Here is a 138,260-nt window from a genome sequence, read left to right as displayed (position 1 = left end):
ACTGTTTGAAGAGAGGCGTGCTAAACAGACAGAACTGCGCCTTTTAGAACAGAAGGTTGAGCTTGCGCAGCTGGTGAGTAGTAGTTTGGAATTGGAATTTTAAGATTGGTAATCCTTCATGTTTACAAAACATGACCTTTTACCTCTTCTTTAGCAAGAAGAATGGAATGAACATAATGCCAAGATAATTAAATATATAAGAACTAAGACAAAGCCCCATTTGTTCTATATTCCTGGAAGAATGTGTCCAGCTACCCAAAAATTAATAGAAGAGTCACAGAGAAAAATGAATGGTAAGTGTACATGAAGAGGTCCAGTGAAATTTTCTAAATGGCTAAGGTAATCTACTCACACATACATGTTAGTTTCCTATAATTGTGATTCAGCATTTGACTTATGATGGAATTTAACCTGAAATTTACCATGTTGTAGGTAGTGCTTGATGTATGTGTATTTCTTAAGCGTTTGAATAAGATGACTTCTTTTTAGCCAGATGTAAATGCTAATGAGGCAAGAAAAAAGTGAACATTGATGTAATCCAGAGAAGGAGCATACATGGAAGGATAGACACTACTGAGATGGGATTAGATAATTAGTCTTTCTGGGATCAGGAAAAATTAATGCATGACATGATAGCATAAGAATGATTTTATTTCAAAGATGGGTTTTATTCTTTCTCATCTAGTGTGAAGTACAATAGCAAAAAATTGTCCTGTTTTTCCATCAGTTAATGTGGTGTAGTTACCTGCTACTAATATCTTAGTATGTAGGTTTCTGGGGGTCTTTGCTTGTGTCATTTTATTCGTTTGTAATTACTTGCCATAATCAGTCTTGTGTCATCATCTCTTTACAAAAAAAATTTAGATAAAGCTTGATGACAATTTGTGCCTAAGTGTCAGATTGTGAGTTTGAATGTTCTTAATTATTTACAAGTAAATTTTTATCCTTTAGCTTTATTTGAAGGTAGACGCATCGAATTTGCAGAACAAATAAATAAAATGGAGGCTAGGCCTAGAAGACAATCAATGAAGGAAAAAGAGCATCAGGTGGTGCGTAATGAAGAACAGAAGGCGGAACAAGAAGAGGGTAAGGTGGCTCAGCGAGAGGAAGAGTTGGAGGAGACAGGTAATCAGCACAATGATGTAGAAATAGAGGAAGCAGGAGAGGAAGAGGAAAAGGAAATAGGTATAGTTCATAGTGATGCAGAGAAAGAACAGGAGGAGGAGGAACAAAAACAGGAAATGGAGGTCAAGATGGAGGAGGAAACTGAGGTAAGGGAAAGTGAGAAGCAGCAGGATAGTCAACCGGAAGAAGTTATGGATGTGCTAGAGATGGTCGAGAGTGTCAAAAATGTAATTGCTGAGCAGGAGGTAATGGAAACCAATCAAGTGGAAAGTGTAGAACCTTCAGAAAATGAAACTAGCAAAGAACTGGAGCCAGAGATGGAATTTGAAGTTGAGCCAGATAAAGAATGTAAATCTCTTTCTCCCGTGAAAGAGAATGCCAGTGCTCTAGAAATGGAAAATGAGCCTGAGGAAAAAGAAGAGAAAGAATCTGAGCCCCAGCCTGAGCCTGTGGCTCACCTCCAGCCCCTGCCTCAGCCTCAGCCTGAGCCTCAGCTTCAGCCTGAGCCGCAGCCGCAGCCTGAGCCCCAGCTGCAGCTGCAGTCCCAGCCCCAACCCCAGCCCCAGTCCCAGTCCCAGCCCCACCCCCACCCCCACCCCCAAGCAGTACTCCAACCCCAGCCTCTCTCTCAGCCTGAGACTTTGCCATTAGCTGTTTTACAGCCACCAATTCAGGTTTTTCAGGAGCAAGGGCATTTACTACCTGAGAGGAAGGAATTTCCTGTGGAATCTGTAAAACTCACTGAGGTGGCAGTAGAGCCAGTCTTGACAGTACATCCGGAGAGCAAAACCAAAACAAAAACTAGGAGCAGAAGTAGAGGTCGAGCTAGAAATAAAACCAGCAAGAGTAGAAGCCGCAGCAGTAGCAGTAGTAGTTCTAGCAGCAGCTCCACCAGTAGCAGCAGTGGCAGCAGTTCCAGCAGTGGCAGCAGTAGTAGCCGAAGTAGTTCCAGTAGCAGCTCCAGCACCAGTGGCAGCAGCAGCAGAGACAGCAGCAGCAGCAGCACTAGTAGTAGTGAGAGTAGAAGTCGGAGTAGGGGCCGGGGACATAATAGAGATAGAAAGCACAGAAGGAGCGTGGATCGGAAGCGAAGGGATACATCAGGACTAGAAAGAAGTCACAAATCTTCAAAAGGTGGTGGTAGTAGAGATACAAAAGGATCAAAGGATAAGAATTCCCGGTCCGACAGAAAGAGGTCTATGTCAGAGAGTAGTCGATCAGGCAAAAGATCTTCAAGAAGTGAAAGAGACCGAAAATCAGACAGGAAAGACAAAAGGCGTTAATGGAAGAAGCCAGGCTTTCTTAGCCTATTCTTTGCAGCAGAAGATTTCTTGATGAGTAAAAGGATTACCTTTCCTTGTAAGGAGGATGCTGCCTTAAGAATTGCATGTTGTAAAAAATCTTTTTGGAAAATACAGACTGTTTGTTTACCAGACATTCTTGTACTTTTTGCATAATTTTGTAAGAGTTATTTATCAAAATTATGTGAGGTTCCAAAATATGTAAAAATAATAATAATAAAAAAAGATTAACATCCCTTGTCATCTTTTTTAAATATCCTATACTCTTCAGTAAGAATCTGTATATTTTAATAGGTAAATCTTTAAGTCTGTTCCCTTCTAATTCTGTATCATACATTGCTTTTGTAGAAATAAATGTGCATTTCTTTCATTAGTTTTGGAATGTCCTCGTTGACACTTGTATTATAAATACCCTCTTGATACCATTTTCAGCTTTTATCACTAGATACTGAACGTGATTAGAATGTCTTTGAAGGTTTCTTCACTTTTATTTGCCTTAGGCGATGATTTTGAGGTGTCATAGTCAGATCTTTGCAGCTTTCAGGGGGAACATAGTTCTCAAAATCATTTACTATTTTTTTCTAATCTCCCTTGTTGTTTTAATCTAAGCATTTCCCCCATTTCTCCTATATAAATCATTATTGGTAGATAAAACAGTATGATTTGGTTGGCATTTTCTTCATGATTATGGGAGCATCATTCTTTTGTCTCCATGGCTACTTGTGTGATATAGCATATACATCTGTTGAAGAAAATAATCACATTCTAGGGGAGGGAGGTAGAAAAGTATATTCCAAACTTGGTTTTTGAGTTTGTGGTCTTGTCTTAACTTTTGTGTTGGCTCTAACTGAAACATGCCAATATGTGTTCTCAAGAGTTTCTGTTAAGTATTGTATGAAAGTTTACAGAATGAAGGAAGTTCATCTACACTTGAATCTGTAAGCAAGATAACACACAAGTGTACCAACTGATTATTAACTTTGTTGTTTTATAAATTTGTATGAATTTGGAGTATCTGTTGCCATTACTATACATGTGCAAATAAATGTGGCTTAGACTTGTGTGACTGCTTAAGACTAGTACTTGTATTAACTTTTTGATGCTTTTATACAAGAGAGCACTTTAATTGCAAATGGCCTTTGAGTTCATAACTTAACACTGACTAGCCTTAGGCTTGACTGAGTGTTTATTATTTCTTCCCTTGACAAGTACCTGGTGACAGTGAAAATGTCAGTAAGCATTTCCAGCACTGTAAAAATATAAGAGAACATGTTAAAGTATTCCTTAAAAAGTCCTTTAAACAGTAAATGAGTAGAACTTTTCAAATTGCAGAGCTAGCTACCTGCATTCATGGGCCAGTTTCCACCAAGAGTCACTTCCTCCAGGGGTTTAATAATCTCTAGCATGCAGTATAAATTTTATACTGTGAAACATGATGGTGGAAAGGTTGGTAAAAACTTAAAGGGGACGACCATAAACGTAACTTAGTTCCTAAAATCCTTATTCAATGAATCTAAAATAATGTATTAAGATCCTTTGAACAGATGAAGTTTTGTTCATTCATTTTTACCTGAAAAATTTGAACAATTTGTTGCTTTTAGAAATAATTTTGGCTTTAAGCTCAATTGTTGAGAGTGGTAATGGGACTATAAAAGCATGAGGAGAAAAAAAGATCTTTGGAATAGGAAGAGCAATTTTAAATTCTATGTAGAATTCTATTTTAAGTTTTCTAACCAGTGGTATGCACTTATAAATTGGAAGACTTCATTTTTTTAAAACAAGGTTGGCTTTTTTTTTTTTAATGTTTCCAACTAATGCTTTGCCCTTAAAAGTGAAATTATACGAATTTATTTTCAGAGAACCATGTAATTGGTTTCTTACCAAGATATAAGAAATGTTAGAATGTAGAAGTAATGACAGTTTCCTAGGGGAAAAAGATAGCGGGTCTTATTAGATGTTTCAGATTATTGTTTGTGGAAAACGTAGAAGTTGAAGGTGGATAGGGCTAGAGACTAAGGACTGAAATTAGTTTGGAGGCATCTAAGGAGCTATTAAGGAAACATTTGCTTATTCTAAAATTCCAAGGTTTGCACAACCACAGAAATGGGAAGATAGTTTGATCTTCAGTGAGCTGTACCTCCATCCTAGAGCTCATCTGTGTACTGGGTCTAGAACTCTGGTGACTGTACACATGTATACTCTAGTAATTAGGCTAAGCAAAACCCACCAAAGTAATAAATTGTTTATAAATTGACAAATTTAAAAGTAAAGCTACTGATGATTACATGGTGTGGTTATAGGAGCCGATGCTGTCAAAAGAAGTCATTAAATGTTTCAGGGTTCAAATACTTAATATGAATTAAAAAAATAACTAGAAATCCTTGTGTAAAAGGCACCCAGTTTCCCTTCTTGAGGTAATGCCATTAAAGCACCTAGCCCAGAAAACATGTTTGCTATTTACGTGCTTGGATCTTCCTGCTAGTAAGTCAATGGGGAAGACTGAAACTTGATAAGAATAAATGTGAGGAATCTGAAAGTTTCTTACACTTTTCTTTATGTCCCCTAGCATGATCTTTTCCCAAAAATGATACTCAAATGCCTACAACTGCTTCCTATTGCCATTTGAGTGTTCTATTTGATTTTGTAATAACCACCACTTGCCCTCACTGTCCACTTGGTTTATTTTCATAACGTTTACCATGATGTATAGTTACCCCACTCTGGTTTGCTGTCTATTTCCCATTTGAATGCAAGCTCCATGAGAGCAAGATTTTTAAAAATTATTTTTAACCCATTACTCTTATTTCAAATACCTAGAATAGGGCCTTGTGCGTTATAGGTAATGTTACCAGTAAACTATGACAGGTCCTTAACATGGCTTTTGTGATTCAAGCTCTTGTCTTTCCAACTTCAGTTTCCTCTCTTGCAGCACATCCAGGTATGCTTGTTCGAAACAGTGAGCTGAGATGCAGCTAGGAGCCATTGTGGCTGAAGCGGAGTAACCAGGGAGAAAAGCAGTGAAGTATTTCAGAGAGGTAATTGGGGGGCCTAGTTTGTATAGGACATTACAGGCCATTTTAAGTCCCTTAGCTTTTACCTATGGGGAGTCAGAGGTTTGGGGCAGATAGGTTAAGGGGTAATAAAATTTATTTTAACAATTGCTCTGGCTACTGTGCTGAGAAAAGAGGAAATGAGGCCACGAGCAGGAACAAAGACAAGAGACTTATCTGCAATAATTAGGCAAAATAGAGTGACTTAAGCCAAGATGGTTAAGTAGTAGAAGTGGTGATCATGTTTTGGGTATATTTTGAAGATCGCTCCCAAAGGATATGCTAGTGGACTATGTGGTGTGAGAAGTCAAAATGAGCAAAGATCTTACCTGGACAACTAGAAATGAATTGCCATTAGCTGAGATGAGAAGGAACAGATTTGGGGATAGTAGAGGAGTGGATCACGAGTGACCCAAACTATGAACATGAATATCTTCATAATGCAGGTTTCCTTTAATGCCTTTCCCATAAAGGTCTTCTGTTTACCTCATTTGTTAAATGTATTACTAGGTAACTGACTCACATGGACAAATAGATTGCTCTTTTATTTTGGAAAACAGACTAGTATACAAAACACCATATACAGCTCCATGAATTGTCAGAATGCTAACACATACGGAATCACCCAGGTGAAGAACTAGAACACTGCCAGGACCCAAGTACCTCTTCCAGTGATTTCACCCTCCCTTTTCCGCCCTCAGAGGTAACCATTTTTAAATAAAACAAGGAAGATCTAATTGATGGCAGCCTACTTAAGCAAACCAAAACCTAAACCAGAGTAAATTCCTCTAAGTGCCTCAGGATAGGAAATTGAAAAACTTGAGGACAACCAGATTGCCAACTTGGCTTTCACAGATAAGGCAATTGCTTCAGCTATAGCCAACCAAATAATTTCCTTGCGTTGCTTCCTGTCAAAGCACAATATCTGAATATAAGAGCCTTTCCCCTAGCTCCTGACGGGTTTAGTGCTGCCCAGATCCAAATCTGTTTGCTCAAATTTCAAAATTTTAACATATCTCAAGTTTATCTTTTAACAACACTATCCTGACTTTATGGTAGTCATTTCCTTCATGGTTTTGAAAGTGATTCATGCATCTTAAACACCATGGTTTATTTTTTCATCTATTTTTTACTCTACGTAAATGAAATCATAATGTATTTTGTATTTTTTTTTAAGTTTTTTTTTTTTTTTATTCATTGGAGACACAGAGATAACCGAGAGAGAGCATGAGTAGGGGTAGAAGGAGAGGGAGGGGGAGAAGCAGGCTCCCTGCTGAGCAGGGAGCTCCATGCGGGACTCAATCCCAGGACTCTGGGATCATGACCTGAGCCGAAGGCAGACGCCCAACCATCCGAGCCATCCAGGCACCCCTGTATTTTGTATTTTAACTTCTTTTGCCCACATGTTTCTGTGACTCATTTTTGTATGTCACTGTAGATACCTATCACCAGTATGTGGATATCGAGGTTGTTTTCAATTTTAGGGTCTTACAAATAATTTGGTTATAGAACAGTCTTGTCTTTTGGTAAACATATGCATGGATATACAATATAATTAAGAGTGTAATCGCTAGGTCGTAAGTTACATATTTTTGTATGCATTTTCTAGATGACTAATGCTTTCTATTTTTTAAAAAAACCCTTTAGATATCCTCTGGGGACTGTCTTCTGAGTTCTGTTTTTATTCTGGAAATGAGTATTGAATATATGCACTGCAAATATTTTTTTGTAGCTTGGTTTTTCACTTTTTAAATGGTGTATTTTGATGAGGAAGATTTCTTGATTATAATGTTCATTTTATCCATATTTTTATGGTTAATACATTATGCATTTGACTTGAAATGCCTCTCCCCATTTCAAGGTCAAGAAGATAGTCTCCAGGGCGCCTGGGTGGCTCAGTCGTTAAGCGTCTGCCTTCGGCTCAGGTCATGATCTCAGGGTCCTGGGATCGAGCCCCACATCAGGCTCCCTGCTCTGCAGGAAACCTGCTTCTCCCTCTCCCACTCCCCCTGCTTGTGTTCCCTCTCTTGCTGTGCCTCTCTCTGTCAAATAAATAAATAAAATCTTAAAAAAAAAAAAAAAAGATAGTCTCCTGTTTTATCTTTGAGAAGCTTTATTATCTTATTTTCACAAATAACTCGGTTATTTTCCTGGAATTGGTTTTTGTGTTATGGTGTGAACTGGGGGTTAAGTCTCATTCCTTTTTCCAGATGAATGTCAGATTGCCCAACTTCAATTATAGAAACGTTTGTTCCGCATTATTCTGCAGTACCATCATTCTCTTATATCTAATATCCATATATTCATGCATCTCTTTCTAAGCTCTCTATTCTGTTCCACTGGTCTGTTCAATGCCTGAGTTGATACTACTGTCTTAATACATTAGCTTCATATTAAGTCTCAATATCGGGTGGAACAGATTCTCCCACCTTGCTTTACTTGACTCTCCTGACTTTTCTTGCCTATCTGCATTTTCATACAAGTTTCAAAGAGCCTTTGAATATCCACACACACTAAAAAATTGGGATTTTTATTTGAATTGCTTTGAATCTGTAGATTAATTTGGGAATTGACCCCATTGAGTCTTCCAATCTATGAACATGGCATTTTGTTAGGAATCAGGATAATTGTTATTGCCTGTTTTTGTGTTTTATATAAATGGATTCTTTTATATTAGTTCGACATTAGGTTTTGAGGTTCATTAATTTTGCACTTTGTAACTGTTTTTTTTGCTGTGTATTACCCCATTGTGTGCATATTCCACAATCTGTGTATCCTTGTTGATGGGCATTTGTGTGGTTTCCACACAGTTTGAAGCCCCAGTATGAACAGTGCTACTACCAGTAATACTTGTTCACATGTTTTGATGAACATATGCATACATTTCTTATGGTATATATATAAGCCACCTGATTTTTAAGTTAAAATGGAAAGTGCTGTGCCTGTGACTTCTTCCTCTTCTGATCCAACAATCCACGCTATCAACTTTATCATGCATAAAATGCTTATTTCTCCTCCTCATTTCTCATTTATTTTCCTTTGGTTCATTTCTCAGATATATTTGAGTTCTTTGGTATCTGTCCCTGGAAAAACTCATTCATCTTCTACCTCATTTGACAATAGTTCCCTGTGCTCTCATAAATGTTTTAAAGATTTTCTTTTTACATTTTACCCAGGCATTTTGAATGTTTTCAGTGGGATGGTTAGCCTAGGTGACTATCTTTCCATATTACTGGGAGTAGAAATCAATATAATTTAACAAATTTTTTTTCAACAAATATTTATTAACCATTTACTATATATCAGGCTATCTTCTAGGTTTAAAGATGCAGTACTGGGAAAAAAACAGACAAAATCTCTGCCCTGATGGAATTATATTCTTAACCAATATCTCTTTAAATACTCCTATCTGATTCTGTCTTTTCTCCTTGTTTTCAGCTTAAACTTACGTTAGATGTCAGTCTTTCCTCAGTATCTTTGAATCTGTTTTTTGCATCTTTATGTATCTCAATTCTGGATGATTTCTTCAGATAAATATACTATTTTATTAATTCATGTCATGGAATCCTATGTTTTTCCCCTTAGTGAAACAACTTAGTGTTTCAGGTCTTCAAGGCAGGTATTCAAACCACTGTTATTTTATTTTGTTTATATACACATTCATATGCATATATATGGGTGCACATGTGCAAACACACATAATCTTGTCATTTCAAAATCCAGTTAGAGGCGCCTGGTGGCTCTGTCCCTTGAGCATCCAACTCTTGGTTTTGGCTCAGGTCATTATCTCGGGGTCATGGGATTGAGCCCTACGTTGGGCTCCGTACTCAGCAGGAAGTTTACCTGAAACTCTCTCTCCCTCTCCCTCTTCCTCTCCCCCACTCGTGTGCAAGTGCACGCTCTCTCAGATCTTTAAAAAATTAAAAAATAGGGCGCCTGGGTGGCTTAGTCGGTTAAGCGACTGCCTTCGGCTTAGGTCATGATCCTGGAGTCCCGGGATCGAGTCCCGCATCGGGCTCCCTGCTCAGCGGGGAGTCTGCTTCTCCCTCTGACCATCCTCCCTCTCGTGGTCTCTGTCTCCCATTCTCTCTTTCAAATAAATAAATAAAATCTTAAAAAAAAAAAAAATTAAAAAATAAAAATAAAAAATAAAAATTAAAGTCCAGTTAAAGATACTCAAATGATACATGTGTATTCTTATGGTGAGAGGCATTCCTGTAGAATGTCATACAAGCTGGATATACTTGCGTAACAAATGCATAGCACCCTCATTTACAGCTACTACTCCTGAAGTTTTTATTATAGTAGGTTTGGCTACAACTATACATTTTTTTCTGTTTGACTCCAAGGTCCCAAACATTTCATATATAGTTAAAAATGTCTTCAGTTTAAAAATAAACATGTCTTCTTAGATACTATCTATTTAAACATGGCAAACAAATAATTGAATAAATTATAAATTTTTCAATATATCGAATAAATCAGTACAGTATGTAACTTTATCCAAACAGAATTCACTTAATCACTGTCTCTCATCCAGTTAAAATATTTTTTACTTCGTAATGACATTGCTGATATTTAAAAAAAATAGCCAAGGGGTGCCTGGCTGGCTTAGTAGGTATGACTATGATCTTGGGGACATGAGATTGAGCCCCACGTTGGGGATAGAGTTTACTTAAAAAAAATTTTTTTTTTTAAAACATAAGCAAAATTATAGCAAATGCCTGTGAACTTATCACCCAATTTAAGAAATAAAATGTGACAAATACAATGATAGCCCTGTATGTTCCTCATTCCTCTTCCTCCACCACCCAGCATCAACTTTTAAGTTTTTAATTAAGTTTTCTCATGTCTTTGAGCATATTAAGGTCCATCACTTTATAATGTCTTTTAACAAGGGCACTTTTCTCAGCTTGCCTGTCATTTTGTGATAAAAATTAATCCATCTTAATGCTTAGCCAAATTTTCTCCAGAATTAATGTGAGCTTCACTTTAATTCTGAGACATTTTTGAAACTGGCCTTAAGTAAATTCACATATATAAATTTGATGGGTCAATGAGACATTTGAAACATATTGGAAAATATACAAATTTATACTTCTACCAACTATAGATAAGATTACTTTTCTCTCCACATCCTTACCGATGCTGAGTTTTGTGAACTGTATTCTTTTTTTTTTTCAATCTTAAACTAAAATTTTGTACTGATTTATATTTCTTTAATAAAGAATCAAACATTCTAGTACATGTATACTTTGGGGTTTCTTTACATTTAATTTTTTTTTTTAAGACTTTATTTGACAGACACAGCGAGAGAGAGAACACAAGCAGGGGGAGTGGGAGAGGGAGAAGCAAGCTCCCCGCCAAGCAGGGAGCCCGATGTGGGACTCAATCCCAGGACCCTGGGATCATGACCCGAGCCAAAGGCAGACGCTTAATGACTGAGCCACCCAGGCGCCCTACATTTAATTTTTAATTTATCTTGAGTTGTTAAAAAAAGGCTTAAAAAAAAGTTGCTGTTAAAAATGAACTATTGGGACTTCATCAAGATAAAAAGCTTTGGGGCGCCTGGGTGGCGCGGTTGGTTAAGTGTTTGCCTTCCGTTCAGGTCATGATCCTAGGGTCCTGGGATTGAGCCCCTCAATGGGCTTTCTGCTCAGCAGGAGGCCTGCTTCTCCCTTTCCCTCTGCTGCTCCTCCTGCTTGTGCTCTCTCTCTCTCTCTGTCAAATAAATAAAATATTTAACAATTTTTAAAATAAAAAGCTTGTGCACAGCAAAGGAAACAGTCAACAAAACTAAAAGGCAAACTACGGAATGGGAGAGAATATGTGCAAATGATATATGCAATAAAGGATTATATCCAAATATATAAGAACTTAAGCAACTCAACACCAAAAAAACCCCAAACAATCTAATTTAAAAATGGGTAGAGGACCTGAATAGACATCTTTCCAAAAAGACATACAGATTACCAAGAGACACATGAAAAGATGCTCAAGACATCACTAATCAGGGATTTGCAAAGCAAAACCACAATGAGCTACCACTTCACAGCTGCCAGACGGCTAAATTAACAACTCAGGAAACAACAGGTGTTGATGAGGATGTGGAGAAAGGTGAACCCTCTTACACTGTTGGTGGGAATGCAAGCTGGTGCAGCCACTCTGGAGGATAGTATGGAGGTTCCTCAAAAAGTTAAAAATGAGCTATCCTGCAACCCAGCAATTGCACTACTAGGTATTTATCCAAATGATACACACATAGTGATCTGAAGGGGCACCTGTACCCCAATGTTTATAGCAGCAATGTCCACAATATCCAAAATATGGAAAGACTTCCAGATGTCTATCGACAGATGAATAGATAAAGAAGAGGTGGAGTATGTATATATATATATATAGAGAGAGAGAGAGAGAGGTTCATTACATCAAGTGCCCCCCTTAATGCTCATCATCCAATTATCCCTTCCCCAGACCCACCTCCCCTCCAGCAACCCTCAATTTGTTTCCTAGAGTTCAGCATCTCTTACAGTTTGCCTCCCTATTTTCATCTTATTTTATTTTTCCTGACAAATGTTCATCTGTTTTGTTTCTTAAATTCTACATATGAGTGAAATTATATGGAATTTGTCTTTCTCTGACTGATGTATTTCGTTTAACATAATACACTCTAGCTCCATCCACAGCATTGCAAAAGGCAAGATTTCATTCTTTTTGATGGCTGAGTAATATTCCATTTATCTATCCGTCTGTCTAATCTCCACCTCTTCTTTATCCATTCATCAGTCTATGGACATTTGAGCTCTTTCCATAGTTTGGCTATTGCTGATAATGCTGCTATAAATATTGGGGTGCAATGTACCCCTTCGAATCTGTATTTTTTTATCCTTTGGATAAATACATAGTAGTGCAATTGCTGGGTTGTAGAGTAGTTCTATTTTTAACTTTTTGAGGAACCTCCATACTGTTTTCCAGAGTGGCTGCACCAGTTAGCATTCCCACCAACAGTGCAAGGAGTTCCCCTTTCCCCTGCATCTTTGCCAACACCTGTTGTTTCCTGTGTTGTTAATTTTAGCCATTCTGACAGGTGTGAGGTGGTATCTCATCGTGATTTTGATTTGTAGTTCCCTGATCATGAGTGTTGAGCTATAGTAGGTTTTAGTATCTAGTGTGCTAGATTCTCCCCCAATTATGCAGTGTTTTGTTGTTGTTTTTTTTTTAAACTAGGCACAGAACTTCATTAATCTTTGTTTCAAAATTTATTCCGAGGCTTCTTCAGGTTAGTTAGCTGCAAAGAATGAATTGTGTATAAGCAAAACTGAAATGAGCTGCAGTGTCTAGGGGACTTGGGCTTAAAAATATCAAGAGGTAAGTTTTATCAGATCCATGAACAAAATTTTAAAAAGTAGTTACAATATAAAGTAGCAACTCTCAGTAACTTCTTTGAGTTTTGTCCTCTTCAGAAGCTGACTCAATTCACTTTGTTGCATTCTTGGAAGCCCATGAAAATTATCCACAAGATCTGGAACTTCATCATTATCAGTCTCTTCAGTAGCAAGTGGTGCTTTTCCATCCCCAGATAGTTTAGACAGAATTTCCGCAGTCTCCTTGCGCTAGTCAGACTATCTGCACCAAGCTGGGTTAAGATGCTCGGTAGCCTTTCTGTCAGCAGTTTTGTCTCAGCATGGCCTGTAATGGTCAAAGTATTGGTGGCCAGAGATGCCTGAACTTTAGGGTCACGAAAATGCATCACTGTTCTTTGGTTTGTAAACATAGTCACCTCTTCAATATGAGAGATAGTGTTTACCCCTAATATCCTTTAAGGAGAATTAAAGTTTCTTTTCTGTCATCTGCTATAGCTGTTCTGTGAACCACCTTCTTTCTGCAAGCGGTTCCTTTTCTCCCAGTGCACACTTGTACCTGCAGTGTGGCAAGTTTCTCCTGGCTCATGATCCTTTCTCCTTGTTGGGGTGGAAATGGAGTTGTGCAGGGAACTAGGGTTGTTGCTCAGGGGGTCTTAGGCAGACTAGCTGGGATTACAGGCACACCTGTGGGGATGCCCCCAATTATGCTTTTCCAAATTTCCCCAAATAATACTTATGTATTTATTTTAATGAAAACTTTAATGAAAAATTACTTTTCAAGTAATTTTGATTGTGATTAAATTGACTTTATAATTTAGGAATAATCAACATCTTTAGACTATTGACTCTGTCTAAGCAGAAACTAGTGTCTCTCCATTTATTCTATCATGTATATTAGTAAAATTCTATAGTTTTCTTCATACAGGTTCTGCAGGTTTTTATTAAGTTTAGGCCCAGGGTTCATGTGTGTGAATGAGTTCCTATTTTGAATAGGACTTTTCTTTCTTGCATTATATTTTCAATTAGTTGTTGTTTGTATATAGGAAATTTGGAGAAGTTTTTCCAGTTTGTAGGAAGCTCCTTTGCTTTCCTCTTGTTTACAGTGGAGATTTCTGTAACTCTATTTTCCCCCCCATCCAGTGGTTGACTGAATCATAGTTAAAGAGACCAAGTAAGGCACTTCATCAGGAAGACAAGAAAATTTTTTTTAATTTTAATTTTTATTTATTTTTAACTTTTCTTTTCTTTTTAAGTTTTATTTAATTAAATAATCTCTACACCTAACGGGGGCTTGAACTCACTACCCCAAGATCAAGAGTCTCATGCTCCGACTGAGCCAGCCAAGCGCCCCAAGAAAATTTCTTTTTGTTATATGTTGGACCTATAACATGTTTAACTGATGTGGATAATAAGTCTTAATTAATTAATACCTAATTTTCCCCCTATGCCTGTTACCAGCAATGCTCTGTTGAGCCTCCCACTGGTATTAGGCTTTCTTAACAATTTGGTCCAATTCTGTACCTTTAAAAAAAGCCTTTGTTGTAAAATTGAGGGACAAAAAGGGTTGAAAAGACTTCTCTGACTACATTTTGTTTTATAGTTTTGACTTTGGAACCATGTGAACAGTTCATATAATTAAAAATCTTGACTCAAAAAGGAAAAAAAAATCCCTAAAAATCTGAAACAAATAGATACAAATGAGCCTTGGAGTATATCAGATCGATGGTATAACCGCAGAAAAAAATATTTCAAATGACTTTAAAACTCAATCAGTTGATGTACCTTCCTGGCGGGATATATCTTAAGAAATACAAAGAACCACAATGAAATATTCAGCTGTAATTGGTAGTTCTAATTGTTAGTAGTAATATTAGTATTGTTGCTTTGAAGCTACTTTATGAACTATATATACGTATATATTATATGCATAAACAAGTAATTATGTTAATGTCATTAAAATAAAGATTTTCAGTGTAATAAAAAATACAAAAATATAAAATATAAATAAAAATATAAAATCAAAGAATTTAAAAATCAGAGAATTTAAGGAAAAACGCTACAATATTTCATTTGAATTAGAAATAACCGTATGAATTTGTGATTCAGTTTTCTTTCTAAAATTCACATATTTCCTAGCTTTGTGTACTGAGAGGGCATAGAAATAAGGACAGTCCAATAATGGTGAGCATCCCAGTGCCAGTTGCAGTCTCTAAATGCTGTTTTCCAACAAAAAGAAGCAGGGATCCTTGAAGAAATGGCTGATTGTAAATCTGGAGCAGGAAATGTACAAGCTGAGTTGAGACACCTTGTCATGACAGAAAGAAGGGATGCTAAGAGGCACTTTTAGAGGTTTCTGGAACAACTCATTCTGAGAATTGATGAATAAAGGACAAGAATTATTTGCCCTGGGGCGCCTGGGTGGCTCAGTCGTTAGGCGCCTGCCTTCGGCTCAGGTCATGATCCCAGGGTCCTGGGATCGAGCCCTGCATCGGGCTCCCAGCTCCGCGGGAAGCCTGCTTCTCCTTCCCCCACTCCCCCTGCTTGTGTTCCCTCTCTCGCTGTGTCTCTGTCAAATAAATAAAATCTTAAAAAAAAAAAAAATTATTTGCCCTGCCTTTTCTAAAAGAGGAGGAGGGAGAGGAAACTATTATATACTCTAAAGAACTTACGAGATAAATATCAACCAAATGTGGATCTTTTTGAATCTTGTTCAAACAAACCAACTATAAAAGGGTTTTGTTTTGTTTTGTTTTGTTTTGTTTTGTTTTTTAATTGCAACAACTGGGAAAAATTATACATAGTCTAGGTGTCAGAACATGTTAAGGAATGTGTGTTAAAGGGTTAAATTTGTTAAATGTGATGATGCTTCGGTAGTTATGTTTTTATCTGTTACTATTACTGGAGTTATTTATGGGTGAGATTACGTGACATCTGGGATTTACTTTAATATCTAGCCCTCCCAAAACATAGTGTGAGTGGGGGAAAGAGGTGATGTAAGATTGCAAAAAGCTGGTCATGTTTGAAGCTAAATGATGACTACAGGAAACTTCTATACATGAGTTCATATGCTTTTGTGTTAGTTTCAAAATTTTCATAATAAAAATGTAGGAGAGAAGTCCTTACTCAGCCAAATGGCTCATCTTCCTGGGCTACCTTCTCTGCGATCTATTAACAGATGCCAGCAGAGGTGTCTCAGGAGACTTTATCCTCCTTATAAACTCTCTAGCCACCCTAATAAATGTGTGACCTAAATAAAAACAGTGTGCTGCTTCTACAAACGTGATTTCAAGACAAATCCCCCATCTTCTGGTTCCAACCAGAGTGCCATTTCCTGTATGAAATTTCTAGAGCTGCCCTTATCAAATATGTTCCGAAAGAGTGTCTTGTCCTTTCTGTCGTCTGCTTATGCCTCCAGCACACATCCCTTCCAGCTGGAGGGACATTAATAGGATCTTTCTGAATTTCTTTTCACTTGTTACCTGAAATAGTTAACCGGGCCAATAAAATAGGGATTTATTGTTAGCTCCTGACATCCTTTTAAAATTTTGATGTAAAACATCCTTTATGGATCTACTGTTCCTTGGAGCTTGTAATATGAGATGGACTTTTAAAAAATATCAAAATAAATGACATTTTCCTCTCTTTACTCATTTGGATGTCTATCAAGAAAGAAGTGTGCTTTACAGGAGTTCACTTATATGCTTTTTTTTTCTCTGAAAAATTTGTTTTTAAGCGACACTGTACAAATGATGGTTTTATAGGCTTTTTACTTACATTTATCAAAGGTTTTGTTTTTTGTTTTTTTGTGGGGTTTTGGACCACAAAAAACACTAGGATGGGTGATGAATGAAATGATTCTCATTTTTATAATAATAAAAATCTCAATATTAAATAAGCACTCAAGTTCATCCTCTGCTTTTTGGATTATGTGATGGTTAATTTTATGTGTCAACTTGACTGAACCACAAGTGCCCAGATATTTGGTCAGATATTATTCTGGGTGTGTCTGTGAGGGTGTTTTTGGATGAGATTTAACATTTGAATTGGTGGACTGAGTAGAACAGATTGCCCTCCCTAATGTGAGTGGCCCTCATCCAATCAGTTGATGGCCTGAATAGAACATAAAGGCTGCGCCTCCTGCCTGAGTGCTCTGAACTGGGACATAGAGTTTTTTTTCAGCTTTTGGACTTGAACTGAATTATTGGCTCTTAGTTCTGAGCTTGCTGGTTTGGGGACTGAAACTTACCCTATTGGGTCTCCTGGATCTCAAACCTACAGACTTGGACTGGAACTATACCATTGGCTCTTTTGGATTTCCAGCTTGCCATCTGCCCATCTTGGGACTTTTCATCCAATTCTTTATAATCTCTTTGTGTGTGTGTGTGTGTCAAAAAACAAAGAACAGTGTGTATATATATACACACATTCCATTGGTTCTATTTCTGTGGAAAACCCTAAGGATGATTAACCACTCTGTTGATATCCCTTTGCTTGCTGGGCTGGGGAGCTTAAGGGAACACCACCATATCCATCACAAATTTCTTTACGATTTCAGGTTGTTTTCCTCGGTATTTTTCTTGTTTCTGCAGGCTTGAATTTTAACTTCTGACTCATATTTTCAACTGAAAATTAAAATTAAAAATTAGTACACATTAAAAAAATAGTCAAATGAGAGTGGAGGCCAGGACAGTAAAAAATGCTCCCTTGAGGGGTGACTGGCTGGCTCTGGTAGAGCATGAGACTCTTGGTCTTGGGGTTGTGAGTTTGAGCTCCACATACTTAAAAATAAAATCTTTAAAAAAGATGCTTACCTGAGCACGTGTGTGGCTCAGTCAGTTAAGCGTCTGCCTTCAGCTCAGGTCATGATCCCAGGGTCCTGGGATGGAGCCCTGTATCGGGCTCCCTGCACAGCGGGAAGCCTGCTTTTCCCTCTCCTTCTGCTGTTCCCCTGCTTCTGCTGTTCCCCCTGCTTGTGCTCTCTCTCTTTCTTTCTCTCTCTGTCAAATAAATAAATAAAAGCTTATTTTTATTTTTTATATATTTAAAAGATTCTTATTTATTTATTTGACAGAGGGAGAGAGAGAGCACACAAGCAGGGCAAGCAGCAGGCAGAGGAGTCCGAGATCATGACCCAAGCCGAAGGCAGAGGCTTAACCAACTGAGCAACTCAGACGCCCCTCACCTGTTTCTTTTTATCTTTAATGTTGCCACTAGAACATTACAAATGTGGCTCACTGTTTATTTCTATAGGACAATGATGATTTAGAACATTATGTCTGGATCATTCTGTATGTTGGACCCATGCAAAATTAATTTTTGAGAAGTCTTGGACTATCCTCAAGCCTTCCTTTGGAGTACTTTCAAGGTGGGGCTGGGAGGTGACTTTCTATTTAGTCGTTAGAACTCTTGAACTCCTTAGCTTTCATAAAACAATATCAGGCTCATCTCTGCTGAATTAGAGCGTATGATTCAGCATCATCAGTCAAGATAGAACAGTCACATTCTATATATTGTCAGGGAACATGACCTCATACAGTTGTTCAGTACTTACCATTTGAACAAAATCACATTTTAGTGCTTGTTTAAACAAGTCATGTTATTGCTGAAATTACAGAAGCAAAGATAAACGTTACACATCTTTGTATAGGCCTAGTTCAGGACTAACAATAAATGTTTGCACATACTACAGGGTTTCTTGTGGTAGAAACTAGCTAGCCAGACACTATCTAGACATCAAGTATTTCTTCCTCCTGGGTGCATATATCTTAGCTTTCCTTGGAGTTAGCGTGTAGCCATGTGATTAGGTACTTTCCAGTGGTAGTGGGCAAAGGAGATATACTTCCAGGCCTGGCCATAAAAGCCCACGCATTATTATTCACACATTCTCTATCCCTTCTATGTTAACCTCAGAGGCCACAGTTTCAAGATGGCAAAATGATGAAATGGAAGGATTCTGGATCCTTGAGGCGCCACCTGGAAGAAAGCCACCATGTGAAGTTGCATGACTGACTTTGTGAGTAAGAAAGAAGCCGTTGCTTTTTTAAGTCAAAGATTTTTGCGGTTTGTTACCACAGCATATCTTAGCTTACCCTAACTAATATAGTTATATTTAATACTGACTTTTTAGGGGTTAATATTGGAAATCACATGGGTAAGTTGATTTCCAATTACACATAATTTGCAAAGTACATATGCCCATCAACCAGCAGGAGAACAGCTCTTGAAATATAACTCATGCAAAAATGTGGAAATGCTCCATGTGTCCTTGGAGGCTGATGTGACAATTCATAAAGTCATATCAGAAGAGGATGATAAATTTTGTGAAGTTATAGTTTAGTGATCTACTGGAAGATAGGTACTTATAAATTTCAAACAAAGACAGTACAGGTGGCACTTCTTTTGTTTCTATTCATGATTTCAGGGTTTTAGTATTTCCCCAAATAAAAAGTACTTCTGTTCCTAGATTCTTCTGGGTAGTCGCATTATTTAAGTATTTCTAGATATTTTGGCAGCTCAAAGAATAAAGGCAAAGCACCTCTACCCTTTTGATTTATTTGATGTTATTGTTTTACATATTTATTTTGTAATCAATAAGAATTTTATTTTATTTCATTATTTTTTTAAGAGAAGTCTGTGCCTTTATTGGCTGAACAGGCTACATGAGAATGAAGCGGAGTGGGTGGCGGGGGATGCTCAGCCTGCAGTGCTTCACAAGCCTGTAGGTGGTGAAGAACTGGCCCAGGTGTGTCCAATCATCTCGGGCTTGATTTCCATCTGGTTGAAGGTCTTGCCCTTGTAGACACCCACCAGGCTGCCCCCCTCTTAGGCATGATGATCATGTCCCGCAGGTGCTCCTTAACCACGCGCTATGCCATTGGGGGAGCTTCCTTCTTGGCCTTCTGGAGGCGCTCCAGCAGTGAGTGTGGCTTCCTCCACAAACCGCGGTTCAGCCTGCGCTGCTGCTGGGCGCTGTACCGCTGCCTTAAGGGCTCCTGGGCTGTCCAGCAGCTGGTCGAGGTCTGCGCCGCAGTAGCTGAACTTGCGCTTCTTCTGCTCCACTTCCACTATCTTGTCAGCTCTTGGAAAAGGGAATAGGAATTTTAAGTATAGATCAACACCAACATTACTACTGAAGCTTTTAAAGTTTATATAGTATTTATACTTGTAACAAGCCAATGAGACCATTCTTTTACTTTTAAACAAACACATGAACCCCCCCCTTTTTTTTTAAAGATTTATTTATTTGAGAGAGAGCATGCATGCACAAGTGGGGGGAAGGGCAGAGGGAGAGAATCTTTAAGAGGAGTCCCGCTGAGCTGGGGGCCAGACCTGGGGCTCTATCCCAGGACCCATGAGATCTTGACCTGAGCTGAAACCAAGAGTCGGATGCTTAACTGACTGAGCCACTCCAGTGCCCCACAAAAACCCTTTTCTATATTTTTATCACACAACTATGGTGGGAAATGACATTTGATTTAGAATCCTAGATTGATGTCAAGTATAGCAGCACTTGACAAAGCCAAAGTTGTACTTTTTTGAAGGGGGAAATGGGGTGCGGATAAGAGGAGGAAGAAAAGACCATGAAGAATGATAAACAGAAGACATTTGTAGAGTGATTACTTTCCCCAGAGTTCAGAAGGATATCTCCGTACTTTGTCCTGTCCAGCTGAGTCACAGAATCATACACCTCATAGCTATACTAGTGACAACGTCATTGTCTCCTGTAGTGTTGTTTCTAATAATGCACATGCTTTAAAGTTCAAGAGGACTAATCACAAGGGACTTTAATGCTGAGAGATGCAAAATGTCTGCACTGAGGGCTTTGGGAATGAGATATTTAAGATGGCATAGGTATGATATCTTGAAAATATTAGAAGTTATAACAGAGTCAAGGGTGCCTGGGTGGCTGTCTGTTAAGTGTCTAACTTCAGCTCAGGTAATGATCCTGGGGGCTGGGATCTGGGATTGAGCCCCTCGTCATGCTCTCTGCTCAGCAGGGTGTCTAATTCTCCCTGTCTTTCTCCCTCTGTGCACACTGTCTCTCTCAAATAAATAAATAAAAATCTTAAAAAAAAAAGTTTGTTATAACAGAGTCAGGCTTAGTCATAGTATACAATGGTTATAATGTGAATTTTTACTTCTGTGGTTATTTGCAGGAAACTTAATTCCCAACCAAATTTCTCTTGCCTCTAAGATTACTTCCAAGATGGTTCTTTTTGCCACAGTTTACATATGTGCTGAGAAATATAAATTCATTTTAATATAAGTTTAAGAAACATGCTACTTTTTTAAAAGATTTATTTTTGAGAGAGAGAGCGAGAGAGCACGCACATGAATGGGGGGGGGCAGAGAGAGAGAATCTTCAAGCAGACTCCCCGCTGAGCACCCAGTATGAGGTAGGTCTGGATCCTGTGACCCTGCTTAACTGACTGAGCCACCCTGGTGCCCCAAGAAACATGCTACTTGAAAAGTATTGGCAGGTATTTTCTGGAATCTCATAATATGTTCCAAATCCAAATATCAATTACTCACTTATTTTCATCGTTAATGAGGTTAACTAAGTTGGTATCCAATGTCCCTTCAGTTAGAGAATACTGCTTAGTCCAGAGGGTAACTTTTGTAAAAAAGAAAAAAAAAAGAAAAAAGAAAAGAAAAAAAATTACTGATAACAGTAAAGTTAATACAATAGTGGAGACTTTTTTGGAATTTCCTTAAGTGATATCAAGATCGGCAGTGTTGAAGTGAGCAAGGACGTGGTTAACATGCTTTAAAATTTATAACTAGAGGGACACCTGAGTGGCTCAGTAGGTTAGGTCAAGTGTTGGACTCTTGATTTTGGCTCAGGTCATGATCTCCGAGCAGTCTGCGTGGTTTCTCTTTCTCTCTCTCTGCCCTTCCCCCACCCTGCACTCTCTCTCACTCTCTCTAAAATAAATAAGTCTTTGAGAAAAATTTATAACTAGAAAGGGAATTTGTCATTCCTAAACCAACCATAATACTAACAATATTCAAACAGTTCCAGAAACTTCCAAAATAATGTGGCTTGTGAAGATAAATTCCCAACATCTTTTTCATCACATTGTGGGAGACAAAGAAATAAACAAAACATAGTCCCACATGACCCAGGAAAAAAATCGTAAGTTGTCAGCTTAGACTCACTGGCTGGGATGACATCATGCCACATTTTCTGGGGTCTCAACTAGCAACCTTGCCCCACAAAAACTTTGTAAGTCAATAAAAATCTTATTAATTTGATGTCAAAATATTTTTTGGTGGAGAAAACATATACTTAAGATGGTTGTTGTGTGAAATCTTATTGTAATGAAAAATGTATACTTACATACATCATAAATGGGAGTGTTTAAAAATACTGTGTCCTGAGGAAATGTAAAATAAACTCCTGAGGTGATAATAATACAAAATGTCTGGGACCTTTGTTATATGATTGCCTTCTATGAAGCTTTGGTGAGCTCAAGTCATATTTACTCCTGAGGCTAAAAGGCTGGTATATTTAGTAGTATTATTAGAGTGAATTTAGTGGATTAATTCTGGTTTATGGACAAAGCCTTGGAAAAGACCTTCTCAAATGGTTTCTTAATGTCTTCATCATTAACAATGCATTGTTAATAGAATTTGCTGAATTAAAATGGTACCATATGCATTTTCCTGAGGTTAGTCAGATTGTATACTTTTGTTGTTTTTTAAACTAAATAGTAGGCTTGTGTGTGGTGACTCATTGATTGTTATCCTGTAGATACAGGCTTAGGAGAAGAAAAAACATGTCTGCTTGAACTATGGATCCTGCTGGATCCATTCCATCTCTAATCCTTTCTGCTCTGTGAGGCTGCCTATGGAGGAGAGGCCAGTATTCACAGCCCAGAGCACCTACCTCACCTCATTCAGCCCTTATTAAACCTGCAGAGACTGAGGTCTCTGCTTTTTTCCCTTCCCAACCTGCCAGTTATTTCTCTCTTCCTTTCTCACTGCCACCTTCTGCCACCACTTCATTAGGAGTAAAGCTTATTTGGAGGAGAGTTATGTAAAAAGAGACAAAATTGCCTGGCAGTGTATTGGGACAAGAATGGGTCATGGAAATTATTTATTTGAGAAACATTTTAAAAACTAGTTATTATGTTTCCAAGTGTATTTTAATTAAATTTGATGAGTGTTGTAATTGATTTTTATTTTGCATTTCTTTTTGCACACTCACTGTCATATTTGTGTGATTTATCTAATCCTTGTGATTTATCTAATGAAAAAAGTCACAAAAGATCCATTTATTTGTTTAAACACCTTCAACTTTGAACTGGTAGAAAGGCTCAAAGGTAACCTTTATTGGAATTTTGTCTTCCAACAGTGAAAAGATATATTTATTTTGCTTTCAATAATCTTATATATTAAGTATCTTTCTATTCCGCTAAAGAATTAATAAACCTCATGAAGAGAATTGGCAAAATTAAGAGTTCTCCACATAATTCAGATAAAATAAGCTTTTGGCTTAAATGTTAACTTTAAAATGACTTTGAACTGTTCTGTATGGTAGAATGGTAATGGATACATGATTATACATTTGTCAAAACCCATAGAACTCTATGCTACAAAGAGATAATTTTACTGTATGCAAATTTTTAAAAATCAACTTGAGGGCACCTGGGTAGCTCAGCCGGTTAAGTGTCTGTCTTCGGCTCAGGTCATGATCCCAGGGACCTGGGATCAAGTCCCACATCGGGCTCCCCACTCAGTGGGAAGTCTGCTTCTCCCTCTCCCCCCCCCCCCGCCCCGTTCTCCCATTCTTTCTCACAAATAAATAAAATCCTTAAAAAAAAAATCAACTTGAATGGCAAGGGAACCCAAGATGGAATGTAGGCTATGGCAAATAAATCTAGCTGTATTACAAATGAATGACATAACCACACTGAAGGGGATGGGGAGGAAAGGAGCTGACCTAAATAGCTTTGTAAAAAAGTGTTTTGATTAGCTACTGTAAGGCTAAAGACAAAAAGTGTTATTCATAAACATTTAAGTCTGATTGGTAAATTTGTTTATCACAGGGTCTGTGTTATCAATTTTGAAACTATTTTACATGTATGCTAGGGTTGAACAAATAAGTAAATATAGATAATGAGCCAGTTTTCTTACTGTTGGACAACTTACTGTTGAGTTCTTTGATAGTCCTCCCTCCAGGAGATGGAATTAGATTCCCCTTTCTTGAAAGTGGGCTGTACTTAGTAACTCCCGTCAAATGAACAGAATACGAAAGAGGAAAAACAGTTACTTTACATTGGAGACACCTGGCGAACCTTAACCAAGTAATCAAGATTAATAGTACCAATAATTAGATATATTGATATCATGTACACCCACTGATAGGCTGTGATGAGAAGGGTACACCACTCTGATATTCTTCCCATAAACTCTATAGCTTCAGTCTAATCATGAGGAAGCATCAGATAAATCCAAATTGAGGGACATTAAAAAGTGTCAATATATGAAAAGCAAGGAAAGAATAAGAGACTGTCACAGAAGATTGTCCTAGAAGATTGAGGGGAAATGACAACTAAATACAATGTAGTATCCTGGATTTGATCTAGGAACAGAAAAAGGACATTAGTTGGAGAACTAGGGAAATCATAATAAAGTCTGTAATTTATTAATGTATTGTAGTAATGTTAATTTATTATGTTTGATCATTGTACTGTGCTTATATAAGGCTATATAAGGTGTTAACATGGGGAGAGCCTGGGTCAAGGGTATACAGGAACTCTATATTTACAACTTTTCTGAAGATCTAAAATTGTTTCAAAATAAGTAAGCCTTTTTTTTAGTATCATGTTATGTTAATCACCATACATTACATCATTAATTTTTGATGAAGTGTTCCATGAGGGATGGGGTGGCTAAGTAAGCCTTTTTTTAAAGATTTTATTTATTTATTTGAGAGAGAGAACAGCACAAGCAGGCAGAACGGCAGAGGGAGACGGAAAAGCAGACTCCCCGCAGAGTAGGGAACCCTATGTGGGACTTGATCCCAGGACCCTGGGATCATGACCTGAGCTGAAGGCAGACATTTAACTGACTGAGCCACCCAAGCGCCCCTAAGTAAGCCTTTTGAAAACAGGCTTGTGAGTAATTTCTCAAAACCATCAAATTTTAATTTTTTTCTGAAAATAAGTTGCATTGCTTTACTTTCATTTACTTCACATGTCCTAAACCAAACTCATGATCTTCCTCCACCTCTCTTCCAAACCTGCTCCTCTCCTGTGCTCCTGTGTCAGTAAATGGAGCGACCACATTCTCTCTCAGTTGTCCAACTAGGAAACAGAATCATCCTTGACATTTTCTTCTCCCTTGCTTCACAAAAAATTAATCACCAATACCTAATCACAAATCCTGAATATCTCCTTTATATTCTAGAAATGAGTTGTCTTGTTTGTCTTCTCCTGTAGATTATAACCTCCATGGGGGCAAGGATGTTCTCTGTCTGCTTTATTCCCCCATGTGTTCCACATGCCTCACATAGTATCTGGTACATAGCAAACACTCAAAAGCTATTGTTAAAGAAAAGAATGAATGCACATTTTATTGTATGTTACTATTTAATGGTATTTTCACATCCCAATCCCTTCTATCCAAGATAGTGGGATGCATCCATATATCTCCTTTATTTATTTGTTTTTAATCTGTGGTTTTAATGAGACCACATTAACAGAAGTTTCACCAAGTCCAATTTGATGTTCTGATTGCAGTAGTCAGTGATATTTCAGAGAATCATGTGATAGCTGAGCTGGAAGGACTTGTAGAGGTCCTTTAGCACAAGTTTCTTGTTCTATGAGCAAAGACTTTGAAGCTCCAAGGCGCTAAGTATTTTGCCATATCCTAGCATGAGTCCATTGACAGAGGGCATTTTTTCCTATGTCCCAGGGAATCTGGAAGAAAGAGGAGAGAATGAAACAAAACGAGAATGATAGTAGTAGATCCATTATTCTATACATCTTTGAAAGAAGTAGATAAATAAGCAAAAATAACATATCTATTCATTTCTATGCAGAAATTTTATTCTATATACTCTTTTAAAAATTTACTTATTTGGGGGAGGTATAAAAATTAAGTTACTGGGGTGCCTGGGTGGCTCAGATGGTTGAGCATCTGCCTTCAGCTCAGGTCATGATCCCGGAGTCCTGGGATCGAGTCCCGCATCGGGCTCCCTGCTCTGCGGGAAGTCTGCTTCTCACTCTGCCTCTCTCTCTCTCTCTCATGAATAAATAAATAAAATCTTAAAAAAAAATTAAGTTACTGATATTTTTGTGAGTTAATTTTTTTCTTAAAGAAGCTTGAGAGTATGAGGTACTTAGGGACATGGACACCAAACGAAGTAGGAAGGAAAGGTATATAAATGGGGACAGGATGGTGGCAGACAGTGAAGGAGGATGATTTTGGAAGGGATGGCGTAAGAGTACATAAAATTAACCCATATTGGTTCTTAAAAGACATTAAGCTATTGATGACTAGGAATTAATTGGAATACTAAATACATCTGTACTATTATTGCTCATTAACTTATTCATATAGCAACCTCTCAAAGCATTACCTACAGTGTTTGGGAATCCAAAGGTTTTCCAAAACTTTGCTTGCTGGAGGTTAACACTGCTGCTACTAATACCAATGCAAAGATCAAGATATATATGAGATCCAATTCCTTTTGTCAAATTTTTTAAAAGAAAATTTAATCAAAAGGATTACCTGACTTTCTTTTTGAAATGAGAGAAAGAGAGCAATTGAGCAGCACAGCTGAAGATAAAATTTCATTTAGTCACGGGGCATAAAGAATCTTAAAGTAAATCAGTTCGGGGCGCCTGGGTGGCTCAGATGGTTAAGCGTCTGCCTTCAGCTCAGGTCATGATCCCAGCGTCCTGGGATCGAGCTCTGCATCGAGCCCCGCATCGAGCCCCGCATCGGGCTCCCTGCTCAGCGGGGAGCCTGCTTCTCCCTCTCCCTCTGCCTTTCTCCCTGCTCATGCTCTCTCTCTCTCTCTGTATCTCTGTGTCTCAAATGAATAAATAAAATCTTTAAAAAAAAAAAAAAAGAAAGTAAATCAATTCATTTATTCATTCATTCATGTATTTTTCGTTCATTCAGAAAAGTTATTGAGTCATCTATTTATCAAGTGATTTAACCTAAGATACTAGAAGAATAAGTAGAAGTTAGCAAAGCAAAAAAAAAAGTGAAGTTATATGATAAAAACACAAATAATGTTATTCTCTTCCTTAAAACCTCCTATGGCTTCCCACTGCACTTAGGATAAAACTTACACTTATTGCCACAGCCCAAAGTCCCTGCATGGTTGGACCTCTGTCTCCTACCTCATCTCCTACCACTCTCCACCTGCCTTTTTGTTTCTTGATTGTATATGCCAACTTACTTTCCACCTTAAAGCCTTGTCTCTTACATACTGGAATGCATCTGCTATGCCTCCTTCATTTTTTTTCTTTAAGTCTTTGGTAATCAAGCTTCAGACAATGAAGTATGACCTCCTTCTTAATTCTTCCCTCTGCACAGAATGTTCTGCTTTCCTATTCCCCTATCTTAAGTCAAATGTCACTCACCAGAGATGACTCCCTGACAACTTTATCTAAGTAGACACTTTTCTCCGTAATAACTTATCACTACCTGCAATTATCTTGTTCATTTATTTGTTTGCTTGTTCTTGTCTGTCTGCCTTCATTAGCATGCAAGGTTCATGAGAGCAAGGACTTTGTCCTGTTCACTCCTATATCTCCAATCTCTAGAAGAGTGTCTGACACATTCTGGGCATTCAATAAATAATACCTATCTACCCTGAAGGATGAGATTTGTATGTAAAATATTAAGCTCACTGGTACAAAATTGGTGCTCAACAAACATTAAATTCCTTTCCTCTGCATAGATGAGACTAATCAATTCAATCCCCTGCTCAGCAAATATCTCACATGTATCATCTTGGATGTCAAGGATGTTGTGTACTATTATTCAAAAACACATAGTAAAGGAATAATGAGCATGTATGGGATATTCTCTTTTTGCTTCTACCAATCCACTCCTCAGTCCCCTGCTCCAAAGGGGTTCCCTTATTCTCTGGCATCTGGCTGGGTTTGGTCAATAGAAGTTACTGCTGGGAGTTCAGAAAGTAGAAGAGTGAGGTTTTCCTGACTGAGTTCCTGTTGGGCAGACCTCTTCTATAGTTCTCTCCAGGTAGTGCTCATTGTACCTTCATGCCTGGGGACATTACATCCCTTGTTGGTTTCCCTGAACCCTCTCTACACTGTTGCAAATAGTCCCTCCTGAAAATTTCCTCAATCACAGAGTAGTGTCATCCCTCAAAATGGAACACTCATCTGTTTCCTGTTAGAACTCTAATACAGACAGAATAAGAAAAAGCGGACAGAATTAAAACATGCCTTCAGATTTTTTTTTTAAAGATTTTATTTATTTATTTGACAGAGAGAGAGAGACAGCGAGAGAGGGAACACAAGCAAGGGGGAGTGTGAGAGGCAGAAGCAGGCTTCCCGCGGAGCAGGGAGCCCGATGCGGGGCTCGATCCCAGGACCCTGGGATCATGACCCGAGCCGAAGGCAGACACCCAACGACTGAGCCACCCAGGCGCCCCTAAAACATGGCCTTCAGCAGCACAAAAGCAACAAAGGTAAAAGGAGCCATGGAGTGACACACACAAAACAATGTGTGTGTTCTGCCATCTCCCTGTTTAGTGTCTTTGGATCACTAGTGTCTGAGGTTGGGTCCTCCAGAAGTAGATGATGAGAAGATTTTGGGGTTCAAGGGATCACCACTTGTGAAAGGAAGAGGGAGAAAGCAGGATTAGGCAAAGGGCAAAGTCAAACCACAGTGCAGGATCTACAAAGCTTCAGTAAACCCAATAGGGAGCTCTGGAGTGAGGAATGCCTGTCAGTGTTCCACAGAAGGTTCAAATGACCCCACCTTTGTACTCCCTTGTCATTGATCCACTAGATCACACAGGGAGGGGTGTCTGCCAGAGGCTAACCTGCCACCTGTACTCCCTGCAGCTGAACAGAAGGTCTTACCTTAAAGAGGGAATATGGGGGGCCATCTCTATGTCTTCCACACCAGTTTGAATCTTAATCGTTCTTGGGCCTTATCTCTCACTGTCTACCATGGGAACTGTTTTCAAAGGCTTTGTTCTAGTTCCCTTCCCTAGTAAAAACCACCCCAGCTTAATTAGTTCAGCTTCTCCCATGTACTTCTGATCAAATTTCTCTATCTAATAAATTTCCAGAGTGACAGGTAGCTAGGTGAAAGAAATATGTTCCTACTTTAGGAAATCTGATGTACTAAGAGACAAGATAGTACTATATAGTATCAGAAATAATACCATCAAGCAGTAGAAGTATAGCATTGATGATTATGTCTTCATATTGTCATGGAAAGGGTTGCTCTGTGACATTATCTCTAAGATACTGAACATGTGTGGTTTTGATGATTCATTCTTTAGCTTTATGCAGGAAGTACTCTTACTTCTTGTATATACAGTTTCTGAAGAATGCCATAGTTCTTCCAAATCAGTATTCCTGACTGTTACCATTAAATCTTCCTCAGCAGCAGTATATTTTAATATTGACACAACAGTTGACCTGCAAAATGCATCAGCAATTAGATAATATCTAATTAGCTTAATAGGGCTGTCTTTATAGTGAAACTGATGCTTTGATTTCTTTAAACCAAATGCTCTTACCCCTTTCACATACCACCTCTTCACCTGGGTCTATTAGAGAAGGTTAACATTATACTATCACATTTCAGATATCTTGTTAAATTATATTTAAGTGATGATCTGAAAATAAAGTGAAATAATCTGAGTGCATTAAGTAACAAGAAAGTGGGAACATTTCTAGTAGAAGAAAATCTCCAGGCTGGTATCTTAGGCAAAAATTTTTCTCCTGTTTTTCTTTTTTTTCTTTAATTTAGGTTTTATTTATTTATTTTTGTGAGAGAGAGGGAGAAAGAGAGCGATCACACAAGTGGGGGGGTGACGCAGAGGGAGAAGCAGACTTCCCCACTGAGCAGGGAGTCTGATGCAGGACTTGATTCCAGGACCCCAGGACCATGACCTGGGTCGAAGGCAGACAGACGTTTAACCGACTGAGCCACCCAAGGGCCCTCTCCTATTTTTCTTGACTCAAATTTCCTTAAGTCCAATCAATAGACAAATTTAAATTTAGCTGTGTTCTTAACTTAAAACAAAATTGGGGCACCTGGCTGGCTCAGTTGGTAGAGCATGCGAGTCTTGATGTTGGGGTTGTGAGTTTGAGTCCCACGTTGGGTGTAGAGATGGCTTAAAAAAAGAAATCTTAAAAAAAAAACAAAATTTGGGCACCTGGGTGGCTCAGTTGGTTGGGCGACTGCCTTCGGCTCAGGTCATGATCCTGGAGTCCCGGGATCGAGTCCCGCGTCGGGCTCCCTGCTCGGCGGGGAGTCTGCTTCTCCCTCTGACCTCCCCTCTCTCATGCTCTCTCTCTCTCTCAAATAAATAAATAAAATCTTTAAAAAAAAAAACCAAAATTCAAATAATTAGTTCAGAATTTAACTGTAATGTCTTTAATATTGAATACAAAAAAGGAAAAAGAACATTAATTATTAAATATTCTTGATTTGATATTATAGATTATGCAAATAATTGTGCACCAAATTTTGAAGCTGAAGAGTTAATCCTTTAAATGTCTTTGACAACATAGCTTATAGACTTGTAAAAGTGTTCAAGAAACTAATCTTTTTTTTTTTTTTTTTACGATTTTATTTATTTATTTGAGAGAGAGAGAGAGCACAAGCATTGCGGAGAGGCAGAAGGAGAGGGAGAAGCAGGCTCCCAGCTGAGCAGGGAGCCCCATGTGGGGCTCGATCCCAGGACCCTGGGGCCATGACCCAAGCCGAAGGCAGACGCTTAACCGACTGAGCCACCCAGGCGCCCCAAGAAACTAATCTAAAGCTTTTTGAGTGTGCATGTGAACAACTGTACAGTGATCTGATTGCCAGCCAAATGATCCTCAAATTCATGTTCTATCAGATTCTTTCTAAAGATGTAAAAATCTTTGATCTGAGAGGGGGCTTCTTACTATTGTTTTTGGAAAACAAACACACTGTTTTCTTTTTGTTGTTGTTGTTGTTGTTTTTAGGATCCTGAAAGCAAAAGTCCTTCACTTTAGCTTGCTCAGGTGCTGGATATTTGCTTTGTTATGTCAGACAACTAGAGGGGAGTGTGGTGTCATACAACTGCTGTATTCTGGAAGCCATGCACTCGGTGGCATGCCCAAATATAGGGAAGGGGTACAGCAAAGAAGGAGTTAGAAAGATACTTTCTCAAGGTTGAAATAAGACAACTCTGGTTTCCCCAAATCTACCGAGATCTAGTGTTTTACATAGAAAGTCCCAATATAGGGCTTTGATCCCCTTTAAGCAGCAATAACATTAGGTAATATCTAGCTAGCTTAATAGTACCTCAGTTTCCTCATAAGCAAAATATTAACTACCTTAGACAGTTGATGTGAGAGTTAAATCACATAATTGTTTAAGACAATACCTGGAACATAAGAAGTACTTACCACTTTGAACTATTATTCTTAACTAAATACAAGTTTCAGTTTCATAGTAACACTGAAGGTTTTTGAAATATGAAAGTGGGATTTTTTAAAAATAACTTTCATCATATTTCAAAGCCATGGTTTTAATATAAGTTACTACTGCTTCTACATATAACTATATACTTTCTCCATTGATACTGTTATTTGCATGCAGCAAATACCCTGTATTTATTGACTGATTTAAAGACTTTAACATAAAGTTGAGCTACCTTTTTGTAGAGGCCTGTTTAAGAACTGTTCTGTTGAGTGCAAGGTACCTTTAAGTGAGACTGTTTTACATGGGTCAACTTTATAAGCCATGAGTCCAACTAAAAATCTCTGTTAATTATTAAACCCTTATGTATTATCTGGATACCTGACACTGCAGATTGCAAACAGAGAGCACTTGTCCCTCAAGTTAAGCCTAAACACCAGTTGAAAAATGTAATTGTCAAGGGATTCAGAAAAACAAACCTTTTCTCTTAAATTTAGTGGAGAGAGTGGGATATCTCTTGTTTTGGCTGACATATATACGGCCTAAACAATTGGCTTAAACCTTGTTTGGGATTCCTGCTTGTTTTAGCATGGCGGAGCTTGGAGTTCACAGAATCTTCCTTTTGGTAATTTCTCTGATAAAGTGTCTGGAGGGCACAAAACTGCTGGCAGATTTTAAAAAATGTGGTGACTTGGAGTGTGAAAGTAAGTTTGTTTTTCTTTTTTTCCTTCTTTTCCTCTTAAACTAAGGTTCTGAAATGACATGTTATTTGTACATGTAGGATAGAAGTGAGCAGTGATGTCATTGAGAAATATTTGCCATTATAAAATACACTTACCTATAAAAAGAAAGTGCTAGAAGCAAAGCATATTGTAATAATTTTTAATATAAGTGTATCAAGGGGCAAAGATCAGCCTGATATATAAATATATCAGAAATGATGAAGGTATTAATCCAGGCCTCAAAAACAAATCAGCACTTTTACTGTTTTTTAAGGTAGCTAAATTGATTTGTATTGATTTGTATTAAAAAGATTTCAAGCCATTTGATAGTTCTTTATTTATGAAGCTCTTACATTTTTTAGTTTCTTTTTTTTTTTTTTAAGGTTTTATTTATTTATTTGACAGAGAGAGAGACACAGCGAGAGCAGGAACACAAGCAGGGGGAGTGGGAGAGAGAGAAGCAGGCTTCCAGCAGGGCAGGGAGCCCGATGCGGGACTCAATCCCAGGACACTGGGATCGTGACCTGATCCGAAGGCAGACACTTAACGACTGAGCCACTCAGGCACCCCTATTTTTTAGTTTCTATTTCTCAATCAGAACTTTCTGATTCTCACAAGTTTTCTAAAAATGCGTTTATTTCTTATCACCATGATTTATCGTTTAAGCTTTATCAAACATTAATCATTTCCATGTTCATTTATCATGTAAAAATAATGAAATCAGTGTTAAGAGTACATAATTTTATTTATATACTTGAATATTAACTTTCTCCTATCTTCTACAAAGAAAAACTAATTTTCATTTTATTGCTTAAGAAGTATTTTCTGTTATTAGCATTATGGTGCAAGATGAATAGTATCACAATATATTACATCTGTTTCAGATATGTTCTGTCTCTTCAGTATGTGAGAATTATTTCTGATTTGCAACATGTAAATTAAAAATGCAAAATATTATTAGTGGGAAAGTAATAATTTATAAGTAAATTTTTTTGAGTAAACATTTTCCTTAATCATTTGGATATGTAATTTGATATATAGAGATTTACTAGATGATGTTTTATAATAGTAATAATTTTTCTTTCCCTCTTTACAACTTCATTTTAGTTTCCTTAGGGCCAGACATGAAACATGGAAAGGGAACTTTCAAATTTATAGTAATTTATAATGTTATTTTAACTTTAATCATATGACTTAATCAAAATGTTTTACATGTTAGTATAATTATAATAGGTAATATGGTATGTATATTACTTTATGTATTGAAGGGTTAAATTTAGTGTATCTAGTTCTGATCATAGTTATTGAGGGCCTATTATGTGCTGAGTCTGGAGGGGTAGGAGTGTGATTTAAGAGGAACAAAATGAAATGTCAGTTAAGTTTCTTGACCTCCAGGAATTAGGTCAACATGAAAAAGTAAATAGCAATACAACATAAGGATAATAGATAATATTGAAGTTCAGAAAAGGGGCAGAATAGGCTGGACCAATTTGGGATGTCTCACAGAAGAAGTAGGATATGAGCTCATCACAAAGAGAGACTGAAGGGTTTCTAGGCTTAGGAAAGAACAGAAAGAAAAATCTCAGAATATGGAAGGCAGATATTGCAGTAAAAATAATCTCAGTGAAAATCTGGCTCCACCATTTATCAGGTGTGTGACCAACTCTCTAAGACTTAGTTAAAGGCTCATTTGTTAGACTGTTATAAGATTTTTGACCTTATAGGTCTGTTTGGGGATTTAATAAAATAAAGATATGAAAGAGTTATCATAATGCCTGGAATATACAGAAGTCCCCATTACCCATGGGTCACTTTCCATGGTTCTAGTTACCTGGGGTCAACCATGGTCCAAAAGCAGATGATCCCTCTTCTGACATGCAGTCAGAAGGTCAATAGTAGCCCAACTCTATGTCACAGTGCTTACCTTGTGTACCTCACTTCAGCTCATTAGGGAGGCATTTTATCATCTTACGTCATTGTAAGAAGAATAAGATATTTTGAGAAAGAGAGATTGGTCACATAACTTTTATTACAATACATTGTTATAATTGTTCAATTTTACTATTATTGTTGTTGACTCTTACTGTGCCTAATTTATAAATTAAACTTTATTATATGTATGTATACATAGGCAAAAAACATAGTGTATATAGGGTTCAGTACTCTCTGTGGTTTCAGACACCCACTAGGGGTCTTGGATCATATCCCCCACAGATAAGGGGGACTACTGTAGTAGGTGCTAGGAAGAAAACAAATTATCTTCACCTTTCCTTCCTGACAAGAATGATAATGACATATTCCAGGGACAATGGATAGATGAACTTGACTGTAAAGGAATAAGAGGAAATCATTTTAAATAAGGAAGAGGATCAGGTTATGAATAGCCTTGGATACCAAGCCAAAGAACTTAGAATTGATTCTGTGTGCAGTGGGAAGTCTATGTAGGTTTTTGAGGTGATAAATAATATGAAGAAATTAGCATTTGGAAATACATAGGGTAGACTGGAGGAGGGCAAGATGGGAGGGGGAGAAATAACATTTTAATTTAAATTGTGTGTTTTTCTCACGTTTACATAGCTTTAATAAGCAGAGTCTTAGCTGTGAGAGATTACAAAGGACCTGACTGCCGATACCTGAACTTCACTAAGGGAGAAGAGATATCTGTTTATGTTAAACTTGCAGGAGAAAGGGAAGATTTGTGGGCAGGAAGTGTAAGTATCTAGTTTTAAAAACTGAATGTAAAAAAAAAAAAAAACTGAATGTAGAATAAATGACTAGCTTGTACAGAATACCTGGTTTTCATTTCTAAAGGAACTTTAATAATTTTAAAGCACTTTACATATATAGTATATATGTAATATATATATTTAAAACCCTTAACATATTTTTAAAAAAAATATTTATTTGTTCGAGAGAATGAGAGAGATAGAGAGAGCATGTGCATGAGTTGGGGGAGGGGCAGAGGGAAAGAACCTCAAGTAGATTCCCCGGTGAGTGTGGAGCCCCACATGGGGTTTGACCTCATGACCCTGAGATCAGGACCTGGGCCAAAATCAAGAGTCAGATGCTTAACCAACTGAGCCACCCATGCACCCCACCCTTAACATATTTAAACAAATAAAAAATGGTCATGTTCAGTCTTGGTTCAGGGAACACAAGCAGGGGGAATGGGAGAGGGAGAAGCAGGCCTCCCGCTGAGCAGGGAGCCCGATGCGGGGCTTGATCCCAGGACCCTGGGATCATGACATGAGCCAAAGGCAGATGCTTAACGACTGAGCCACCCAGGCACCCCGGTTCCAGAATTTCTATAAAAGTAATATTTTCGGAAGACATTCTGGTTGGGATAGAGAACTAAGAGTGCCTTGAAATTATTTTTACATAGCATGCATAGTTTTTGAAGTTAAGTTTTATATTTACTTGGAGAATAAAATTTAGAGGTGGAGATTATGGGATGTCTAGGCAACACCAGTGATCCCATGGTGCTGTCAATGGCTTAGTTTAAGAGAGACTGGGAAGTTTTAGTTAATCAGATTAAAAGACATGTCTTTCTGAGCAAATAAAGGATGGCTAGGTTTTTTTAAGATTTTATTTATTTGAAAGAGAGAGAGAGAGCACAGGTGGGGTTGGGGGAGAGTGCAGAGGGAGAGAGAGAAACAGACTCTCTGCGGAGCAGGGAGCCTGATGTGGGGTTCGATCCCAGGACCCCGAGATCATGACCTGAGCCAAAGGCAGATGCTTAACCGACTGAGCCACCAGGCGCCCCAAGGATGGAGTTCTTATTGAAGAGATCCAGAGAGATGAGTAGCCTAGAGAATCAAGGTATATGAATTTTTCATGAAAAACAACAATGACAACAATTGGGAGAGCCTTTTATTTGGCCCAGAGTCCTATTACACTGAAATTCCTAGAAGCCTGAGTAATCTCTCTAAATATATAACAGGAAAATTAATGATTAATGTTTTCAACTGGAAACACATTTGTATCTTTGATGGTATCGTTATGCTTTATAATGAAAAGATGCTGTAAGCAATTTTACTTCCAAGCTGAACAAGCGTGACCAACCTGATGCATACATCATTTCCATATTGAACATGCAACAGATTTTTCTGTTGTGTAATCCCTGTGATCACTATTCAAAGGAACAGGTTCTGTTTGGATCCTGCTTTTTAGCATTAGGGGCTGTATGACTGAACCCCTGACTGTCAGTGGCCAGAATTATTTGGCTTTTGCAGTTCCCAAGATTCCTTACTGCTTATGGTCTCTTACACATGCCAGTGGATGTCTTTGAACAAATTAGAGGCAACCAATGCAGCTGTAAGAAAAGTGACACGGTAGGGATCGTAAGAGGAAAGGAAAGCATTCTTTCTTGTTTTCTATGTGTGAAAATGATAGTTCCACGCAAAAGCAGCGTGTACTGTGTGAAGGCAGGGTGAAGTTTCAAGCATAGTGAGTTCCTTGCATTAGGTGTTTTAATCCAGGCAGGCAGCTGTTTAAGAAACCATACTGCAGACTGCAGAGTTCACTCACAGACTATCAATTTCCAAGTAGCTGCAGCAACTACAGAGCTGGAAGAATCACAGTTGAGGTGTAATGGTGCTAGATCAAAGGACCAAAAGACGGTCTTTAAACTTTGCCAGGGATAGGAAATGGGCTGAGAGTGGTGAAAGCTTCACTCTTGGAGGACATCTTCTATGTACTTAAACTGGATTAAGAAGATCCCTATTACCAAGGTAGCCCCAGAAAAGTTGAAGGGAACCAAATGCTCCCAGGAGGACTCATAGATCTTTGCTGTTCTGATGAATCCATCTTGCCCTTCAGAGTTTAAACCTCTTACTTGATTTTGACATCCTGAAAATGTTGAACATGTCACAGCTCCGTCTAGATGGCTACTGTCACCATTCCTTTGCCTTTTGATATTCCAGGTTGACAGTATAAGTCTGGGGTCCATCTCGGTAAGGAAGGTCATTGACAAACATAAAAAGGAAGAAAATCGGTGTGTGGGGTGGTTTTCCCTCAGAAGATTGAAAAAGTGGCCTTTTACAACTTGGCTTTTTGTTCCCTCAAATTAATACTATTCTTTTGAATAATAGGGGTATCTTGCCGGCTTAGTTGGTAGAATGTGTGACTCTTGATCTTGGGGGTTCTAAGTTTGAGCCCCACACTGGGTGTAGAGATTACTTAAAAATAAGATCTTAAAAAAAAGGAATATGATTTCACTCACTTTCTTTTAGATGGCAAGTGAAAGCCAATTAATGTTTGTGATTTGGGATAGATGAAAGCCAAGGACATGGGGGCAAAATTAGGCTCAATGGTTATTATAGCTTTGATCACTCTTCCTTGCTAATCTTTATTCTTCATTTTGGCAGAAAGGAAAGGACTTTGGATATTTTCCCAGAGATGCAGTCCAGATTGAAGAGGTGTTCATATCTGAGGAAGTTCAGATATCAACTAAAGTGAGTATTAATAACATTTCTGTTGTTAATTGAATTTAAAATTTCTTGGCTAAAGCAGTTTTCTGTAGTATAAGTGTCCATTGGTTAAGTATCTTGTATAGTGAATACATAAAATAGTTGGTCTGAGAACTCACTCTAGGAATAGTTTGAGTATGTGAATAAAATTAGGTAAGACAGAATTGATGACAGGCATACTGCTTTCTGAAAAATTTACAGACAGGTAGTAGAGTGAAGTGGTTAAGAGCATCATGGATTCTGGACTGAGTTCAAAGCCTGACTGTGGCCTTGTATGCCTTAATTTTCTAATCTGTAAAATGAGGATGATGATTATAATATAGTGCTACTTTTTAAACTTATTGGGGAAAGATGAACATATGTAAAGTATATAGAACAGCACTTAGTAAGTGCTATATAAGTATTAGATATTATTACTAATGTTATTATCCCATTGGGACAAAATTTATTTCTCATCACTCTCTCTAGGTCTCATAACTGTACAATTTCTTTTTTCTGTTGAGTTTTAAATGAACTTGATAATGTTGGGTTTGATAATGTTGGGCTTGATAATGAGAAAAGGAATCAGAAAGTGACTTTTCAATATGTAAATTTGATTAGCCCATTTAATTCAGATTCCAGGTAAAGGCAACTTACCTTAAATAAGGTCAATGTGAAGTGAGTTAGCCTAGTCAAGAAAACTATTATCTGGCTCTTTCCCATCATAAATTCTGGGATTAACAGTCAATTTAATGTATAATTGCTGGTCCTGTCAGTTTTATCTCCAAAATATATATGGACTATATTGTCTTCTTGTCATTTTCACTCTCCCTCTACCACTAATCCAAGGTCTCATCATCTCTTGAACATGCCAAACACTTTCCTAGCCCAGAGACCTAAACAGGCTGCTCCTTCTGGTTCAAATGCTTTCCCCAGGTTCTTCACTTAGCTAGTTCCTTCTTATTCTTTACATCGCCATGTAAACATAAGTGCCTCAGAAAAGCCTTCCATGATGATCTTCGTGGAACTACTGCATCTTAATCACAGATTCCTCTTTATTTCCTCCATAGCACTTACCACAATTCATAATAACTTTTTTCCTTTTGTTGACTGTAGAATTTCAGCACCTAGCACAGTGTATAGCATATAGTAAGCATACAGAAGCCCTACATTCTTAGGTCAAGTTCCCTGGGAAATAGACTCTGAGGTAGACCTTTACACCCAAGAAGTTTACTGGGGTGTAATACTCTTAGGAATAACACTTGTGAGAGACCAAAAGAAAAAGCAGGATTGCACAGAGAAGTTGAACTGTGATGCAGTTGCAACAAAGGTCTCAGTTGATTCCATAAGGAACTCTGAACCTGGGATGGCCTTTCAGAGTTGCCTTGAATAGAGACAAGGTGTTGGGTCTTTTTACCCTTACATTACTGGCTCATCTAGGGTAGTGTAACTTGGGCCAGGTTAGGCTAGTGTTTACTACAGACAGTTACTATTCTAAGCACTTCATTCATTTAATCCTCACAACACAACACCCCTATAAGATAGGTACTGTCATTATCCTCATTTTATGGATGAGGAGATTGAGGCATAGAAAGGTCATATAATTCACCCAAGTTCCCAGAGCTAGTAAATGGCAGGGTCAGGATTTAAACGCAGACAGTTGGCTCCAGAGTCTGTTCCCAATCACATACTATACTGCAGTGCCTAAAACATTGTAAAATTTCAGTTTTGAAGTTTACTTTTTAAAAATTCTGAACTTTATTCTCATTTCATAATGATCATATCCAAAGAGCAGCACATCTCACTGTTTCATACCTTCAGATTAAAAAATAATAAGTTTGGGGCACCTGGCTGGCTCAGTTGGTAGAGCATGCAACTCTTGATCTCCAGGTCATGAGTTCAAGCCCTACATTGGGTGTGAAGCCTACTGAAAATAAAATTAAAAAAAATATTAACTTCACCATTTTTCTTCTTGATGATCTGGTTGTTCTGTGAGATGAACAAGAGGATTCCCCACCGCAATTGGCCATATACAGTGTTCAATAAAAGAAGTCTAAATGTTGTAGTGCAACTTTTTTTTTTTAAAGATTTTATTTATTTGACAGAGATAGACACAGCGAGGGAGGGAACACAAGCAGGGGGAGTGGGAGAGGGAGAAGCAGGCTTCCCGATGAGCAGGGAGCCAGATGCGGGGCCGATGCGGGGCTCAATCCCAGGACCCCGAGATCATGACCTGAGCCAAAGGCAGCCGCCCAACGACTGAGCCACCCAGGCAACTTTTAACAAGGCCTTCATGCTTTAGAATCTCTGGGCTGTCTGAGCGGTCACCATGTGCTGTGAAACTCCCCTCTCTCAAATCACCACACAGCTGCATGTGTCTGGTTAGTGTACTCTTAAAAGAAGCAAGATTTTGTGGACCTGTATGCCTTTTCATCAAGAGTTTATTTCCAGAATATAGTCAAAGCCTTGATTTTTCATTTAGATTTATATCATTGACCCTGAGTCAGTTGTGATATAAATGTTTGAGATTAGGAGATCTGATTTTAGTTTTTGTTGTGCTGCATAGTCATCTATTTTAAGTGATTTAGGGAGAAACAAGGAATTTTAGTATATTTATGTCAATCAATTTTTCTCTTGTAGGAATCTGATTTTCTTTGTCTTCTTGGAGTAAGTTACACATTTGAAAATGAAGACAGTGAATTAAACAATGATGATGGCAAAAATATATGTCCATATGAAGAAGATAAAGACCAAAAATCTAGTGTATATGAAAGTGACTTTCAGACAGAATCTGGATTTTATTCAACTTCTGAAAGTACTTTGTTTGAAGATCGGTTTCCAGAATCGGAAGCTCCTGAAGATGTCAGAAGTACTAGTGAATCAAAAGACTGGGAAGCAGTGGAAGCTGGAAGTATGGAAGAGGATTATGTTCCAGAAGTGGATCACATCCCACCATCCTCGCCTGAAGTGACAGGATGGTTTGGATTTGGAAGGGAACTAGCTGAAGGAAAGGCTTTGGAATCAGTTATTGAACCTCTACAAGAAAGTTCATTTCAAAGTAGAAAAATAGCAGGAGAAGAGGAGAATGACCTAGAGGAATTAAATAATGATGAACCCCAAACAGAACAAAAGCAAGAACCTGAATTGGAATTCAATTCAGTGCCAAAGAAACAGTCTGAACTAGGTTCTGAGTCAGAGAACATTATCAGTCCTGAAGCTACTAGTTGGTTTGGGGGTGGTTTTAAAAGTTATTTAGGTTTTGGAGGTGAGTATACAGGGCTTGAATTATTGTCCAAAGAAAGCGATCCACCACTACAAGATGTTCCTAATTCCTTATCATCTGAGGAAGAACCCACAGTTCCATGCACAGAAATATTAACAGAAAAAGAAGACACAATCGTCAATGATACCTCAATTCTCAAGCCAAGTTGGTTTGATTTTGGTTTTGGTATGCTAGGCTTTGTATATAACAATGAAGATAAAATTATATCAGATGATGGAAAAAGTGAAGAAGGAAGTGGAGGAGATAAACATGAACGTCTTCCAACAAGTAAATTTGACCCTGATAAGGAACAAGAAATAAAAACAATAGAAATTATGGAAGCTGAAGAGCAAGTAGGAAAGGAAAGAGCCCTAGAGAAAACAGATGATTCTGATACCTTACCATATTTTAAAAAGTTTTTATATAATTGGAACTTCCAGGACATTCCAAAGGAAACAGAATTGCAATTTTCCAAACAGATACAGGATGAAAATAATGTAATTGAAAATGATGAAACAGAAGAATTTTCAGCTGAAAATTATCACACAGATAATATGGAAGTTATGATGCTGAAAAGCAGATCCAGTCCATCAGGTTTGTATAAAATATCTATAATTTTATTTATTAATTTAATTTATTTATTTGACAGAGAGAGAGGGAGAGTGCACAAGCAGGGGAGCAGCAGAGGGAGAGGGAGAAGCAGGCTCTCTGCTGATCAGGGAGCTCAGGACCCTGGGATCATGACCTGAGCGGAAGGCAGACACTTAACCGACTGAGCTACCCAAGCGCCCCTAATATAATTTACTTTTTTAAACATAATTTATTTTTATCAGTACAAATCGGATAAAAAAGTCCAGAAATCCATGTTTCTCAGTATACTCAATAATTAACAACAACCTTATCAACTACCCTTTTATTAATTTCTGGTTTACTCTGGGACTTAGATCTTAATATTATAAAATAAAATACTACGGAAGAAAGAATGGAGATACATAGCTGTTCCAAGAAGATCTTAATGTAGCTTACAATATATTTTTATTTATATTGAAGTAGTATATGTTAACAGGTTTAAAAATATAAATAGTACTAAGGCTATTTTTTTCTTTTTTTTTTTAAGGATTTTATTTATTTATTTATTTGACACAGAGAGACACAGTGAGAGAGGGAACAAAGCAGGGGGAATGGGAGAGGGAGAAGCAGGCTTCCTGCTGAGCAGGGAGCCTGATGCGGGGCTCCATCCCAGGACCCTGGGATCATGACCTGAGCCAAAGGCAGATGCTCAAACAACTGAGCCACCCAGGTGCCCCAAGGCTATTTTTCTTTTTAAACAAAAGCAATTTCTGTTCCCTGTGTCCATCTCTACTCTAACCTTTCTTCCAGGGACAGTAATTTCTTTCTTTCTTTTCTTTTCTTTTTTTTTTTTTTGAAGCAAATTTCTTTTAGTATTTATATTTTCTAAATATTTCTTTATATTGTTCTGCTTTGATTTATATTAGATGATGTCCATTGACTTTATATTTTGGTAAATGAGGATTTCTTTCTGCTCATTTACATTAACTTTTTAGCTCATTAACACCTTCCCAGTATAACTATATTTGAATGGTTTTCTCTCAATTCTGGGAGCTCAAGAGTAGGCAATGGAAGAGGGCAGAGTATCAGAGGATACTTCTAGATCTAGATGTCTAGGTATCTAGTAATTCCTATGATTAAAAACCTGTGGATTCTATTTTTTTTTTTAAGATTTTATTTATTTGAGAGAGAGAGAATGAGAGAGAGCACATGAGAGGGGGGGAGGGTCAGAGGGAGAAGCAGACTCCCTGCCAAGCAGGGAGCCCGATACGGGACTCGATCCAGGGACTCCAGGATCATGACCTGAGCTGAAGCAGTCACTTAACCAACTGAGCCACCCAGGCGCCCATGGATTCTATTTTAAGTAAAGAATTATATAACATGACTTTCCCACATCTCCATTCTGATGTCTCTCTGATGGACAGATTAGGAACTCTGCAAATATTGCCCAATAATACAGGAATGATTGAACCCTAGAATAACAGATAGCCTTTCACAAGAAGAGATCAACAGTGTTGCAAACTCAGATGAAAACACATTTATTTCCATCAGAAATGGTTGATTTTCTTGAATTTCCAGAAGAACTATATGTCATTTCTTAATATGCTCCAAAAGTGAACTCTTTACTTAATTAATATCCTTAACCAGAATGTATACTTAGATTCTGCCCCTTTTCTAAATGAGAAAGGTGTAGGTGTAATGCTTTTTAATGACTAAAAATATTAAAGACCTAGATTGCCAAAGGCAAAGAGGAAATTATTTTGTTCTACACTTGTTAGATCCTAAAGGAATATTTATGAAAAAGCAGATAAGAGTAATTGGGAAGAATAAGTGAGACTAAAATAAAGCAAAACAGGGCGCCTGGGTGGCTCAGTTGGTTAAGCGACTGCCTTCGGCTCAGGTCAGGGTCCTGGAGTCCCAGGATCGAGTCCCACATCGGGCTCCCTGCGGCAGGGAGTCTGCTTCTCCCTCTGACCCTCCCCCCTCTCATGCTCTCTCTCTCTCTCTCTCAAATAAATAAATAATCTTTTAAAAAAATAAAAATAAATAAATAAAGCAAAACAGTATCAGGCCCAGAAATAGAGAAGTTTCAAAATACAGACATATGAAAATATTTGGAGCATGTATAGAAACTCAAGGACAGCCTGAATATCACTTACGTAGAATTTATTTATTATTTCATATAGTAATGCTAAGAGAATTTCTAAATATGGAAATTTCAAGAACAGTCAAATGAGAATAGGGCATTTATGCAATTATAACTAGTTTTGAGGGACTTTCATGAAAATATTCAGAAATTACTCTGTTTCTAAAAACGATATGTCATTCTATACAAAGTATATTATTCCAAAATATTATGATATTAATTAAATGGAAAATGACCTGGGGTCATGTAAAATTTGTTTTTAAAAATAAATACTAAAAGAAATTCAGATAAAGCCACAGGCCCTATTTTTTTGGCTATTGGAGAAATAGCTACAACAGCCAAAATTTTCAGATAATTTCAGCAAATCTTTTAGGAAATAGCAAATGAAAATTTGCCTTAATCAGAAAGAGTGCATAAAAAAATGAATTACTGATCTTAAATCATATTTATGAAAGGCTGAGACCCAAGATAACCAGATTTACAGAAAAACTAATATACTGATATAGGTATTTACAAAACAGATAAATTAGGGAACAATTATTTTTATTACAATATTAGTAACTATTTTACAAAAGGACTCCAATTGAACTTATTTAAATAATGAGTTTCCCAAGTACAGTTAAATATGAAAAGTTCCTCATTATTTTATTTGACTTAAAATTCTGTTTATAAACAATTGTAAGAAAGGCATATCTGAGGTGCCTGGGTGGCTCAGTTGGTTAAGCGACTGCCTTCGGCTCAGGTCATGATCCTGGAGTCCCGGGATCGAGTTCCACATCGGGCTCCCTGCTCAGCAGGGAGTCTGCTTCTCCCTCTGATCCTCCCCCCTCTCATGCTCTCTCTCTCTCATTCTCTCTCTCAAATAAATAAATAAAATCTTAAAAAAAAAAAAGGCATGTATGTATCTAAGGTAAATCTTAAAGCTTAGGTTTAAGTCATGTGAAAATAATACCCTGAAATTAATTTAATTAATTAAATATAAAAATACTATAGGAAGTATTAATTTTTCTTAACATATGTATTTATTTTAAATGCAGTTAAAACGATATTTTATCAAGGATTTTATTTATTTGTGAAAGAGAGAGAGACAGAGAGAGCACGAGTTGGGAAGAAGGGACAGAGGGGGAGGAAGAAGCAAGCTCCCCTCTGAGCAGGGAGCCCAACATGGGGCTTGATCCCAGGACCCTGAGATCATGACCTGAGGTGAAGGCAGACGGTTAACCATCTGAGCCACCCAGGCCCCCTGATGCTCATTTTTAGCTTTGATGTCCACAGGGGGCATTATTAAATTACTGATATGTGTTTGCTTACTTGGGACTTTCATCTTTTGAACAATGCCAAATAAATGACAGCATCAAAGTGCTATGTTAAATTTGTAATTGAAAGTGCAAAATTAGACACTGAATAATTCTCTTATTAATTGTTAATCCTGCTCTTCAGAACTGCACTGATACTTTCCTATCCTTATCTTAAAAAGTAACTGAGAAGTAAATCCCAGTTTACCTGAATACTATACTTCAGGCTAGGACTGGTTAAAACTTTTTTTTCCCCCTTTAACTCTGATTAGTTAATTCAATCAAATGATCAGTTTAAACTATGTTTGAAAATTGAATTGTCTTAAAATAAATGGCTATTTGATATGGTATGCACATGAATATATGATACAATAATACAAATGTGGGAAATTTTGACATGGTTCAAATTAAAAATTTTTCAATTAATTTTGGGGAAGGATAATCCTTTTTATTTTTGTTTTTTATTTTATTATTATTTTTTAGGATTTTATTTATTTATCTGAGAGAGAGAGAGAACACAAGCGGGGGAGAGGGGCAGAGAGAGAGGGAGGAGCAAACAACCCACTAAGTAGAGAGTCCAACTTGGGGCTGGGTCCCAGGATCCCCAGATCACGATCTGAGCCCAAATCAGATGCCCCGGATAATCCTTTTTATTTTATTTATTTATTTTTTTAAAGATTTTATTTATTTATTTGACAGTGAGAGACACAGTGAGAGAGGGAGCACAAGCAGGGGGGAGTGGGAAAGGGAGAAGCAGACTTCCTGCTGAGCAGGGAGCCCTATGCGGGACTTGAACCCAGGACCCTGGGATCATGACTTGAGCTGAAGGCAGATGCTTAACTACTGAGCCACCCACGTGCCCCATGGATAATCCTTTTTAAATGAAGGTTCTCAAAAGATGTGCATATATATTTTCATTCTAAATTTGAACTCAGGTATTTATCATTTAAAGGTATAAATAATTTAAATATTTAATATGTAGCAAAAAATCAGAAAAATCAGGAATATTTTATTTAAATCTCTATCAGCCTTGTTACACTGAAATGCAAAATAAACCTTATATTTTCCTAATGATCATATTATCAATTGGATAATATAAAGTTTTTCTCTGCCACTATAGATTTATGACTTCTGTAAAAAAAGCAGTGATAAGATTTATAAAATCTGGAGTTCCTTCTCAGAAATTTATGGCACTCACTGAAGAATTATGTGAATTTCATGAGATCATCAAATTAAGGAAACATGTATAATTTTGCCTTTGCCAGACACATTCATAGCATAGGAATGAAATCCAAAATATAGTTTACTATTGATTTTAATTTGATTTCTCAGCACAACTTTATGCTGTTATTGGGTCTGAAAGAGAAAATAAGCATATACCTGTGTATACTCATGGAAGCATGTATTTTACTCACAGTTGAATGAGAATATCTTGAAGTTTTTTACTTTTATATTCTACTTACAATGCGTACTGAGCCAACATAAACATACAAAATGTTATTTTAATGCTGTCAGTCTTTGCTTAATTGCTAAAATAACTTAAATAATGATGTAAAGAATATAGTTTGAGGAGTGCCTGGGTGGTTCAGTCGGTTAAGTGGCTGCCTTCAGCTCAGGTCATGATCCTGGGGTCCTGGGATCGAGGCCCACGTCTGGCTCCCTGCTCAGCGGAGAGCCTGCTTCTCCCTCTCCCTCTGCCTGCCACTCTGCCTACTTGTGCTCCCTATCTCTCTGTCAAATAAACAAATAAAATCTTAAAAAAAAAAAAAAGAATATAGTTTGAGCTTACATTATCTATATTTGTTTTATACAACACACTTTAATAAATTAGTAACTAATGTACTTTAAAATATAAAACATTTTATAATTACTAGCCAATAAAGATTGCTCTCAATCATTCAAAATTTTCGCTTGATATAAAAGATGTATCTGATTTTAGGATTTAAAAAGCTTCTATTTATTCACTGTTTCTTCTAATATACCTACTGGATAATATGTTATATAATAATATACTGGAGATGGGATGAAGGGGGAAACAAAGATTGACTTTGAAATTAACAAAACTGGAAGAGAGTGGGAAAAGTACAATACCTGACATTTGATTGGTACCTTGTCATTTTCAAATTTGTTTCAAACACCCTAAGCCTATGGGTATCTTTCTGTGCAAATGGCTAATACAGTTTCTTTGGAAGTGGGTGGTTCTTCCATCTTTGGAGCAATCTCATTTAAAGTTTGAGAGAGACAGTGCCTGGGTGGCTCAGTGGGCTCAGCGTCTGACTTCAGCTTGATCATGATCTCAGGGTCCTGGGATTGAGGCCCATGTCAGGCTTCGCACTCAACAGGGAGTCTGCTTCTCCCTCTTTCTCTGCCCCTACCCCTCTCATGCTTGCATGCTCTCTCTCTAAAATAAATAGATAAAATTAAAAAAGTTTGAGTGATAATGGCTTTTATATTTAACAGTACATACTGGCAAATATGTGTTGTAGATATGCATGATCCAGTGGACTAGATTGCAGAACTTGGAAATTGATTGCTGTAAGTTTTAATATTGCCTTTCTTTGTGTAACTGGCTCAGTTTGTTCTACCTATTAAATAGAAAGGTGGTTATGTAGGCTATGATTACACTGCTTACAACAACTACTGTGGATATGGTGATTACAGCAACCAGCAGAGTTGTTATGGGAAAATATCCAGGCGAGGTGATCATCAAAATAGCTACTGATCATACTAAATTATTCCATTTGCAACTTATCCCCAACATGTGGTGAAACAGTGTTTTCCAATCTGAAGATTCATTTGAAGGTGGCTCTTGCCACCTGCTCATAGCAGTTCAAACAATTTTTTGTATCAAGTCCCCGAATGGAAGTATCACGTTGAGTCCCTCTAAAGTTTGATTCTGAGTTCTCATTAAAAGAAATTTGCTTTCATTGTTTTATTTAATTGCTATGCTTCTGAATCAATTTGTGTTTTATGTCCCTTCAGTATTGTAAAGCAAGTCTTGTGTTAAAAGCCCTGTGTTATAGTGTCATGATGTTGTAGTGTCTTACTGGTTTTTTAATAAATCCTTTTGTATAAAAAAAAGGTAGGCTGTAGATACTGTAAATAATATTGATCATTTTGACTCTTTCTGGTTATCTAACAGATAAAGTAGGAATAATCTATCTTACCAATTTTCTTGAATGGCAGGGATATATATATATATTTGCAATGGCAATTAAATATTACACTTTCTTGGGTAATAAATGTGTTTTTTTTTTAAAGATTTTTTATTTATTTATTTGAGAGAGAGAGAATGAGAGAGAGAGCACATGAGAGGGGGGAAGGTCAGAGGGAGAAGCAGACTCCCTGCCGAGCAGGGAGCCCGATGCGGGACTCGATCCAGGGACTCGATCCAGGGACTCGATCCAGGGACTCGATCCAGGGACTCCGGGATGATGACCTGAGCCGAAGGCAGTCGCTTAACCAACTGAGCCACCCAGGCACCCGGTAATAAATGTTTCTAAGAGGAATGAAATCCTATAGAGAGCTATTTAATGTCTTGCTCTTAGTCATAAGCTTATATAGCACAACAGAGTTGTTGACAGTTATGTATTTTTAAATAGTTTTTAGGACAAAAAGGCAATGTAGAGAATAGAATTGTATACAGCTTTAAAAATTCTTCCTTGGTAAAAGAATAAAAGAAAGGCATTGTGTAGGCTGAATAATGACCATTCAAAGATGTTCATGTCTTAATTCCCAGACCCTGTGACTATGTTACTTGACATGGCAAAAAGGACCTGCAGATATGATTAAATTAAGCAGCCTCAGATGGAGAGAGTATCCTAGTGGGCCCACTGTAATCACAAGGTTTGTTAAAGGTGGAAGGAAGGAGGGTCAGAGTAAGGGAGAGGTTAAAAGATGCTGCAGTGCTATCTTTGAAAATGAAAGAAGGGGCCATGAGCTAAGGGATGTAGGTGGCCTCCAGAAGGCAGAAAAGGCAAGGAAATAGATTCTCCTCTAGAACCTACAGAAGGACTACAGCCTTGCCAACACCTTGGTTTTGGGACTTTTGATCTCCAGAACTCTAAGAGAATATATTTGTATTGTTTAAGTCACTAAGTGTGTGGTAATTTATTACATTAGCAGTAGGAACTAATGCAGGCTGCAATTTATGTTTTAGTGGATTCTTTCCATAAAAACGTGTCACAATGACCACAGAAATTCAAAGAATGGCCTGCCTAGAAAACAAAAGGGAAGCCCACAACAAAGCAAGTATTAAACGAACTCCAGGGGTGCCTGGGTGGTTCATTTGGTTGAGTGTCCAACTCTTGGTTTCTGCTCAGGTCATGATCTCATGGATTGTGGGATTGAGCCCTGCATGGTGCCCCATGTGGAGCCCTGTGCGGGACTCCCCGCTCAGCAGGGAGTCTGCTTGAAGATTCCCTCCCTCTGCCTTTCCCCCAGTGCACACGCATGCTCTTTCTCTCTCTTTAAAATAAATAAATCTTAAAAAATAAATGAACATTTCTAATTTTATTTGCAGATATGGCTTCTAAAATAGAGTCACCCGGGAGAATTCATAAAGAAGTACATTTCAAAACTCCATCTTCTAAAAATGATGATGAAAAATCAAAAACATCACTAGGTACTGAAGGATCTACTCAGGTGGAAATAGACAGATCTGTGGAAAATACCCTCCCAAATAGTGAAACAGTTTCAACTGATTACTTTTTGTCTTCTCAAGAAGGTAAAAGAAAAAAAAGTTATTTGTTTTCTAATGCAGCAATTAAGGAAGAAATTAGATTCAAAAGTTACATCACATTGTTAACTTATTTTTATTTATAAATTGACAGAAGATGCTTCTGAGTATCAGATTCTGAAATATTTATTTCAAATTGACATTTGTGATTTCATGAATTCTGCATTTTCATCAATTATAATTCTTACAAAAAGGGTAAGTTGACCTTTTAAATCTTTTGCAATAATTTTATCTATTTTTCTAAATATAGGAGTAGTTGAAAATGATGTTTGAGTGAATCCTCCCTATGCAAATGTTACATAATGTTTCTCTTTCCATAAAATCTTGCCTGTACGATTTCTCTTACATGAATGTTTTGTTGCATGGATATTGTTAAGGATTTTTTTTAAAGATTTTATTTATTCATTCGAGACACAGATTTAGAGAGAGCAAGAGCATGAGCAGGGGGAGAGGCAGAGGGAGAGGGAGAAGCAGACTCCCTGCTGAGTCAGGAGCCTGATGTGGGGCTTGGTCCCAGGACCCTGGGATCATGACCTAAGCTGAAGGCAGACGCTTAACCATCTGAGCCACCCAGGTGCCGCTGAAGGATTTTTTTTTAACCTTTCCTTAAGTTTTGTTGATCTTCAGCATTTTTTTTTTCTATTTTCTTCCCTTTTTTTCATATCAGGGAAAATTATGCTAAATGAATTAACTTGGAAATAATATGAGCTAAAATGAATCTTAAGCACATCTTATTAATATCTGAATGACAGCTGTGATCTCAAAATGGTGTATTGTGAGAATCCTACAAAAGCAACTAATATCTCAAAATTTAACCAAGCCATAGCTAAAATTCCAAAATCTGTCCATTTTTTATTGTAAATCCTATTAAATCCTATCTCATTTATTGTAAATGAGATATTGCCAAGGACTTAGCTATAGTGCTTTACACAGAAGGCCTTTTACAAATGTTATTTCCTTTTCTTATCTACTCCTAACATATAAATAATTGAAGAAGCACTTTTATCTTCTTACTTACTTTTTAAGGTGAAATTTACCAGTGGCTGCTTTAAGGAGCTTACTCTAGTTGGAGGACACAGGCAAAAAAAAAGCAGTAGTTATAATACAGTGCTGTAATAGCCATAGGATGCTACTAATAGACTGATCAGCCTACTGATGCCCTAGAAGACTGACTGGAAGTGGTAGGTAGATGGGGAAGAGGGGCCTGGGAAACTGTCTCAGAGGAGATCATACTTACCTTGAAGGAAGAGGAGGAGTTAGCCAGACAAAGAAAGGATCGGCATTCTAGGTGGAGGAGAGACCATTTTTTTGGTGAACTATAAGCAATTCAGTTTGACTGAATATAGGATGATAATGAAGATTATACAGGGATTGAATCAAGAATAGCTTCTAATGTTATAATAGGAAGTTGAACTCTATCTTGTAGATAATGGGGCACTACTGAAGAATTTTAAGCAGGGAGTAAAATGAAAAAGTTTCATTTATAAAGTCTGTCTGTCAATATTATCAAATAAGGATTTAACAGGTAAAGACCAAAGGCAGGTATGGTCAAGAAGTTATTGCATTAGCTTAGGAAATAAATGGTGAAGGTCTAAATCAGGGTATATAAACTCAAATGAAATGAATGAAGCATAGGTAAAGAGAACTGTAACCAACAGAGTGTGTATGCTTTCTCCAAAGGATGTAGCTACTATTTACCTTTAGCTTGGTTTTGCCAGATCTTTTGATATTTCAAGAAAAGTTGGAAATCTGTATATTTTGTGTGAAATCTCTTGATTTTGAGTGCTGGCAAATATTCAGATTAAAAAGAAATACCATACAGGTCAGACAAAATGTTCTGTGGATGAAGTTTGGCCCCCTAGCCATCTTTTTTAACCTTTGGTCTAATAGCTGATGGTGGTTATTAAAATGATTGGAAGGACAAACTAGACAGATCTTTTGTAGATAGAATTCATTGGATTTAATGATTGATTGAATGTAGCATGGAGAGGAAAATAGAAAAGTGAGGATAACTTACCAGGTTTCTAGCTTGGGTGACCAGGTATATGGTGGTGTCTGTGATAAGAGTCTGTGAAAACTGGGCTTAATAACATATATTATTTTGCTTTCAGAGACTCCCTCTTCACTTTATTTCTTTGCTAAGGTTCTAGAGAGTTGATATTACCTGGCAAATAAGCCCAGAGAAGTGATTAACTTACCCTGTACGATTTATTCTTTTTTTTTTTAAAGATTTTATTTATTTGACACAGAGAGAAAGAGAGAGAGAGCAGGAACACAAGCAGGGGGATTGGGAGAGGGAGAAGCAGGCTTCCTGCCGAGCAGGGAGCCCGATGTGGGACTCGATCCCAGGACCCTGGGATCATGACCTGAGCTGAAGGCAGAGGCGTAATGACTGAGCCACCCAGGCGCCCTGTACGATTTGTTCTTAAAGACACTGATTAAAAACTTTACTTAGAAATCTGCTCCATCATAGGAGAAAATAAAAACCAGTAAGAATGATGATTATAAAAAGTCATAATAAAACTTTCAATGACCCATGGAATTAGTTGTATACTGGTATGTCCTACTGACACATCCCTGTCAACCCTTCCACCACAAATTATACTAGTGAAGTTACTAAATTAAAAAATAATAATAATTTATTAATCAGTATGTCACATTCACCTCTCATATAAAGTGCTTATTTAATAAAGGCTATGAAGTATGTTTATTTTTGTGGACTCAGTAAATATGGTCAAACACATTTTACTTTAACCATTTTGGTTGAAATTTTTTAGACATGGGAATATTGAATTTAAATTTATGGTAATTATCTTGTGACCTTGGAAAGTTACTTATTCTGGAGGGCAGTCTCAGGTTTAAAACTCTAACATCAGAAGCTGAGACTAGATGACAGGCTGCTGGTCAAAACTGACTTGTGCATTGTTTAAAAAATTAAGAACCGGTTACCAACATTTAAAAGGTGAGTTCATAACAAAAATCTGAATTTCTGGGTTCTCTTGAAAAAGTAGAAGACTGTAATATATAGTCTCCCATTTTCATATGGCAACAAGAAGCTCAAGGAATAGTACTTGTATTGAATAGACATGAATTCTTCATTTCCCTTCATTTATTTCATCTGTATGGCCTCTATAGGGCTTTAAGTTCATAATGTTTGGACTAAATGTTCTGAAGAATTCCTGCCAGACCTAGAATTTTAACAATATTAGTGCATCTACTAAGCTCCCATAATATAGCTTTGAATAGTTGCAGTAAATGGAAAATCTGAGCAATTTTCCAGTTAAATTTAGGTGAAAAGATTTCCTTTTCTTCTGCCTAAATGTTTCAGGTAATTGTTTCTATTTGCTAGTAATTTCAGTTAGATTTTTATACAACATACTTTCTTTGAATTGTTTAAGTAATAGGAATTAATACTACTTTTTATCTACTTTATAATTGAGGAAGCTCTTTGAGTTCTAACATTTATCTATTCTTAATTAGAATGCTTCATTTATATGTGAAATTAACCAAGGAAATTACCTAGCTCTTGTTCAACAGGTAACTCCTGATTCAATATGTTCTGAGAACAACTCTTACATCACTAGTACAGAGAATGAAAGTGTGGCTCAGCATGTTTGGTTTTCTTCCAAAGGACTGGATCCTGTAGCCCATGACATTGCCTGTTTAATTAAATGGGCGTAACTAGTACCTACAGCTTTGCAACAGGGCCCTTCATAAGGGAAATCAGTTTCTAGGCTGTGGACAAGGTTTACTGGTTAGCATGTTTCAGTGTTCTTTGATGCCTCCTAGTAGCTGTCACTAACAGCATTTGTTCTCCATTTCCCTTAAAGCAGGTCTATATAAGACAGCAAAATCCCTTATCTACTTGAGAACAATCTTTGAATATCTTTTACATGGTAAAAATCATGTATTCTATATGAATTGACTATAGAATAAAACATTCAATTTAATTTTTATCAGTTATCAAATTCAGGATGTCTCTTTTCAATTGTAGATTTTTATGAGGGTAGTAATGTATATGATATTTTAGAAAAAAGCCATATTTAATCAGGAGTGACGGCCATGAAATTGGATTCTGTGTTGGTAGTCACAACTCCACCTACAGCACCCCTTAACCACGCAAGTGTCAAAACAGGATCACAATCTGTGTGGAAACAGGAGTGTATCAGATGTATGAGAATCTGAAATCTTTCTCAAGAATATGAGGTGCTTAGTAGAACTTTATTTACACGTTAAGATATTTTAACATGAACTTTTTAAAAAATGGAACTGAACGATCTAGAGGAAGAGGTAAGTTTCTATATGACTAGTAAGTGTACAGAAGAGAAATTAGGTTTGAATTTTGCACTGAGTTGAAGTTTTACTGTGTTTTTATTGGGGAATCTTTTAGATTTTTAAAAATTTTCATTCATTATTTTGTCTTTAATCTATGTTTTTATATTTGGAATGGTAATTATTGAAAAATTGGAAAAGGGCACAGACTGCCTTAGGGTGGGCAAAAGGATTAAAAAAAAATGTTTTAGGTTATAAATATGTCCTGAAAGCTGAAAATGGTTCTAGAGTTTTCTGAAAATGTTCAGACATTGAAGAATTTTTTACCAATACAATGCTCTACTTGATATATATCGTTCTATGATTCTCTGAAATTTTAAATATAAAATTTGGGTTATGCTTCTGTTTTGACTTTAATAAGGTATTCACATAATATAATTTCAATACACACTGTCCAACATATAGGAATGTTGTGTAATACCTTAAAAATGGAGAAATATTAAGCAATTTCTGCTACGTTTTGATACTGATAGTTCCTGGAAACTCCGCAGGCTGATGTGGCAAAAGAGAGCACTTTGAGTTTTAAACAACTAGGCCCCATTTTGGTCCTAAAAATCAACTGTTGTGAACTTGGGCCTTTTTTAAAATTCTTTTTGGCACAGTTGTTCTGTTGCTGCCAGCATACATTAGGGAAATTTCCTAAGGATTTAAGATTTTGTTCAACTACTGAGTTCTCTTGGGTGATTTGTTTAGGAAGAAGTACCTGCTCCTTTCTGTGTTGCTTCACTGAGGACTTGTAGCAGGCCGAGTTTGTTGCCGATTATTATTGCTGGCAAGGAAGCCTTCCGGGTTATCCTTTACACCTATGTCAGCTACAAGTCTCCCAGGAACAAACCCAGCACTCCATACTTCATTCAACAGATCTAAAAATAGGGTCCTAAATTTAGACCGCAAGGTGCTACTTTTAGCTCCCCTTCTCGGGGGAGAACACCAGTCGCTCAGCCAAGGTCCACAGGGGTTTGCTTTAGCGTTCGGCTAACTAGGAACTCGTGGAATTTAAGGCAGTTCTGCCTAGCGAGTGTCCAGGTAACTTAGGTAGAAGCGAGTAAATCCCTGCAGTCCTCCTCTGGGCAGAGGAGACCCGATCGATGTTCTCTTGCGTGGGAGAGGTTAAACTTTGCCCAAACCACAGCTGACCCGCGACCCCTTCCTGTCCAAAGTCCGGACGCGGTTGGCAGGACGCACCGGCACAGGCCCTGCAGGCCGTTTTCTGGCTGGAATGAAGGCGGCGGCCGGTGTCCTTGGGCCGGCAGCGTCCCCCGGGCTACGCTGGGCGTCAGTGGGGTGCAGATAGGCTCTTGACTGCGAGAGAAAAGCGCTGGGTGCTGGTGCGTGACCTGGCGTCCACCCTTGGGTCGAGGGGCCGTGCCGCGCTCACCCCGCGGGGCTCCACGCCCAGGGGGCCTCCAAGACGAACCTCGCCGCTATCGCGGCCACCCGAAGGGAGGGGGCCCTGAGCCACTGCCCTAGTCTTCTGGGCTGTGCGGCCCACACCACAGCGCAGAGCCTGAGGCCCAATTCCACTGTCTGCCTCGAGCCCCTCGACTTCCCAGGACGGTTGGCTTCGCCAAGTAGAGCGCCGGCCCCTTTAAGGACGCGAGGCAAGGACACGTCGCGCGAAGAAGGAGGGGTAAGTTACCGCGTCCCCGCCTCCCCGCGTCCCCGCCTCCCCGCCGCGGCCTGGCCGAAACCAAATCGGGGGGTAGGCGGTGAGGAGAGGGCAGGTCGCAGGCTCGTGCGGGACGGGCTTGGACCTTCGGATCTTCAGGACGTAGAGCATAACTAGGGGCGAGGCTCTCCGGGTGGGCAGCATTGGACACTTGAGGCCTGTCGGTGCCGTGCCCTCCAGCAACCCCCCGCAGCCGGCTCCGCAGTGGTCTGCTCCGGTTGCCGGGTGCAGGTTTGGGTTCCGGACCGAACGCGGTGTGTTCTCTACTGATTGTTGTGGCTCCGCCAGGCCCTGGCTTCGGCCACTTCAGTTGAGGCAGCCTTGGCGCCATGGAGGCGCCCAGGACGGCCCCTCAGTCGTACTTGGGGCTGGTTCTGGAAGAGCTACGCAGGGTGAGTTCAGGCGCGATCAGGGTTACTTGGCCCAGGGGTCGCAGGAGCCTCCTGGGGAAGGAAGCAGCAGACTTTGGCTTTGCGGTCTGAGCGGCCGTGGTTAGAGGTCCTGAAGCCAGTCCTCACCTGCTGTCGGGCTCCGGCCTGTGTCCGAGGCAGTAGCCAGGTTCGTAGGCTGCTTGGGTGGATTGTGTGTGTGTGTGTGTATGTGTGTGTGTGGTGGAAGGGGATCTGGAGATCCGGAAGGTGAAGAGAGCATTTGCCTAGCGGGATTTTTCAAAGGTGTGTTAAATGTTTTCGGAATCCTGAAACGAATTAGCTTCTCCGTCATGTTACTCGTTTTGAACAGGGGTCAATGACACGTGGTTCTCCCGACTGTGAGAAACTTGAGGACTGATCCTCGGAAATGAATTCCTTTTAGTGATGAAACTTCTCGTTGTCTTGAAAGGACACCTAAGTCTGGACGGGGAGTTGGGATTGTAATTCTGCATTTTCTTGTAATAAAGAATGCTCTTTTGAGATACTTTACCATAAGTGAGATTTGTCTTCGCTTCTTTCTGTGTGTTAATGTAAAAAGATCGTGCTGGTTTAAAAAATCTGGAGATACTGAACTCCCAGCGCTCAAAATGTCTTTAGTTTTTTTTTAAGGTCAGTTTATAACAGGTTGCGTAGATTTTTCTCTCTTAAGTGTTTATGTGTCTTTGTTGACACGTTTAAGGGTATTTATATCCCCGTGCTTTAAAATGTGTGCATTAAAAATCAAAAAAGTCTTTTAAAATATTGGGTCATTTAAGAGGATTGTTTTCTTGTTACCTAAATTAAAAAGTACTGTTGTCATGGTATTCAAGCATTCAACCAAGTGCATCTCGTGATTGTGTGTGTGTGTGTGTGTGTGACAATTCTGTGAGAATTTAAATGGACTGGGTTTGGGCCACTGGTATCATGCTGTCTGTTAAGGGAGAGAAGACAAAAAAATAGTACCAAGTAGAAACTGATGAACTGCTTACCAAAGCATACACAAAATGCTAGGGAAATTGAAGGGTAGGAGAGATTATATTTTCTTGAGTAAACGTTTAGGAAAGCCTTTTCAAGCTAACGGAATAGTTTAAGCAGAGGGGACATGAAACAGCATTGTGTGTGAAGGGAGCTCGCAACCGTTTTACTAGAATACAAAGTAGACTCAGGGAATGACGCGCACAATGATACTTGTTGGAGACGTAAGTAGATTCCAGTCGATGTAGGTGCTGGAGAGCATTTGAAGAATTTCAGTGGTTAGACTTTTGGTTTTAAATAGCTTCTTGATGGTAGCATGTAGGTTAGATGTAAGGAAAACAAAACTAGAAATGGTGTAGGGGAGGGATGACAGAGTAGTCAAGTTAGGGATAAAGAAGAGGGTGCTGAATGGGGAAAATATTTAGTAGCTAAGAGCTAAAATGGGTAGGATTTCGCTGATTGGATGTGAAGGAATCCGGAATGACTGCCAGGTTTCTGGCTATGGCAACCTATTCATTCACAGAGATAGGGTTTATAGGAAGAGAAGCGTATTGTGGAACAAGAGATGATTTTAGATTGTACATATTTCCTTTTCTTTGCTAAAACCTGTAATAACCAAAACTTAGTTTTTATAGGACTGTGAATGAAGAGACACATGGAGAGGGGTAGCCAGATTTTGCAGAACTGTTTCTAGTCCTATAAATGTATCTTTACCTGGATGATTTCTTTGCTAAAAACCACTGTGCTCACCAAATGGGCCTGGGGGCTAGGATGGCACAACACTGTTCTGCTTTAAATTTTTTCTTTTAGTTTAAAAGATTAATTTATTTTTTATTAAACCATAATTCACGTAAGATTCATCCCTTTTTAGTCTCCAATTCAGTTATTTTTCTTTGGATATTCACTATGTTGTGCAGCCATTGCAAGTCCAGAACATTTCCATCACCCCAAAAAGAAACTCTGTACTTACTAGCAGTTATTCCCAATTTCCCCCTCTCTCCATCCCTTGACAACTACTAATCTACTTTCTGTCTCTATGAATTTGTCAATTCCGGATATTTCATGTAAATGGAATCATGTGATATGTGGCCATTTGTCTAAGGCTTCTTTTACTTAGTATGCTTTCATGATTCACCCCAAGTAATAGTACTTCATTCCTTTTTATGGCTGAAAAATATTCCGTTGTATGGATATACCACATTTTGAATATCCATTCATAGTTAATGGACATTTGCATTGTTTTCACTCTTTTGGCTATTATGAGTAATACTGTTATGGACATTCGTGTATAAGTTTTTTGTGCAAGTTTTCAGTTCTCTTGGATATATTCCTAGGAGTGAAATTACTGGGTCATATTTACCATATGTTTAACTTTTTGAGGAGTTGCCAAATTGTTTTCCACAGAGGCTGCAGCATTTTACATCCCCACCAGCAATTCAAGAGGGTTAAATTTTCCACATCCTCTCCAACACTTTTTTTTTTTTTAATAGCCATGTTACTGAATGCAAAGTGGTATCTCATTGTGGTTTTGATTTCCATTCCTGTAATTTTAATGATGTTGAGCATCTGTACATATGCTTATTCACCATTATCTTCCTTGGAGAAATATCTATTCATTTGTTTTGCTCATTTAAAAATTTGGGTAATTTGTCTTTTTATTGTTGAAGTCATAAGAGTTCTTTTATATATTCAGGATATTAGACCCTTATCAGATATATGGTTTGCAAATATTTTCTCTCATTCTGTGGGTTGTCTTTTCACTGTCTTGATGGTGACCTTTGAAGTATGAAGATTTTCAGTTTTGATGAAAACTATTTTTTTCTTTGGTCGTTTGTACTTTTGGTGTCATATCTAAGAAACCATTGCTAAAAATAAGGTCATAAAGTTTTACAACTGTGATTTCTTTTAAGAGTTTTAGCTCTTACCTTAGGGTCTGTGATCCATTTTTAAATTAATTTTTATATGTGGTATGAGTATGGGTTCAGATTCATTCCTTTTCATGTGGGGATCCACTTGTCCCAGTAACATTTGTTGGAAAGATTATTCTTTCTCCATTGGTTTGTTTTGGTACTGCTGTTCAAAATCAATTGACCATAAATTTAAGTTCCTTTCTGGATACTCATTTCTATTCCATTGTTCATTTGCCTATCCTTAGGCCATTACTAAACTGTCTTGATTATGATAGCTTTGCTGTAAGCTTTGAGATAGGAAAGTATGAGTAGTCCAAGCTTGCTTGCTTGCTTGCTTCCTTCCTTGTCTGTCTGTCTGTCTCTCTTTCTATGGCTGTATAGCTATAGAGAAGGAAATGCTATACCTTGCATTTTTCCATGAATTTTAGGATCAGCCTGTTCATTTTTGCAAAAGAGGCAGTTGGAATATTGATAGGGAGTGCATTGATTCTGTAGATCACTTTGGGGGAGTATTGCCATCTTGACAAAATATTAAGTCTTCCAATCTATAAACATGGGACATCTTTCCATTTGTTTAGAACTTAAATTTATTTCAACAGTGTTTTGTAGTTTTCAGAGTGTGTAAGGTTTGCACTTACTTTGTTAAACTTATTCCTAAGTCTTTTATTCTTTTTGATGCCTTGTAAATGGAAATGTTTTCTTTCTTTCTTTCTTTCTTTCTTTCTTTCTTTCTTTCTTTCTTTTTTTTTTTTTTTCAGAGAGAGAGGGAGGAGGGGTGGCAGAGGGAGAGGGAGAGAGAGAATCTTAAGCAGGTCTCACGCCCAGTGTGGAGAGCCCCATGTGGGGCTTGATCTCAGGACCCTGATGAGATCATGATCTGAGCCGAAATCAAGAGTTGGATGCTTAACTGACTGAGCCACCCAGGCACCCCAATGGAAGTGTTTTCTTAATTTCATTTTCACATTGCTCATTGTTATTGTATAGAAATAGAACTGATTTTTTCTGTATTGATTTTGTATTCTGCAGCTTTGCTGAGCTTGTTTATTAGCTCTAATAGTTTCTTATTTAGAATTCTTATTTTAGAATTTTAGGCCTATTTAGGCTTTTCTGTATGTAAAATTATGTCATCTTCAAATGGAGATAGTTTTATATTTTCCTTTCCAATATAGGTGCCTTTTACTTTTTTCTTGCCTAACTGCCCTGGCCAGAACCTCCAGTACAATGTTGAATGAATATGGAGAAAGTGAATATCCTTATCTTGTTCCTGATTTTAAGGTGAAAGCTTTCAGTATTTCACCACTAAGTATGATGTTAGCTGTTGGTTTTTCATAGATGCCCCTTATCAGGTTGAGAAAGTGCCCCTCAGTCCTAGTTTATTGAATGTTTTGATCATAAAGGGTGTTTGATCTTGTTAAATGTCTTTTCTGTGTTTATTGAGATGATCATGTGATTTTTCTTTTCCTACTAATATGGTATATAACATTGATTTATTTTTGTATGTTGAACTAACCTTGTATTCCTGGGATAAATTCCACTTGGTCATGGTATATAGTTCTTTTTATATGCTGCTATATTTGGTTTGCCAGTATTTGATTGAGGACTTTTGCATTTATATCATATATTGACGTGTGGTTTTCTTTTCTTGTGTGATATATTTGTTTGGCTGTCATATCAAGATAATACTGGCCTCATAGAATGAATTAGGAAGAGTTCCCTCCTTTTTTATTTTTTGGCAGAGTTTGAGAATGATTGGCATTAATTCTTCTGTAAACTTTCGGTAGAATTCTCTAGTGAATCCGTCTGGTCCTGAGCTTTTCCAGGTTGGAAGTTTTTTTTTTTTTTTAAATACACATTTCTTGTGAATTGGTAACTGGGGTATTGTAGGGAGAGGCAGAGATCAGAGTAAAGGGGTATTTTTTTTTTTTTTTTTTAGAAAAGGTATAATCAGGTTTATTTAATACAGGTTAATGAAGTATAGAAAGCAATTTGGAAGGAATACTTATATGGATCAGAGTTATGAAACAGACTTTGGAGAGGAGAATAGACATTAAAGGGTGTTTTTCTAGGTAGAAAGGGCCTAAAAAGGGAAGATTGGTCATACAGGTTTTGGGTTGAACCCTGGAAAGAATCAAACCTGATTAGACTTCAGGTTTTTCTTAAAAGCGCATTTTTCTTTTTCCCCCTACCATTCTTCTTTCTGTGGTTGAGTAGTATCTGGGGCCTGGTAACAAAAGAATAACCCCATTGGGTGAGGATGAATAATGAACTGACCCAGGGAAAGATGAAATACAGAAGGAACTGTAAAAGCCTTAAGCTGTTTTATGCCAAAGACCTGTTAGGGAGAGAAGTAGTGTGGAAAGGCCATGGTTACAGGATCATGGTCTTTGAAGGATTAATAGAAATAGTTACCTTTACTGAGTACCTGCCCTGCATGTTGAAACAGCATTATTCCCAAGACAGATAAGAGAAGGGAGCCACAGAAGTAGGGTAGAGGCATTCAGATTCCAAACCCAAAGCTTCATCGGTGGTTTTCAAACTTTTTTTTTTTTTTTTTTTTTTAAGCTGCAGATCTATTTTTTCCCCCACTGTGGGGAAATCATAAATGGAATCCAGTATACTCTACACGTAAAACCTAAACTGGTTGATCTCAGTGTTAGAGGACCTGAACTCAGATTCTTTCTTTGGCCTTCTCTCCGCTTATTCTGAGAAGCTCTGAGGTGTCTCTGTAGATTCCAGTTTGCAAGTCACTGCATTATACCATAGTGTTATTTTTCATCACCTGCCAGAAAAATATACTGTGATACCTTCTGTTTGGTAGTCTGGTAGCCCATTTCATGGAAAGGGTGTTAATAGTGTTTACACATAAACTTGTACTTATGTTTGTGTCTTAGTTTCTGAGGGCTCCTATTATTAATAAAAACACCACAGACTGGGTGGGTTAAACAAGTAATGTTGTTCTCAGTTCTGGAGGCTGAGAAGGCCAAGATCAAGGAGCTGCAGATCCTGTGTCTGTGAAGGCACACTTCCTGGTTCATTCTTCTCATTATTACCTCACATGGTGGAGAGGTCCAGGGAAGTCTCTATGGCCTCTTATGAGGGCACTGATTCCATGCACAAAGGCTCTGCGTTCATGATCACCTCCCCAGAGCCCTACTTCCAAATACCATCACCCTGGGGATTAGGTTGCTACATATGAATTTTGGGGGGATACAAACATTCCATGTATATCAGTTTGTAATCAACACTTTTTATCAAACGTGCATTTTTGAAAAGTTAATTTTCTTTGTCTTGAAGGTTGTGGCAGCATTGCCTGAAGATATGAGAGGTCCTAAGCCCTATGGTTTCCCATGGGAATTGGTGATATGTGCAGGTGTTGTTGGATTTTTTGTTGTTCTCTTGTTTTTGTGGAGAAGTTTTCAATCGGTAAGTAACGAATGCTAAGAGAATATACATGTGTCTTAAGGTTGAACAGTTAATATGAGAAACAGATCTTTTATTTTAAGGAAACAAGTTAGCTTGTTTGTTTGTTTTAAGATTTTATTTATTTGACAGAGAGACACAGTGAGAGGGGTAACACAAGCAGGGGGAGCGGGAGAGGGAGAAGCAGGCTTCCCACCCTGCAGGGAGCCCCATGTGGGGCTCGATCCCAGGACCCTGAGATCATGACCTGAGCTGAAGGCAGACGCTTAATGACTGAGCCACCCAGGTGCCCCAAGTTAGCTTATTGTTAAGTGCATTTCTCACGTTAATGTGTGGCTACTAGAAGCTGACTATGGATTCAGAGGAATTTTTTTAAGTGTAAAAATTTTAAAGACTTTATTTGTAGAAGTATTCTACACTAATATTAAAATCCTACATTTATATTTTATTTATTTATTTTGATCTGCTTATTTTTAAAAAGATTTTATTTATTTATTTGAGAGCTAGAGCAAGAGAGAGAGAGAGAGAGAGAAAGAGAGATTATAAGGGGGGAGGGGCAGAGGGATAGGGGGCCTGATGCGTGGCTGGATTCCAGGACTCTGGTATTGTGACCTGAGCTGAAGACAGGTGCTTAACTGACTAAGCCACCCAGGCGCCCTGTGATCTGTGTAAAGGGTATACTAAACATCTGTGAATGTACCACTCACTCTGCAAGCAAAGCCATTGACTGTTACTTATATTTAGGTGATATTCCCTAATTGCATCCCCTTTTCCCCTTTCTTCCTTGTACTAGAGGTAACCCTGTTCTGGATTCTGTGTTGATTATTCATATGCCTTAAAAATTTTTTTGGTCATATCTACATATATTCCCCAGAAGTATAGTATGTAATTTTGTTTGGTATCATGCCATAAGTCATATTTTGGAATTTTTTTAGTTTATCCTCTATTACTAAGATTCATCCATGTTTTTAGATGAGGGTGTGTTTTTTTCCATTTTGATTGCTTTAGAATGTTACATTGTAAGAATATACTAGTTTATACCTTGGGGTTAAAAATACACTGAATCCCTACCTCATGCCAGACAAAAAAGTTGTATTCAAGATGGATAAGAATATACACAGCAGCACTATTTGTAATAGAAAAAAAACCTGGAAATAACCCAAATGTCCCAAATCAATGTACCAGTATGAAACATCTTTTCATCTTCTTTAAGATGTTTTCTTAGGAACAGAAATTATTTGAAAATATTGTTTTCAACACTTCAGTTCTTGATCCATCTTGAATATAATCATTTTCCTACCCATCTGCCATGCCACATATTAGAGTTCCACATGCATGTAGATCTTTTCTTTATTCTATTCCATTGTTTATTGTTGAAAGCAGATATATGTATATCATTCTGTATCCATCAACTAGATCAAGCTTGCTTGATCTAATTTGTGTTCATGTGTTATGTTCTTGCTCTTTTTTGTTTGTTTCTCTCCTCTATCAAAAAGGAAGAGAATTTGCCTGAATTTCACTCTCATGATAGATTTATCAGTTTCTTTTTGCAGTTCCATCAATTCTTGCTTTACATATTTTGAGCATATTTTATTAGGTGTATATATGTTTAGAAGTGCTATATCTCTTCTTGGTGGATTGAACTTTTTATCAATATCTGGTGATCCTCTTTAATGTTTGTGTTACTTCTCTCTTATGGTTTCTTTTATCTCTTGTTATAGCCATATCAACTTTCTTTTGGGTGATGTTTGATGGGTCTTTTTCTATCTTCTGCTTTTCAGCCTTCCTATGGTCTTCTACTTAATGTGCATCCTATGTAAATTTCTTTTATATCTAATCTGAAAATCTCTGTTTTTTTCCCCTATTGAGTTTAGTCTAACTATATATATTATGTTTATTGATGTATTTGGACGAGTTTCTTTCAGTTTAGTTTATTTATTCCACTTTTTATGTTTCTTTTAAATTCTTTTTGCATTGGTAAGTAAATCTTCCTGCAATGAAGACAAGAACCTTAGCATACTCTCACATCCCTTGGTTTCTTTCACTTTCCAACCCAGACATATTTCTTCTTTTCTTTTTTTTTTAATTTTTTTAAGATTTTATTTATTGGGGCACCTGGTGGCTCAGTTGGTTAAGCATCTGCCTTTGGCTCAGGTCATGATCCCAGGGTCCTGGGATCGACCCCCACAGCGGGCTCTCTGCTTAGTGGGGGGCCTGCTGCTTCTCCTTCTGCCTGCATTCCCTCTGCTTCTGCTCTCTCAGATAAATTAATAAAATCTTAAAAAAAAAAGATGATGTTTATTTATTTGAGAGAGAGAGAGCATGCATGAGCAGGGGGAGGGGCAGAGGGAGAGGGACAAGCAGACTTCACACTGAGCAAGGAGCCTGACCGTGGGGCTCCATCCCATGACCCTGAGGTCATGACCTGAGTTAAAATCAAGAGTCGGACGTTTAATCAACTGAGCCACCCAGGCTCCCCTTTCTCCTTTTCTTTTCTTTGTTTTTAACTTTCTCCTCTACCCTGTCCCTATCCCGTACGACCACAAAAAAATATTACCAAGATATTTGGTTACTCTTTTTTTTTTTTTTTTTTTAAGATTTATTTATTTGACAGAGAGAGATAGAGCAGGAACACAAGCAGGGGGAGTGGGAGAGGGAGAAGCAGGCTTCCCGCTGAGCAGGGATCCCGATGCGGGGCTCGATCCCAGGACCCTGGGATCATGACCTGAGCTGAAGGCAGGCCCTTAATGACTGAGCCACCCAGGCGCCCTGATATTTGGTTACTCTTAATTGACATATCTCTTGCAGGGTCTCCTGGATTTACTTCTTCCCGTATTTGAATACTTCTTTCGAAATTGTTTTTAGTGTAGATCTTTGTATGGCAAACTTTTTGAGACTTTATTTTGAGTGCTTGAGGATATTTGAATTAAGCTCCCACATTGGAATCGTAATTTGTTTGATATAAACGTTCTAGGTCCCAAGTTCAAGTTCTGTCCTTTTAATACTTCAAACCCTTACTTCCTTTTAATACTTTAAACCCTTACTTCCTTGTCTTTTTAGAATTCTTTTTAGAATTCCTTGGAATCTTTTAATATGAGATCTTTCATCCTTTTTTAATCCTAGGAGATTCCTTCTGCATTTTACATTTTGTTTTTCTCTTTTTGAGACTGTGTTTTTAGATCCTGCCCCTTCTACTTCTGTCTTCCATATTTCTTAACTTTGGTTTTTCAATTTTTTTATAGGTTCTTATTACCTTTTGAGATAGGTCCTCAATGTGATGATTCAGTTCACTAATTTAGTCTTCATCAGTACTGATTCTACTGTACTTTGACTTTAAAACTAAAAAAAAAACCACTTTAAAATTTTATCCCTATATATCTTCTGTAGATGATTTTAGTCTTCTAAGCCTGTTCACCTTTACAAATGGGATTTTTCCTTCATTTTTTTAGAGAGAAAGAGATTAAAGAAGAAAAAGATTTTGTAGTCAGTTCAATCCATGGCCCTATGGTAACATTTTCTCAAACTCTGTTATTTTGGATGTTATCACTGGGGGAGAGGATACTAAGGGCTTCCTGAAATAGTTTGTTTTAGGGTCAAGTATATTTGAAGAACAGTGGGATAAATGAAATGAAACAGGTCTCTTTAAGGTAGAGTTATTTCAGAGCCTTTAATATGCTAATACATAATGTGACTCTTCAGTAGAGAGACTCTAATATGTAGCATTTCTTTCCTTTTGAAAAAAGAACACTTTCAGTTAATGTATATTCATACTAAGGCAATAAGAAACCAGTTATTTTTCAGTTGGTAGAAGTTAAATAGATTAGATTTACTTGAATACATATTTGTTTTAATGTAATTTTTGTTAAAAATTTGTTTCAGGTTAGAAGCCGGCTTTATGTGGGTAAGCTTTTTTCTATTCTAGATCTCATCATTATTGTTCATAATTTTGAAACTTAAAACAATTTACATATGATGATGATATGAACTTTCTTTTCAGGGAGAGAGAACAAGCTTGCTATAGAACTTTCTACACTAATTGATGAAAAATGTAAACTACTTGAAAAATTTAGCCTTGTTCAAAAAGAGGTAAGATATTTTTGAAAATATTAACATTCATGTTAGAGTCAGAGGACTTAGTACTTTTCAAGGCAGATACTTCAATGTAAGTTTGAGATTATTAATGCTTTGTAAAATGTGAGCGTTCAGTTGCCCTTTATATTACCAATCTTATTAATTTTAACCATTGTGGTACATGTATATAGTGGTGTCTCATTGTGGTTTCAGTCTGTATTTCCCTGATAATGAGGTTAAGCACTTTTTCAAGTATTTATTGGTCATGTTGGATATCCTTTTTGTGAAGTTCCCTGCTCGAGGTTTTTTTTTTTTCATATTTGAAAAGGTGTGGCTATCTCTCTTTTTCCTTTTTGGTATGTAGAATATTTTCTATATTTGAATACGAGCCCTTTGTCAGATATATGTCCTGCAAATATTTTCCGCCACTGTGTGGTTTGCCTTTTTATTTCAAACGGTAAGCAGAAGTTCTTAATTTTAACATAGTCTAATTTGTCAATCTTGTCTTTTGATGGTTGCTTTTTGTTTCTTATTTAAAAATTTTTGACTACTCAAGGATATGGAAATACTCTTTTGTGCTATTTTTTAGAAACTTTGTTTTACTTTTCTCATTTAGTCTTTGTATAAGTTTGCTAGGGCTGCCATAACAAAATACCGAAGGCCAGCTGGCTTATCCTACAGAAATTAATATTTTCACAGTTCTGGATCAAAGTGTTGGCAGGTTTGATTTCTTATGAGGCTCCTCTCCTTAGCCTGCACGTAATCGCCTTCTTGCCCGTACCTCACATGGTCTTACCTCTGTTCAGGTGTTCATTTCTGGTGTCTTTGTGTGTCTATATTTCCTCCCCCTTTTTTAAAAAAATTTTATTTATTTATTTGAGAGAGAGAGAGACAGAACACAAGAAGGGGGAGCAGCAGAGGGAGAGGGAGAAGCAAGCTCCCTGCTGAGCAGGGAGCCTGATGCAGGGCTGGATCCCAGCACCCTGGGATCATGACCTGAGCCAAAGGCAGAGGCTTAACTGACTGAGCCACGCAGGTGTCCAATGTTTCCTGTTCTTACAGGGACACCAGTCTGATTAGATAGATTAGGGCTCACCCTAAAGGCCTCATCTTAATCATCTCTTTAAAGGGCCTCTCTCCAGATACAGTCACATTGTGAGGTACTGGGCCTTTAACATATAAATTTTGGGGAAAACAGTTTAGCCCAAATGTAATTAGTCTTTAATTCATCTGGAATTGAATCTGTGATGGTATGATTTGGAAGTTAAGAGTCAGTGTTTTTCATATGAATATTGAATTAGCCAGTACCATTTATTGAAAAGACCCATTTTATCCTTTGTTCTGTAGTGTCATCTTAAATCAAGTGGCCATATATATCTGAGTCTTTCTATGATATCTTCTGTTCTGTTGGTCTGTTTCTTAAAATTCTTGTGCCAATTTCATGCTATTTTAATCTACTGTATTTTTATAACAATTCTTGATAGCTGACAGTGTAAACCTCCATGTTCGTTCTTAAAGATTGTCTTGGTGATCTTGGCACTTTGCTATTCCATGTAAATTTTAAATCAGGGACGCCGGGGTGGCTCAGTTGGTTAAGCGTCTGCCTTCAGCTCAGGTCATGATCCCAGGGGCCGGGGATTGAGCCCCACATCGGGCTCCCTGCTCACTGGGGAGCCTGCTCCTCCCTCTGCCTGCTGCTCCCCTTGCTTGCTCAGTCTCTCTCTCTCTCTCTCTGACAAATAAATAAATAAAAATCTTTAAAAAATTTTTTTCTTTAAAGATTTTATTCATTTATTTGCTGAGGGCTGATGGAGCACAGCAGGGGAAGCAGCAGAGGGAGAGAGAGAAGCAGATTCCCTGCTGAGCAGGGAGCCTGATGTGGGGCTCAATCCCAGGACCCTGGGATCATGACCTGAGCTGAAGGCAGATGCTTAACTGACTGAGCCACTCAGGTGTCTCCCCCGCCAAATTTTTTTTTTTTTTTTAAAGATTTTATTTATTTATTTGAGACAGAGAGAATGAGAGAGAGAGCACATGAGAGGGGGGAGGGTCAGAGGGAGAAGCAGACTCCCCGCAGAGCAGGGAGCCCGATGCGGAACTCGATCCCGGGACTCCAGGATCATGACCTGAGCCGAAGGCAGTAGCTTAACCAACTGAGCCACCCAGGCGCCCCCCCTTTTTTTTTTTTTTTTAAATCAGTTAATCAGTTTACACACATAGCCTGCTAGGGATTTGATTGGGAGGATTACATTGAATATATGATCAATTTGGAGAGAACTGATGTCTTTATAATGTTGAATTCTTATCCATGGACTATAGTATATCCCTCTATTTATACCTTTTTAAAATTCTCTCACTGTTGTTGTATACATTTTTGTGTTGCAGTGTTTAACATCTTTTCTTAGATTTATTCCCTAGTATCTGATGACTTTTGAAACTATTCTAAATAGTACAGTTTTTTCGTAACAGCTTTGTTGGGATATAATTCACACACTATGCAGTTCAGCCATTTAAAGTATACAAATGACTGGCTTTTGGTATATTTACAGCTGTACATCCATTGCCATAATTTTTGTACATTTTTATTACACCAAAAAGAAACCCTGTATGCCTTAGTTATCACCCTTCACCCAGTTTCCCCTACTGCCAAACCCTAGACAACTTATCTACTTTGTGTTTCTATAAATTTGCCTATTCTGGGTTCCATTCACATAAATGGAATCATGTAACATGTGGTTCTTTGTGTCTGCCTTTTTTCACTTACCAAAATGTTTTCAAGGTTCATCCATGTTGTGTATAGATTTGCCTATTCTGAACGTTTTACATTAATGGAATCATACAATATGTGATCCTTTGTGACTGGCTTTTTTCACTTACATTATGTTTTCAGGGTTAATCCATGTTGTAGCATGTACTGGTACTTACTTTCTTTTTTTGCCAAGTAATATTCTGTGCCACTATTTATATGTCTCTTTGTCAATTTGGTTATTCTGTTTTTTGGGTGCTATAAATGATGCTGCTATGGACATTCATGTACAAGTTTTGTGTGGATATATGTTTTTAATTCTTTTGGGCATATACTTATGCATGAAATTGTTGGATCTATATTTAACTTTTTGAGGAAATGCCAAATTGTTTTCTATAGTGGCTGTGCCAGTTGACATTCCTTCTGGAAGTTTGTGAGTCTAGTTTCTCCACATCCTTGCTGTCCTAGTGTGAAGTGTGTAGTTTTAATTTGCATTTCTCTGATGGCTAATTGTGTTGAACATTTATCTTTTCATGTGCTCATTGGCCATTTATTTATCTTCTCTTGAGAAATGTCTCCTCAGTTCCTTTGCCTATTTTTAAATTGGGTTATTCATCTTTTTTTTTTTTTAATGTTTTCCCATTCTTTTTTTTTTTAAGATTTTATTCATTTATTTGACAGAGAGAGACACAGCGAGAGAGGGAACACAAGCAGGGGGAGTGGGAGAGGGAGAAGCAGGCTTTCTGCCAGTCAGGGAGCCCGATGCGGGGCTCGATCCCAGGACCCTGAGATCATGACTTGAGCCGAGAGCTTAACCAACTGAGCCACCCAGGCGCCCCGGTTATTCATCTTTTTATTATTGAGTTGTAACTTTATATATTGTAGATATGAGCTTCTTATCAGATATGTGATTTGCAAGTATTTTCCCTCATTTTTGTGGGTTGTCTCCTCACTTTCTTGGTGGTGTCTTTGAGGCATAAAAGTTTTTAATTTTTTTTTTTTTAAATTTTATTTATTTATTTGAGAGAGAGCACTAGTGGTGGGGAAGGGTAGAGGGAGAAGGAGAAGGAGACTCCCCACTGAGCAGGGAGGTCGAAGTGGGGCTCCATCCCAGGACCCTAAGATCATGATTAATGACAGATTAATCAACTGAGCCACCCAGGTGTACCTAAGAGTTTTTAATTTTGATAATGCTTAGTTTATCTACTTTTTCTTTTGTTGATTCTACTTTTGGTGTCATATCTAAGAAACGGTTGCTTAAAACAAGCTCACAAAGATTTACACTTGTATTTCTTCCTAATAGTTTTGTGGGATTCAATCTTATGTTTAGGTCTTTGATCTGTTTTGAATTAGCTTTTTAGAAATTGTGAGAGGTAGGGGTGCGTCCAACTTAATTCTTTGGCATGTGGATATCCAGTTTTTCCTAGCACCATTTGCTGAAAGAACTATTCTTTCCCCCATTGAATTGTCGTGGCACTCTTGTCGATAATCAGTTGACTGTAATTGTGAAGGTTCATTTCTGGATTCTCAACTTATTTCATTGATCTGTTATGTCTATCTTTATGTCAGTTCCAAACTGTCTTGATCAGTGTAGCTTTGTAGTAAGGTTTGAAATTGGGAAATGTAAGTCCTTTAACTTTGTTCCTTTATTTCAAGATCATTTTGACTATTCTGAGTCCTTTGCATTTTCTGCGAATTTTGGGATCAGCTTGCAATTTCTGCAAGTAGATTAACCAGAATTTTTTTTTTTAAGATTTTATTTTTGGGACGTCTGGGTGGCACAATTGGTTGAGCATATGACTCTTGGTTTCGGCTCAGGTCATGATCTGAGGGTTGTAGGACCGAGCCCTTCATCGGGTTCTACGCTGAGCTTGGAGTAGGCTTGGGACTCTCTCACTCTGCTCTCCCCCACCCCCACTAAAATAAATAAATCTTAAATTTTTTTTTTTTTTAATTTTTAAGTAATCTCTGAATCAAACATGGGGCTTGAATCCACAACACTGAGATCAAGAGTTGCATGCTCCACTGACTAAGCCAGCCAGGCTCCCCAGATTAGCTGCAGTTTTGATAGGGCTTATGTTGAATCTGTAGATCAATTTGGGGAGTATTGCTATCTCAGTGATATTAAGTCTCTGATCTATGAATACGAGATGTCTTTCCATTTACTTGGGTCTTCTCTATTTCAATAATGTTTTATAGTTTTTAGAGTTACGGGGCACTTGACTTAGTCAGTTAGTAGAGCATGCTATCTTTGATGTCAGTATTATAAGTTCGAGCCCCATGCTGGGTGTAGAGATTACTTAAAAATAAAATCTTAAACAAAGAAACAAAAAATAGAGTATAATGCTTACACTTTTTTTGGTTAAATTTACTCCTACATATTTTATTCTTTTTGATGCTATTGCAAATGAATTTTTTAAATATCATTTTTTATTTGCTCATTGCTGGAATAATGTTTATTCTCCTCTTATTTTCTAAGCATTTGTGGGACCTTTAGTGAAGTATCTACATTTTTATTCCTGATAATTGGTTGTTTGCACTTCTCTTTTATCCTTTATCAGCCTTGTCACTGTTTTATCAAATTTTTTAGTGCCTTTATTTTATTTATTTATTTATTTATTTATAGATTTTATTTATCTGAGAGAGAGAGAGACTGTGTGCGCACACATGCGCATACAAGTTGGGGAGGGGGAGAGGGAGAGGGAGAAGCAGACTCCCTGCTGAACAGGGAGACTGATGTGGGGCTCAATCCTGGGACCCTGGGATCATGACCTGAGCGGAAGGCAGACCCTTAACCGACTGAGCCATGCAGGCGCTCCTTTTTAGTGCCTTTAAAGAACAATCTTTTGGCTTGGTTGATTCTTTTTACTTTGTTTTATATTTTATTACTTTATTACTTCTTTTTTTCCATGTTTTTTTGGTTTATTTTACTCTTCTTTTTTGTTCACTTTTTGGGATGTGTACTTAAATCATTGAATTTTTACTCTTTATAATTTCTGCATTAAAGCTATAATTTACTTTGGCTTTCATTAAAGCATCTCACCAGTTTGGGTATGTCATGTTTTCTTGATCATTCAGTATAAAATATTTTAAAATTTTTATTGTGCTGTCTTCTTTGAAACACTAGTTATTTGGTAGGGTACTTATTAATTTCCTAATAAATAGAGATTTCCTAAAAATTTCTTTTTTATTAATTTTTAGCTTAATTCTACCTAATTCTATTTAATTCAGAGTATACGCTCTATGATTTCAGTGCTTTGTTGTTTGTTGAGACTTAATTTATGGCTTGGCATAAGATTGATTTTGGTAAATGTTTCGTGTATGACAGAAATACATACATTCATTACCCTTGTGTTAATACAGACTTTTATTTACTCTAGTTTATTGATATATAAATATAAAAATTGTTACTTTTAAATTCATATTACCTATTGGTTCTTGAGAGAAGTATGTTTCCCATTATGGCTATGCATTTGTTTTTCTTTTTTTTTTAAAGATTTTATTTATTTATTTGACAGAGAGAGACACAGCGAGAGAGGGAACACAAGCAGGGGGAGTGGGAGAGGGAGAAGCAGGCCTCCCGCGGAGCAGGGAGCCCAATGTGGGGCTCGATCCCAGGACCCTGGGATCATGACCTGAGCCTAAGGCAGATGCTTAACGACTGAGCCGCCCAGGCGCCCCGCATTTGTTTTTCTCTTAATTTTATGTATATTGAGGCTATGTTAGGTGCATACAGATTTAGAATTGTTTTATCTTCTTAGTTAGATTGAGCCTTTTATCATTATGAAATACCCCTGTTTATCTTTAGGAATTTTTGATTTTGTCTGTTATTAGTGTAGCTATTACAAGCTTTCATTTGGTAAGTATTTTCACGGTAGATCTTTTCCCATTATTTTACTTTTAACCTTTTTTTTTTAAAGATTTTTAAAAGATTTTATTTATTTGACAGAGACACAGCGAGAGAGGGAACACAAGCAGGGGGAGTAGGAGAGGGAGCCCAACGCGGGGCTCGATCCCAGGTCCCTGGGATCATAACCTGAGCCGAAGGCAGATGCTTAACGACTGAGCCACCCAGGCCCCCCTACTTTTAACCTTTTTATGTACTTGTATTTATGTTGTCTCTTTTAGAAATAGTATACAGTTGGGTTTTGCTTTTTTAAATCAGTCTAAAAAAATCTTTGTATTTAATGGAGTATTACTTCATTTGCATTCAATGTAATTTCTAATTTATTAGGGTTTAAATCTGTCATCTTAACTATTTCTTTTTGACACCTATTCCATGTTCTTTTTTCTCCCTTCTCTTGTTTTCTTTCTTATTAAAATAGTTTATTTTTTATTATTTCAATATTATCTGTATCAATGGGTTTGTTACTAATGGATTATTTTATATTCTTTTAATGGTTACCTTAGAGATTACAACATGTATCCTTAATTTATTAAAATCTAATATAAGTAAGTGCTGTTACTGCTTACTGGATGATGTAAAGATCTTAGAATACTTTAATTCCACTTGTCCCTTTTTGTCCAAGTGTTATTGCACTATATTTTGATTTTATATTTATTTAAACCTCCAAATCATTTTATTACTATTTGAAATAGTGACCATTTATTTGGATTACAGATTGAAATGTTTGGAAGTTTGCCCTTATTTCAAGGGATTGTTCTGTTTCTGGTTTAGAGGGAGAGAGAATCTAAAGCCGATCCACATGTTTATTATTTCCATTGCTATTTATTCTTTCCTTCATTTTCAGCTTCCATCTGGGATGATTTTCCTTACTTCAGAAGAATACCCTAGTCTTTCCTTTGTTTTAAAAAAATATATTTTTTAATATTTTATTTTTTTGAGAGAGAGAGAGAGTGAGAGTGAGAGAGAGAACAGGAGCAGGGCAGAGGGAGAGGGAGTGGGAGAAGCAGATTCCCCTGCAGAGCAGGGAGCCCTATGCGGGGCTGGATGCCAGGACCTTGGGATCATGACCTGAGCTGAAGGCAGACGCTTAACCAGCTGAGCCACCCAGGTGCCTCACACTAGTCTTTCCTTTTGTGGAGTATATTGTTGATAAATTCTCTCAGTTTTTGTTTGTGTGATAATGTATAATGTACATTTTGTGTAATGCTGTTTACAGAATTCTAAGTTGGCAATTATTTTCTTTCTTTTCTTTTTAAGATTTAATTTATTTGTCAGAGAGAGAGAGAGAGAGGGCACAAACAGGGAACAGGCTCCCTGCTGAGCAAGGAGCCTGATGCGGAACTTGATCCCAGGACCTTGGGATCATGACCTGAGCTGAAGGCAGCTGCTAACCGACTGAGCCACCCAGGCATCCCATATTAACCTTATTTTAATATCTTATTGATAGTTCTTTTTTTTTTTTTAAGATTTATTTATTTATTTGAGGGGGAGAGAGAGTGAGCACAGTGGGGAGGGGCAGAGGGAAAGGGAGAGAGAATCTAAAGCCGATTTCATGCTGAGTGCAGAACCTGATGTGGAACTCAGTCTCACGACTCTGAGATCATGACCTGAGCCAAATCTAAGAGTGGGGGGCTTAACCAACTGTGCCACCCAGGTGCCCCCTGACTGAAAATCTATTATTTGTGTCCTTCAAGAGTCTGTTTCTCTTGCTCATTTTTTTTTTCTTGGTTCTTAGTCAAATCTTGTGTTCACCAATGCCGGGTTATATAAGAGAAAAATTTGAAGCTGTGAGTGATTTTATCTTTCTCCAGTGAGGATTTACTGTTGCTTCTCATAGGCAGCTAGGCTGAGACATCAGAAATCGTAGATTACTTTAATTACAGATTGAAATGTTTGGAAGTTTGCCCTTATTTCAAGGGATTGTTCTGTTTCTGGTTTAGACTTTCTTATAAGGTAGCTAGTGTGGGTTGGTATTAGTTTCTGCTCAGTTTTTGGCCTATCATCCTCTGCTTTTGGACAGGGAGAAGGAAATGTCAAATGCTGGTCTTGCTTCTCTGAGGATTCCCTCTTCTATCACAAATTGGATAGCTCTGAAGCCTTCAAACATACCCTATTTTTCTGTGTGCTTTTGTCCATCTCTTCTTGTTCTGGTGAGGTTTGTCCAAATAGCCTAGTCTTCCATTTAATCACTATTTTTAAAGCATTGAAATAAGTTTATTTTGCCAAATCTTACAGCATTTTATGTTTCATATTCTTTGTTTTGCACGTTTAAAGATGTTATATTGCCTGCTTGCTTTATTTGTAATATGATTTGAATTACAAGTGAAAATTTCTGATGGCCAGTTTGTATTAATTTCTCTTTAATGAATAGGCTGACTTAGGACAGTTCTCTTAGTCTTAAGGGTGAAGTTCTGCCATTTGTTACTCAAGATGGGGGGTTGTGGTATGTTAGCTGCCCTGGCTTTATTATAGTGCTCATATTTGAAGAACTTAAAGCTAAGTAAATTGAGGTAAATTAAGCATACATGTGGAAGTGGATTTTGTGTCTTAGACACCTCTCCAGATAAATTTAGAATAAAATTTGTAGAGTTTTTCCTTACAGTGTTGCTTTCTTTCAGTGTGAAGGCTTAGAATCATCTTTAAAGGATGCCAGTTTTGAGAAGGAATCAACAGAAGCACAAAGTTTGGAGGTAAAAACAAATAATATAATTATAAAAGCTGGGGGTAAGATTCTTACTAAATAACACAAACTTGAAGAAAAATGTATCTCCTGAAAACTATTTTAAAGGAAATGTGAAAGAACATTGCTAGATGTTAAAACTTAAAGAAAAAGTTAATTATAGGAAATGGAACATTAGGTAGCATAAAGTATCTTAAAAATTTGAGCTCTCCTTGCTAACATAGTCAGTTTACTGGGCCGTATAGGAGCTCTTTATTTTTCATTCTTAGGAATGAAATGTATTAAGTAACCATTCCTTTTTTTAATTCCGTTTGCTCTAGAAAGGAAGAATAGGATTCATTTTCATAAATTTAGGAATAGTTGGCAGGAATAAATTATGTAAATTGTGGCAGTACGTGCCTTCACTTCATCCCCATTGTTATTGGGAGCTGACTAGAATTAGACCAAAGATTTATATTGTAAGCAGCAGTGTGCTGGTAAAGGTTTAACAGCTGGCTCTCTGAAAAGCAGGAGTCCTTATTTGTAGCATTTGCTTGGTTCTGTTGGGTAAATACTCTCAATTTCAAGGTACCAACATGATGTCACTGAATGCAGGGTTTGGAAGAGATATGTCTAGTCAGCTCTCCTGAGCCAGGTATGATTTTGGCTAGTAGTAAGAAGGGAAATAATAAAAATTTGTCATTTAGCTAATCTACAACAGATTAGGGTAAATGCTGTTTGTTACTATTTAGAGATGGAAGTGTTGTCAGAAGGATACTAGTACTAAAGTAGAAAACAATGGACTTTGTACTTTTTTTTGGTGTATGTGGTCAGACAGTCCAGCTCGGCTGTTATCAATCACTGATGTCTGTAACCATCAGAAAGTCTATGTGTATAACACTGGATGGTAACTAACTGGAATTAAAATAGAAATTTAAAAAAATCTATATTTTATGTTTCAGAATTTCCTAGTAGAGTCCAAAGGAAGTTATAAATTGAATTCCAAATGGAGCAAATATCTTAATGTTTTCTTTCTTCATTTGTTACCTATTAATATCCTCAAGAATTTGTTGAAATTGTTTTATTTACTGACCTTCTGTTTTATCTCCTGTTCCAGTAGTAACTTATTAGTTTGATTAAAAAAGAAAGAATTGTAGAAGGCATTTAGCTTGCTAATAGAAGAGCCTAACCTGGACAGAAAAGGCATTTATTCAAGTTTGGCAATATTGTGGATAAAATAAAACACACCAATTTATTCTTAAGGAATTGAATTTACATGATCTAACAGTAGAATTTAAATGAATGTTTTGGAAGTTTTTCCTCTGATTTTTGTAATTTTAAAAAACATGTAGTGTTTATTTTTAAGCTTGGTAAACATAATATAAACTATATATGATGGAATTAAACAAATTTGATGGTTGAATCAGTAGATAAAATCAAAACAGTACAGTAATTTTGATTCAAGTCAGGGAATTCATATAATCAAATAACCAAAGTTGGGAAAATACATATAAACAAGTTTTTAGCCACTATAATATAGTATGTACTTGTTCTTTTTTTATTTTGGTCTCCATTAAATTCTTTGAATCTTTTGGTTTTTTTTTTAACAAGTTTGTTGAAGGATCACAAATATCAGAGGTATGTTTATTACAGTATTTAAAATCCAATTGGAATAATTCAGTAACTAATCATTTAAAATTAAAAAGGTCCCAGAAAATAATTCAATGCAGAACATTATTCTGAAGCAATCTTCATTATTTTTTGAGTTTAATTTTTATTATGTCTTTAATTTTATTAAATCAGACTTATTTCTCATTTTTTCCTTTATAATGCTCTAAAGCAGAGGTTGGCAAACCATAATCTGGGCTCTCCACCTATTTTTTTTTTTTTAATTTTTTTATTTGAGTATGGTTGATACAAATGTTAGATTAGTTTCAGGTGTACAATGTAGTGATTCAACATGTCTATACTTTATGCTGTGCTCACCACAAGTATAGCTACAGTCTGTCTCATCATACAATGCTATTACAGTCTCATTGACTGTATTTCCTATGCTGGACCTCTTATTTCCATGACTTATTCCATAATTGGAAGCCTGATCTCCCACTCACCTTCACTCATTTTGCCCAATCCCCCACTATCTTTCCTGTGGCATCCATCAGTTTATTCCCTGAATTTATAGGTCTGATTCTGCTTTTTGTTTGTTTATTTGTTTTGTTTTTTTAGATTCCACATATGAGTGAAATCATTTGGTATTTGTCTTTCTCAGTCTGACTTATTTCACTTAGCATAATACCTTTTAGGTCCATCCACATTGTCACAAATGGCAAGATCTCATCATTTTTTTATGGCTACGTAATATTCCATTGTGTGTATATACCACATCTTCTTTATCCATTCATCCATCGATGGACAGTTATGTTGCTGCCCTATTTTAGTTATTGTAAATAATGCTGCAGTAAACATAGGGGTATGTATGTCTTTTTGACTTATTATTTTTTTAATAAAAAGTAGTGGAATCATTGGATCATACAGTATTTCTGTTTTCCACAGTGGCTATACCAATTTACATTCCCAGCAACAGTGCACGAGGGTTCCTTTTTCTCCACATCCTTGCCAACACTTGTTATTTCTTGTCTTTTTTATTTTAGCCATTTTGATAGGTGTGAGATGACACTTCATTGTGGTTTTGATTTGCATTTCCCTGATGATGAGTGATGTTGAGGATCTTTACATGTGTCTGTTGGCCATCTGTATGTCTTTGGAGAAATGTCTATTTAGGTCCTCTGCCCATTTTTAATCAGATTGTTTGGCTTCTCCACCTGTTTTTGTAAATAAAATTTTATTGGAACACAGCCATGCTCATTCATTTACATGTCTTTGCATTCTTACTACATAGACATAGTTGGGACAGCGACTACATGGCCTGCAAGCCTAAAATATTTACTCTGTGGCTTTTTATAGAAAAAGTTTGCTGACCCCTGCTAGAATTGCTATTATTTAAATGGTATAAAAATGAACAAATATGTAAACTAAATTTATTTGATTTATAATATATGTGTTTGATTATACTTGTCTGATTTATCATAACCAAAAAGTTCTATGCCTGTCTTATAAACTTGGCTTCCTCTTTTAGGCAGTCTGTGAAAATCTGAACAAGTCTAAATCTGAACTTGAGGATGAAATACTTTTTCTGGAAAACCAATTAAAAGAAGAGAAATCTAAACATTCTGAACAAGATGAATTGGTAAGGTTTTTACATAAATGAGGAGACTGTAGGAAGAGAAAGTTACTGAATTTTAAAATATTAGTAGGTATCGGGGTGCCTGATGGCTCATTCGGTTAAGTGTCTGACTCTTGATCTCAGATCTCAGCTCAGATCTTGATCTCCGTCATGTGTTCAAGCCCTGTGTTGGGCTTTGTACTGGGCATGGAGCCCACTTAAAAAAATATATATATATAGTGGTATCAGTTAAAGTATTATATGCATTCTAAAAAGAATCCCCAAAATACAGAAGGCTGTTAAGTACAGAGTAAAATTTTCGAGATCCACTAGCTTTTTTTTACATGTTAGAGGTTACCATTACCATGTTAAGTTTCTTGCACATCCTTATATTTTCTATATGTACTATAAAGTGGCTCACATAAATAAAGTTGAATAATCACATACATGGTGGATTTTTTTTAATTACTCAAAAGGTATTTTGAGAACATTTTAACTTTGCTTTGGCATTTATTTTAAAATCTATTGTAAGGAAGATCTAGATGTGTGTGATTATTTAGTAAGATATGATGTCAGTGGACTTATCTTGAACCTATATAACTTAAATGTTATGAAATATTAAAGATGAGATGAAATATTATTGCCTCACATTCATATAAAATCTCTTTTATGGTTGACAAGTTTTCTTAGAATCCTCTTTTTTTTTTGAGTAGATGTATTAGGTTAACAATATATCTAAGCTATGTGGTGTCTTGGAAGCTGGAGAAATTTAGTAAATAAATACTCGTTTATTGATTGATGCTGTCTTTCCAGATGGTGGATATTTCAAAAAGGATACAGTCCCTAGAAGATGAATCAAAATCTCTTAAATCACAAGTGGCTGAAGTAAGTTGAATTAGCCTAGAAGGTCTGTTGCGTTTGAAAATCATTTTAATTTTACTGTTTTATGTTTAAAGAAGAAGATATAATACTAGAATTTGAGATACTGGGGTCTTAGATATAGTTCCTTTGTAGAAGGTACTTCAGAAAGGTTCATTTTTTTTGTTGGACAGGTATTTATTGAGTTCTTCCTATGTACTGGTCATTGTTGAAAGTGCTTGGCACTTAACATTAGTAGACAAAATAGGAAAGCTCTCATCTAGTTTAAATTCTAGTAAGAGAGGCAGGTAATAAAAAGTTAACAAAATTTGCTACATAGTACATAAAAGATCACAAGTGGTTAAATCCTTTATCCAAGGCCACATGGCAAGTTCATGGCAGAGCCATGATTGGACCCTAATTCTAGACTAGCCTTTTTTCTGCTATCCCTATGCTGCCTTTTCTATTAATATTGCATGTTTTTGACTTTAATTCCATGTTTTAGGGAGTATGTATAAAAAAGAGCTATTGTATTAAATTAATTCTTACAAGCTTGATATGTTGTGTTTTCCTTAGGCCAAAACAACCTTTAAAATATTTCAAATGAATGAAGAACGACTTAAGATAGCTATAAAAGATGCTTTGAGTGAAAATTCCCAACTTCAGGAAAGCCAGAAACAGGTTTGTACTCTATAGGGACTTTTAAACTGTGAATATGTAATTATAAATGTTCTGGGCATACTCAAGACTGACCCATGCTAGGGGCAAGGTTAGGCTTTTCCTGGAAAACAGGAGAGCAGGACAATCTCCCATATATCCTTTGATGTCTCTTTTGTATAGGGTGCAAAGTGTATACTCCTGGCACCTTGTTTCTTCAGTAGTTAGAGTAATCCAGGGCAAATTTTAGTAATCATAGCAAATAGCATTTAGTACCAACTCGTCAAAGCCAGACTGAAGGAGGGCAGAGAATACACATGAGAATTATCTTGAAGCTATGGGTCTGAGGCCTAAAGATAGAAACAGTTCTGATGGTAGATCAAATGAGGATTTAGCTTTTACCCTCTTCCTTCTTCATATATATTAGGCACTCTCAGACACCCAAATATGTTTTCTGTCCCACTATTCTCCCAGTATAGTTAAAATTTTTCCTTGGGAAAATTTTTCATTGATTACATTATTTACAGTTCTTTAAATGTTACAGCTGAGCCACACGATGTGCTCTGACTACATGTTCTGTTTTACCCAACATTTTCTTTGCTCTAGGGTTAGTAATTGTTTTGTTTCTTATATACCTGTCTATATGTCTGTCTTCTGGAGATGCTGAATATCTTATTTATGCATTCAAATGCTGTTTTCTGGAGATTTAAATATTTATGCATTCAAATGCTTTGATAATCGACTGATTTTTTTCTTTTTTTTGAAGCAATACTTCCTGGGGTCTTCCATCCTCCTGATTTGATAGGAAGTTATTCTCTGGGTCTGTTAATGCTTCTGTTGTCCTGAGATTTCACTTCACTCCCATCTTTCCCCTTGTCTTTCTCCTGTGTTGGATCTTCTATTTCCTGTATCCAAGACTTGCTCTTTTGTGGTTAATTCTCTTGATTAGCTTCTTGAGAAAAAGGTATACAAGCTAACTTTTAAAAAAATTTGCATCTTCTTGAGAATGTCTTCTCTCAAAGTTACTGACAGTTTGGTTGGATATCTTCTGGGCTTAAATTTTTTTTTTTTCTTGAAATTTTGACATTATTGATCCGTGGTGTTCGTTTTCCAGTATTGCTTTTGAGAAGTCAAATGCTACTTGGATTATTGGATCTGTTTTTGTGATCTGCTCTTTTCCTCCCTGGAACCTTTTAATATCTTTCATTGTTTCTAGTTCTCCAAAATGTCATGATGATGCAGGGTCTTTTTTCATACATTTGTTGGAATGTCTGGAACTCTTAGTCTGGAAACTCTTGCTCTTGATTCAGTTCTGGGATATTGCTACATGCTTTTTTGGGGATTTTTATATGATTATACAGTAATTATTTGAAGATGTCCTCTTTGATTTCCTTGTTTATATGGAAGTTTTGTTGACTTATTATTCTATATTTTTCAATTTTAAGTATTTTTGTTTTGTTTTGCTTTGCTTATGCCTCTTCTTTATATATGGATGCCATGTTCTTATCTTGCTGAGGATATTTTTTCTTTTTTCTTTTTGAAGTGTTTGTTTCAGTTCCCTGAGTTGTCTTGTTTCCTCTATTTTCTGTTTTGGTCTATGTCTTTTATTTAAGAGCTTCTTTTTAAAGCAGATATTAGGTGATTCACTGCAATCTGCTTATTTATTTTTTTAAAAGATTTTATTTATTTGAGAGAGAGAGATAGCAAGTGAGAGCACGAGCAGGGAGGAAAGGGAAAAGCAGGTCCCCGCTGAGCAGGGAGCCCGACGCTGACTCAGTCCCAGGACCCTGGGATCATGACCCGAGCAGACGCTCAACCAACTGAGCAACCCAGGTGCCCACAGTCTGTTCATTTAATAGTGAAACTCTCCATGTCTAATTGGAAGCTCTGTGTGTGTTATTGGGAGGTTCTTCTGTAGGGTAATCTGCCTAGGATGTTTCATTGGATGATCCCCAATTGTTGTTATCTGAAGATCATTTTCTACAGGGGTGATACCTCCTCAGTTTCTATTTGAGAGGTAGAAGCCCATTTGCCAACAGTGAGATAAACAGAGAGGTAAGGCTTGTTGGTTTGTCACTATTCAGTAAGTCATCTTTCACTTAATACCTTTATGTTTTCAATATTTTACTCACACTTTCACCTGGGCCAGGTATCCCAGAGTTTCATTTTCCACTTCTCCAGAGAATAACTTTCTGGGCTTTTGCCAGATGTGTATATGTGTGTAAATATGTGTGTGTGCATGTGTGCATGCATGTGAAAGATGAGGGTGGGTGGGAGGGATGGATGGAGAGTAAGAATGTATGTATATGTATGTGCAGGGAGAACACGAGGGACTTTCTAACTTTTTTTATACGTACTTTCAGGCAGTCCTCCTCTTTTCAATCCCACTTACACCCCTAGTGTTAGTGCCTCCAAATTATGAGCATTTTGGGTTGTATGAAATCAACCTGCATTTGGACTTTCCCATCTTCTGAGTAAATTTCAGCTTTGATGGTCTGCTAAATCTTTTACTATACTTCTTTCTCTTTCTACTTTTCTTCCCCCACAGAGAGAGTGAGTTGGTGGGAGGGAGAGTGAGAAGGGAGAGGGAGAGAATCTTAAGCAGGACGCCCAGTGCAGAGCCTGACATGGGACTCAGTCTCAAGTCCCTGAGATCAGGACCTGAGCCGAAATCAAGAGTCAGATGCTCAACTGACTGAGCCACCCAGGTGCCCTTCTACTTTCCACATCTAGAATTACCTTTTTCCTTATCGCCTATTTTCTTTTTTCTTGTGGGTTTATGCTGCTGCTTTTTTTCCTTTTCTGAAGTCTCTTAGTAGATTTACTCTCATCTTAATAGATTGCAGGAGAAAGTGGTGGTAAACCTTGTGTTAAATTGCTCTGTTGAAATAAAAACTGGCCTTTTCTATCTTGAAAAAATTTCACCTAGATTGTCCTTTTTTTTTTTTTTTTTTAAGATTATTTATTTGAGAGAGAGGGGTGGGGAGTGGCAGAGGGAGAGGGAGAGAGAAACTTAAGCAGACTCCATGCTGAGCATGGAACCTGACACGGGCCTTGGTGTGCAACCCTGAGTTCATGACCTGAGCCAAAATCAAGAGTCATACGCTCAACCAGCTCTGCCGCCCAGGCACCCCTCCGATTGTCTTACTCTTTACACCTGCTTTCCTCTAACTCCTTTTTAATAACTAAAGTTCTTGAAATCAACTACTATATATTCACTGATGCCATGTTCTAATTCACTCCTTCCCTGATTTCTTAAGACTGCTGGGTATGTAATTTCTTCTTCTTCCTTTTTTTTTTTTTTAGATTTTTATTTATTTATTTGAGAGAGAGAGTGAGAGAAGGCGAGCACGAGCGGGGGTAGGGGGGCAGATGGAGAGGGAGAAGCAGACTCCCTGCTGAGCAGGCAGCCTTATGTGGGGTTCCATCCCAGGACTCTGGGATTATGATCCTAGCTGAAGGCAGATGCCTAACCTACTGAGCCACCCAGGTACCCCTGGGTATCCAGTTTCTTTAGTAACTCTCTAGAGTCCATCTAATCACAAAATTCAGATTTTTGTCTTCAATCCTCGTTTGTTTTTAATCTGTTGTGTCCTCTTAATTCTGTTATACACGTGTAGAAAAAGTTTAGTTTTCTTGTGCTAGGAAATATGCTTATGAAGCCTTAGTTTTGCAGAGAAATCCAATAATTACTGTTCGATAGAATTGAGTTTTAAAGATTTAATAAATTTGGACTTTTCTTTCATATTTATATGGCCCATTTCTTTTGTGAATTGGTTGCTCATTCATCTTTTTCCTGTTTTTCTTACTGACTTCTAAGAGATTTTTGCATGTTAAGGTTATTAATCTTCTGTCGCATATGTGTAAGAATTCCTTTCTAGTTACTTGTTTGTTTTTAGATTTTGTGTTATTTTTTGATTTGTGAAGCTTTTAAGTGTTATGTAATCAAGTCTGTTTTATAACAATCCTTACCTTTTGCATCGTGTTCAAAAAGTATTTCCTATAAAAGTATATACAGTAAAAGACTGTTTATGCAGAATTTGATCTATTCCAGTTTAGTGGTATCTCTGGAAGTTTAATTAACTACAAAACAGCACATGATTTAAAAAAAATATAGGACTTAAGGGATGGTAAGATATGACCAAATCTAACATATATATGTCTCAAAAAGCTTTTTATTTGCTCTAAGTTTATTATGTAAATCAGTTGAACAGTGTTTAAGTTTTAAGTGTCTCTTATTTTACATTATCCTTCTTGAAAATTCTTTGAAAACAGGAGCCTGCCCTTCATTCCCTTCTTTCCTTCCTTCATCCCTCTCCCCTTTACTTCTTAGCAACATATTGTGTTGTATAATATCTATTAATGATACATCTAAATATATAAATAAATTCCTTTACACATAAGTATGAAAAATAATGAGTTGCTTTTTTGTTTTGGTGGGGTTTAAATTTTAGCTTTTACAAGATGCTGAAGAATGGAAAGAACAAGTGAGTCAACTTAATAAACAGAAAATAACATTTGAAGACTCCAAAGTATATGCAGAACAAGTTCTGTGTGATAAAGAAAATCAGATCAAGGTAAGTGGCCCCCCTGGTTTTAGTGACTGAGTCAGCTGGAATTTTGTACTAATTCTGAAATTTGAAAATTTTTGTCTTAGTAACTTTTATTTTTATAATTATTTGGTCAAATTTGAGCATGTATACTTCTTTGGCATTCATTTTAATTTGTACCAGTATTGTCATTCTTGCTCCCAAATGCTCCTTGAAGACTCACAGATTTGTAACGTATATATTATGTAATAGTGTATACTAATTATATATTATATAATATATAATAAATTAATGTATATTATTGATATTATATATTATTTATATATATGATCTATATAAATCATTATTCTGTGTGTCCTTTTTCTCCTTTGCTCTGTATTTTACCCTAGGTATTTAATGAAGAAAGAAAAAGAATAGTGGATTTTACCTTTGTCTTTAGACTGCCATCTGTTTCTATTGATAAGATGTTGGAAAGAATTTTAGAAATTGGACAGATGAAGTTATATGTATTGGCTAGATGTCTGTAATACCTAGATTAGCTGGTGTATGTACTTTCATGGAGATGAATACTTTTCAAAAATAAGTCTAATTGAAACTTGACTCTAATAGGAATATAATAATTGATATTATTGTAGGATTTGTTCATTTTTTCCTACTCCTTATTTGCCTCATTCTACCCTTTTTCTTTCCTGTTCTTTTAAATCTTATGCTTTCAAGCTGCAAACAGATACTCAGGTGTGAGTATCAAGTAATAAGATGTAAAACTAATATTCTGTAATCTACGCAGTGAAGTGGAGGTTGCCATCTTGAAACCTATATATTTATGCTCTTTATGTTGTTACTAAGAATGTTTTTTTTTAAATTTTATTTTATTATGTTATGTTATTATGTATCCCCCCACCCCCCACTAAGAATGTTTTTAAGATTCCAACTTTAGGAGTTGTATTCATAATTTAGGATATTGCTTTATTTTTTTCCCTAATCTTACCCTACTAAAGAATTTGGGATTCTTCCTAAACAGAACAAGAATGAGAAGCTCAGTCAAAGCTGTAAGCCATGTTATTTATGCCTGGAATTCTCAAGAGGGAAGAGATTGAAGGGTAGAAATTATAGAGCAGAATGGGTTTTTAGGTGGGTCCTTCCACAGAAATGCATGGCACAGTCATTTTATTACCTATAGTGCTAGAAAATCTTTCTTTATTCGAGAAAATTCAAAAAGTACTGTTGGAAAACCTGTAATGTACCAATTCAGATTCTGTTCTATAATTTTTTTTCTTTATCTCAATTGAACTCCTCACCTAATCATTTATTTTAGAAAAAAATCAGATCTGTAAAGTCTGTGATCTTTTTATATATCATGTGTCTCACTTGCGGATTTGTTTGACCTCACACAAAATTTACTCTCATGTTAATGGCCACTCTTATTTGTGGCATGTGAAGAATGTCCTATAAGAGAATGTTTTGTTACTTTATAGTCATGTGATGTATTTAGCAAAAATGGGCCATTATCAAGTATTGTATTTGATTTAGGAATAAACAGGTTTGTTTTTTAACTTGTAGAGTTTAATAGTCAATAAATGTTACAGCTTTTCAGAGTATTTACATATCTTAATATCAGCTGGTGAATAAGAGCTCATATACTGTTATCTAGGTAGATTGATTTTTAAACTGTGACTGCACATTCAGAAGTTGTAAATCAATTAGCAAAAGGCATTACCCTCTTTCTCTTTTTTCCCTTTTTTGCTAAATGTCAAGTCTCTTACTGAACGCTTGATAAAGATGAAAGATTGGGCTGCTGTGCTGGGAGAAGACATAACAAACGATGATAACTTGGAGTTGGAAATGAGTGAGTCAGAAAATGGTACGCAGTTGGGTATTATTAAGTCATGATTCATCCTCTTTTGCTAAAAATGATGAGCCTGTTGTATTTTCTTTTAGTTCCCTATGTGCACCATGGTCCTTTTTTTTTTTTTTTTTGGCTTTCAAGTTTTTTTTTTTTTAATTTAAATTCAGTTAATTAACATATAATGTATTATTAGTTTCAGAGGTAGAGATCAGTGATTCATCAGTCTTATATAATACCTAGTGCTCATCACATCACGTGCCCTCCTTAATGTCCATCACCCAGTTACACCATTCCCCACCTCCCTCCCCTCCAGCACCTCTCAGTTTGTTTCCTATGATTAAGAGTCTCTTTGTTTCCCTCTCTGGTTTTGTCTTATTTTATTTTATACTCTCTTCCCCTATGATCCTCTGTTTTGTTTCTTAAATTCCACATATCAGTGAGATCATATGATAATTGTTTTTCTCTGATTGACTTATTTTGCTTAGCATAATCCCCTCTAGTTTCATCCATGTTGTTGCAAATGGCAGGATTTCATTTTTTTTATGTCTGAGTAGTATTCCATTGTGTATATATACAATATATACACACACCACATCTTCTTTATTCATCTTTGATGGACATCTCTGGGCTCTTTCCATAGTTTGGCTATTGTGGACATTGCTGCTGTAAACATTGGGGTGTCGGTACCCCTTCAGATCACATTTGTATCTTTGGGGTAAATACCCAGTAGTGCAATTGCTGGGTCATAGGGTAGCTCTGTTTTCAACTTTTTGAGGAACCTCCATACTCTTTTCCAGAGTGGCTGCACCAGCTTGCATTCCCACCAACAGTGTAGGAGGGTTCCCCTTTCTCCTCATCCTTGGTTTCCTGACTTGTTAAATTTAGCCATTCTGACTGGTGTGAGGTGGTATCTCATTGTGGTTTTGATTTGTATTTCCCTGATGCTAAGTGATGTTGAGCATGTTTTCATGTGTCTGTTGGTCATTTGTGTGTTTTCTTTGGAGAAATACCTGTTTATATCTTCTGCCCATTTCTTGATTGGATTATTTGTTTTTTGTGTGCACCATGTTCTTTTTTCTTTTTTTTTTTAAGATTTTATTTATTTGACAGGGAGAGCGAGAGAGCACAAGCAAGGGGAACAGGAGAGGGAGAGGGAGAAGCAGGCTCCCCGCTGAGCAGGGAGCCCGATGTGGGGCTCAATCCCAGGACCCTGGGATCATGACCTGAGCCGAAGGCAGATGCTTAACCATCTGAACCACCGAGGCACCCCTGTGTGCACCATGTTCTTTATGCAGTTCTTCTTTGGCACATCTTCTTCATCTGTCTCTAATACTCTGTCCCTCTCTCACCATCCCTTACTTTTAAGCTTCAGTTGGAATACTGCCTTTTCAGTAAATCTTTCTCCCAACTCCTCAGACAGATTTACAGCTTCTTTCCTCCCTGTTCTTTTTATATATTGTCCATCTTTGTTACAGCAATTTTCACATTGCACCATAATAATTTCAATGCCTGTTTTTCCCTGTCCGCTAATCAGATGGATGGGTGGGTAGTTTAAAAAATGAGTGTTATATAGATGAATACCTTAGGATACTGTTTTTGTTTGTTTGTTTAAATTAGATGGCTCAGTACTTTAATCCTGTCCATCCCAACTGTTATTACCACTGCTGGTTGCAGTCTGGAAACTCAGGCAGGAGTTAGGTTCAATATAGCCGCTCACTGTATTTTCAGACCAGTTCCTTTGACTTGAAAAAAGAATTTTTTGTTGACATAGTTATAGATTCATTGGAAGTTGCAAAAAGAGTACAGAAGTGTTTTGTGTATCTTTTATTAGTTTTCCACAGCTCTTCTGACTTTGTGTCTTGTCTCTTTTTTCTCCTTCTACCCCCTGCATAATTAGCAAATTTATTAAGGAGCAGAAGATACGATTTTTTTTGTATATTTCTTTGGTGATAGCATTAGTGCACTGAAGAAGACTGCATTCCTAAAGTGAACACATGTGTTCTGTTTGTACTTTTTCACTTCTGCTTTATCTTACAAGAAGCAATTCCTTTTGTAATGAGAAAATGTGTGCTTGTTTAATGTTATTTAAGTTTGGAGTATGATTCCACTTACATTTTGTATGCTGAAAGATTCCAAGAATAGTCGAGACTGTGGACTGTATTTAGGTGAATACCAGATTCTTATTATAAATTTGTTCTTGCAGTGAGTAGTGAAGAACCTCTTTAAATGAAATTATGGTACTTCCAGTACTTTATTGTTTAGCTTCTTGGGAGCATGTCCAAGGCTATCCTGCCTTATATCAAATTCTTTATTAAAGCAAGAAGAGGGATTATAAGGCCCTAGTTGCCTGAACTAAAAAAATCATTTGGATGTCTGTTGTGGCGTGGCACTGTTTTCCCAATTTATTGTTTTTTTTTCTTCTTTTTTTTACATAGATAATCAACCAGAAGGAGCTTTGAAGAAGCTGATTCATGCTGCTAAGGTTTGCATTACTACATAAATATAAAGAATATAGAGAAGGAAATAGAACTTGGATTAAACCTGTAGGTCCTTAGTAATTATTTTAAAAGTCCGTTTTATAGTTGCCACCATAGAAGCGATGCAGATTTTCAGAAGTGATCAGCATTTTCTTTATCAACTGCTTTTTTCTTTTTTATAATAACTTTAGAAATTCATATTGTTAATTTTTAGAATTTAATCAGAATACAAATTTTTAAGGTCTGGACTAATGTTTTTGGATAAGGAATATATTAAAAATATTTAGTGTATTTTCTCTCATATTTCTGACTTTGAACATTCTTCTTCCTCTGGTCTCAGTATTTTCCTATTCCTGTTGCCCTATATCCTAAATTGAGAAGTAAATGCTGGGTTCAATTTCTTCTACTTTATCCCTTCTCTTTTCCATTGTAGTAGTGGTTATCTTGATCTTTACTGAACTATGTGAAGTCTTGGTAATGTACTTTGAAGCTTGCTCTGATTAAAACTTCTGTGTTGAAAGTAAATAGAATGAAAATACCCACTTTTTAAGGATCAGTCATTGATCTTCTCTCTCTGTTCTGATATTTACAACTACTGATGACTTAACTTTTCAAGATGGAAGCTGCATTGTTGATTAATGCATTCTAGGTGATAATTTCATCAGAGTGATAAAAGAACTTCAAAAGGTTGGGATAGTATATTGAGATTTTTTGTTTTTCCTTTTTTGGTATAACTGATTAATGTTGCTTTTTTCCTTCTTCCATTCTCTGAAGTTAAATGCTTCTTTAAAAACCCTGGAAGGAGAAAGAAACCAAATTTACATTCAATTATCTGAAGTAGATAAGACAAAAGAAGAGCTTACAGGTAGGTTATATCTCCTTATCCAGAATGGTACTGTTAACTGAATCAATTATGCAAAAGCCCAGTTCGATTGTTTTTATAACTTTTACTTTTGTTTCTGATTTGTGAAAAATTAGTACTGAGTTTTTTGTTGGTGGTAAAGCCTGATTATCAGTTTCCTCCATATGAAATAAAAATAATTAAATTATTAAAAAAAACCATGTAAAACCATACTTATCTTTGAATTTCAGTGTTATATGTGTGATACGGTTTTAGATGTTAAAAAGTAGCAAATTAAAACTTAACTTTTAAAAGATCATCCCTATGATCCAGTTTTACCAGAGATGATATCCAGCATTAATGTCTGTTAAATGACTGTTCTTGGCATTGGTTAAAGCCTAGGTCAACAGATTTCTTCTGATGTAGATTTAAAAATTTCTGTGGAAAGACAGGTTTGCACATTAAAATCATTTAATGTTAGCATATTTACTTTAAACTTTCCTTTTGATATATATGATTAATTGATAGATGAATAATTATATGCCTTAAGAGTAATTAGAATGCCATTACATATGATTACTAAAATTTTAATGCTTGTTAGTATGATTTTGTGATTTTTGAAACTGCCCTCTACACAGAATAAGTTTTGCCTTTCTTTTTTTTTTTTTTCTAAAGATTTTATTTATTTATTTGACAGAGACAGAGATAGCGAGAGCGGGAACACAAGCAGCGGGAGTGGGAGAGGGAGAAGCAGGCTTCCGCCCGAGGAGGGAGCCCGATGTGGGACTTGATCCCAGGACCCTGGGATCATCACCTGAGCCGAAGGCAGACGCTTAACGACTGAGCCACCCAGGCGCCCAATAAGTTTTGCCTTTCATTAAGATTTGTGGTGGGGGCGCCTGGCTGGCTTAGTCGGTAGCGGTAGACCATGCGACTCTTAATCTCAGGGTCATGAATGCAAGCCCCATATTGGGTGTGGAGCCTACTTAATAAAAAAGATTTGTGGTTATGATTTATATACATGTTTTGGGAGATGGCACCTCAGTCTTAGAGGAAGTCAAAGGTGGAGTTATGATGTTGGAAGATAAATGGTTTTTAATAACAATGCACTAATTATCTAGCACTCGTAATTACTTAGAATTGTTAATTTTTGTTTTATAAATAATTCTTTTAGGTGGGTTAGCATTTGAAACAAGTTAAAACTGATATTTTTCTCTCCAATCTTGATCTGGATTAAGCTAGGATGATTTTGTACCATTTCTTATCAGAAGATTGAAATTTCTGGCCTGACTTATATATCTCAATTTTGCTTAAAAGGAGGGATGGCTAGAAGTTAAGTATTAACCTGTAAACTTTTTGCTAGATAAAAATAGGAATTGCTCATCATGTGGAAGTAGTTTCCCAGGGAATGTTTTTTTTTTGTAAAGATTTTTTTGTGTGTGTGACAGGGCGCTGCTAGTGGCACTAGCCTGAGCCGGGCAGGAGGGTAGAGGGAGAAGCAGGCTCCCTGCTGAGAAGGAGCTTAACCAACTTAACCGACTTAACCAACGGAGCCACTTAGGCGCCACAGGAAATGTTGAACTAAAATATTTCTTTCCCTTCAGACCTCTCATCTCCATAACCTTCATGAGAATTTTACTGGTTTTTGGCACCCTAACTGAAAATTAGATGCTGGAGGGACGCCTGGGTGGCTCAGTCGGTTAAGCGTCTGCCTTCGGCTCAGGTCATGATCCCAGGGTCCTGGGATCGAGTCCCGCATCGGGCTCCCTGCTCCTTGGGAGCCTGCTTCTCGCTCTGCCTCTGTCTCTCATGAATAAATAAATAAAATCTTAAAAAAAAAAAAATGAAAATTAGATGCTGGAATTAGAACATTGAAGGTTTTGGGAAATCTTGGAGTAATAAAAAAGTTGTAACAGTTTATCTAGTTCTTTAATTAAAATATTAAAAAGCATTTAGGTGAACAAAATACACATTTTCTGTTGGAAAGAATTTCATTTATTAATAATTTATTATTTTTGATAATTTTAATCTTTATGAAATATTAATGTGCATCTCAAAATGTTTACTCCTTTGTGGTTTTTAAAAATTTTCTATAGAGTGTATTAAAAATCTCCAGACTGAACAAGCATCTTTGCAGTCAGAAAATATACAATTTGAAAGTGAGAATCAAAAGCTTCAGCAGAAACTTAAAGTAATGACCGAATTGTATCAAGAAAATGAAATGACACTTCACAGGTAATAAAAATTACATTGATAACTTCACTGTATGGCAAGTAAAATAGTTAAAAATAGTGCATATTCAGCTTATGTGATATTCAAAGTACTCAATTTATGATTGGGTAATATTTCATCAGTTCATTTTTAAGGAAGTTATTTGATCTTGAAACACTTTTTCTTCTGAATCTGACCATTTTTCATGCCTCCCCCACTATGAGTCTCATCTAAACCATCATCAGTTAGTGCCTGGTTTATTGCAGTAGCCTTATGAGTAGTTTTTTTCCACTTAACTTCCTGCACAGTTGTCTCCAGTGGTATGACCCTTCTAAAACATAAATTACAGGTATTGTCACTGTCTTGTTTGCAAACTCCAAGTGCCTTCATGTAACACTTGGAATTTAATCCAAAGCTTTTATATGGGCTACAAGACTCTGTAAGATCTGACCTTTGGCTACCTCTTTTTTTTTTTTTTTTTTTCCCTTTTTCTTGGTTATGCCTCTAATTTTAGCTTATTCATTTTCTTTTTCCTTCATTACCCTCCAGCACACTGGCCTTTCTCGATGATCTTTGGCATACTTAGGGCCTTTTGCACTTGCTCTTTCTGCCTTGAACTGGTATTCCCCTGTATAAGGTTAAATCCTTCATTTCATTTGGGTCTAGGTTCAAATGTTGCTTCAAAGAATCCTTCCCTGGTTACCCTAATTAAGATAATACCTGCAATTCCCTATCCCCTTGTCTTGTTTTATTTTTCTTTATAGCCCTTATAGTCCTCTGATGAATGTCTTTTTTTTTTTAATCTTCCCAACATTGAATGTAAACTCCATGAGAGAATTACTTTATTCTCTTTTCTTCTGTATTTCTGGTTCCTAATATTCTGTCTGACACATGGTAGTTATTCAATAAACATTTGTTGAATATATGAATAAATATGTTAGTACCTTTATATATTAGAGTGAAAGTTTCTGTGCATGTGTGTACTGATGCCTAAATGCATAGAAACACAGAAGACTGTTAAGATACCTATCTGGAGACTCCAGATTTTCAAATACCACTATAGGACATATTTTTCATCATAAAAGGAAATAAAATATAACTTGATTTAATTAATGTAATTTCAAACCCCTTTAATGAAAGTTATTACAGTCGATCTTCATCATTTGTAGTTTCTGTATTTGCAAATTTACCTACTTGAGAAAACTTACTTTTAACCCCAAACCAGTACTCATGGAGCTGTGGTGGTCATTCTTAGACATGCACAGAATGGCAAAAAATGTGAATTGCCCAGTGTGCACGTTCCCAGTCTGCTTTTGTATTTCAGCTCTTATTTTGTAAACAGGTGTCCTTTTTGCATTATATGTAGTTGCCATGTTTTTGTGCTTTTTGTCAAAAGATAACCTTTGTTCGGACATGAGTTATAATGCTGTTGGCCATGAGTTCATTATTAATAAACCAACAATAGATGTTAAATAAGGTGTGTTTAAACCAACACACATAAAACAGGGTTATGTATTGACTGGTAGATGAAAATGCTGTCACCAGAGCATACAGAAACCTAATTCTGCTTCCCTTAAGAGCACTGGTTCAGTATTTGCTAATTTAGGATTTGTGGTGACTTTAGAAAACATAACTAATGGGAATGAGATTCTTTTTTATGTATTTGGAAACTGGTAGAAAATACCAACGTTACATTGCCATCAGGATGCTGGGGGATTTGTTTAGCTCTGTCACTGCCAAGCTGTATACTTCAATCATTCTTTGGGGTCCATTCAAAAATTCAAAACTTGCTGTTCATCATGGACTTTTGGGCCACTTGGGACTGCTCAGGATATGAAAGAGAAATATACTTGACTAAACGGAAGAGCTACAGAGTGGACAGCTCATGGTTTTCATCAGTAAACATAGGAATGGACGACCCTTCATTTTAGGTTAGGATGAAAGATATTGTGAGTAAATTTGGTTAGTTGAGGTAAAAGGAATACTTTTGAGTGTATCTTTTGAACTTGATTGATTGGTTAATTATAGAATTTCGATGTGGAATGTTTAAAATTTCAAAAAGAAAAGGTGTTCTCTGTAGATATTCAGAGCATGGGTGGGAAGCTGAGTAGAATCTTGGCTCTGTGTATGTTGTTGACATTGTGATTTCATTCATTAATCTGAAATATTTTCAATTCCCAAAATACTGTATATTCCATTCTTACATTTAAATTAAAATATTCATTACTCAAATTCAGTGAATTGTGCCACTGGTTGTTCTTTAGAGTAGAATATAGAGAGTTGATAGTGTTAGTAAAATGTTAAATTAATATTTTTGCCTGCATACCAGTATGATTTAGATTCAGTCATTTTCTAGATGCTAGATTGATGTTTTCCATGAGGTATATTACATTACTAGCACTTTTCCAGATTTAATATTGGAGAGAAGTGAAATAGTGTAACATAGAAGCTTGATATGTTGCTTTATTATTGTTATTTTATTTTTAATTTTTATTTTTTTAGAGTGTGAGGGGCAGGGAGGGAGAGAGAATCTTTTTTTTCAGATTTTTATTTTACTTATTTTTAGAGAGAGAGAGCACATGAGCATGCAGGAGGGTGCAGAGGGAGAGGGAGGGAATCTTAAAGCAGGTTCCATGCCTAGCGTGGAGCCTGATGCAGGGCTCGATCTCACAACCCTGAGATCATGTCCTGAGCCATAAATGATGCTTAACTGACTGAGCCACCCAGATGCCCTGATAAGTTGCTTTAAATATGTGAAGTAAGATGTAATTGTTTTTTGGTCAAATCATCAGGCTTCTTTTATAGTGCAGTTTCCATCATTAATGAGCCTACCCAAATTCAAGGGGAAGGTTCATAGACTGCTTTTTAGCAGCAGAGGTGTCAAAGAATTTCTGGCCATTTTTAATCTAGATTCTGTAAAAATACACCTCCTTCTATCTCCAAGCCCATTATACTTTCATACTTCTTCTGAAGAGATGATTTTTATTTTCTTCTAACACCTATGAAACGATTGACCTAGCAAGTGCTTTCTTAGCAATTGGTAATGTAGTTTGTGGAATATAAAACATTTAGTCCTGGGCGCCTGGGTGGCTCAGTTGGTTAAGCGACTGCCTTCGGCTCAGGTCATGATCCTGGAGTCCCTGGATCGAGTCCCGCATTGGGCTCCCTGCTCAGCGGGGAGTCTGCTTCTCCCTCTGACCTTCCCCCCTGTCATGTGCTCTCTCTCATTCTCTCTCTCTCAAATAAATAAATAAAATCTTTAAAAAAAAAAAAAACATTTAGTCCTGCCCTGTAGAATTTCTTCAGTAGTTTGTCATGTGCCTCCCCAAAGTTCATGAAGAAGGGGAGATGTTCACATTTAGGATTCCAAATGTCTTTTCCTGTGGTGGTCAATAAGTATTTCTTGAAGGACCAGTGTTACTGATGATACCATGTGAAACAATGAGTAATATAGTATAATGGAGTCACTACTTGCTAGCTCTATGCCTAGGTTCACTTCTTTAGTTTCTCTTTGCTTCCTTTCTCTCCTTGTAGAGCTATTATGATAATTAAATAGGATAATAATACATGTAAAAGTCTAAAAACAATTTCTTGCACATACTAATGGCTCACTAAGTTAGCTATTATTACTAAGAGAACTAGAAGTAGTAAGAAGGAGTGTTACTACTGCTTTTATTTACTTTGGGTTCTTTATAAGTTAGGTTTTGTTTTGTTTTGGTGTATGTGAACTGTCTTGGAAACTTAATTACTATGTTAATGACTTAACAACCAATTTAAAAATGATTGAAATACAGTTCATTACTTGATGACTTCTTGTCTAGTAAATGTAATGAAGCTTTATATGAGAAGTCTTGATAAATAATATATAGTCATGATAGTTTTTACTAATATTTACCTTTGGTCTTATTTTTATGATAAAGTTTTATAGAAAACTCTTAAAACTTTTATATTAGTAGTACTATATTGGACAAGATGGTTTATAATTTCAGTTTATAATATTAAGTTCCACACGAGAAATATTTACGCAGGTACTTTTTTTCTTGCATGTGATGTTTTTAGTGATGTTATGCAAATTGTTTTATGGGAAGCACCAGTTGCCATATAATTAAAAAGATATATTTGATTATCTTATGACATACTGTAAAAAAGCAACACTTTTTGTTTTAAGGAAATTAACAGTAGAGGAAAATTACCGATTAGAGAAAGAGGAGAAACTTTCCAAAGCAGATGAAAAGATCAGTCATGCAGCTGAAGAGCTGGAGACCTACAGGTACTGAACATATTTTACTCCTTTCTTTTTGAAGTGGGGAGGGTATCCAAAAACCTAATATCAGAAAAAATAATAAAGCAACCGAAAAAAATAAACCCAACATTTTTCTGATTATTTTTCATTTGGATATCTTGCTATTATGCAATTACACAGAAAATATAAGAAGGAAAAAATGTTTTCCTTTCAGTGTGTATGATTTTGAATCTCTCACATTAGTTGTATTTGAACATGGGAAATCCTATTTTATGTTAATGTGAAGAAATTTATGAATAGCTGTTAATTTCAAGGTCTTTCCTCTTTGGTTCAAATGGGGAAGAATGCATACAATATTAAGGAATTTGAGAAGTATGCCTCAAAAAGAGTGAGCCACAGCTAAAGGTCTGAAGAAGTGTTTATATGTCTAGTTTTTTCCTTGGTTCACTTGTCATTAGTTCCATGGAAATAAAAGAAAACCTAGAGAAGATAAGGGGCAAGATTTAGCAGTGTCCCAAACAGTTCTGATATTTCATTTTGTATTAGGAAGAGTAAGCTTGGGTTTTGTCCAAAAGAAGAAATTATCTTACTAGTAGTGTAAAGGTAGTAAGTAACATTTTATTTCACACAGTTGGTTAATTTCCTAGAATTCTGTTAGGATTACAGGCATCTGAATAAGTCTTCCAAGTTCATGCTTCTTAAAAATAAAGACAAACCAATATACCATATAAATCCTTGCATGACCCTTGGTTTAGGTAAACCCAAGTAATAGTACTCTTAAAGCATAATTAATGTTAAAATTATATCAAGAAAAATACACTGCTTTAGAACCTCTAAAGCTGATTAATGTGTAGAGTTCTGGAGTCATTTTTTATATTAAACAAAGCACTCTAGGTGTTTTAATTGATATTTTCAGTAGATACAGTGTATTCTCTCATTTCTTAGTATATGTTAATAGTAGAATGATTGTTCCTTATAGAAAGCGAGCCAAAGATCTTGAAGAAGAATTGGAGAGAACCATTCATTCTTATCAAGGGCAGGTATGTGTGTGTGTGTGTGTGTATAAATTAAAACAATTATGATTTGTTTGAATTGTTTATCTCTATTTTGATATAGGAGTATAGTTACTTGATAGTTGTACACTTTTCTTGAAGCTTTGCACATGTCTGTGGGACATTTATAGGGAGCCAAAGTTCTGGAATAAGAGACCTTTTTTAAAATTACCATGTCTCCTGCTTCTTTGGGAATGTGGATTGAATAAATAAATAAACATATGGGCATTGGGGGTCTCATATTCACTTGGGCTAATTATCTCTTAGTTGGTAACTCATTGTAGTTGATTATTGCATAAAACAGAAATTTACTAGACAAATTTCATTCAGTTTTTGTTTTAAGAATATAATAAAATAAATCATGTGTTTATGAAAATTTGCTTTAAAAATGTACTTTTCAGAGATGCTTGAGTTATTTTTGAGTTTATGAGTTGTGTACTAAATCATAGTGGTAGATGTGAAAATTTTTACTTAAGAAAATCAGTAGTATTTTAATGAATTTCTTTTTCAGATTACTTCCCATGAGAAAAAAGCACATGATAATTGGGTGAGTTTTAAATTCTCTTTGTCACGTTGTTCTTTTTCCTAATTGAAATGAGCAGTTTAAAAGGTACACTTTCACACTGCAAATTAGGTTAGTATTAAATAAAATCAGTTTCTTTTCATTTTACTGGTAGAGAAATTAAGTTCTTTATGAACTAAATACTTTGTTATAACACAGTTATTCACAAAATCTAGTTTTTCCCTCTTTGTTTTTACTTTGCAAGGAGCTTATATTCTCTCTGGGGGAGGTGATGTAATGTTTGTGGATTAATTGTTTGAGGACCCTGGATTACCACTGATACTTGTGGACAAGTTACTTAAAATTACTGGGCCTGTTTACTCATCTGTAAAAACAAAAGATTGAACTAAGTGATATTGAAAGCCTCTTCTAGTTGTGAAAGTTATACAGTTTGGGTATCTGATTCTCAGTGTTGAATTACTTGATACACATCAAGAAAAAGATCATAGTTAGAAATGGCATGTCAGTGCTCCAGAGGAGGACTGTGTAAGGAAATGATAAGGATATAGGTTTTACTAATTGTAGGAATGGTCTGTCTAATATGTAGAACTGTTGTAATAGCTGGTGTTTATAGGACTTGTCCCTAGGAGTCTTCAAGGGGAGACAGTTTGCCCAGTGGATGAACACATGGAGTCTGGAGTCAGCCTGTTATGGTTGGTATCCTGGTTCCATCACCTGTAACAACAACATCTGTTGTTTCCTTACCTGTAAGGAAAGATAGATAATATCAATAGTACCTATTTCATAGAGTTACTATGATGAGTAAGTAAGATAACTCACGTAAGGCTGTTAGCCAGGTGCCTGACACATAGTAGGCACTCAGTACATGTTAACTATTACTATACTGTTGCACTGAAGCTTGGGAGATATTTCTTAGATGTGGATATTTCTGGGAGTGGAGATTCCAGCATAGGTTGAGAATTAGACATGTTGAATTTCAGGGCTCTTCCCATTTCTCAGATTTTGTGTTGAGGGCTCAAGTGAAGATTTGTTATTGAATTAAGCTGGGCTTGGAGATGAATTTAATCTTTTGCACCACTCCCCACTACTTTCTGAATACTAAGAACAGATTATTTGAAGAACTGATGTTTGTTAGTCTCTTGTATTCTAGACACTATACTTAAAGGCATTTTGCATATATAACTCATTCAATCCACATAATAACTATAGAATAGGTATTATAACTCAAATTTTACAGATGAGGAAACAGCCCAAGGTCACATGATCAAAGAGTGAAGAGTAGAGATTGAAATTCTGACCTTTTTGATTCCAAGTCTGAGCTTTTTCTGTTACTGTACATATTGCATTTCTTGTTTAGTAAATAATGACATTGACTTTATGTTAAAACATGCAAAAAGGGGGCACCTGGGTGGCTCAGTCAGTTAAGCGGCTGCCTTTGGCTCAGGTCATGATCCCAGGGTCCTGGAATTGAGCCCCACGTCAGGCTCTCTGCTCAGCCCGGAGTCTGCTCCCTCTCCCTCTGCCTGCCACTCCCTCTGCGGGGGAATGTGAAAATGCAAAAAATATCCTTTATGTCTCAAAATGAAGATTTTTAAAAAAATATTTATTTATTTGAGAGAGGAAGAGAGAGAGTGCACATATGAGCAAGGGGAGGGACAGAGGGAGAGGAGGAAGCAGACTCCCCACTGAGCAGGGAGCCAGATCTAGGGCTCCATCCCAGGACCCTGCGATCATGCCCTGAGCCAAAGGCAGATGTTTAACCAACGGAGCCACCCAGACAGCCCTCAAAATGATTTTTTTTTAGATTTTATAAAAATAATGTATACTTAGTGAATAAAAAGTTCAGACTATATAGAAAAGATGTACAAAGAAGTAATTAACAATATCACTTTCATTTATTCTATACCTAAAAAAATATATTTAGACATAAATCACATGTATGTTTTGAAAACTGAAAACATGCTATATATAACTGTTTTATATCCTGCTTTATTTAATATATTGTAGATCTTTTTCTATGAATATTTTATAACTTTTTTTTTAAGATTTTTATTTGAGAGGGAGAGAGTGAGTGAGAGAGAGCACAAGCAGGGTAAAGGGCAGAGGGAGAAGCAGACTCCCTGCTGAACAGGGAGCCTGATGTGGGACTCCATCCCAGGACTCCGGGATCATGACCTGAGCCGAAGGCAGGCGATTAACCGACTGAGCCACGCAGGCGCCCCTGAATATTTTATAATTTATATAAACCTTTCCCATTTGATAAATGTTTCCTTTGTTTCTACTTTTTTTTTTTTTTTTTAAGATTTTTTATTTATTTATTTGACAGAGAGAGACACAGTGAGAGAGAAGGAACACAAGCAGGGGGAGTGGGAGAGGGAGAAGCAGGCTTCCTGCTGAGCAGGGAGCCCGATGCGGGGCTTGATCCCAGGACCCTGGGATCATGACCTGAGCCGAAGGCAGATGCTTAACGACTGAGCCACCCAGGCGCCCCTGTTTCTACTTTTTTACTGTTATAAATAATTTCACAATTTCAGATGTTACTTTTTCCTTTGAGCATTTTTTTGCTCCATCCCATTAGATCTAATCTTTTCTTCTTTTGAATTCACATAATACTTTGTTTTTATGTGTTCTATGGCAAGTACTCTGGTCATTTATAGTTGTTTTTACCACAGATTTAAGCTTCTTAAGATAGGGACTGTTTCTTTTCCCTTAATACCTGTACTTAATAGAATGCTTTTTTGCATATTGTAAGTATTTAATATCTGAATACAGTGTGGTCATTCATTGAAAGCACAGTTTTACCTAACCTTTGAAGTGTAACTTTTCAAAAGCTTGTAATCATTTAGCATCAGTACATTTATATTTATATTTTTTGTAGCTATGTCTTTCGTATTGATAGCACTATAATCATAGTAGAATTTACTTTGGACTTACTAACTTTGCATTGTTTTGTGCCTTATAATTAAGAGTAAATAGGTTATATTAAATGTATAGAAAACATTAAGAAGTAGTTTTGTTTCTGCATTATTAAATGAATTGGTATTTTATTAACTAAAATTGTTATGGTGTAATATTCTTTTTTTTAGTATAAAATTGATTATATGGTTATGTTAGAAAATGATTTATACGTGGAGTCTTTTTCATAATGAATGCTAAAATATGGTTAAGCTATGTTTTTTTTGTGTATGTGTGTGTGAATATTTAACATACTTTATTCTTTGGCCAGTTAATGTCAGTTTTAATGTGTAGTTCATAATTTTAAGTGAATACATTTGATAGTTCTTTTTACTTGTAAAAAGTTGTGATTATAGACTGAGTGAAGTTGCCTACCTTTGTATGATAAATACATTTGCCCAAGTGGATTGCATTAGTTTGGCCAGGTCTGATGTTCCAGACACTGCTACTTAACTGGAAAGTTCACTGAATGACTGGGAAACATGCAGTATTCCATACACGTTTAACCTTTGCCCACAAACTACTTAGGAATATTATATGTTCTTGGTATTTTTTATAAGTGTAAGTTTATTTTGTGATTTTCTAACATTTTATTAAATAAAAATTTCACTAAACAAATGTAAAAGACTATAGGAATTGATTTTAACAGTGCTGTTCACTTAACAGACATGCTGCATGCTTTGATTATATTCAGCCATTTTAAAAAATAGCCTATATGGGCATGCTGTGAAACTGTTATAGACCTTTATGGTTTCATTGCAAATAGTGATTTCTCTCCAGAGACGGCTGTCTATGATATTATAGCCAGTGTACCCATGCCTAATGATTCTGAGTCTCCATTCCCATCACCCTAAGCTTGGGTCCTCTTACATTGCTTTTGTCATGTTACTTGGATATTGACAGCAGGAAATAGTGCTAATCCTTGACTTCACATCTAGATGACAGCATTCATTGGCAAGTATGTGATCAGACTCCAGCCTTGAGACTCATGTCTTCTGGTTATAGGAAACTCATACCCCTTTAAACAATTCCCTAAATTAAAAAAATTTTACGATGAGTTTCTGAAATGGATACTTAAGTGATTGTGATATTTATGAATACTTATCTCTCATTTTACGTTTGTATGTGTTATTTTTAAAATGTATTTTCAAAAAAAGATAAAAAATGTATTATTTTCTTTAAGTTGGCAGCTCGGACTGCTGAAAGAAATCTTAATGATTTGAGGAAAGAAAATGCTCACAATAGACAAAAGTAAGTTTCTTTGTGGGAACACTTTAAAGCTTTAGTTATTACTTTATTTTTAATTGTTATTTATTATGTAGTACTTTTATAGGGATAAATAAAACTTGCATGGATCCAGCATATCTGGTGGTGAAATATTTATTAGTTTTACTATGAGTTACTAGATTTTTTTTTGTTTGAAACACTTGTCTTAGAGAAGTTATTTTAACAGAGGTAAACTGTTCACATGTTCTTCTGTAAAAAGCATAACTTAAAAAGAAATTTTTTTTTAAACCAGAGTAGGAAGAAGGTGATTACAAAGGATGGAAAGAGAAAGGACAAATCTCTGATGTAGTAATTCTCAGAGTAATGGCATCTTTTAGTAGATGAATGGGTAGAATAAATGTTTATTGTTTCTCTCATTCTCTGGTTTTCTTGTATTGGATGACAGTGCCTTACAATAATAAAATGAAAGGGAGAATAAAAGTTTACAATGTATAATCAAAAGGAAGAGTAAATACTTTTCTAGGAGGATTATAATAGTCTTCCCAGGTGTTAAAATTTCTTGCCAGAATGTACTATTAACATTATCCAATATTAGTTTAGTCTTTTTGCTGGTCTTTTCTACTCTGAAATGAAAACTCCATGATTAAATGTTTTATTATGTTTTATTTCAGATCCGATGATCAAAAACTAGAAATAAGATTTCTTTTAAAATGTCACATTTTTCAGATAAAAGGTTTAGGAGTAAAATAGTAGGATGAGTTCACTGAATTCTTCATGTTATGATTGGAATCGTGGGTAACATTAAATGGAAAGCAGACATGACTCAGAGCTAGGAGCCCTGTGTTTAATCCTTGCACTTTCATTCGGAATAAATCATGTAAATTTTTAGCCTGTTTCTTTGGTTGTAAAGTGATAGATTTGAACTGGTTGACCTTGGAAGGCCCTGCTATTTCTAAAATTTGGGTTCTGTGATAATAGTATTCACTGTAGTTTAGTTTTGAAAACAGAACAATAGAAAGGTATTTTGGTCAGAATGTTTGTTTATTGGTTTCTTTTTTAATTTTAATTCCAGTCTAGTTAACACACAGTGTTCTATTAGTTTCAGGAGTACAATATAGTTATTTGACGATTATATATATTACTCATAAGAATAATTTTAAAGATCTGTTTCTTCTATGTAGATATTGAGGTAGTGAAGAGTACCTTATACTTGGTAGTGGCATTTTTCTTGAAATGTGGGTGCTTTTCTTGGATGAGTAACTTAGAGATGTTTGTTCTTTATTTGCAGATTAACTGAAACAGAGTTTAAATTTGAACTTTTAGAAAAAGATCCTTATGCACTTGATGTTCCAAATACAGCATTTGGCAGAGGTAGTCTTTTTTTTTAAACCCTCCTTTAAAATACATATATACATATGTATATATTGCACATACCTTTTGTATTAGTGTAAATTAATACTATTATTTTATAAATATTTTAGATTTTGGAGCCAGGATTCTAATCTGAATTCTATCATAATCTCCCAAGTTTCTGAGTTTTGTTTCCCTAGCAAAAATGTAAATAATTGCTGCCTCCATTTCTCAGTGACTGTTTACATATCCACTATTCTTTGGAATTTGCTTGAAATATAAAAACAAGAATTATAACAGTTGTTTTTAATTATTTAAAAGTATCAATTAAGGTGGGAAAACATTAATAATCTGAGCTTTCATTGCTTTAATTACCTCCAAGAGAGGACCTGTTCTTTGGAAGATGTATTTAATATTCTTGTCCACTCATTAATGAGTTAGCATTTTTAATGATCTCATTCTGTTCCAAATAGTTTAAATTTTTCAAAATAATTTTTGGTTGAATTGGAATTAAGCATCTAAGGCAGTGAAAAAACTATCTTTATAAAGGTGGAATCCCATTTTAATAACTGCTTTGAAGGAATAAAAATCACTTTTGAGAGTCTAATTTCATTAAAATGAAGATATTTTTACATTTAACAAAATAGATTATTATTAATTTCAAATAGTAATAAAGTTTGGAGTGGTGGGAATTATACAGAAGGAATTCTCTTCTGAACCTAATGCAGAAGTTTCAGAAAGATTAAATAATGCTTTGATCTTTTGTTGTAACTGCATTTGACTTATATAAGCTACATAATAAAATTTAACATGTTTAAAAGTGTTATTTTGGTGGTACTTAAGCTTGTTTTTTAATGTTGTTGATTTTTGATCTTTGGAAGCATAATCATTACTTGGGAGTGGTGAGGTTTGTAAAATGATAGGGCTCTTGGTTATATGGTTTATAAAGTGATTTATTTGCTGAATAAATGCAATCTGAATTTTCAGTGGGAATGAATCAAAAGTAGTTTCTGATGCTTCAGAGGATTTTGCACTTCTACTTTTCAAAATCTGAGCTTTACTCAAATAATTCATGGCCCAACACAGACTATCTGGCTCTAATTTAAACCGAGCCCTTTTATATTACAACCCTCACCAGCTGAACTATCTGGAAGCATACTGCCATTAAAAGCAAAACCAAACAAACTTCATAGCCCCCAAATCCTTTTATACCTCTAAAATATCACCATTATCCTTTGCTTATTAATATTGTATGGTTATTTAAGTGTGTTAGTTACCAAGAGGATAATGTTTTTATTGACTGCAGTATCCATTTGGTAGACAGACTTTAAAAACACAGGGTTCCATATTTAATTCTATCCCATATTAGCAAAACCCAAGGCATAGTTAGTATTCAGGATGTGGATTAAACTTAAATTGGCAATAGGGTGACCTGATGGAAATTGTTGAAATGGAATTCTAATCTATAGTGTAGCTAATTGAAACTATGAATTTAAACATGCTGTTTTAATTATTCCAGAGCATTCCCCATATGGTCCCTCACCATTGGGTCGACCTTCATCCGAAACGAGAGCTTTTCTCTCCCCTCCAACTTTGTTGGAGGGTCCACTCAGACTCTCACCTTTGCTTCCAGGGGGAGGAGGAAGAGGTATATTGTTTAAACATCTTTATTACTCTAGATTTCTTCCTTATTTTATATTTTCATCTCAACTTATCTTTAAAATGATCTTTAAAATAAACCTTTGGATACAGGCATTCCTTGCACTTATTATGGGTTGCTTTTATTTGGAAAAGGAGCTCTGTGATATTTAATTTTAATATACTTTTAGAAATAGGATTATAATAGGTTACATTTTGATCAAGCACTTGATGTATATCTCTTTAAATCATTTTGACTTCTTAAAAACTATATATTATACTACATAATACAGCACTATATAAAGAATGCATAAAATACAATAACAATCTAACCTAGCATAAAATTGTATTTTAGGGCGCCTGGGTGGCTCAGTTGGTTAAGCAACTGCTTTCGGCTCAGGTCATGATCCTGGAGTCCCGGGATCGAGTCCGCATCAGGTTCCCTGCTCAGCGGGGAGTCTGCTTCTCCCTCTGACCCTCTGCCCTCTCATGTGCTCTCTCTCTCTCTGTCCCTTTCTGTCTCTCAAATAAATAAAATCTTTAAAAAAAATTTAAAAAATTGTATTTTAATGAAACATTATTAAAATGGAGAATTTCCAAAATCTTTTTTTACTTCATGATCTTTTTATTGTAGAAAATCAGAAAGTGAAAGAAAGAACCTTTTTTTTAGAGTAATTCAGAAGTACTATCTTGTAGGCAGTTTTGATGAGAGCCTTAAAGGAGACCTAAATGATTTATTAATACTTGGAGAAACTGACTCAGGATTGTCTGCTTTGTTACCCTGTATGGATTTTTGAGAATTTCAGCAGCTATTTCAAGCCTGTGCATTAGCTCTTGGTCTTTGTGCATTTACTTCATCAGCACTAACCCTGGTGTTACCTATGTACCTGGAGTTTTCCTCATTTGATCTTTTACCATACTTTGTTCACTTCGTCAAGTTGCTTTAAAATTTTCCCTTGAATTGTGGCAAAATGCAAAGATATAGAGAGCACTGTTTATTCCCAAATGAAAAGTCTTAGGTTTTTAGCCCTAAGTGTGTATTGTATAAGAGCTGATAGTATTCTTCATTAGTGTTGTGATCCCATTCCCCCCCTTTTATTAGTGATTTTAGCATATTGAATCTAAGATAGGAAGAGAAAGTAATGAGACTAAATCAAAACACCAAACTAAACCCAACTTATCAAAGCTCATATATTGAAATGGATACTACTTATCAAAATAGTCTCTCACAGAGGCTGTACTTCCTTGTTGAAGTGCCATTATTTTAAATATTTTTGGAGCTCTTTCTTTGGAGCTATTTCTTTGGGATTACCTTCAAAGAATAAGAAAATGAATTTTCTACTTTATGGTTATGGGATATTCTCCCTTTGCCCATTTCCTATTTACATATTCTTTCCTTATTCTCAGTTTGGTATACTTAGCGCTGATCTCTCCTACTTCCCAGTCCCACTGCTGATTGGACCCACAGCCTGGAGACATTTCAGATATCTTTGCTTGTGTTGGCTTTGAACTGAAAACTCCTAGGGAAAGAGTGAGTTGCAGACTGACACTTGAAGCCCTGGGCGAGCTTTGCCTTGAGCACTTTAGGAAGGGGACTAATTTTGAAATTCACATGTGTGCTATAAGTGCCCTGAAATTCATTTTCCCCCTGATTTTTCACCTTGATCCCAGTAAGAAATATATTTTATATCATGTCCTATTATACACCAACATAAATGTAATAGAAACTATTTATATGAAATAGTACTACCCTTACTATTTTTGATGCTTTCTGCTATTTTCTATTCATTTCTATTCCATTTCAATAAAAAAAATTGCTGATTAAGAGTAAATTAATTTCATGCACCATGATGGGTTGCAGCCAGCAGTCTGAAAAATAGTGCCCTAGAAATAAAGGTATAATTGGCTAAACTGCAAATGTGAATCACTGAAAGTTGAGTAACATAAGTCAAGGATTGCTTGTAGTCAATTGAATATTTGGAATAAGAGTAAAAATTACCTTTGATTTCTCCTCTCCTATTTAAATTACTTTCTTTTAATTACTTTCAAGAAATGATGTGTTTAGATTATTTGCAAGGGTGTTTTGCTATTTGTTAGAAAAGCTACAGAAGTTTTAGGTAAGTTATCAGTAGGTCTTAAAAGAGTTGCTTTGAAGTAAAAGTTCCTGTGACCGACCAAAGAAGCATGATGAGTGCCCTTTTCTTTCCTTTTATTATCTTTTTAAATTTGAAAGTTTGGGTGAGATATATGTTCAAATAAGATGGAGTATAAGGAAAATAATTTCTTTTTAGAGTAAATTTCATGTAACTTTTGGTCTGAATGAAAATTTTAACATTTAGCATTTTCAAGTTTGTAATTTTTCACCTGGTAGTCAGTTGGCCTGTGCTTTGGTTCTCTGAAAGGAAGCAATCAAGAGAAGGCCTTCGTCTCCTTTAAAGATCTGTGCTTCACTCTAGATGAACTCAGCCTAATTGACTCTCGGCACATTTTTTACCAATTTAATTTTCTGCTTTCCCAGCCTTTTTCTTCTAATGAACTTATTTAGAAGGATGAACAAGCTAGAAGGAAAGATTGGGGGAAATTAATAGAATATACAACTATAAGGAAAAGAGATAGTTGACCTTCTGAATATAAAAGTCAGTTTACCTCCTGACTGTACAAAGGGAGTAGATAGAAAAATTTTTAAAAGATTACTGTATATTTATATATATAATATATATATATTTATTATATATATAAAAGGATTCTTACACTGATTTGAGCAAGTTACCAAGAAAACATTAAATTGGTTTTAGTCTGTTAGAGGTATACTGAAATGTGGGAAACATTTTGGGAAGATTTCTATTAAAAAGGTTTTTTTTTTTTTTTTTTTAAATTAAAAGTTATTCCTTGAAAGGAAAAAGCTTTTGTTTTCTGGGCAATATAATTTTGAGAAGACCTTATTCTCCCTTCAGTGACAGATAAATGAAGTATTAACATATTTTGTTATTTAATTTTTAAAAAATTTTGTATTTACTTTTTCCATTTTAATTGAATATGTTATTAATTGAGGTACTGTCCTTTTTGTGATCATAAGAAGGGAACTTTATAATGATTATCTTCTTTTATAAATGCAAGCATGCTGATTTCCTTATCCATGTGAATGTTACCTTGTTCAAAGTGTTTATCCCAACAGTGCTGTTGTTTTTAAAACTCTTGTTTTAGACTTGCCTTCAGAGTTGTGAGCTCTTTTTGAAGGTGAATTTGATATTCAGAAATTGCTAAAAGCCCTTTAAAGCCACATTTATCTGGTGGGTATAAAGTTTGTAATCAGACTGGTTAAAATTATTTTTGGACAGAAGTAGAGTCCTGTTTCAACATTGAGATGTAGTTTCTTGAGTGGCTCTTAAGTTAATCTGAGTATATTTCTAAAAGAGTTGTTCTAAAAAATACTGTGAGTAGTTGTAGAATTAGTGAAATAGGTGTATAGCGCCTAAGATGACTGTTTTAAAAGAATCATGCTCTCTTTGACTATTGGCATATTAGTGTAAGCAACAAAAACCTCATTTTATAATTATTCCATCTGATATAGAAATCTTTACTTTGCAATTTACTTTATACTCCTGTTTTTCAGACTTAGTATGTGTAATTCACAGTTTAGCTACTGATTTTATGTATAAATGATGATGGTTATAACATTTATAAATGACTTTAATGGGCAGTTGTTTGTTTATATACATGGCAAAACTATTATTTCCTCATTGTCCTAGACTTTGTCCTAGGCTTTGGTAGGATAGAATTGTAGTCTAATGTGTCTTAGGGAAACTTTGTTGAAATCTGATTGTTCTCACTTTTTAAAAGCTACCTGGATTTCATTTGATGATAGGTCTTATAATACTTTTTTAGGTAAAACAGAATTGTATTTTTTTCTTTAATTAGGTTCAAGAGGCCCAGGGAATCCTCTGGACCATCAGAATACCAATGAAAGAGGAGAATCAAGCTGTGATAGGTTAGCTGATGCTCATAGAGCACTTTCTGACACTGGGTCCCTTTCACCTCCATGGGAACAGGATCGTAGGATGATGATCCCTCCATCAGGTATGGAAAGAATATAATTATTTATATTTGAAAGGCAACCAGTCTGTGCAACATAGAGGAATGGAAGAAAAGAGGAATACATGTATGTCCTGTCTTAAGAAAAACCATGATGTATATTAGAAAACAACAGTAACATAAATCTCCAAACATAAAAATTAGGGGTAATTGTTCATGTTACAGAAATCTGCTTTGCTCCCCTCAAACCCTCCCATGGAATATCTTTATTATTTTTGTTGCTCATAGAAGTAATACATGTTTATTTTGGAAAATCCAAACAATTGTGGGCGCCTGGGTGGTGCAGTCAGTTAAGCATCAGATTCTTGGTTTGGGCTTAGGTCGTGATCTCAGGGTTGTGGGATTGAGCCCTGCATCAGGCTCTGCGCTCAGCACAAAGTCTGCTTACGATTCTCCCCCCCCTTTCCGTCTGCTCCTTCTCCCCACTCTCTCTCTCAAATAAATAAATAAATCTTAAAAAAAAAACCCCTAAACAATGGAGAAATGTGTAATTAGGAAAGTGAAAAAATCTCCATCATCATCTTAGCATACCTTTCTAAGAATTTAGTTTTATATCTTTTAAAAGGTGCATGTTGTACTTTTTGGGTTTGTTTTGTTTTGTTTTTGAGCATATGTTCATAAACATAAATATAAAAATTCCTTCACTTCGGGGCGCCTGGGTGGCTCAGTTGGTTAAGCAACTGCCTTCGGCTCAGGTCATGATCCTGGAGTCCCGGGATCGAGTCCCGCATCGGGCTCCCTGCTCGGCGGGGAGTCTGCTTCTCCCTCTGATCCTCCCCCTCTCATGCTTTCTGTCTCCCATTCTCTCTCAGATAAATAAATAAAAAAATCTTTAAAAAAAAAAATTCCTTCACTTCTCTGCAATTATACTGTTCACCTTCTTGAGATTGTCTTTTCTCATTGAACAAAATGTCTTAGATTAACGGCTAAAATAAATATATTTACCAGAAGAGTCATAGCAGAATATCCCAAAGGAAGGCGATAACTGCTATTTTCCTAATAGCTCTTACTTTCCCAAGAAATATATTTAAAATTATTTGGTTTGCTAAACTTTATTTAGGCATAGTGTTTCAGGGACACTGTTATGTGAAGTGAGCTATGCCTGCTTTGTATACATTAGTTACATTTAAAAAAAAATATTTCCGATTCCTTCCTGAGGAGTTGGAGAGGGTAAGAATATTATAGTAAAAGAACTTTAATTCCAAGAATCAGCTCTTGCTGTAGTAGTGTGTGTATGTTCTAAGATATGGTGGCTGCCTATACTGTGGTTTTGCTTTGTTTGCTATCACTAAATATCAGCTTCATGAAGACAGAGAGTTGTGTCACTTTGTTCACTGCTATAGCCTCAGCACCTAACACAATGCTAGGCATGTAGTATTTGCTCAGCAAATATTTGTTGTTGTTGGTGTTTTTTTTTAAAGATTTTTTATTTATTTATTTGAGAGAGAGAATGAGATAGAGCATGAGAGGGGGGAGGGTCAGAGGGAGAAGCAGACTCCCTGCTGAGCAGGGAGCCTGATGCGGGACTCCATCCCGCGGCTCTAGGATCATGACCTGAGCCGAAGGCAGTCGCTTAACCAACTGAGCCACCCAGGCGCCCCTCAGCAAATATTTGTTGAATGAATGACTACCCAAATGATTCTGACAAAGCTGAGAATTTTTTTTATATTTGGAAATCTATTTGCTGTGACGTACATACTTAATCTTTTAGGGAATAGCATAGAACATCTTCTTTCATACCTTTAATATTCATTAAAAAGTTTTGCTGTGATAAAAATAAAGATAATAAACCACAGCTCCTTTTTCAAAGGACTTGGTTACAAGATTTTGGTGGATATCATATCTCTACATACAGAACTTTGAGAATTTACAAGCTATTAGTACCAAGAGTCCCTGTCACATGCACTGCATAGCTCTTCAGGAAAATCTAGTGTAGTGGCTCAAAGTTGGCTCATCTTCAGAAATAACTTAGGAAACTTCAAGGAAAATGCAGATACATCTGGGTCTCACCTCAGATCAGGCCTTCTGAATGTGAATTTTGGAGTAAAGCCTGTATTTCTAAAAAAACTCCCTTGGAGGTTCTGAGGAGCAGCTACATCTAAAAACCACTAATCTAAACCTCCCCCCAAACTCCACTAATCTATTCATTTCCCTTATTATTCAGAAAGAACACTGAGTCCTCAAAGAGATTAGCTGACAGTCTTAGGTTAAAACAGCTAGGCAAATAGCAGAGACTAGAACTCAGACAGTAATGACTTTGTTATTGTCCATTCATAAAATTAGAAAATATTTTACATGTTCTTTAAAAATTGCCTGAAACCTATAATTTTAGACCTCTTGAAATTGTTTCATAGATCGCTGAATCTTTTCATTTTGTTTCCAATTTTTTTTATTCTTTTGGTTGAATAATTTCTGTTGATCTTTCTTTAAGTTTACTGACTCTTCCCTCTGTCATCTCCATTCTGCTATTAATATTAAGCCCATTCAGTAAAAGTTTTATTTTAGATACTATATTTTTCAGTTCTAGAATTTTCATTTTTTTATACTTTTGCCATCTCTCCTGAGATTTCTTTTTATTCATTATAAGCATTTTCTAAATCTCATTGAACATAGTTTTTTTAAAAAATATTTATTTATTTTTAGAGTGAGAGAGACCATGCATGAGTGGGGGAGGGGCAGAGGAGAAGGAGAGAGAGAATCCCAAGCCATCTCCACACCGAGCAGGGAGCCTAACTCAGGGCTCGATCCCAGGACCCCAAGATCATAACCTGAGTGGAAACCAAGAGTCGGACGTTTAACTGAGTGAGCCACCCAGGCGCCCCTGAGTATAGTTTTTTTTTTTTTTTTTTAAAGATTTTATTTATTTGACAGAGAGAGACACAGCGAGAGAGGGACTACAAGCAGGGGAGTGGGAGAGGGAGAAAGCAGGCCTCCCGCCGAGCAGGGAGCCCGATGCAGGGCTCCATCCCAGGACCCTGAGATCATGACCCGAGCTGAAGGCAGACGCCCAACAACTGAGCCACCCAGGCACCCCCTGAGTATAGTTTTTTAATAGCTGCTTTAAGGACCTTGATTGATCATTTTTTTTTAATTTTTTAATTTTTAATTTTTAATTTTATTTTTTTAAAGATTTATTTATTTGAGAGAGAGAGAGCGCACATGATGGGGGGAGGGTCAGAGGGAGAAGCAGACTCCCCACTGAGCAGGGAGCCTGATGCGGGACTTGATCCCGGGACTCCAGGATCATGACCTGAGCTGAAGGCAGTCGCTTAACCAACTGAGCCACCCAGGTGCCCCTCTTTTTTTTTTTTAAAGATTTATTTATTTATTAGAAAGTCCACGAGCATGGGGTTGGGGGGAGCAGAGGGAGAATGAGAGAGAGAGAATCCCAAGCACACTCCTGGCTGAGTGCAGGGTCTGACGGGGCTTGGCCTCACAACCTTGAGGTCATGATCTGAGCCGGAATCAAGAGTCGGATGCTTAACTGACTGAGCCACGCAGGTGCTCCAAGACCTTGTATGATCATTCTAATATTAGGGTCATTTTGAGGATGGCCTCTTTTGATTGTCTTTTCCCTTCAAATTGGGTCACCTTTTCTTGTTATACAGAGTAATTTGGATTGTATCCTAGACATAATGGGGATTCTAGATTTTACTGTATTTCTTTGAGGCACTCAAAGTTAGATTTTTTTCCTCAATAGACAGCAGTCCAAATATTGTTCAGTTTTTTGCCTTAGCTGAAAATGCCTTAAGCTTACTTCACACATTTGTGGTTCAGGGGTCAGCTATTGAGTTGGGCAAAAATCTCAGAATCTTAGGCTCACTTCTTTGGCTCTCCTGGGCTCTGTCTTTTGGTTTTTCAAGCCACAATTTCTATGGGCTTTGACTGCTCTGTGCTGTAGCTTGACTATGGTCTGCCTTCAGGCTAAACTATAAAAAATGGAAAACTCACCACATAGTGGTACCTTCTTCCAAGTTCTCAACCTTTTACCAAATCTGTCTATTTTTGTTCATGCTTCAGAGCCTTCAGGTAGTTATTTTATTTTACTATTTTTAAATTTTTAATGTTTTTCCAGTTTTATTGAGCTATAATCTATAAACATCACTGTATAAGTTTAAGGTGTACAGCATAATGATTTGCCTTATATATATATATTGTGAAATGATTATCACAGTAAGTTTAGTTAACATCTGTCATCTAAGTACCAAAGAATATGTGTATATGTATGTATTTTCCTTGTCATGAGAATTCTTAAGATTTCTCTTAACTTTGTGTCATACAGCAGTGTTAGCTACAGTCATCGTGTCATACATTATATCCTTAGTACTTATTTATCTTATAACTGGAAATTTGTATCTTTTGACCATCTTCATTTAGTTCTCCCTCTCCCTACTCTGGTCACTACAAATCTGATCTCTTTTTTCTAGAGTTTGTTTTTTGTTTTTGTAGATTCCATATATATAAGTGAGATCGTACAGTATTTGTCGTTCTCTGCCTAACTTAGTATAATGTCCTTAAGGTCCATCCATGTTATCAGAAATGGCAGGATTTCCTCCTTTTTTAATGGCCGAATAATATTGTAATGTGTGGATATAGCACATTTTCTTTCTTTCTTTTTTTTTTTTTTAAAGATTTATTTATTTGTCAGAGAGAGAGAGCGAGCGAGAGAGAGAGCACAAGCAGGGGGAGCGGCAGGCAGAGCAGTAGAGGGAGAAGCAGGCTCCCTGCCGAGCAAGGAGCCCGATGCGGGACTCGATCCCAGGACGCGGGGATCATGACCTGAGCCAAAGGCGGATGCTTAACTGACCTTGCCACCCAGGTGTCCCTATAGCACATTTTCTTTATTCATTCATCTATTGATGGCTCTTAGATTGTTTCCATATCTTGACTATTGTAAATAACACTGTAGTGAATATGGAGGTACAGATATCTCTATGAGATCGTGTTTTTGTTTCCTCTGGATAAATATCCAGAAGTGGAATTGCTAGATTATATGACAGTTCTACTTTTAATTTTTTGAGGAATCTCTGTACTTTATTCTATAGTAGCTATGCTTCAGGTACTTTTTTTTTTTTTTTGTAAATTGTTAGGAGGTATTATATGTGGGAGAATCAGTCTGTTACAAGCTCACTCTGCCATACCGGAAATGGAACCTGGTATCTGTGTTATTTTCTAAGTCTAACTTAAAATTCAAAATTGTGAGCTTCTAAATTAATGTCTTCATAGGGGAGATATGTATCCATTTTATAGAAAGTGTCTCCAAATAATGTACCTGATCTATTTAGGATAACACAGGGGTTGCCTGTGTGAATTCTAATCTCAGTGAAATAGGATAATTGTACAGGCACAGCAAGGGATTTCAGGGACTACTAAACCTTATTGGATGAGTGGGGCTAAATGACCCCGGAGACTCTAGCTTGAATTGGAGTAATGCTGAGAAATACACTTAGTTATTAGCCCTGTTCCCACCAGAGTAAAATTATAAACATATTCTACATTTGCCCTTGGTATATCTCTATCCCTTCTAAGTAGTTACTGAACAGGTTTCCAGGTTGGTTCTTTTATTTTGTATTAAAATTAGCTAATTGGTATAAGGAACGAGGAGCCCTCGGTTTTTATCTTATTGCTATTAACTTTTTGTATAATCTTGAGCATTTCATTTTGCCCATCACTATTTCTCAGCTCTAAAATATGGATTTCCATAAAACAGATTACAATACTCCAAATTGATACACCCCCCATTTTCTATTATGTTGAATTATCAGTATTCATGAAGTATCCTGCTTTCTAGTAATAATTGTGTCTTTAAGATTTTTCTTAAGTTTTAAAATATTTTCATTAAAAAGCACTTGTTAAAAGATGACAACTAAAATAACTAAATTTCTGAGGAGTTTGGATTCTGTAGTTATCTGAGATTTTCTGTAATTTAGTCCTGTTAAGGATATTTTATAAATATCAGATATTTGGCATAAATTTTAAAATTTTTTATTGACTTGGGCACCTGGGTGGCTCAGTCGTTAAGTGTCTGCCTTTGGCTCAGGTCATGATCCCGGGGTCCTGGGATCGAGTCCCACATCGGGTTCCCTCCTCGGCGGGAAGCCTGCTCTCCCTCTCCCACTCCCGCTGCTTGTGTTCCTGCTCTCGCTATCTCTGTCTCTGTCAAATAAATAAATAAAATCTTAAAAAAAAAAAAAAAGAGAGGCTGGAAACCAGAGAGGTAGCCTCTCCAAAATCTATAAAAAAAAAAAAAAAATTTTTTTATTGACTTAAGGTGAGTAAGGAAAAATAATCTTAAATGATTCTGTAATTCTAAGGAATCATTTGTTTTTCACTGTTAAATACTTTGAAGGGGGGAAAAACTTTCTTGCCTTATTACATAGTCAGAAAAAATAGCCTATACCTTGTCTTTTTCCTTTGTATTTTATTCCAGACATTTTTATTGCTTTGAGGGTTTGTTAACAAATGTAGACCTGCTTTCTTCAATTACTATAATTAATGTTTTATTGTCATTATTTTTAGCTGCAGTTTCAGTTTTCTTACAGACCAATACATATTTTAATTATCTTTTCTTTCAAAATTCTGTGTGAAGTATTAATGATTATTAAAGGTTAATATACGGATTTGGCTACCACATTAGGATAAGACTGATTCTGCTTCAGTACAGTTTGTACACAAAATTGATTTGAGTAGTGTGCAGTGCCATGTATCTGTTCATCTAACATTCTTCTATGTACTTAAAACTTAGATTACATATTGTAGATCAGGAATGGTTTAGGTAAAAAAGCATTTAGACTGGCAATGAAAAAAATCTGTTTTTTTTTTCCTTAAAAAAAAAAATGGAGCACATGGCTGGCTCAGTTGGTAGTGTGTGTGACTCTTGATCTTGGGGTTGTGAGTTCAAGACCCATGTTGGATGTAGAGATTAGTTAAAAAAAAAAAAATCTGGTTTCCAGTCTTCACTTTTTTATCTTTTTGTGTGATTTTTGAAACTTACTTCATCTTTGGACCTCAGTCCTTTTATACAGTGAGAGAGACAAACTAAGTGATTTATGTAAGCTGTTTAGCCGAGTAATATAAAATGTAGCCAGGTAGTAATGTTTCAGATTTGCTAGATAATTTTCAATCTAGTTGGTAGATCAAATAACATATTATAATATGTAATGTTAGTAAAACCAAAGACTATTTACAGCTGTCTTTTCTAAACTCAATTGATGAACACACCTTTTTCAATTTTTAAGAACTTACTGGTAGATTTCCTGGACCAGGCCAACTACAATTTACTTGAACTGGTGAATATTGGTACCAGTAAGCTGTGATAAATTATGTAATGCTTAGACAGCCACCAAAAAATCTATTTAAAGACATATACTCAAAAACACTATAGATCAGGGCACTTAGGTGGCTTAGTGGGTTAAGCGTCTGCCTTTGGCTCAGGTCATGATCCCAGGGTCCTGGGATTGAGTCCCGCATTGGGCTCCCTGCTCAGTGGGGAGTCTGCTTCTCCCCCTCCTTCCCACTTGTGCTCTCTCTCGCTATTTCTGTCTCTCTCAAATAAATAAATAAAAATTTTTATTTATTTTTAAAATATTTTATTTATTTATTTGACAGAGAGAGACATAGTGAGAGAGGGAACACAAACAGGGGGAATGGAAGAGGGAGAAGCAGGCTTCCTGCTGAGCAGGGAGCCCAATGCTGGGCTCCATCCCAGGGCCCTGGGATCATGACCCAAGCCGAGGGCAGACGCTTAACCTACTGAGCACCCAAGCTCCCCAATAAAAATATTTAAATTAAAAAAAAAACCACTATAGATCAGATAAATCAAAATGGAATTCTGAAAACTGTCCAAGTAACCCATAGGAAAGCAGGGAAAATAAAAAAGAAAAAGAAACACAGGGAACAAATAGAAAACAAAAAAATGGCAGACTTAAACCCTAATATTTTTATTAATAATTCCATTATTAATTACATTAAATGTAAATTGTCTAATATCAATAGTTAAAAAACAGATTGGCAGAAGGGATTACAAAACAAACCATGACTCAACTATTTTTACAGAAGTCATTCAAATATAATAGTATAGGAAGATAGGTTGAAAGTAAAAGGATGGAAAAAGATACACTATGCAAACATTAATCAAAAGAAAGCAAGAGTGGCTATTATTACTATTGGATAAAGTAAACTTAAGAGCAAAGAAAATAATGATAAAAGAGATCAAGAAGACATAGCTAACCTAAATGTATGTACAGCAAGCCAAAGTATGTGAAGCAGAAAGTGATAGAACTACAAGGAGAAACATAAATGCAGCTATAGTTGAAGACTTCAGCACCTCTGAACAATTGGTAGAACAACTAGACAGACAGTTCAGCAAGGATCTAGATAAATTTGAATGAAACCAGTCAGTATTATATTTTAATATGATTTATAAACAAAAATTTAATTCATTCTACAGTTACTTTGGGATGTTTACATTGTGCCAGTTATTATGTTAAGTGCTTTTTATTAATCATTCTAACACTCTTAGGAATATTATTCCCATTTTACAGAAGAAGAAACAAAAACAAAGATAATGTAGTAAAGTCTTGTCTATTACATCCCAGAATTTACATGTTAATACTTGCTTTGGGTGTGCTTGTGTGTGTGTGTTTGTGTATGTGTGTGAGAGAATGTGTAAATAAAACATAAAAAGAAAAAAAAAAAGGGATGCCTGGGTGGCTCAGTTGGTTAAGTGTCTGTCTTTGGCTCAGGTTACGATCTCAGGGTCCTGGGATTTAGTCTCGAATTGGACTCCTCGCTCAGCAGGGAGTCTGCTTCTCCCTCTGCTTGCTGCTCCCCCTGCCTGTGAGCGCCCTCTCTCTCTCTCACTGGCAAATAAATAAATAAAAATCTTAAAAAAAAAAAAAAGAAAAAATAGCACACTATGTATATATTAGTTGAAGTCTATTCTATTTCCTTTCCTGGGGCCGTTAGGAGCTTTCTTTCCCAAAGGAAAGAGTTCAGTGTGTGTAAACTTAGATCCATATATGAATAAAAAAATATATATATATATTATTTTTCTTTTTTATCAAGTTTTTAAATCAGCATTATGTTCTTGAGTTCTTTCCATTTTAATATAAAGTTTATTACAATTGCTTTATAGTAATTCTGTATATAAATATACCACAATATATTTATCTACTGTCCTTTGATGAGCATTTAGGGTATTTCCAGTGTTTCACTATTACTAACAGTGCTGTAGTTAACACCCCTTGCATACATGTTCTTTAGAGATGAGTCCAAGAAATGAAATTGCTGAGTAATAGGATAAGCATATTTTTTTAGTTTAATAGATACTGCCACATTGTCCTCAAGAGAGTGGCTGTGCATGAAATATTTGAGTAGTTAATTCTCCAGTACTTGGTGTAAAACTTTTTTGAATATCTCCAGTGATAAGAGTTAAAATTTTAATCTTATTTTTATATGTAGTTCTTTGATTAATGAGCTTGAGTATCTTTTCATGTTTATTGGTAATTTGTATTATCTGTATTTATTTACTGTAAATTGCCTGACCTCTTTTATTTCTTGCTTAATAGGAATTCTTTTTTATCTTAAGATTTTATTTATTTATTTATTAGAGGAAGAGAGAGAGAGAGAATGTGGCATGAGGGGCAGAGGGGGAGGGAGAGGGATAAGCAGACTCCTCGCTGAATGTGGAGCCCGATGTGGGGCTTGATCTCACAACCCTGAGATCACGACCTGAGCCAAAACCAAGAGTCGGATGCTCAACTGAATATGCTACCCAGGAGCCCCAATAGGAATTCTTAGTATATTTTGGATGTTAATCTTGTCTTTTGCAGATATTTTCTCGGTTTGTTATTATGTATGTTATTGTTATATATGTTTCAAATTTTGTTATAGGTAAGTTAATCCATGTTTTTTTTTTAATGGAATTTTTGTTTTGTATAAGACCTGTTCCTAGATCAAAATGATACTCTGTTTTCTTCTAAAAACTTAAAATTTTGTTTTTAGATCTGTATTTTATTTCTGTTTTAGTGTTTAGTGTGAGGAGTTCTTTTTTTTTTTTCCATTGAATAGACAGTTATTTTGATACTATATATTGGTTCATCAGTTTGAAATACCACTTTATCTTAAATTAAATGTCCATATTTGCATACATCTGTTTCTTAGACATTCTCTCTATACCATTGGTCTCTTCCAGACTCCTAACCTATCCGTATCAATGCTGCTTTCATCTACTTTCTGGAAGTTTTGCTTTTTCATTCCATTTAAATTCCTTAATTATTAGAATAAACTATTTCATCATGTTGTGAATGAAGATGTTTATTGTACTTGATTACTAGCCAGTATTAAACCTAAAAAAATTCTAATTCTTTATCCATCTTTATAATTCTCTTTTGTTTCTGTTATGTGATAGAATCCAGTATTAAAAGAAGTACTCGGGGAGCTATTACAGTCCAAGTTTTATTATGGAATGAAAATAGATAAACAACATTTTTGTTTAACCCAGGCATCTTGGATTTTATTCTAATTCTTAGTTTATGAAACTGCCTCAGAATGCTGTGTATACTTATTTGCAGCCTTTATTCATTTTTTTCTGGATCCTTTTCCTTCTCCCATTCTTTCTTTTTAATCATTTCTTCTCTTATAAGGGTGGTAGAAAACAAAGGTATTAAAGCAAGGAAGGAACCATTTTTCTTTATTTTCTATATTTCAGTCTCATTGGTCATATGCCTTCCACATCACTTTATCTTATTACATTGCGTGTGTATGTGTATCTGAGTTTGACCAGAATACCCTTGTTTACTTGTTCATCCTTCCTTTTCTCTCAGGGCAAGCTTTACATCCTCCATAACACCACCATTTCTGATTCCTCCAATCAGAATTCAGTAGGCCGCCACTCATAATTTGTATACCTCTTGATTAAGGCATTGGTCACATTGTATTTATTTCTGTCACCATAGACTATAAAAGTGTGGACTGTATCAAAACCAACTTTGTATCAGTAGTGCCATATATATAATAGGCCCTGGTAGACTTGAAGAATAAATTATTTTGGCCAGTGGAGAGCACCATGGGCATATGATTTATAAAATAGCAAGCCTGTAGCAAAATTTTGTATTTTTTTTTTTTTAATTTTGTATTTCTGAGGTTGCTGATACTGTGTGGATGTATTTTAGAAGCAAAATAATGATATAGTATGGGATTTTGAGACTTGATTAAGAAAGAGTTGGAAGTTTTCAGGCTTCCCCATATTATCACCTTGCCCAACTCTGCCGTTTAATTAATCCCATGTTTGAAGTAGAAAGGGAAAACTTAGTTTAGATCTCAGTGGTTGGTATTGGCCTTTTCTTTCATTGGGCTAATAATTCAGACCCATTGAGACAGCTTTTTGCTAAGATTCTGAAAGAGGGAGGAATGAGCCTGAGACTATCCATCCAGATCTTTCTCTCCTGATTCATATCCCTTGGCCCTTGGGAGCTCATTAAATATAATTCTCTCCATTAACTCTGGTTGATGCTGAGTGGTTTCCTTGGCTTTGTGTGGGAGAGGTGTGTCAGTACGGTCCCATGTGGCTGAGTCAGATGAGGAATGACCTATCCAACATTGTGTGGAGTTCACATTATGAACCACTGCTTAGGATGGTCATGGAAGGTGGTTTGCAGCTGTTTTTCCATATCTGTATGGATAAGAAAGAGTCACATAGTTCACCCCCTTTGACTTTCCTCTTATTTTTGGAGTTGGGCATATGCATACCTAATCTGTCAAAATCTGCCATCACCTGTCAAAGATGAGATAGACCACCTATATTTTTTCGAGAATGATGAGTTCTACAAGGACCCAGGAATGACAATTTTGTCATCATAAGTGACCTCTGGGTTCAACGAAGGGTGGTTGTGGAAGCACCCGAGTCAGAGTCTGTGCCAGGATTTGTGTCTGTCCAGGTGTCCTTAATCTGAGCATTGTGAACCTTCTGTTCATCTGTTGAGTGAGAGTTTTTCCCCTTAAGTTTTGGAGGGGTGCTAAATTCCAAAATATTGAAGTTACTGAAAATTTGATCATTGATGACCTCTGAATTGTATCTGCTATTTCTTTTTTCCTTGTTTGTTCTGCTAAATTTCCTGATATGCTTACAACATACTCCTTTTTTTCTTTCTTTGCTAGTAGCTATCTTCTCAATATTGGTTTTGATAGGTTGATATATTTACTTCCTTCATTGAATTGAAAATTCCAAATCCAGAGTAGCATGTTATACTTGTGTTTACTACAAAAGTTGTTGCCTTTAGTAAATAAATAGTTTTCCTCAAATTATTTACTATTGTCTACCAAGAATATGGGTCAGTTTTTAGGAAGCAAGAGAAATGTCTATGTTCAATATATTAAATTTAAAGAAATGTGACTTATTTATTTTTTAAAGCTTCTATTTATTTATTTGACAGAGACACAGCGAGATAGGGAACACAAGCAGGGGGAGTGGGAGAGGGAGAAGCAGGCTTCCTGCTGAGTAGGGAGCCCAGTGTGGGGCTCGATCCCAGGACCCTGAGATCATGACCCGCAGCCGAAGGCAGACGCCTAACGACTGAGCCACCCAGGCGCCCCAAACATGATTTATTTTTATACTAATGAAAATATTTTACAAACTTGTTTTCTAGGCCAAGCATATCCTGATGCAGCTCTTCCTCCACAAAGGCAAGACAGATTTTATTCTAATTCTGGCAGACTATCTGGGCCAGCAGAACTCAGAAGTTTTAATATGCCGTCTTTGGATAAAGTGGGTAAGAAATACTTTGTGTATGTGTATGTTTTTTAATAATGGTGGCACACTGAAGAACTGGAAGCTGAAAAAAGGACTAATAGCTGATATCTCTGGTAGCTCTTAATGCCAAAATCTTTCCTGAAAACTTTCTATTTTATGTTTCTTGTTATATTGTAGGTATCCGTGGCATGTTCATACATGTTAATGGTTGATGTGGGCATCATTGTAATGGGTTTACTATATTTAGCTGTGATGGCAGATTTTACTCTGTTGCATGATTAATTTTTTAAAAATTTTCCAGCCCACTTACATATATCCTATTTAGTAATCAGGCAGTTAAGCTAGTATGAATGGACATGTGAAAATCCACCAGAAAAATAATTTGGGTGCATGCTTTGTTGCTGCTTTAATCAAGTACCTTATTTAAACATTACATACTCAGATAGATTTAACATTTATTGAGCAACCTACTATCTATCAGGCACTCTTTTCCTCAAACCACCTCACAGCAACCCACTGAAGTTGGAAAATATATATATCCAGTGTATCATTCAGAAGTGTATAACATTAAAAAGATTAAAAGTAAGTAGAAACTTAGGGGCGCCTGGGTGGCTCAGTTGGTTAAGCGACTGCCTTCGGCTCAGGTCATGATCCTGGAGTCCCGGGATCGAGTCCCACATCGGGCTCCCTGCTTGGCGGGGGGTCTGTTTCTCCATCTGACCCTCCTCCCTCTCGTGCTCTCTGTCTCTCATTCTCTCTCTCAAATAAATAAATAAAATCTTTAAAAAAAAAAAAAAAGAAGAAGACTAATTGTTTAAAAAAAAAGTAAGTAGAAACTTAAAATAAATTTATTGGTAAACGGTTTCTTCAGGACAGGGTATATATTTGCAGGGGGGGTGGGCATTATCCAGTTGAAATATTTATTATTTTAGAAAATCAGTCTTTTTTGAATAATCAAAGAAGGAGATCTATGGCCTGGATTAATTATAATTAGTTATAATTAAATTCTAACCTTTGGATTTTGAAATTGTTTCCCCCCATTAATTCAAGCTTAATGTAGTGAAAGTATATATGTGATTGAATATCTACTTTTAAACTAATGCTATTTAAAATTTTTTACATGTCCTTTTTTGTTGTTATTGAACGATATCCAATTAATCAGATAATTTTTAAGTGTCTGCTGCCCTACGTGACATGGCAGAGAATATAATTATCATAAGGTATAGTTTCTGCCTGTAAGAAGCTAATAATTAAATGTGGAGAAAGAAATATATATCTTTAACTAATACTGATCAGAATAGTTAAGTTCCATTAGAAAATATACTGTGTTCACAGAAAGAACTGTCATCTAGTTGAAGGGTCAAGGAAAACTCCATGAAGGAAGTGGCATTTGAGCTACTTTTGAGGGACTTTGAGAAATTGTTTGAGAGATGAGGGTCTGCGCCAGTGATGATGAACAGCCATAAGTAAAAGCAAAAGAGACAACACAAGTCATTGATGAATAATGGCTGTAAAGCTGAGATATTAATCATTTGACAAAGTCTTATGAGGGTTAAATGAATTAATGTGTGCTGAAGTACTTTGTAAATAGAAAAGTTCTGTATAAATGTAATATATTATTATTGGTTTGTCAGTATATGTTACATGGAGGAGAATGGTCAGAGATCTGATTCAAACACATTGACTAGCACTAGTGCTTATAAACATTTATTGAATGAAAGTGAATTATTTAATCTTCACAATGAACTTATGAAATAGACACTATTATCCTCATTTTATAGATGAAGAAATCAAGGCTCAAAAAGGTGCTCAGTATCTCAGGTAGGAAGTATCAGAGGCAGGACTTGAACCCATGCTTGTCTGACTCCAGAGCTGTGGTCTCGATCCCTATTCATTATTGAAATTGAGAGGGTAGTGGATCTATCAGTTGATGCACTAAATGTCTATAGAAAGCTTACCATATGACAGGCATTACGGTAGTTGCTGTATTTCAGTGGTGAATAGGAGCTCAGCATTCCTGATATTTTTTTGATGTTGGGGAGAATAATTTTGGTGGAGTGGTAGATGTTGCAAATCGATTGCAGTAAAATGAGGACAAAATGAGAGGAATTCCGAACAGTATATAGAGAACAATTATTGATTATAGAAGAGAGGGGTAGCTGTAGGGGAATTTTCTTTTTCTGTCTCATTTTTAAATAGTAGTTGGGAGAGACTTGCTAATAGAATGCATCTAGCAGAAAGGGAGAAGGGAGGCAACAGAAAGAGGAAGATTTCTTAGGAAGCTACAGGGGAGGGATTCTGAGCACAGAACCAGGGTCATAGATCATCTAGAAGGATCCTTTTCCATGATAATAGGAGGAAAGATCAGAGGAATATAGTTGTTGATACATTTGTTTGTTTGATTACAAAAAGTTAAGGGAGGTTTCTAAGTGACTGGTGTAGTAGGTTTGAAGAGAATGGAGGTTTAAAATTCCTGAGGAGAAATGTGGTTTGGAAGATGCAGAACGGTTAGTCATTGAGCTGCTACAAGTATGGCTGGAAATCCATCAGCTTGGAGTGGGCCCTGTTTACACAAATTTGTGATTTATTTTACCTGCAGAAGTGCTGAGTGGCTCAGGAATAGGCAGAGTGGAAGTGGAGAGTTGGATTAATATAGGGCTAGAATGTTGTCAAGCACATGTAGAAATATGGCCAGTGGGGTAAGGACATCGATGACTGGATGCAGTGATGGACTTTGAAGTCTAGTTAATTGGGGGAGGAAATGAAGAAAAGAGGAAACTGAAGAAAATGAAGAGAGACCAGAGGACTGGAAGCTTCAGTGACAAGAACAAGTGTAGTGAGAATAACTAAATGAGAAGGCTAGATGAGGATAGGTAGTTGTGTTCAGAGAGAGGGTTGTTTGAATTTACCTTCTCATGGACTGAGCAGTTCTTGGTGATAACAAAGTCCAGGAACATTTATTTTGAACAGTAGCTAAATTCAAATGCTAGTATATGTTACCTGATGGAGGAATTAGGAAAGTAGGATGGAAGGGGGAAAAGGAGGAGAGAAGAAGGGAGGGAGGGTGAAAAGAAAGGAAGGAAAGAAGGAAAAGGGAGAGGGGAGCCACCTTCCAGAAGTCTCCTAATGATGCTCTTTAGCAGGGTTGCCTAGGACCAAGCCACGGAAATCATTGCCACATGCCTTTGCAGAACTTTAAGTGTGCCAGAATTTCCAGTGACCTAAAGCTTTCTTGTGGCCACAATGCAGGATGCTGGTATCAGGCTGGTCTATATGCTAACAGGGGGAATGGGGAAATAACAACAATCCTTTGTGATCGGGAGATAATCTAGGAATAGAGTGATCAGTCATGTATTTTTCATGGTTTAACTTTTATGTTTAGATGGTCCAATGTCTTCAGAAATGGAATCCAGTAGAAATGATAAAAAGGATGACCTTGGTGTAAGTATTGAAAGTGCAATTTTATCCATGTGTTCAGGAACTTTCCAGTCTCTTGGTTTACTAGAAGAGAGATTTAGCTAGCAATCTAGTTCTTGAAATAAAGCTGCTTCTCCCATTTTGACAAATATATATACTTCCTATGTGCGTTATAGCTGTTTCTTTTCTGGATTGCACACTATGATAAAGTACAACTTATAGACTAGAGGCTTGAGTTCATTTACTAAAGTTAACCAAGAATTTGGATTTTCCCCCTTGAATTTTTATTTGAATGTTTTAAAGTATATTTTTGTTACTATGTTTACAATTTTTGCTTTTAGTCACTTTGTGTTGAAAATATAAACAAACATATTGTTTTCAGTACATGCTTGATAAAAATACGTATGTTTCGGTACTCTTGGACTATTCTTGTGTTTTATCTTTAGCCAGAGTATTACTCTGTTTTGGTTAAAGATGTTTTCTTTTGAGTTAATATTTGTGATTGCAAACTCTGTCTGATGTAGAAAGCGGAATCTTAGGAGACTATTAAGACTATCATAGACTGCTTTCTGCCTAGGTGCTTTCTTCTAAACCTGAGATTTTCAGGAAGGTTATTGCAAATTTTGCCATTGTTTTAGTGACTGCTGTATGTCAATTTGTTACAGAATTTAAATGTGCCTGATTCATCTTTCCCCGCCGAAAGTGAAGCAACGGGCCCTGGCTTCGTTCCTCCACCTCTTGTTCCAATCAGGGCTCCATTGTTCCCAATGGATACAAGGGGCCCATTCATGAGAAGAGGTCCTCCTTTTCCTCCACCTCCTCCAGGAAGCATGTATGGAGCTCCCCGAGATTATTTTCCACCAAGGGATTTCCCTGGCCCACCACATCCTCCATTTGCAAGTATGTTTTTTTTTTTTTTTTTAAACTTAGTATGTGTTCTATAGAGTAAATCAAAGATATAATTCTACTTCCTATTCATATAGTAAGTTTTTCTCACTTGTGAGTATACCATTATTCTTCCAAATTGGGAAGGCAGCCAGCCATTAGTAGACTGTAATGAGGCTTCCACATGATTGTTCCTAATGATATAGAATTATTTCTGTATTTCAGTAATCAGGAAAATCATTGGCTTTTTGCAGCAGTCTTACATTAAGACCAAAATTATTTATATCTTATCTGATTAGAAACTGGTTACTGCATCAGTTAGTAAAAATAATTACAGCTTATATTTTAGCATTAAAATTACTGGCAGAAGTATTTTTCCAAGTTTTTTTTCGTAAGTAGTTCCTATGCAGTCCTACTTATTTAGAACCTAAAATATGTTTATCATGTTTAGACCAATTGTTGAATTTATTGAAATTCTTTCATAGCCTCACATAAGAAAAAAAAGTTTTTTGCTTTTATATCTATAGATAGAACTTTAGAACTGTATATTTCTGTAGAATAAATACATAGTTAACCAAACACTAGGAGAAAGGCTAGTATATGCCTGATGTGGTATTTCTGCCTTCATTTCTCCTCTATTTTAAGGTTTAAGGTGAAATAAAATGAATTTTGGGGAATTTCAAGATAGTCTTTAATATAACTGTAAATGTTTTAGGATAATATAAAATTAGAATTGGAAATTACTGATCAAAATTTTAAGTCTGGTGAAAATTATATGACGTGAAAACTTTTAAGAAAGTTTTATTATGCATTTTGAAATTATTCTTTTTAAAAAGTGTTCAGATGTTAGGTTTTCATAGGATGAAAATTGTGTCTAAAATTAATGATGTTCCCTTTAATTGTGTGTAGCTGAAGAGAGTATGCTTTTTCTCGATGTCGTAAAAATTCATTTGTTAGATCAAGTAATTATTTGGGTGTCAATTTTTGAATGTAAAGATAGGTATTGTAAGTTATAAGCTAATCATTTATTAGATTTGCAGTACAGGTACTTAAAGTTAAAAAATGTCTTTTACCAATCTCTTTGAACAGTGAGAAATGTCTATTCACCGAGAGGTTTTCCTCATTACTTTCCCCCAAGAGCTGGATTTTTTCCTCCACCCCCACATCCTGAGGGTAGAAGTGAGTTCCCATCAGGGTTGATTCCACCTTCAAATGAGCCTACTACTGAGCATCCAGAACCACAACGAGAAACTTGATAATATTTTTGATCTCTCTTCAAAAATAATTTTGACTTCTCTCTCATTTTCAGTTTAAGTAACTGCTGTTACTTAAGTAATAATACTTTTGCTCAAATTGAAGCTTGATGGAATTATAATTCTCAGGATAGTATTTTGTAAATAAAGATGATTTAAATATGAAACTTATGAGTAAATTATTTCCATTTTATTTTATTCTAGATAGTATAATTATTTTAATTTGATTAACAAATCCACTATCACATAAACAATAATGGGAGTTTTATATGTGTAATCTTGCAGTTGGGGATGTTTTAAACTCCAAAGGCTGTGTCTTTTTGCCAAGAACTGTATTTACTATGGTTGTAGACAAATGTGAAAGTAACTTTATGCTTAATTAAATAAATTTTAATTGACTTTAAAGACTTGTTTGGTATTGATAATAATAATAAAATCAGCTAGTTTTCCATAAATATGACTCCATTAGTTAGTTTTTTACTTTTCTCAATAGCCTTGAGGCTCAAAACTAATGCTTTATATGGGTTTTTCCCATTCGATTATCTTACCAAGAATGTGCCGTCTTTCTTGCAAGTAGACATGAATGACCAAAAGCAATAAATTAATACGCTCTTGAAAGTCAACATTGATTATATTTTAATTGATTAATATTTTAAAGAAAACCAGGATATTGTCTAAATGGTAATTGGATCTTCTTAGTTCATTCACTAGCATCTTGTACAGTTTTCTTTCTGGCTTCCTTTTCTCTTAATTTGCAAGATATTTACTGTTTTTAGTGAGGAATGTTGAAATTTACTTTAGGAACATTGTATTTAGACTCAATTTAATATCTTTAGAATGTTTCCTTAACCTTCTTAACCTGTTTCCTCAGGTTTGTATTCTATTATTAGTCTTCTCCCACATTAATATGATTATGAAAGGAAAGCTAAGTATAGCTAATAAGCCTTACAATACTTCTTTTTTTTTTAAAGATTTTATTTATTTGACGGAGAGAGACAGCGAGAGAGGGAACACCAGCAGAGGGAATGGGAGAGGGAGAAGCAGGCTTCCCGCGGAGCAGGGAGCCCAGTGCGGGGCTCGATCCCAGGACTCTGGGCAGACGCTTAAGGACTGAGCCACCAAGGCGCCCCAGTCTTACAATACTTCTGTTGAGAAGTTGGTTGTTTTTAGTTGTTTACTTGGAACTTTTCTTCCATGCCAAAAGACAGAAGATTAAATATTCTTGAACAAAGCAATCATGCACTTGTAATTGGAACACTTCCTGCCAGCATTCCGTAGATGTTCTCTGGAACACTTCTTGTGAGGTATTCCTACTCCCTCTCCATTCTTACCTCTGCCTTAGGAGAGAACGTGAAACAGAGGGGCTTCATGAAGTGAATTGCTTGGATCAGGTATTATGTAGATTGAGGACTGTAAAATCATCATTACACTAGTGTTTAGAAGCCAGATTTTAGGGGAAATAGATTGCTTTTTTAAAGTTGGAAATTTGGAAAGTGAAAGGAAGAAGAGAAACAGAATAGTGATGTAGAGCATTCCAGTCAAGTGAAACTTTTGTTTGCCCTAGGATGCAGGAGACCTCTTTTGACTTAAAACAGAAGAAAGTAGTTGATGATTATTCTGCTTCTACAGATATGGTTCAGGGTTTACCATGAATCTATTTTAAAAAGCATCTAGCCTTATAACCTTTGCAAACTAACCAATTTTTTTTCCCCGAGTAGCAGCTACTGTGACAGAATTTGATATGAATGCTACAAAAGAGATGGTGGGTTTTTTGGTGGAATATGGGAACTCTTTGATAACTGTAGTAAGTTAAGCTTACTACATTGTATTGTGTTCCTTGCTTGCAATACAGAAAAGCAGCTGAACCCAGTTCAAGAAAATTAATGGAATAATACTGGTTTGTGTAACTAGGAATTTCACAGTTATATCCAGTGGCTTAAATTATATCATCAAAACTTGGTCTTTCTCTTCTAATCTCTTAGCTCCAGTTTTCTCTTTCAGTTTCATTCCCAGGTATATTATCTGTCCATATAGTTGCAGCATCTTAGATTTACATGGATGGCATATTCAGTGTTTAAAATCTCAGGAAAGGAAAGAGCCCTTATTTTGAAATTGCCAGCAAAATTCCTGGAGACAGCTCTTACTTTTCTGGCTTAGAGAAAATCCCATTTCCAAACCAGTCCCTTGTGGCTGGGGCATGGGATCAGGAGCTCTTGCCTGTGGTTGGGCAGGATAATCCCCATCTGAATTACATGGAATACATTTTTTTAAACTATTTTTTTAATTTATTCAACAGAGAGAGCACAAGTAGGCAGAGAGGCAGGCAGAGGGAGAAGGAGAAGCAGGCTCCCTGCTGAGCAGAGAGCCCGATGGGGCTCAATCCCAGGACCCTGGAATCATGACCTGAGCCAAAGGCAGACACTTAACCAACTGAGCCACCCAGGCGCCCCAGTGGAATAAATTTTCTCTTAGAATAAGGGTTCTGTATGGATTGCTGGGCAGGCAGAAATAATAGGGTCTATCACACACAGGAACAGTTTTACCCCTCTTAGAAAGCTAGGTGTTTTTTTGTTTGTTTGTTTTTAAGGTTTCCAAATTGCTGTATAGTACTGACTTCACCTTTGTGTGAAAAATGTAAAAAACAAAATTCATGAAGGATAAATGCGAAGCATTTTTAGATGTCAGAAATTGTTTTGGCATTAGTTCCTGTGTCAAGGAACCATGGATTTTAAGTGAATGGAACCTAGTATGTACGCAGCATAATATGATGTGGTTGCTAGAACAAATTGAGGATTTATATAAAAGATATTCAGTATCCAAATTAGACTAAGCAGCAGTTTTTGGATAACTTTGTTCTATTCTGGATGTCATACACTAAATGGGCCTGTAGGCAGTATCAGTTTAGTAAATATTAAATGATTTGAGGGTGTTTAGTTAAGAAGAGAGATCTAAGAGCGTAGAAAGAGGAAATATCCTGGGGGGGGGGAGATGGGATTTTAAAACTTGAGAAAGGCTTGCACTGATACAGTGGATCAGATATAAATCCTAAGGACTGATGTTTCAATGTCTAAATGGGTATAGAGGCTCCTACACAAAGCTAGGACTCTTAAAAGAGCACTACAAACTACATAAAATCTTTAAAAGACTTGACCGAAGCTTCACTGTAGGGATACTTCCATTAGCCATGACTTGTGCAGGCCCATGCTTTCTACACAAATTGAGCTCACAATAAAAAATAAGTGTGCCACTGAGGGAAAACCAGCAGACACAACAGACAGGAAAATTAGCAGCCCAAATAAATGAGCAAAAGAATAATTTGAATGTGATTTTAAAGTATATTTCAAAATAACACGAGAGAGAAAAGAATGAATAAAAGCCTCAAAGACAGAACAGGAGAGTATAAAAAGGGCCAAGAGGTAATTGTAGAGAATCAAATAAAATGCCTAGAAATGAAAAAAGTCACTAGAAAAACAAACTCAAGGGATGATTAACAGCAGATTGGGCCTACCTAAAGTGAGAACTAAGATATAGAGCTGAGGAAATTACCAGAATGTAGTGCAGTGATAGAGGTGGAAATATGAAAGAGAGGTTGAGGGACTTGGAGGACAGAATGAAATGTCTAGTAGGAGCCTTGTATGAGTTCCAGAGGAAGAGACAGGATGAGGGGCAACATTCAAAGAAATAGCTGAGAATTTCCCTGAATTGATCAAAGATAGAGTAAGTCCAAAGCAGAGTAATAAAAGTATTCCTACATGTAGACATATCATTGGGAATATGTATACAATTCTAAAAGCAACCAGTGAGAAAGACATATTACCTAGAAGCAAATAATAGACTGATAATAGCCTTCTTGTCAATAATGGACAAGATTGCAGGGAGTAGATTTTTAGTTGCTGTTCAGCTTTGTTGAGTTATAAATGACAAATACTTGTATTGAAAGTATACAGTGTGACAGTTTGATAAATGTATACATCATGAAAGTATTCCCACCATCAACTTGATTAACACATCCTTCACCTTACCTATTTACTTTTTTGTGTTTGTGTGAAACTCTTTTAAGTTCTACTTTTTTAGCAAATTTCAGTTATCAAATACAGTATTTTTTAAAAAGATTTTATTTATTTAGAGAGAGTGCGTGCAGTCGCACACATGTGAGTGGGGCGAGGGGCAGAAGGAGAAGGGAGTGAGAATCCTCAAGTAGACTCCCTGCTGAGAGCGGAGCCCTGAGGTGGACTCAGATCTCCCGACTCTGAGAGCATGACCTGAGTGGAAATCAAGAGTTAGACGCTCAACTGACTGAGCCACCCAGGCGCCCCTCCAATACAATATTAGGAACTCTGCTCACCATGTTGTATATTAGATCCTCAGACCTTATTCCTCCTGAAAGTGTATACCCTTTAAACAGCCTCTTCCCATTTTCCCATCCCCCAGCCCTTGGCAATGACCATTCTACTGTTTCTGTTTTCCACTTATTTCAGTTGGCATAATGCCCTCTAGGTCCATCCAAGTTGTTGCAAATGGGAAGATTGCCTTATTTTTTAGGGCTGAAAAATATTCCATTGTATATATACCACAATTTGTTTATTTATTCATCTGTTGATGGACAGTTTGTTTCCATGTTACAGTGTCTTGGCTATTGTAAGTAATGCTGCAATGAACATTGGAGTGCAAGTATCTCTTCAAGCTACTGATTTCATTTCCTTTGGGTATATACCCTGAAGTGGGGTTGCTAGATCATATAGTAGTTCAGCTTTTAATATTTTGAGGGACTTCCATGTTATTTTTCCATAGTGGCTAGACCAGTTTACATTCCCACCAACAGTGTACAAAGTTCCCTATTACCTATATCTTCACCAGCATTTGTTACCTCTTTTTTTGATAATGGATAACAGGTATGAGGTGTTATCTCATTGTGGTTTTGATTTGCATTTCCCTGATTAGTGATGTTGAGCATCTTTTCATGTGTCTGTTAGCTACTTATATGTCTTCTTTGAAGAAATGTCTATTCAGATCCTCTGCCCATTTTTTAATTGGGTTATTTGTTTTTTTGCTAGTGAGTTGTAGGAGTTCCTTGTATATTTTGGATATTAACCCCTTATTAGATTGCTGGTTTGCAAATATTTTCTCTCATTCCATAAGTTGCCCTTTCATTTTGTTGATGGTTTCCTTTGCTGTGCACAAGCTTCTTTGATGTAGTTTTACTTTATTTTTACTTTTGTTGCCTTTGTTTGGGTGTCAGATCTAAAATACTGCAGGACCAGTGTGAAGGAACTTACCCCCACTGTGTTTTCTTCTAGGAGTTTTATAATTTCAGGTTTATGTTCAAGTCATTAGTCCATTTTGAGTTGATTTGTATGTATGGTACAAGATAGAGGCCCAGTTTTATTCATTTGCATGTGAATATCCAGGTTTCCCAGCACCATTTATTGAAGAGACTGTCCTTTCCCCACTGTAATATTCTTGGTGCCTTTGAGGAAAATTAATAGACCATATATGGATGTGTTTATTTCTGGGTTCTTTATCCTATTCCATTGGAATATGTGTTTATTTGTATGCCAATACCATACTAATTTGATTATTATAGCTTGGTAATATAGTTTGAAGTTAGGAAGTGTGATGCTACCAGCTTTGTTCTTTCTCAAGATTCCTTTGGCCATTTGGAGTCTTTTGTGGTTCCATAGATATTTTAGGATTTTTTTTTCTATTTCTATGGAAAATGCCATTGGAATTTTGATTAGGAATTGCATTGAGTCTGTAGATCACTTTGGGTAGTATGTACATTTTAACAACATTAATCTGAAGAAATTAGTCTGAAAAATTTGGATCTGTTAATTTGATGATCCCTTGGACTGCAAGATGTCAAAATAGTCTGTTGATTTTACTAATTTAGTAGAAAACATGATTGAGTCAGTCAACTAATAATGTGTTAACAAAAAACTACAACTTGGTCAACCAGCCTTTAAAAAGTTTCCTACATTTTTTGGTCCACAAACATAGATAGCTAAGATAATGTGTGTATATATATAAATATGAATATATATACATATATATTCATATTCTCAGGTAAGTAAAGTTCTTAGCTTCCGCAAATAATTACAAGGTAGTGACTAATTTTATATTTCTACTGCCTGTCTCTTGCTAGTAGGAAGGCTAACCATATACTAACTGTACAATTTTTCTTCTTAAAAAGAAGAGTGAAATAAAATTATACACATAGACTATATAGTGCATTTACATTTTCAGTGTCTTTTCACACATGTGCATGCACACACACACACTTTGTACGTGCTAGGCATAAATTCCTATACCTCCTGCATGAATTTTCTGTTGCTTTGTGATTCAGTAGAATTGGTGATACACACACACCTGCTGAAATATACCAAGGGCAGTTAACACAATTCAAGAAATATAGCAAGAATACTGATATATGGAGAGTATGGACTTTAAAATTTAATGTCTATGTATTTGAAAAACTAAGTTGAAAAACTTTATTATCCGTCAAATAATAGTATAGTTGTAGTATTTAAGAGTGGTAGGTAAGAAAAAAAAGAAGAAGAAGAAGGTAGCGGGAGGGGAAGAATGAAGCGGGGGAAATCGGAGGGGTAGACGAACCATGAGAGACGATGGACTCTGAAAAACAAACAGGGTTCTGGAGGGGAGGGGGGTGGGAGGATGGGTTAGCCTGGTGGTGGGTATTGAGGAGGGCACATTCTGCATGGAGCACTGGGTGTTGTGCACAAACAATGAATCATGGAGCACTTCATCTAAAACTAATGATGTAATGTATGGGGATTAACATAAGAATAAAAAAATAAAAATAAAAAAAAAGTACAAGAAGGGACAATCATTTCCCTTATAAAAAAAAAAAAAAGAGTGGTAGGAGTCGTATAATATTGGGGTCCTGTCACCTGGGTTCAAATTTTGCTCTACCACTGACTAGTTTTATGACTTTGGACAAGATACTTAACCTTTCTGTGCCTCCATTTCCTCATATGTGAAATGGGGGTGATAGGTACTACACGGTTGCTGTGAGGATTAAATAGTGTACTTTCTAGTGAAGTGGTTAAAATAATGGTTGGCACATAATCATTCAGTATACCTCAGTCATTATATTTCCTAGCTAATGTATTCAATGTTTTCTCAGAAAATTTCACCAAAGTGGATATTTTTTATTAAAGCCTATTCTTTTTTTAAATTTGAGAGAGAGAGAGCATGGTAGGGAGGGGCAGAGGGAGAGATCGAATCTCAAGCAGACTCTGTGCTGAGAGTGGAGCCTGATGCAAGGTGCAATCTCAAAACCCTGAGATCATGACCTGAGCTGAAACCAAGAGTTGGACACTCAACTGACTGGGCCACACGGGTGCCCCTAAAGTCCATTCTTTTCAACACAAACTTCTTTTAACCGTCTTTTGTGAAAACCTTTCTAAAAAGTATTAAATGTTCTATTAGATTGTACAGATGTTCTGAAGATAATGTATTTTCCTATTGATTCAGGGTCATGACAAATGACATATTTTTGATCAATTATTTATCAGTCATTTATCATGTATAAAAACTAAATGTAGGAGAAAAAATTTTAACACAGCTTTCTAAAATAAAAAATTACAGGGATACCTGGGTGGCTCAGTTGGTTAAGCGTCTGCCTTTGGCTCAGGTCATGATCCCAGGGTCTTGGGATCGAGTCCCCCATCTAGCTCCCTGGTGAGTGGAGAGCCTGCTTCCCTCTCTGCCTGCCACTCCCCCTGCTTGTGCTCTCTCTCTCTCTCTCTGACAAATAAAATCTGTAAAAAGTAAAAATAAAAAATTTTACATTTTAAATTGTATATATGTTTGTTACAGAAAATAAGCAATCAGTGAAAGACTTGTTAACATGCCCCCCATGGCCTTTACTAAAAAAAAGGTAACAGCGTGCGACTCTTAAGGTGCACTACTTAAAGAAGTTCCGTTATTGGAGAGTATATATTGAACAGTGCATTCAGAGCTGAGGCAATAAATTGATAACTGACACAATATATGAGTTTGAGGAGGAAAATGAATGATGTAAAATTTTCAAATGATCAAGAGCGTATTGCAGTTTTTAAATGGATGGGTGGAAGTAGGTACTGAACGACTTAGGGCATTTAGATCCCGTTATATACATTTTTAAAAGTGATGTTTATAGTTCATTTTAATTATAGTTAACGTTTATATACACTATGATTATGACCAGCTTTATATGTTTAACTTAAAAATGTGCAAAGGAGTTTTTCAAAACTTCTTTAGGATTTTTAGGGCTGTGAGAACCAAAAAGATCAAAGGTATACGGTGTTAGAGAATACATCTAGAAGTGACATTGCTGGGTTATAGGGCAGAGGCAACTTCAACTTTACAAGATGTTGCAAATTTGCTCTTTAAAGTGGATATTCAAGTTCCAACTGTCAGTGTTTCCCTCTTCCTAGTCAACACTTGGAATTATACTGCCCTCATTTTTCAGACAGGAAGGATGACTCAAGTGAAAATGTATTCACCATAATATACCTTCCATTTTCTTTTTACAACCCGCAGCCCAGGTTAGCTTGTAGGTTGTACCAGAGTGATGCCCTTCCACGCTGAGCTCCGGGGTGGCTGGGAGCCCTGGCTGGGTGCCTCCCCATGCTTTTATTTTCTTCTTCGAGCACAGCTGGAGTGGAGCCCGGTCTGACAGTGTGCCCTGCACACAGGACGGCCGTGCGCACTCACTACTCGCCTGTGAGCTGCACAGGCTCCACTGTCCATCACGGGCAAGGAGTGTCTGTGAAGCTGAGAGAGAAGCGTGTCCCAGGTGTCCGAGGAGCAGGTAGGAAGCCGGGTGTGAAACCCCAGATGTAGCTGGTTGGCTCTGAGGGGCTTGGGCCCGAGGGGGAGGAGGGCTCCCTGCAGGCTTCTGACTGCCTTCATATAAATCAGGTGTTTCTGTCTGTCGGCGGCTGATGAGTGCTCTCAGTGGCGGCTAAACTAGCAGCAGGATTACGTGTGGGAGACTGCAAATTAGAGCTTCGTCATTATTTTCAAATGAAAAAATCACTTGAATTTGAAATTCACAAGAAATCTCAACGTTACATTTACCATTTTGTTCAGAGCTGTTACTTTTTTTTTTTTTTAAGATTTTAGCTATTTGAGAGAGAGAGCACAAGTGAGGGGAGGGGCAGAGGGAGAGGGAGAAGCACACTCTCCTGAGTGGGGAGCCTGACACGGGGCTTGATCCCCGGACCCTGAGATCATGACCTGAGCCAAAGGCAAATGCTTAACCGACGGAGCCACCCAGGTGCCCTGCTGTTAGACTTAAGTATAATTTCAGCAGCATAAATTTTTGAATGGTTGTGAAAAAAAGTTTAAAAATTATCACCTCTTTGTGGGGTGTTTCTCATTGGTGGCAATATTAAAAATTTGAAGAAGTTATCAGTTAAAACATTCGACAAGATTTTATTTGAAAGTTCTATACAAATTTAGTATTTCCCCTAATCTGCATGTTGTCTCATCAATTATATAATAAACAATGATTTTCCACCCTGTACAGTTTTTTTCCAGTTTATACCAGTATGCTGTACAATATTTTCTGTAGCTGTCAGGGCATGATAAAGGTTAGGAAGCATTGGTAGAGAGTAGTTTGATGGTTGGATATTATTATTCACCCCTGCTTGTCTGTTACTCCATTTGCACCATGTTGTTACTGGCTTCAAAAAGATCCCGTCTGATGCATGCCATAGCCCCTGCCAAGTTAGTTTCTGAATCCTTGTTTAGCCATAAGCACACTGTCCTTCCCAAGACCCACCCCACCAACTCCCTACCTTCTTTATTCCTAGGGTAGTGGGGGAAATGGGGAAACAGTTTTAGCTATGTAAATCTCATATAATTTAGTAAGCTATGTTTTGAAAATATTTTATTTAATACATTTGTTCAGAGAGGATCTTATGTATGTCTCTGAGCTGTTAGGTCAACAGTTAAAACTTTTAGGGAAGAATCAGAGTTTTAGATAACCAAGTCCAATCCCTCATTTTACCGATGAGGAAACTGAAGCTCAAGGGAGAGTCTGCTTATGTAGCATTAGAGTTTACAGTATAATAGATGCTGAGCCTCCCACTTTAGTGCTTTACTATACCAACCTTCACTTGTGTACTATTCATACATGTTAGTAGACTTTTTTTTCATGTATTTTGGGTACTATTTTTGTATTTTAAATAATAAACATGTTGATTCATTCAAAAGAGATATGCCTAGAAAACAAGGAAGCAGTAGGTATAATGACAGTTGCTTGTGAACACTAGATTATTCCAAGGTGAGGAGGCAGTGTCTGAAAGAAGAGTGAGTGTCTGGAATGATTAAGGAAAGACAGATGAAGGAAAAGAGCCATTGTCTATCTCATAACTGATAGCTATTTGTCTCAGCAACCAAGAACAGAGATTACAAAGCCAAACTAAAGCAATATAGGGGTTTATGAACTGTTTAATACGGG

At 36.5% G+C, this 138,260-nt stretch overlaps 2 protein-coding genes, 1 long non-coding RNA gene and 1 pseudogene across 9 annotated transcripts in view; 3 read left to right on the top strand and 1 right to left on the bottom strand.

Moving 5' to 3' along the window:
* The window catches only part of PNN (pinin, desmosome associated protein), a 6,970-nt gene extending 3,470 nt beyond the window's left edge, over positions 1-3,500 (top strand). The window contains exons 7-9 of the mRNA XM_034992904.1: positions 1-73; positions 155-293; positions 952-3,500. The exon at positions 1-73 is cut by the window's left edge and continues 83 nt beyond it. Of these exons, the coding sequence (XP_034848795.1) occupies positions 1-73; positions 155-293; positions 952-2,408 (1,669 nt within the window). The 3' untranslated portion in view covers positions 2,409-3,500. The remainder of the gene's footprint in view (positions 74-154; positions 294-951) is intronic.
* Positions 3,501-12,885: 9,385 nt separating this feature from the next.
* On the bottom strand, positions 12,886-13,426 carry LOC118002553 (annotated as a pseudogene).
* Positions 13,427-17,997: 4,571 nt separating this feature from the next.
* LOC118002426 lies at positions 17,998-28,350 on the top strand. The gene is made up of 3 exons (XR_004677048.1): positions 17,998-18,205; positions 18,751-18,853; positions 28,320-28,350. It is a non-coding gene; the product is annotated as an uncharacterized LOC118002426 (long non-coding RNA).
* Positions 28,351-31,662: 3,312 nt separating this feature from the next.
* Positions 31,663-128,244, top strand: MIA2 (MIA SH3 domain ER export factor 2). 7 transcript variants are annotated; one of them, XM_034992893.1, is made up of 29 exons: positions 31,663-32,165; positions 34,761-34,894; positions 37,550-37,636; positions 40,271-41,486; positions 49,426-49,629; positions 49,736-49,836; positions 62,232-62,360; positions 66,237-66,258; positions 66,355-66,443; positions 75,700-75,771; positions 78,877-78,987; positions 79,777-79,848; positions 80,398-80,502; positions 84,933-85,055; positions 86,784-86,889; positions 89,310-89,356; positions 90,126-90,216; positions 92,289-92,427; positions 96,572-96,673; positions 97,626-97,686; positions 98,210-98,245; positions 102,360-102,427; positions 103,692-103,774; positions 105,273-105,401; positions 109,310-109,468; positions 122,131-122,253; positions 125,617-125,675; positions 126,317-126,551; positions 127,626-128,244. In XM_034992893.1, the coding sequence occupies exons 1-29, from the start codon at positions 32,051-32,053 to the stop codon at positions 127,790-127,792; spliced, it is 4,185 nt and encodes a 1,394-aa protein (XP_034848784.1). In that variant the 5' UTR covers positions 31,663-32,050; the 3' UTR covers positions 127,793-128,244. The 7 variants fall into 7 exon arrangements, with proteins under 7 accessions (XP_034848784.1, XP_034848785.1, XP_034848786.1 ...); XM_034992894.1 differs by lacking the exon at positions 105,273-105,401; XM_034992895.1 differs by lacking the exons at positions 31,663-32,165; positions 34,761-34,894; positions 37,550-37,636; ... (1 more) ...; positions 49,426-49,629; positions 49,736-49,836 and adding exons at positions 52,314-53,931; positions 55,511-55,603.
* The last annotated feature ends 10,016 nt before the right edge of the window (positions 128,245-138,260 follow it).

This window comes from Mirounga leonina, unplaced genomic scaffold, assembly GCF_011800145.1.
Source record: "Mirounga leonina isolate KUSES-001 unplaced genomic scaffold, KU_Mleo_1.0 Mir_82, whole genome shotgun sequence".
Classification (NCBI taxonomy): Eukaryota; Metazoa; Chordata; class Mammalia; order Carnivora; family Phocidae; genus Mirounga; species Mirounga leonina.
Note: the sequence above shows the minus strand (reverse complement) of the source record. Positions and strands in the feature narration are given on the sequence as shown.

Excerpts from the sequence above, each read along its gene's own strand:
- MIA2 (XM_034992893.1), top strand. The coding sequence starts at position 32,051 with ATGGCGGAGCTTGGAGTTCACAGAATCTTCCTTTTGGTAATTTCTCTG. Across the intron at positions 85,056-86,783 it reads ATAAAGAAAATCAGATCAAG|TCTCTTACTGAACGCTTGAT; the intron begins GTAAGTGGCCCC and ends CTAAATGTCAAG. Across the intron at positions 122,254-125,616 it reads GCCGTCTTTGGATAAAGTGG|ATGGTCCAATGTCTTCAGAA; the intron begins GTAAGAAATACT and ends TTTTATGTTTAG.